At 50.6% G+C, this 140,887-nt stretch overlaps 2 protein-coding genes across 9 annotated transcripts; both read left to right on the forward strand.

Annotated features, from left to right (window-relative positions):
- The first annotated feature begins 5,187 nt into the window (after window positions 1-5,187).
- PRXL2A (peroxiredoxin like 2A) lies at window positions 5,188-25,730 on the forward strand. Of its 4 annotated transcripts, XM_042908678.1 has the most exons (7): window positions 5,188-5,316; window positions 7,882-7,987; window positions 15,355-15,534; window positions 17,302-17,393; window positions 20,467-20,607; window positions 21,255-21,419; window positions 24,969-25,730. In XM_042908678.1, the coding sequence occupies exons 3-7, from the start codon at window positions 15,357-15,359 to the stop codon at window positions 25,080-25,082; spliced, it is 690 nt and encodes a 229-aa protein (XP_042764612.1). In that variant the 5' UTR covers window positions 5,188-5,316; window positions 7,882-7,987; window positions 15,355-15,356; the 3' UTR covers window positions 25,083-25,730. The 4 variants fall into 4 exon arrangements, with proteins under 4 accessions (XP_042764612.1, XP_042764610.1, XP_042764611.1 ...); XM_042908676.1 differs by lacking the exon at window positions 5,188-5,316 and having other exon boundaries at window positions 15,372-15,534; XM_042908677.1 differs by lacking the exons at window positions 5,188-5,316; window positions 7,882-7,987 and adding an exon at window positions 10,546-10,624.
- Window positions 25,731-51,294: 25,564 nt separating this feature from the next.
- On the forward strand, window positions 51,295-107,395 carry TSPAN14 (tetraspanin 14). Of its 5 annotated transcripts, none has more exons than XM_042909161.1 (9): window positions 51,295-51,316; window positions 79,794-79,891; window positions 95,403-95,453; window positions 97,251-97,397; window positions 98,921-99,091; window positions 101,006-101,131; window positions 102,305-102,349; window positions 104,415-104,534; window positions 105,592-107,395. In XM_042909161.1, the coding sequence occupies exons 2-9, from the start codon at window positions 79,811-79,813 to the stop codon at window positions 105,661-105,663; spliced, it is 813 nt and encodes a 270-aa protein (XP_042765095.1). In that variant the 5' UTR covers window positions 51,295-51,316; window positions 79,794-79,810; the 3' UTR covers window positions 105,664-107,395. The 5 variants fall into 5 exon arrangements, with proteins under 5 accessions (XP_042765095.1, XP_042765091.1, XP_042765092.1 ...); XM_042909157.1 differs by lacking the exon at window positions 51,295-51,316 and adding an exon at window positions 52,144-56,270; XM_042909158.1 differs by lacking the exon at window positions 51,295-51,316 and adding an exon at window positions 52,144-55,455.
- The last annotated feature ends 33,492 nt before the right edge of the window (window positions 107,396-140,887 follow it).

The raw sequence follows: 140,887 nt of genomic DNA on the forward strand, positions 1-140,887 counted from the left end.
CCTCATGCTCTGCCTCTCAAAAATGAATAAACATTTAAAAAATGAAAAAAAACAACTTAGTTGATGGGGTGCCTGGGTGACTCAGTCGGTTGAACGTCCGACTCCTGATTTTGGCTCAGGTCATGATCTCACGGGTTTGTGAGTTCGAGCCCCATGTGGGCTCTGTGCTGACATGGTGGAGCCTGCTTGAGATTCTCCCTCTTTCTCTGCCCCTCCCCTGCTCTCACTCTTTCTCGCTCTCTCTCTCTCTCTCTCAACATAAATAAACTTAAAAAACACTTCGTTGAAATGAGCAATGTTTCAGAAAAATATAATTTAATAAACAGAATCAAAAGAAAAGTTCTTGACTGGTTTTACCATGCCAGCATAACCCAGATGCCCCCAAACCTATCAAGGACGGTGAGTTTGAGAGAGCACAATCCACAAGTGACCTTGACTTCTGACACCAACTGCCAAGTTCAGAGCCCCTGAGACCACACTTGGGTTTGGTAATTCACTAGAGGAACTCACAGAACTCATCGGAAGCTTTTACATTCATGGTTATAGTCTTTTTTTTTTTTTTTTTTAATTTTTTTTTTTTAACGTTTATTTATTTTTGAGACAGAGAGAGACAGAGCATGAACGGGGGAGAGGCACAGAGAGAGGGAGACACAGAATCGGAAGCAGGCTCCAGGCTCTGAGCCATCAGCCCAGGGCCCGATGCGGGGCTCGAACTCACGGACCGTGAGATCGTGACCTGAGCTGAAGTCGGACGCCCAACCGACTGAGCCACCCAGGCGCCCCATGGTTATAGTCTTTAACCGGGAAAGGATACACAGTAAAATTAGCCTAAGAAAGAGATTCAGAGGGCAGAGTTTAAGAAAGTATCAGACTCGGACCTTCCAGATGCCCACTGTGGAGTCATGAACAGTGTTACTGGGTGATGGGTGACAATATACGCAGAGTATTGGCAACGGAAGCAGCTCCCCCCGGCGTTGGTGTTCAGACTCTTTGTTGGGACTCAATCATGTGAACCTGATTGGCTGCCCATGCGACAAATCTCGGTCTCCCTACCCTAAATCCCATTGTTACTATCTGGTTCTACCAATTTTTAAATTTCAGCAAAAAAAGGGAGAAGGAAATTCATACCAGGATTGAGAAATTGGCTATAACTATAGATAAAGCAGAGTTTTTAGACAAAACCATATTAATTTGAATTACAGTGACTTTATGGTATATTTTGATATTTGGTAAGGCAAATTTTGCCTCATTGTTCTTTCTATCTTTCATAACTGCTCTCAGACACTTATGTTTCCTTACAAAATTTGAATTCTGTATTAGCAAAGTTGCATTCAGTTACAAATGCACATTGTTTATGCCCCATGAGTTGAATTTAATTGCTGTATAAAAATCTTCTAAAAGATTACATTATGATTTGGCACTGAAATGAAAAAGTTATTGTGAATGCAGAAATTCATATGAACAGCAGTAGAACATAAATTCGATATTAGTAAAGGAAATTTGTCATCAGAGAAACGACTTCATTTCCGATTTTCTTGCAAAGCAACAATGAAGAGGTTTATAAAACTGAGAAAGAAAGCTGTCCCCACCCCCACCCACACACACACAAGTAAAAATCTATTATGTTTTGCTACCAAGATACGCAATCCATTGCAAAAGGATTGTAATGCAATGGAAAATTTGCCAAATCTTTTGAAATAGATAAATTCCAAAGCAATGAGAGGTGGTGTCATCAATTCATGTGTTTTGAAAGACTATCATTAAGATGTCAAACATCTATTAATCAAAACTTCTTGCCGACTTTGAGCAGAAGACAATAGTGGAGCACTCTTTTAGAAACGTCCCATCACCAGTGTTCCTAACAGCCAAATGATAATATTGTGGGACAAACGCAAACATCAGTGATTCTGAGTCCAAAAATGATAGAGAAGAGTAAGACTTTGTATATGATGCTGTCTTAGGAACACCTTAATACCTTTATTTCACTTCTATTTTCCCTGTTAAGTGTGCCCACAATCATTTACGAGATAGAAACTAACCCAGACTTAGACCAATCAGAGTGCAGGAGTACCCTGGCCACAGTGATTGGCCAACCAGATTGAGGCTCTGGGCTTTGTTCACTCCTGGGTCTAACTGCCCTCTCTCCGTACTGGATCTTGTGGGCATCCTATGACCACAAGAGGAACCAGCTTTAACATGAAGCCAACACATGGATAATAAAGCAGAGAAGCAAAAGAACCTGGATCATTGGTGTCATTATGGAACCCAAGATTACCTCAAGTCAGTTTGAGTTGGATTTTCTTTTTTTTTTTTTTTAATGTTTATTTACTTTTGAGTGGGGGGAGACAGAGAGAGAGAGAGAGCCGGGTAGGGGCAGAGAGAGAGGGAGACACAGAACGTGAAGCAAGCTCCAGGCTCCAAGCTGTCAGCACAGAGCCCAACATGGGGCTCGAACTCACGAACCGTGAGATCATGACCTGAGCCGAAATCAGATGCTTAACCGATTGAGCCACCCAGGCACCCCTGAGTTTTCTGTTTCTTGCAAACTAAAGTTGCCTAGCCAGATGAAGTCTCATTAAATGTCAAAGGATAGACCGAATGATGATGTGTGAGGCAGTCTTACTTCCCCAACCTGGGAATGGAATGATCCCACCATTCAGCCTCTAGTCAGTCACCAATTCACCTGTTAAACCATTGGTTGTGTCTCTTGAGGACTTCATGTAGAAGATCTAAAGGCTTTGCTGTGCAGCACACTGGGGAAGTAGGGCATCTTTAGATACTTTTTCGAAATGAGGAAGAGTGGAATTCAGGGATATTGGCAAGTAAAAAGATATTTGTAGCTGATACGTGCACATTTACGTGGTTCATACATTTCCAGATCTTGATCAGACTTTCACGTATTCACAGAATGGGAATTTAGGCTTGAGAAAGTCAATGAAGTCAAGCACCCATTTTTGCTTTATTTTCACTTTAATGCTACCTGCTTCGCAAACCGTTCTCACTGAGCCCAGACACACTGCAGGACCAATCAACTTTAAAAATTGTGTCATACATCAAGCATGGATCACTGCTGAGAGAACAGATGAAGCTAGCTGAATGTAGAAGCAGTTGTGATGCTGTAAGAATCCCAAGTCTTTATCCACATCTGCCTCCTGCTAGCAATGTTTTCTGCCTGGCCTATGAGATCAGGAAGGAGAAAACACTTTCCTAGCCCCTGTCAAGAGGATAACATACATAAGTTACAGAAGTTATCACAAAGCTCCTAGTCAACCTTAATTTCTACCTCCTTCAATTCAAAATCTAGGTTATTTCATGGTCTTTACAAAGCTAGAGTTACTTTTCTCCTTAAAACTTGGCAGATTCATGTTTTTGTTTTTAATCCTTGAGCTTTATAAGTTTTTCTTTCCTGTGCCTACTTGCCCATAGCTTAGTCTTCTGGCCTGATGACTGCTTTTTAATGAGTTCAGCCTGTGCTTTCTTGGACAAATTGGGAGTGTGAGGAGTGTGTTAATTAGCTATCAGATCTAGCCCGACTTTTGAAGTTCAGAGCTTTGGAATGTTACAGAAGTGTAAATACAATCATGGTTTTTTGCATTTGGTAACTATATCTCAGCTGAGACCTCAGGGAGCCTCCCACCTCAGGATTCTGTGACCCCTGACCCCTGAATGGTTCTGTCATTAATGGCCAGTCTCTGGGGACCCATACCCAAAGGAAATGGCTTCCTGTTTTGTTTAAGTGGCCCTTCTTCCTTGCAGCCTTCCTGTTAATCAAACATCCAATTTCAGGATGGAGAAAATGAGCCTCCTTCTCCTCCCCTCCCCATAGGGTAAGGAGGAATGAGGCAGGAGTGAGAAAGTTCCTCTGGGGCGGGGGGGTGGTAAACTGCCTTCTTATGACTCTACCCATATTGTAACAAATTATACCAAGTATTTCTGGGCCTTCAAATCAGATCAAATACCTGCCTACTCCTGCAAGAAGCCTGCATGATCACGCAAACTGATCCTTCTCACCCCCAATCTAGAAACATCCTCTTTTTCAAAATGCTTCCCAGGCATGTCTTGGTGCCAGCCCTGGGCCAGACTCTGGGTCCCATGGTTGAGTAAACGAACTCACAGTCTGGTTAAGGAGAGACCTCTTGAATAGACTCTATAGGTCCATAAGTTTACAAAGAACCTGGAGACTGAGTGCGAGGTCAGGGAGGTAAATCAGGAAAGCCTTTGGACTTTGTACCCCGATAGATGGTTCCCAGGTGACCTGGGGTGGTTACTGCAGGCAGATCGCCACCTCTGACAGGTGGGCGTGGCAGCCCTGCTTTGCGGCTCCATTGCACACTGCCCTGTGACCCATCACCCCTTTGTCCCAGTGATATTTTAAGTGTATTGTGAGTCAGTTCTTCCTGTCTCTGAAAAGGTGTTCTCCCAACCACACTTTCATAAAACAGCGTGGACACAATATATGAGTAAAAGAATGAGTGAATGAATGGATGAGTAAGCGGGGGCCCAACTAGACCATGTGACTCAGACTCCGTGAGCAGCCGGGCAACATCCCAGGAGCCAGTGCGCAGGCCACACTCCACCCCTCGCTATCCTCTGTCCAATGGCTGGGATTGTGAGGTGAAAGAGAATGTGTGCCCCGCGGGGTCAGAGGCTAGCAGTGCTGAATTTGTCCTAAAGCTTGAAGGGACACTCACTGTAAATCGTAGAGATTGCTCAACCCTATACCAAAAGGAAAACAAAAAGTTCATCTAAAAAACTGCTCAAAAACTCGCTGAGCTGAAAGGTGTCCTCGGTCCTCGGCTCCAGGGCAGGTGCTTTCAGATCCAAATAAGGCAGTCCAGAGCCTCCCTTTGCTCCAGGCAGTGCCCCTAACGAGTCGGGCGTCAAGGGTCACCACTCGCGAAGAATTGAACTAGGCTAGAGCGGTGAGAACAAGGGACCGAGAAGGAGCGGCCTGAAAGCCGCACAGGGTCAAAGGTGAGCTTCGCGCAGGAGGGGGGGGGGGGTGGGGGCAGCGCCAGAGCCTTAAGAGATGGGACGACAGCATTGCCGGGGCTCCGCCCACAGGGGGCGGGGCTCCGTAGGAGAGGCGGAGCCCGTGCTCCTCCCAGAGGAGCAGGGCTGGTCACGTGGGAGAGAGAGGTGGCGCAGGCGCCGAGGAGCGCAGGCGCGGGGGCCAACGCTCGGACGCCTGGGCGGGGGAGGGCTTGGCCCGCCGGCCTCCAGGCGTCGGGCCTGGGAGCAGGTGGGCGGGGGAATGTGGTGCGAGCTGCACGCGCGCACGTGACATCCGCGGGGGCAAGCCCCGCCACGGCGCAGGTGAGGAAACTGAGGCAGGGCCGGGGAAGCGAGGCTCGGTCGGCGGCGCGCGGGTGGATCAGACACCGGCTGTATTAGGCCTGCCCCTTGGGCGGCCCCAGAGTCCGCGGGAAGCTCCCGCCGAGCCGCCCGAGCGCGGCCGCACCTGCCGGGCCGAGGCAGCCCCCACCCCCACCCGCTCCCGCGACGGATGCTGTTCCCGCCCGGCCCGGTTTGCAGCGGTCAGCGGAAAAACCGCGTGTTGGAGGTCCGAAGACCCGGGGCCAGGACTGGCGCTGGTCTGACTGGCAGACTCCCCCACCCCCTTCCCAGCCCCTGGCTTGGAGTAAGGCTGATGACACCGACCCGCCTGAATTGTTGGGACAGAGACCTGAAAAAAAGGACTCTGCCCTGGCGCTGTTGCCCCGCGGGGGGCGGACCTGGGGGCTGTCCGGGGGTAGGGGGCGGAACAGCTGCAGGTGAGCGACCCCGGCTCTGCCCTTGCCTTAGGGTGTGTCCTTTCATAGGGTCGTGTGTTTTATGGGGCCACGGTTTTCTTCGGAATCTCAGAGACACCTGCTCTCTCCTTCCCCTAAAGGTTACACACTCCTGACAGAGTTGGGAAGAGTCCAAAGTGTACATTTAAGATCCCTGTGCTGAAGTCTAGGAATGAAAAGACCAACAAGGCACCGATCTGACAGTCTCGAGATTGTTGCAGGGGTGGAGAGGTGAAGGAGATGGAGAAAAGATGGTTAAGGTCCAGCCTGACAAGGGCTCTGGGGAGGGACCACCCCCCGGGAGTCCAGAAGCTGGATTGGGGTTCAGACCCAGCAGACTCTGGGCCTTTTTTCCTTATGAATGATGTTCCTGCAGCTCAATTACCTAGACTTCAGTTTTGTTTATTTTCATCTATTTTCCTTTGAGCTTGGCAGATGATTTAAAAAAAAAAAAAAGAAGGGGCGCCTGGGTGGCTCAGTCGGTTAGGCATCCGGCTTTGGCTCAGGTCATGATCTCACGGTCCATGAGTTCAAGCCCCACGTCGGGCTCTGTGCTGACAGCTCAGAGCCTGGAGCCTGTTTCAGATTCTGTGTCTCCCTCTCTCTCTGCCCCTCCCCTGTTCATGCTCTGTCTCTCTGTCTCAAAAATAAATAAATGTTAAAAAAAAAATTAAAAAAAAAAAAAAAAGAATCGCTTAGGATTTATTTTGAAAAGCATTGTCCAGGAGCCAGCTTGGATGCTAGTTTGCATGCTTCTGCTCCAGCCCAGTCCTGGAGCCCGAGAATGGGGATGTAGAGTGCAAACCCTGACTCCTTGGAACATACCCAGTCATCGGAAGCCCTCCATTTCATTCATGTACAAACAGCATTTTTGGGGCAATGGTTGACTAATCAAGAAATGAGTAAGAGTTATACATCATATGTACGTCACTCTTTGTAAGGTAGCTTACAAAGCGCCATCCGGACATTTAATCTTTGGATTCTTACAACCCTGTAGAAGGTAATTCGGGAATCATTCCTGTTTGATTGTTGCGAAAACAATGCCTTGTTCAGGTTTTCCAACCTGTAGGAATTTGATTTAGATTTCAGTTCCTCTTGGTGTGGCTCTTCCCATATCCCCTGCCTGTTTAAGGGTATGCCCTTTCATTGAGATCTTATGCATTGTTCCCTAGGGGTACAGAAGACATTTCTGACGATTATCTTATCAGCTTGTGTCCCTTAATTGGTTCTCGGAAAATTTGGTTAGGACTAGAATTCTGGGTCTTGAAACTGCAAGCTGAGTTCTTGTCTCATTGTGAAATGTTGAGCTGAGACACTCCAGGTCTCGCTCTGCTGAGGCTTGTGTGGCAATAACTGTCCAGAGGCTGAGGGACCCAGCCTCATCTCTGATTTCAGTGGCCTCTGGCACAGGACAGTAACACATGGACAGTGCCCTTTGCCTTCTCTGGTGCTGTTAGTGCAGACCGGCTGCAGGAGGGGCACAGCACTGTAGAGTGGGCAGTTAGGCCAAAGGGGCCTAAGACACACCAGGTTTCCCTCCAGACCTAGAACTTTGCCCCGGAGGCAGGTCTGTACTGACACAGCTGGGGGAGCACAGCTGGAGAAGTCCTTCAGTGTTTTGTGTTCTTCAAATGATCTGCCCTCAGACCCAAGTGAATCTGAGCCTTGCAAAGAAGAGAAAGATAATACCTTAAATTCTGCAGTACTTTATTGTGTAGATATGTGTGTGTGTGTGTGTGTGTGTGTGTGTGTGTGTGTGTGTGTGTGTATTCTTCCTGATAACTCTTTAAAAGTTCCCTTGTTTTTAGGAAAGAGATGCTGAGGGACAAGGTGACCTCTCAAAGAATGAAAACCCAGGATTTTTGTCCAAAAGCCCAGGGTCTTTTGTGGTATCGTCCTTGCCCTCCCAGCCACCCCCATATGACTTGATAGAGCTGGTGTCCTGAGCCCAGTTAGGAGGCCATGCAAGCAAGGGGCAGAATGGCCACACGTTTGGGGGCACCTCTGTAGCTTCAGTCACTGATTAGAGGATTTGTCTTTGTCTCAAAGTTTCCCAGTAACTGATTTTATCCTCTTCTTCTGCTTTCAGCATCTATTCAGAACTTCCTGACTCTGGCACCTGCAAGGACGCCTGGGCCACAGCTGGGCGGACAGTCACCCCGAGGAGCCCAGCAGGAAGTTGGAGACTGAGGCAGGTAGGCGAGAGCTCACTGTAGGTGGCTAGGTCCGTGGTCCTTGATGACAAGGGTGGGTGGGAGCGCATCCCCTACTGCTCATGGGGCCCTGCGGTACCCATGTCACCAGGCTGCTAAACTGGTATTTTCAAGCCTGTGCCTGTATCATCCAGAATTGACAGGACCTTGTTACTGTGGGGAGGAGAGGTGCACAGTGGCCACTCAGCTGAGAATGAGCCATGTGACCCTTACAGAAACATTTGGCTTTGGATTATAAGCTGCTTGCAAAGCACTGGGCCTGGGAAGGATAGGTATACTCTCTAGCCACAGATTTCCCGGGCCCTGTTCAGTTGCAATTTTGCTTTCAGCCTTCTTCAGGCCAGCAAGCAGATTCAGGAACCTTACCGCTCCCCTGCCTTCCTGAACCCTGACCCCCCCTCCCCACACTCCACTGTTCCAGCTTTGCAGGGGTGTCCAATGGAGGATAAATAATCATGGTTTGGGAGTTGGAAGACCCAGACCCAGCACAGCCACTGACTAGCCCTCCCCCATGTGACCTTGGACTAGCTAGCCTCTTCTCTGGGCCTTAGTTTCCTCATTTGCTCAGTGAAGGAGGGGCTGAACCATTCTGGGGAGGAAGGATTCCCTGGGCGGGGCTGGGCTGGGCAGGTGTACCCTCTCCATATAGAATATGTTGTCTCTACTTGTTTCAGGCATGAATTATCCCACCCAATGCTGATACTTTGTTTTATGAAGACTTTATCAGTTCCTGCCCAGAGGCGGCTCCTTGAACAGGCAGGAATTAGGCCTGGGGAAGCAGAGAGTGAGAATGTGCACACCCAGCAGGAGAGCGGTAGCAGCAGGTGCCTCCATGGCTTTCTGGACATCAGAGCTCTGGAGTTGCAACTGTGCAGTTACTTTAGAGTCTTCGGACATCTGAACTGGGGCAACCTCATAGATTTGCTAGTTCCTTCCTCTGTCTGTACACAGAGTCTTTATAGCTTACGTCAGATCGCCTTGCCGTTGAGCGGCAGAGCTATGACCCAACCTAAGATCACCTAAACCCCAGGCTTGAGTGTTTTATTTAAGGTCAAGCCAGCCCTGTCCAAAATTACTTTCTGGTACGGAGCTGAAATTGGGTGACTCCAAATCAGTTCCAACGTGGAGTTTAATAAATAGCGTTCAGATAATTTCGTTAGACATTGAATACCTACTGATTACCAGGAATTGTGTTAAATGTCGGGGATGTGGGAGTGAATGAGACAACAGCCCTGCCCTCGGATTGCTCCAGCATATTGTGTAAACAGACATGCCAATAGCTAAAATACACTAAGTCCGTTTGCTTGTGCAGTGTGCAAAGGTCTGTATATGTCTCCACGAGCATGCATGCTATATAGTCAGAGGTGAGGGAACAGTTGATTGTTGGGGCATTCAGGAAGACGCTTTGGGACAGAGTGTTATTTGTGCTGGGCCTTTACATAGTTGGCATGGGGCAGGGGAGGGTCATTCTGGGCAAAGGAAACAACACGAGCCACAGTTTGGAGGCCTAACAAGACATGTTTTCGTTCTTGCACAGGGAGTGGTCAGCATGGTGGACCGCAGCTAAGCTGTGAAGGGTCCTGTCAGCTGTGCCGAGGAGTTGTGAGAGCCCAGAAGCAAGGCAGGGATGCGAGCGGGTCAAAGTGTTTTACAGTCACTCTGGTTGCAGCATGGAGAGGAAGCGGTAGGGGACCTAGCTCAAGCCAAGCCTGTTCTGTGCTGTGGTTACTGAGGGAGGCCAGCACAGGGTAACAGGGTCCTGAGCACAGAGAGGCTGAGGAGAGGATGAGCGTCAGACACGTTGCACAGGCCAGATTAGATGCGGGTGACAAGGGAGAATGAGTGTGGCTCTCAGCTTCTGGCTTGAGCAGTCGGCTGGGTGCCCGTCATTCACTGAGCTAGGGAACTCCAGAAGAAAAACGGACTGTAGTGGATGTCAGTTTTGGACGTGGTATAACAGAGATGACCTACGGAACCCCCAAGTGCAAACTTTAAGTCGGGAACAGCAATAGGAACTTTGAAGTCAATAACAAGGGGTGGGGGTGAAGCGCTGGGAGTAGGTGAGGTCGCCCGGGAACAGGTGGGGGTGAGAGGAGTCACCTACGCAGAGGAACAAGAAGGGAAGTCTAGGAGGCCTAGAGGACAGATAGCTAGTGAGGGGCCTCAGTGGTGCCGGCTGACCGCCTGGGTGTAGGGTGAAGAACGGGGCGAGTGGAAAAGGGGACGTCTCCCTTGGATTTCAGTTAGTGTGAGGCATGGGCCGCGTTGAGGGCTTCACCTCCTTAGTCTGCACCGGATAGCAGGGAGGGTCTGCTGGCACGTTGTAAATGTTACGGTCTGCATGACTGCAAGTGACTCAAAGTTTGTTCAGCTATTTGAAGGGCTGGGGGCCTTGGCAGCTCTCCATGATGTTTTCTGGAGATTGAGTATTAACAGCTGAAGGAGCCCCAGGGTTTCTGGGTGGCCTGGTCCTGCCTGTCGTGTGAGTGAGCGAGCTTGGGGCCATAGGCGGGACTCCAGGGCCCCGCCTCCGGCCCTCCCCTACAGCCTGATTCCCGCCTGCTCCTGCTGGGTCAGCCTCTTTGTCGGCAGGAGCCTGGAGTGTGCAAGCTGCAGATGGTGAGTGCCCCGCTCCCAGGTTTGCACTACGGAGGCTGGGGAGAAGGGGCCATGGGCAGGGAGTGGCTTGTGGAGTCCTGGGCTGCAGGGAAGAAACACTCTGGAAGCTGAAATGGGGGAGCAGGGGATAGAGTTCCGATACAGACCCAAGATATGTGCAGACTCCAAAGTGAGCTGTTTTTGATAGACCCACATGATGGCACTGGAGTGCTTTAAGGAGCCTCAGCACCCACCTTGGCAAACCACCCCCCACCTCATTCTGGAATAAGGAAAATGGGGCCGAGGGAGGGATGGCCCCAGTTTGGCCTCGGGAGCCCAGCTGGGTCTTGTCCCCTGACCGCCGTGCTCTTTCCCTCACCAGAGCTGCTGCTCTGGGCTGCCACAGCTGTTGTTTGTCTGTGGGCTTATCACTCTTCACCTTCTTCTTTGGGAGAGGACTGGACGAGATAAGTCCCGCAGTGGGAGCGGAGTACTGAAGCCGGGGCAGGTTGGGGCTGGCTTCTGTAAACAACCTTGCTATTACCTCTTAGGGAAACTGACCTTTCCCTTAATGGATGGGGATAGGACGGGGAGGACAGAGAAGGGACATCTGTCATGTGGTAAATTTCCTTTAATGGTTTGGCTGTATTTGAGGACTGAAACAAAAAAGGCCATCTTTTTTAATGCTCTTTAAGACAAAGGGGATCCTGCCCCTTGACCCTCAGAAACCCACAGATGAATGTGTGGGGAGGCAGCGTACGCAGCTCGAGAGACCCAGCGGTCTGGGTCCAGGTCCCAGTACTGCTGCCTGCTGGCTCTGTGACACTGCAGAGTGTCCTGAGCTTCTCTGAATTCAGTGTTGTCAGCCATAAAACAGGGTAATGTCTGCATCATAAGACTATTGAGTGAGTGGAATTAGGCCATGAGTGTCAAGTGACACTAAATAAAGGCTGGTTTACGGGCTTTCCCATCTCTCGCACTGGCCTTAGAGGCCCATGTGAAAATGCTTTGTTCTGTTTGGAGAGTAAGGTCCCCCGCCCCCTCCCCTCTTTTTGTCGTGGGAATCGCTGTGGTTCAGGATTCCCAGTCAGTCTCGCGCAGCAGAGAGTTGGAGTGCTACCTGCTCCAAGACGTGCCGGGATGGGGATTGCTTTGTAGCTCAGGGGGCTTGGCCGAGGGGCTGGGCCTGCACATTCTCTAGGTGTTTCCAGGAGCCAATTTTCACCCCTTCCTCCAGCACAACCCCCCCTCCCCCCCCTCCCTCGCAGAAGAGCCTGCTGCCAGAGGCCCACTGGGGGCGGATGTTCATGGAGAGGCCCGACTCCCCTCTGGAGTTACTGCTGCTCTCACATCTTAGTGCTGGAAGGCCTGAGAGTGAGGTCCATGCTCCTCAAAGGGACGGTTCTCTGCTCAGACTTCCTGGTTGGGGGCCTGAGGTGGGGGTGGGGTGGTAAACCATACTCCTGGGGGTTTTGAATCCCACATCTTGTATTCCAGCTCTTGAACTGGAGGTAGGGGGGTCGGGGGCCTTTGGTTCATGGAAGTTTGCCTTCTTGGTGTGCCTTGAGCGCTGATATCCACCACTAGCCTGCCTGGTCTCTCCCAGGCTTACTCAGCCCAGATGGGGCCCAGCCCTTCCATCCTGCCCACCCCCCCCTCCCCGAGTCCTACGCCAGCTCCAAAGCCACTTCCTTCTGGGTGCTTCTCTGGCTTCCCAGATCGGATGGAGCTGGCTTTCATTCCCCATCGCTTCATGTTCACACCTTGCCCAAACTGCCTCACCTTGCCGCTTGAATTTCTGTTATCTGTGTGCTAGGCCTGTGTGTCCTCGAGGACTGGGTATCTTTTAGTTGTGTGTCCTCCCAAATTGCCATTTATCAAACAGGTCGGTGTTGAATAAATGTTTGGAAATAGATGTTGAGTCTCATTGAGTCCTGTTCCCTTGCAGTCGCAAGCAAACAGGCTAACTGGCTGTGGGTGGGAAGATGGAGCCTGTTGGCCTCTAAGAGCAGCAGGGGTGTGTTGGGGGGAGGTAGAGCTGAATGTAAGGATCCCTGGACTTCCTGCAGTGCACTGAAGTGTTTCAAGAGTTGAAGCGAGTCCCTTGAAGGGGGGATGTAAGCTGGTGGTTGTGAACTGTTCAGAACTGGTTTCAGATCTGTGATCAGAAACCATGCCATATGCTCCTGAGTCATCCACATATGTCAGAAATCCAGGGATGTTTGGGACGCACGTCAAGGTGCCGAAATTGTTCCAGGCTCTGGGGAGTCTCCTGTTTACAGCAGGCAGGCGAGAGCTGTGGTTGTTCCGTGAATTCCCCCAATTGTTCTGCGGATTATAATCGAGTAATGTGTAACTTTGCTTCATAAAAGAATTGGAAGCCAGCCTGTGGAAGGTTCTTTCCTGCTTGGTCCAAGAACTTGGGGTTTCCATAAGTCGCTGTTGTCATCATTCGGTTCCGTTGAGTTCATCCGAGCGCACAATTATGGAGAGCCCGCTGTGTACCAAGCAGGCACCGTGCTGGGCGTGGCATTTCAGACACAAGCTGAGGGACAGAGTCAAAGGTACATAGGTCCACATCTTGGGTGGAGCACATCGGAAGTGTCACAGAGGCGAGGTGAGGGGGACCGAGCATCTCTTGCGGGTGGCAGCCAGGGTAGGCAGAGCATCCAGGAAGCCTTCTTGAGGAGGCGTCCAAGTCCTGAGGGGCAGAACAGACGAGGGAGGACATTCCAGGCAGAGGCGTGGACTTGTGCTCACCGGTGAGCCCCTCTGTCCCCCACAGTGAGCTGAGAGACCGGAGGGCGCAGCTCTCCCAAGCCGGCCTGCCCTTGTCACCGTTCTTTATTCCGTGGCTTCCTGCCAACCAAGTGCAAAACCATGAATTCTTTGCTCTGAGACAGTGCTCCTCAAACTTTCGTGTGCGTGTGAACACTGCCTGGTCTGACGAAAATGCGCTTGATGACTCCTTAGTTCTGAACTAAGGGGTGAGGTCTGCATTGCAGTGTGACGCCAGTGCTGCAAGCCAGGGGGCCACAGTGAGTGGTGAAGCGGGAAGAAACTCCTCTCTCTGGGCTCCTGTCCCTCGTGAGAGAGGTGCCTCAGCAGCCCTCCTCCCCCAGCACACACACACCAGCCTCCCCTTCTTTTCCCCCTTCCAAATTCCTCTTTCGGAAATGCTGTTTTCATTTGGTCATTCCTCCTCGCCACCCTCCACCCCCACCCCCTGCCTGGAAGTTCCCTTTTGTTTCTTAACTCAAATCTGAACTTTTCACATTGGCCTAACACAAGCCTGGCCTACCCTGTCTTCCCAGTCATCACCACCAAGTGACTCCCAACCCCACCTCATGGCAGTGGACCCCTCAGAGCCTGCCCCTGGGCGGTGGCATGTGGATTTCTGGGACTCCGCTCAGTCCTTTGGAGAAATCTCCTCCCCAGCCAAGCACTGTAGGGGAGACGCAAGTCTTTGGTTAGGTGGGCCGCACGCACACCACCGGTCTATACCCGGTGATCTCGGCACACATCATGGGGGCACTTTGGGAGGAAGGCCCCAGTAGAAGACCCTGGGTTGGCAGGAGGACCATGGGAGCAGGTGTTTTAAGCAGTTGTCAGGAGAAGGGAGGCCAGCTGGGGTACCTGCTACCCAAGGGGTGTGCTGCTTCCAGGGGCTCCCGCACAGAAGCACAGGGCTCCCCAACCGGAGGAAGCCGTAGGGAGGCACCCGGGACTGAGCTGGGAACGAGGCTGGGTTCTACGGGACCCGAGCGGAACTCCCATTTCAGTTGCAGAGCCCCGTGCCCCACGCAGACATCTTTTGGCAGCCCCCCTGAAGCAGACACCCGGCGCCATGCCCTTTCTTACACGGTGCCCGCTCTCTCGGTCCACTCCCCTTCTTTCAGCAGACATCCGTGTAGCTCTGTTCACAGGGTGGAGAACGTCAGGCTGGACACTGGTGGTCAGTAGTGGCCCTCTCCGTTAAACTGTGTCGTTTCATAGCTGGTAGATATTCAGAGGATGTTTACTTTGCTGCCGACTATGGTTTATGTATTCTTTTTTGATTTCTGTTTTATTTTCACCGTGAGCCTGTTTTATCTGTTTAATGGAGGAAACATAAAGCTGTTTGCCGTTGAGAGAAATGTACTGAGATCGCCTGTCTACCAGGAGTGAGGCCCTGCTGGGCACTGTCTGGCGGCTGGAGGAATAGTATGGTCTCTGTTTCTGAGGGAGTCACAAACCAAAGGGGAAGAAGGATAAGATAACAAAACAGTGTGATTGGTGTACTGAGTATCCTTTGATCAAGGAAGAGAAGGCTGCCCCTCCCCAGGGAGATAGGAGCCCAGATTCCCAGACTGTGAGGGAAAAGCAGGCACCGACACAGAGGGGAATGAGGAAGGAGGCTGCCGCCAGGGGACCCAGCACGGACACTCCACACAGTCGGGAGGCTGCAGCCTTGGGCCTGGGAGAAGGAACAGCCAGAGAGGCATCTTAGAGGGCTGTCGTATCTCTGTTCTCGTGCCTGACCCACCAGCCAGCTCCCTGCGGCAGGGACCTCCGTGTGTCCCTTGTATCCCCAAGCTCTTGCGCCAACAGGTGCTCCGCGGCCCTGGTCTGGTCCCGACTCAGACACGGCCGCACCCCTCCCCCTGCTTCAGGCCTCCTGGTTGGCTGCCCGGGGGAGGCTTGTCCGGAAAGCAGGTTCCAGCTCTCTCTCGACGTGAGAGCAGTAACATCTCCTTCCTCTCAATCTCCAGAAATGTCTTTCCTCCAGGATCCGAGCTTCTTCACCATGGGGATGTGGTCCATTGGCGCCGGGGCCCTGGGGGCGGCTGCCTTGGCACTGTTCCTGGCCAACACGGACGTGTTTCTGCCCAAGTCCCGGAGAGCGACGCTGGAGTATCTGGAGGACATAGACCTGAAAACGCTGGAGAAGGGTGAGCCCTGACCCCACTGGCCTCAGTACTTTTCCAAGGTGCTGGGATGCCGTCTTCCTCATTTTTTTCTCATAAAAGGGCCCTGGCTCTCTCTCGCTTTTTTTTTTTGTTTGTTTGTTTTAATTGAAAAGGCACTATAACAACATTAGGAAAAATCTAAAGCATTTTAAAGCATTTTAAAATTTACCGATAATCCCATTGCCCCCACACAGTAATCATTTTTACTTTTGCACATCCCTTCCCCTGTGTACACAGTATGCCGTTGTGATCTCGTTGGACATGATATTTTACATTTTAGCTTTTTCTTATCAAGAGTGTTTTTCGCTTTCTCTTGTAGTCTCTTGGAGCTTCACAAAAAAAGGAGTTCCTGGGTCAAACACATTTGAAAAACACTGTGTATGCAGTTCCTTGTTCTGATGCTCAGCACAGGACTTGCTTATTGAAATGCGGCGTCTGGACTGTCACTGGTACGGGCACGGTCAGCCCTCACCTGCGGTGCAGACGTACATGGAGGGGTGGGAAGCACAAGGTCGCACCTTTAGAAGGGACCCACCCATCCCCCTCTCCTTGGGAAGCCCACGTGGAGTGCCCGGTGGACAGCTGAGAGCCATGGCTCCTCTGCCGCCTCACCGTGTGCTCGTGGCACTGGATGGGGAGCCCAGCGGGATTTCGGTGATGCCGACGGTGTGGGTGCAGTTGGCCTGAGTTTGGTGAAATTTGGGTCTCACGGAGCGGGTGGTCTCCAGGTTGGCCCTTCACAGGGAGGCCATCGTCAACCCGCTCAGCAAGTGGGGAAGCTTGTCGCGGGGAGGCAGGAGCTATGAATGTAAGCTTACCACAAGGATCGCCTCGGAGGAGGGCTGAGAAGCCCTGCAGAGGGACACCCGTTTGCTGCGTTCAATTCGAGGCCTCCCAGTCTCACTTGACTGCAGACCCACCCGCTCCTTTTCCTCACATAGCATCCCAGAGGCACGTGGTTTCCTCTGAGGTTTCTCGGAGCCTCTGCAACAGGGGCTCCTGCTCGCTGAGCCCTCACTAACGCTGTGTCAGCAGACACCACGGTGGGCACTTTTCTACCCACCTTCTGATGCCCCTGCAGCCTCCGTGGAGCTGCTAGGTGTCCACACTTATAAGGAGACGGGGTTTCGGGAGGAGCTGGTGCGTGCCTGAGGCCACACGGCCAGATGCGGGCCCTGTCTGACCACGGACCAGCCAGAGCCGCAGAACCGTACTGCCCTGGGGCGTTTCCTCGTTGGAATCGTTCATCTTCTGCCCTGTCCTGTGAATAATACTGCAGTTAACATATTTAGGTCAAACAGTTTTTTCGTTAAAAAAAAAAAAATTTTTTTTTTGTAGAAATTTCTGTTGACTTAATCCCTTTGAATACTTTTTTTTTTTTTTTTTTTTTTAAGAGTTAGGGTTTTTTTCGATCAAAGTGCAAGATTTCTTTCAGGTTTTGGTCATGTGTCTGTCCTAAAGGATCATGACAGCGTCTACTGATACCAGCAAAGGAATTTGCCAGTTTTCCAGAAATGTTCCGGTCTGGAATGTTCAAGTGTGCAAACAGATTCTTATGAGGGAGGGCCCTTTTGGGGGTATAGTAGGACCCTTACACTGTATTAATTTTCCTCTGAAGGGTGAGCATTTCCTCCATTTCCTGTTTGGTATTTCCAAGTCATCTGCTGGGCTGGTACCATTTATGAGCTGGCCTCCGGTTGGGGCCGGGCTGGGAGGAGATGGTGCTGAAGTGCCTTTTCTTCTCCTCAGAACCAAGGACTTTCAAAGCAAAGGAGCTCTGGGAAAAGAACGGAGCGGTGATTATGGCTGTACGCAGGCCAGGCTGCTTCCTCTGTCGAGAGGTGAGTACACGGAGGCCCTGTGCGGAGAAAAGCACCCTAGCAAGCGGGACCAGCACATTCCCAGACAGGACCAAGGGCCAGTAGGCCCACTCTGACCTTCGATCAGCACTGTTATTTGCTCTAGGTATTTCTTTTGACTTATTCCCTGTTTGTGTTCATTTGAAAATTCACCATATCTTGGGGTTGGCAAACACACTTGAGTGTCTTTTGTCTCCCTCAAGCCTTTATGGACAATCTGTGTCCGGGGCCATCTTCTCATTTAATCAGGGATGGGGACCGGGTCCAGCTGTGTGTTCCCAATGCTCAGCGCAGAACTTGCTTATTGAAATGCGGCGTCTGGACTGTCACTGGTACGGGCACGGTCAGCCCTCACCTGCGGTGCAGACGTACATGGAGGGGTGGGAAGCACAAGGTCGCACCTTTAGAAGGGACCCACCCATCCCCCTCTCCTTGGGAAGCCCACGTGGAGTGCCCGGTGGACAGCTGAGAGCCATGGCTCCTCTGCCGCCTCACCGTGTGCTCGTGGCACTGGATGGGGAGCCCAGCGGGATTTCGGTGATGCCGACGGTGTGGGTGCAGTTGGCCTGAGTTTGGTGAAATTTGGGTCTCACGGAGCGGGTGGTCTCCAGGTTGGCCCTTCACAGGGAGGCCATCGTCAACCCGCTCAGTAAGTGAGGAAGCTTGATGTGGGGAGGTAGGGCCCAGCTTTGTCACTTCACAGGTAGGTAAACCAAGGGCCAGAGTGCTTTGGTGACCTGTCCTGGTCACACAGTGATAGAAGACCCAGGTTCTGAGGCCGGCCCTGCCTGGGGGAGAACTGGGAATGAGACAGCATCGCTTCTCACGTGGTGGCCGTGGCCCTGTCCACATCGCCATCCTCCATCCAGTTGTTCTCCCCGAGCCTGAGGCTTTCCTTTCAGCCTCGCGATCTCTGTCCTGCTTGTGTGGCTGGGCTGACAGAGAATCTCCTCCCATTCGGGGCACTTCAGTGTGTCCTCCAGGGATCCCTGGAAAATACAGCTTGTTTCCCAGAGGAAGAAAGTGAGGGACAGAGGTTGTGACAAAGCCACGCTGCTGCGCGAGGCATGTCCATTTCCTGTTGCTGCTGTAACAAATTATCACGGACTTGGTGGCTTTAAACAACACAAATCTATTAGCTCACCGTTCTAGAGGTCAGAATTCTGAAATTGGTCTCCTTGGGCCAAAATGAAGGTGTCAGCAGGGCTGCATTCCTTCTGGAGGCTCTAGGGGAGAAGTCATTTCCTTTCCTTTTCCAGCTTCTAGTGGCCATCTACATTCCTTGGCTCCCGGCCCCTTCCTCCGTTTTATAGCCAGTGATGACTCAACCAGGCTTTCTCGCATTGCGACACCGTGGCACTGATCTCTGCTTTCCTCTAACACGTTTAAGGACTGGTTGGGGCCACCCAGAAAACACGAGATCGTCTCCTTTAAGATCAGCTGGTTAGCAACCATCTGCTGCCCTAACCCCCCTGGCCATGTCACAAAACAGATTTACAGCTTCCTGAGATTAGGATGTGGACATCCCGAGAGGGTATTATTCCTCCTACCATGGGAAGTGAAACCCAAAGTCAGGGCTTTTGGTTCAAAATCTGTGACGCCTTCAGATACCAACATGGAGACCTGTTGTGACTTGATTTCCCAAGGCAAGTTAAACCCAAAAGATGCCAAGAGCCATTGCCCTCCCTAATTAGCACCTGCTTGCCTGTCCCCCAGTCTCCGCCTGGCAGAGCACTTTGTGGAAAACATGTGGTGGGTGGCAGCCTGGGTTCTTTTGAGTGGCCCAGAGCGGAGGTGTGGAAGGTGTGTGACTGAGTTTCCACATCCTGGCTCCATGCAGTGACACGCCGGAGTAAAGGGCCCAGGAAGAAGGAGTAAACCCTTGCGTCTCACGCACAGGTGGTCTTTGACCACAGCAGACCTGTAGTCCTCTCTACTGTAGGGCAAGGTTTGCAGAAAATACTCACTGAAGCTCTTGATAAATCATGGTGAATTCTGCTTCATTAGCTATCTTTGTGTGTGTGTGTGTGTGTGTGTTCTAGAAAACAAAAGATTAAAGGTAGTTGCCACCATATGGCACCGCATTTGTATTGGAGGCAAGTGGGCTGCTAGTTCTTTAATTCTGACACCAAATGGGAAGGATTTGTTGTTAACAGTGAAGATTTTCCATGATGCACGTGGTTTCCTTTCTTCATCCAGCATGTAATTCGTGAGAATCAGGATGTCTGTACTTACCAGTTCAGCTGTGTTCTCCCACTATCCGCCTTCCCTGTCGGATCTTTCCACCTGGTTCCTAGTACCTTCCGCGTCTTCAGCCATGTGCTGGGCACGGAGGGCTACAAGAAACGGAAGATGTAGTTTCTAACTATGAGACACAGTGAGGAACTTAAATGACAGTGGCCAACTTGGTGGTATATACACAGACTCAGTTCTGAAGAAGTCCACAAGCACGAGAGATTGGGTACCCACAGAGAGCTGGGGCTCTAGTCCAGGCTCCACTAGCCAGGGAGAACTTTCAGTGCAGGGACGGCTTTCTGGGGGTGGTGATTGGAGCAGGAGAGAAAGGAAGGGTGTTGCAGTCGGGGGAGCCCGTTGAGCGACGGTACGGAGACAGCTGTTCCCCCGGACGGAGGGGAGTTTCTGTCAGGCCCCTGCGCTAGTTTGGTCTAGTGCAGGGGAGGGGCTGGGAGATGAGGTGGGGGAGAAACATCGTTGCTGCTACAAGCGGAGGACCGTGTCTGGGTGCAATCTCTTAGCTATCGGCTGCTCCCCAGGCCATGGTTAGGACGCCTGTAACAGGAGGCTTGCCTCTCCTTCCCACCGTGGAGAAAACCAGAAGCCTGGGCTGAGGAGGGGACCTAACACCCTACAACGGAGGCCTCGTGCCCAGCTGGGACAGGCTTACGCTGGGCTACACAGGCCGCAATTGTTTTGGGCATTGTTGCTTTTGTTCTGCATTCAGTGCCAGCCACGCTCTGGGCCTGTAGGGAAGTGGGTGTCGGTTGGCTGCAGAGCCACCCAAATTTGTGCCCCTGACGTTCCCTGTCTTCTGCAGGAGGCTGCGGACCTGTCCTCCCTGAAGCCCAAGTTGGATGAGCTGGGAGTCCCCCTGTACGCAGTGGTGAAGGAGCAGATCAGGACTGAAGTGAAGGACTTCCAGCCTTACTTCAAAGGAGAAATCTTCCTGGACGAAAAGGTCCGTGTGCTGTGGGTCTGTGGACACGGACTGGTGGGCCTTGTGCTCAGGTGTGGGGAGTTCATCGGCCCAGGGTATGTCTGGCCTGGAGTTGGAGGCTGGCCTCCCTTCCGGCCGCCCTGAACTCAGAGAGGCTCGCCCAGCCCTCTGGGCAGAGCATGATGGGACACTTGACCGGTGTCCTCTCGGGTGATACTTGAGCCCTTCCTGAATTGTGACCTGGGCATGGAAGCCTAGGAGATCGCCACAGCCCTGCTGGGCTCTCGCACCATGCAGGTGAGGGCCGGCACGAGCCCCTTAATTCACTGCAGCCGTGTTTCCCCCCCTCTCTGCTCTCACCCATGCAGGATGTCGGACTGTTCCCACCCTATGGACACAAGAGCCCTCCACATGTCTAGCAAGGGGTCAGAGTCAGAGCGGGCTCGAGTTTGTCGAGCGTGGGTCCACCCCACAGCTGGAAGCTGGCCCTGGCAGGGTTGTCTTTCCCTGGGCAGCCGGGCAGGAGCCGCATGTGTGTTAGGGCCGGGGAGGGGACGTGAAACAGCAGACTTTGCGCCTTTGAGAACGTCCTGTCGGGAAGCTTTTCTCCTGGGGGGCGGCAGGCATACGGGCTGCTCACAGGGGCTCTGTCTTTCTCGCTCTTGCAGAAAAAGTTCTACGGTCCCCAAAAGCGGAAGATGGTGTTCATGGGATTTGTCCGTCTGGGTGTCTGGTACAACTTCTTCCGGGCCTGGAACGGAGGCTTCTCTGGAAACCTGGAAGGCGAAGGCTTCATCCTTGGGGGAGTTTTTGTGGTGGGGCCAGGAAAGCAGGTAAATTCCTCGTGTTCACGTGTGGATCTGTGGGTGTCTGTGTCTGTGGGAACCAGACCCTGATGGGGGTGGTGACTTCCTGTACTTGGAATCTTGTGGTTTTCCGTCCAGAAAACCAGGGAGCATGGGAGGGGAAAGGGAGGGGAATTAGCATTTGTCACCCATCTGTTCTTGAGTCACCTCACCCTCGAATCTCCTCACTCATCACAGTGATTTCCTGAGATGGTCCGGAACTTTCGCAGGCAAGTAACTTGGCCTGAGAGGGGCGGGTGAGCACCCGCAGGAGCACAGCTCATCAGCACTGCCAGGGCCTGCACCCGGCTTTTCTGATGTCAAGTTCTATCGTCTGCACTTGAACAGAAGCAGAGTTTTTATTCTGTCAAGAATGTATTCGCTTGCAGTTTTCCCAGGCCATCGGGGATGGACAGTAGAGAAAAGTAAGAGAAGAGAAGGAATAGAAACCGGCCTAATTAGGGGGAGTAGCAAAATGTGGGAGGCGACAGCACTTTTCCCTGTGGGGCGCCGCCCCGGAGACATAACAGGCTTCTCTGCAGACAGGCTGCTCTGGGCCCTGGCTCCGGGGATCCAGAGGCGGCACGGGGACCCTGTGCGCCCAGGAAGCAGGTGGTTGGGTGCTCTGCAGAGACTACGGGCAGCCTCGAGCTCTGGTGACCCCCTGTGCTGGAAGGCAGTGCCAGCAGGTGCCTGCCAGATGCAGAGCAGGGGTGGGGTGAGGTGCGTGCAGCTTCAGGGCCCTGACTGGTGGCCCGACCTCAAGTCCTGTCTCTGCCAACTTTGGGCATGACATTAACACTTGGCCTCGTCTGTAAAAAGATGGCATTGTTTGCATTGGTGAATCTCCCTACTAACATTAATAATTGTGTACCCTTCAGGGCACCCGGGTGGCTCATTTGGTTTAGCCTCCAACTCTTGGTTTCAGCTCAGGTCATGATCTCACAGTTTGAGAGTTTGAGCCCCATGCCAGGGTCTCCCCTGATGGTGTGGAGCCTGCTTGAGAGTCTCTCTCTCCCTCTTTGTCTCTTTGTGTCTCTCAAATACATAAATAAACTTAAAGAAAAATAAGAAATAATTTCTGGGCACCTGGGTGGCTCAGTCAGTCGAACTTCCGACTTTGGCTCAGGTCATGACCTCACAGTTGGTGAGTTCGAGCCCTGCATCAGGCTCTGAGCCTGGAGCCTGCTTCAGATTCTGTGTCTCCTCTCTCTGTCCCTCTCCCAGTTGCACGCGCTCCCCCCCCCCCCGCAAAATAAACATTAAAAAAATGTTTTTTTAATAATTTCTTATTTTTGTCAATATGAGAGGAATAAAAGCTAGTGGGAATAGAAATCCTTCATTTTTAAGCTTTACTTTTAATCTCTTTCTTTTAAACCTTGGTAACTGCTATTGCTTGTCTGTATTAGAATCTAGCATGGGTTGATGTCTGACTTAACATGAACCTATTTGCTTCCTTTCTGGTAAATATATTAAAGTGTCTTAGTGATCATGGCTGCCAGCAAGTGCCTCCTAGTTCTGGGTCCTCGTGTACATGATCTCATATCTTCCTCACAAGCAATCTGGGATGTTAGGTATTTTTATTCCCATCTACACGTAAGGAAGTGAAATATGAATGATCTGAAATAACTCAGCCGAGAGCTACACAGCTGCTTAGTGGTACAATGGAAATGGAACTCGGGAACTCAGATACGTCCTGCTCCAGAGACCCCACTGGTCCCCTGCCCATAGCCTCTCTTCAGAGGTGGCTCCAAAGACCCCTTCCAGATGCCCTTGCACTCAGGCCACTTGCTGAGAGGCTCAGTCGCTCAGCTTCTTCCAGCTCTGGCACTACCTTCCCTCAGCCTCCAAGGCAGGGCTTAGGTCACCTGGAAGCCTTCTCTTGCCTGTCAGTGACTCATCTGGTGCTCACAGGCTCCCCAAGCCTGGCCGGCACATTCCCTGTGTTGCTAGGTGTGTTGTTTGACTTTGTTGGTGCTTCCCAAGGCCCTGCCTTCTTCCTTCCTGGTGGAAGGTGGCCTGGGCGGGCGGAGATTCAGGACTTGCCTCCGTGTTTCTTTCTTCTTCCTTCTTTTTCTTTTTTGTTCAAGTAGGCTTCACGCCCAGCGCGGAGCCCAGTGCGGGGCTTGAACTCACGACCCTGAGATCAAGACCTGAGCTGAGATCAAGAGTCAGACACTTAACTGACTAAGCCACCCGGGCGCCCCTACCTCTGTGTTTCTTGAGGGCAGAGTTTTTGCGGTCCCACTGAGCCAGCAGCCACTCAGTGGGGATTTCCTTTGGAATAATAATCTTTAAAGCATACTTACTTTAAAGAAGTAATGTGTTTTCAACATAGCAAATTTGAAAACCCCACAGAAGGTGAGGAGAGCCATTCTGTCAGCTCAGCCACCATGCACAACCCATTAGAACAGCACAGAGCTGAGCTGAGAAGCCTTTTATTCTGTTTAGTTTAGAAAATGGTGTCTTACTAAACGAGGTACTCTTTTTTTCATTTAATGGTGTATCATGAACATTTTCCACGTCATCACATATTCTTAGTATTTGTAGTGTCTACATATACCACTTTATTAAACATGTAAATAGAGCTTCCCGATCTGTTTCCCTGTGGTCACCACAGTGTGGTGGGACTTTCTGTTTTTTTAAAAAGTCTGTACCAGGGCGCCTGAGTGGCTCAGTCGGTTGAGCGTCCGACTTCAGCCCAGGTCATGATCTCACGGTTTGTGAGTTTGAGCCTCACGTCGGGCTCTGTGCTGACAGCTCGGAGCCCGGAGCCTGCTTCCAACTCTGTGTCTCCCTCTCTCTCTGTCCCTCTCCCCCTCATGCTCTGTCTCTTTCTCTCAAAAATAAATAAACGTTAAAAAAAATACTGTAATAAAATAAAAAAGTCTGTATGAATAATGGTACAGCAAACATATTTGTTTGTTTATTTATTGTTTGTTTGGGTTGAGTTCCCTGATGTCATGGGTCAAAGAACTTGTTAAGAAGGATTCCTCGATACTGATCTCAAACACGCTGTTTTATGTTTTTTACCACTTTAGGGTACCTTGGTATATCCTCTGTCTCAGAGCATTTTGCTTCACAGTATCAGGAGCGGCCTCTGGTTTCTTAGGAAAACTGAAAAGAGGGTCTGTCTCCCTTTTCAGATGCTCATTCAACCCCTGCCAAAGCCTGACCTCAGAGCTCCACCTCCACACCTTGAGGCTTTTTGTTTCTCTGGAAGCTCATCCTGTGGAAACTCTCTTTTCCCGGCATGTTTGTTTACTTCACTTCTATCTGTAGAGCCTTCCCTGGTCACCCCCTCTGTTTAATCGCTGCTGACTCCCTCCTTCACTCCTGACTGTGCTGCTTGTACAGTCCAGCCATTGTGAGGTAGCCTTCCCTGGTCTGTCTTCGCCCCCAAAATGGAACCCTTCAAGAACAGAGCCAGGCCTGATTTGGATCTCTAGTCCCTGCCGCCCAAGCTGCCGCTCATTGTCTGTGTCATGAACGAGTGACTCACAGTGAGGACTGATGTTTCCTCTTGTTTCTTTTCAGGGCCTTCTTCTTGAGCACCGAGAAAAAGAATTTGGAGACAAAGTAAACCTGGTTTCTGTTCTGGAAGCTGCTAGGAAGATCCAACCACAGACTTCGGCCTCAGAGACAAAGTGATTGTATGAAATTGCCCAGCTCAGGGATAACTAGGGGCACTCACCTGTGTCATGGGATGTGTTATGGCTCTACTCATGTCCCTAGAGAGTTAGAAACCCACTCATGCCATGTTCTCAGTAGAGATCATTAATGTATTTTACTATTGTGCTCCATTTAGGCCCAATAAGGCAAAACAGCCCCCAAACAGGATTGATAAAAATCCAAGAAACCAGTGAGAGTTACTTCAGCTGAAACCTGGAAAATATGAGGCTTACTGTTGACTGCTGCCCCTCCTTACAAATGTACCTGGCATGTGAGTGCTGTTATTTACAGTGGTTTTTATTTTCACATCTTCAAAATTCTAAGAAAAGTTGATTGACTGAAAGATTCAGGATATAAAGGCTTCGGGCTTGTGTGTTCTCCATTAATGACCTGTTATACGCCATTAAAGTAATACTCATATAAAGGAATTGAAGTGCTCTGGGTGGCTTGATAAAAGTAAATTATAAAGTGAAATCTATGTTTTTCATTGTCTTCCATTCTAACCTCAGAGGTTTGTTTTTCTAGAAGAAATGATCATCTCTCGCTCTAATAAAATTACCTATCAGAAATTGCCTGTAATACAAGTCTTTCTGATAAACCTAACAATAAAATTATTCACTGTCATGATGGTTGAATTTAAATTATTGGTGCCAAATGGAACACGGAACATGAAAAATCAGCATTCTCCATGCATATGGGGGTAAAGGTGGTCGGCGGGGAGCTCCTCTAGTTCTGGTGCTCTTAAGAGGTTTGCAGACCACCAGAGAAATTCATTCTGTCCTTTGTGTTAGTGATTTTGCTGTCCTTCGGGGAATGACTTTGGTATTTAACATTGGTAGCTGCTTTCCTACTGATAGTCTTTCAGCCTAATTTGGTGAATGAAGAGGAGAAGGGCCAGAGAGGATGAAATCTAATTTATTTTATTTTATTTTTATTTTATTTTATTTTATTTTATTTTTAATGTTTGTATTTATTTTTGAGACGGAGAGAGACAGAGCATGAACAGGGGAGGGGCAGAGAGAGAGGGAGACACAGAATCCGAAACAGGCTCCAGGCTCTGAGCTGTCAGCACAGAGCCCGGTGTGGGGCTCGAACTCATGGAGTGTGAGATCATGACCTGAGCTGAAGTTGGACACTCAACCTACTGAGCCACCCAGGCGCCCCAAAATATAATTTAATTCATTACTTTGTTACGTAAGTATGAGGTCGGCAAAAGCCCGGAGGAGGGCTCTGCCCTGGGTGGCTGCTCAAGGCACCAAGTCTGCCCTGGAGTAGGAAGGTGGGGATGGGAATCCAGAGGAGAAGGGACCAGGGAGCAGACCGGCCAGGAGGAGGGGAGTCAGTGTTTACCCAGGAGAGCAAGAACGGAGACAGGGTCAGAGATACGGCTGGGAAGTAGGAGGGCATCAGCAGTGAGTGCAGAGTAGGTAGTGGGTTCGAGACTGAGGCCGTGCCTGGGTCCGACTTCACGCAGCAGTGGCAGCACGGTGTGCACAAGGCCTGCGAAAGGCTGGGCTCCTGCAGACTTCGAGATAACACCTTCAGTACTTGACCAGGGTCCGCATAGTGACTCAGCCCCCGGAAGCCGTGCTCCCTGGGACCCCAGCCACAGACTGTCACTCAGACGAGAATTCCCCGGTGTCTAGAAAACACAGGATTCTGACACAGTTCTCTTGCAACTAAAGAGTAGAACCCGCAAGGACACGGCGGGGATGGGCACACGAGGACAAACCTTACTCCTTCACCCAACTGTTCGCTGCCGGGTGTTCCTGTACAGTGTGCTCTTCTCTCGAACCGGCGCGGCTTTATGACTGAGTCACGAAGTCGGCTCCCGTTGTGCTTGACCTTGGTGACTGAGCAGAGCTCTGACCTTTGGCCCCCTCACTAGTGCAGTGGGTATCATGTCTCCTGCCTGCCATTCAGGGCTGTTTCTAGAAGTCATTGAGGGGATGATGTGTGCAAAACGATGCTTCTCCAACTCTAATGTACACGGAGATCACCTAAGAGTCTTGTTAAAATGAAGACAAAGAAAAGCCGGATGCTAGTTAAAGGCAGGAAAGACGGGTTTATTCAGTGACCACTGCAGTAGGGGAGAGGCCTCCATGTAGGACTGAGCTCCACTGGGCTCTGTGCAGAGGTGGAGCAGAGACTGGAATTTTATTTTATTATTAAAAAAAATTTTTTTAATGTTTATTTTTGAGAGAGAGCACAAGCAGGGGAGCGGCAAAGAGAGAGGGAGACACCGAATCTGAAGGAGGCTCTGGGCTCTGAGCTGTCAGTGCAGAGCCTGACGTGGGGCTCGAACTCACAATCCACGAGATCGTGACCTGAGCCTCAGTCAGATGCTTAACCAACTGAGCCACCCAGGCACCCCGAGACTGGAATTTTAAAGGGGGATGTAGTGGCGGGGGGGCGAGGCAGGAGACAAACGATGGCTTGAGCAGAGTCAGAGAAGTGGAAAGCTACTGAAGGTGGGTGGTGGGGATTGGTCAATGTGATTAGGCTATCTGTGTCTGCTGACTGGCTAGCTTATCGTCAAGTTAGACTTCTGCTCTCCCACAGAGATTGGGAGACGGAGCCTTATCTGTGTTGATGGTTATGTTTCAAAGAGATGACGCTCGGGTCCTTGAAACAGACACTCCTGGGTTTCAGGAGATGCACAGACATCTCAAAGTGACAGAGAAAGGATTTACAGTTGTAAATTTTTTTAAGTGAAGGTTTTAAGAAAAGGGAGGGCAGAGGGCTATGGTCAGGTGTTTGGCTGAAACAAATGGTATCTTCTTTTGTCAGCCTTCAACATTTCTAGGCAGGGACTCAAGGGAGGGCTGGGTTGTCCCAGGGAAACAGTCTTCTGCTGCTAGTAACTACGCTAGTGTTTGTTCAAGTCTCCTAGTGGGGGAGGCGGGTGGACAAAATCATTTGTGCTCTAAGTTTTACAGTTCTCAAGACTGGGCTGAGGCTGGAGTTCCTGTATTTCTTTCTTTTTCTTTTAAAGTTTATTTTGAGAGAGAGGGACAGAGCGAGCGCATGAGCGCACAAGTGGGGGAGGGTCAGAGAGAAGGAGAGACAGAATCCAGAGCAGGCACAGCAACATCGGTGCAGAGCCTGATGTGGGGCTTGAACTCGCTAACCATGAGATCATGACCTGAGCTGAGATCAAGAATTGGACGCTTAACCGAGTGCGCCACCCAGGTGCCCCTGGAGTTTCTGCATTTCTAACAAGCTCCTGATGGTTTTGGTGTTCTCTGAGTCCATGGCTCACACTCTGAGAAGCAAGAATCTAAAAATCCCTACAAATCAAAGGTTATTAATATCTCAGGGCTTTGGGCTTTGAAACTTCAGCAGCCTTTGGCAAGCGTTAATTAGCAAGTTCCCTTTCCATTATTTGAAAAGGAATTGACAGTCCATAATCAAACTATCAAGAGAATCCAAGAAACAGTCTTTGCTAGAAAGCTGATAGTTCTCAATATGGATACACAGTAAAGCCACTTGGGGAGGTTTAAAAAAAGTCTGCTGCCTGTTCACACCCCCCAGGTCCATTACATCAGAATCTCTGTGCTAGGACCCAGGCAACAATATTTCTTTTTTGTTTTGTTTTTTTTTAATGTTTGTTTATTTTTGAAGGAGGGGGACAGAGCGTGAGCAAGGGAGGGGCAGAGAGAGAATGGGAGACAGAATCCAAAGCAGGCTCCGGGCACCAGGCTCCGGGCTCCAGGCTGTCAGCATAGAGCCCGATGCGGGGCTCGTCCTTACAAGCTGTGAGATCATGACCTGAGCCGAAGTCTGATGCCCAACCGACTGAGCCACCCAGGCGCCCCCAGGCAACAATATTTCTTAAAGGTACAGGATGATTCTGTGGTAGGGTCCCCTCCCTAAGGAAAGGAAAACAAAAACTCACGGCAACCTGGCTATAAGTGACAACATCCCTCACTTTCTTGTAACGTGAGACCACTTAATCAGACTACATGTTTGTGTGTTACCATATATGGGAGACAAAGTCGAAAATATATATAAAAAAAAATTACGCCACGTGGTGTTCGGGGCTCAGTTCTTTGGGGCTCAGTTCTTTGGGTACGAACCCAACTGAGTGGTGCCAGCAGGAATAAAGTTGCTTCCTGGAAAGAAAAGCCTCGGTGTCACGACTCTCTGTGCGAGAATCCGGCTACAATTCCAAACGGTAGTCAAGGTTGAGAACCATCCCCAAAGAGCTCAGTGTCAAGTTTGAAAGACCAGCACTCACACCTTTAGGAGAACTTCCCAGAACTAGGCTGCTCTTGATAATCTCTGATGAGTTCGGAAAGTAGACTTCAGGTGGCAAGGATCAGGGACTCTTTGGCCGTGGATGTGGGAGGTTCTGGCTCCCCCCACACACAAGGTGGAAATTTGGATAAAGACGTCATTTCAGGGAGGATCAAGTCCCTGAACCAAGATGTAACCAGAGGAAAGGTGAACATAGTGGGTGTGGGAGGACAGGGAGGTGTCTGATCTGTTTTGCTCACCTGATTCAATGTCTTCTTGCCCAATACACTGATTTCTCACTGCTCTTTTTACATGGATGCTCTTTTTACATGGATGACTATTTTAAAATTAAACTATTTCACTGGGGGTTGAGGGGCACGTGGAAAGCAGTGCCTGTTTTCCCAGAACCAGGCATAACTGGGGTGATGGACGGCTCAGGGGGGCTGGTAGGGAAGGTGAGCTGCAAGGAAAAGGCTGTAGGGGGTTGTGTGTGTAGTGCGTAGATTGAATCAGAAAGTCCAGACTGAACACTCCTCAGCCCTGGCTACCTTCCCTCCATTTTCATTTCCTTATGTCCCATGGGGCAAGCAGGCAGGTATATATTTGTGAGTTTATATTTGGGAGGGGAGGGGAAGGAAAGTTGTCTTGTTCTGTGTGATTTTTTTTTTTTAATGTTTATTTTTGAGACAGAGAGAGTGGAAGCAGGGGAGAGGTAGAGAGAGAGAAGGAGACACAGAATCCGAAGCAGGCTCCAGGGTCTAAGCCGTTAGCACAGAGCCCAATGCAGGGTTGAAACTTATGAACTGTGAGATCATGACATGAGCTGAAGTTGGATGTTTAACTGACTGAGCCACCCAGGCACGCCTGTCTTGTTCTGGTTTGATCCCTCAAATCCTTTTCTAGGTTTAAATGAGAAGGGTCTCTTTTGAGGTTAGTCTGTATTTAAAGCAATGACCATAAAGGATGATCGTGGGAGGGATCCTTGGATTTGTTGGGGGGGGGGGGGTGGAATCCTTTCAAGGTCATGCTTTGTCCCTGGTATACCTGGGTTATGTAATGATGGTCCAGGGCAACCCAACAAACTCCTTGAAAGTATGACTCAGTTCTTCTCATAATTCAGTATGAGCGCAAGGAGTGGTGGGGTGGGTGCAGTACTGGAGACAGCTGGCCAGAAGGGGCTCTTTCATAAAGTGACATCTGGGCAGACACCTGGGAGAAGTAAGAAAGTAGGCCTTGTTAACCTTTAAAATAAGTTTTTATCAGCAAAAATGGATTTTTTCGGGAATAGTAGAGACTTGCAACTCATGACACACAAGCTGTGGCAAAGCCATAGGCAAGCCCAACAAACAAGAGAAAGGAATGTTATTTTATGGAGAAGAAGGAGGAAGTTAGGAGGGGTTGTTCTGAAGTAAAGTCCCTTGGAGAAAAGCGAGGGCTCAGACTGACCATGTTTCTCATTGGCTGAGTTGCAAGAAGTAGTCAATTTCTTGTAGGAGATGCAGTATACATCTTTTCCTGTTGGGGACTGAAATTGATGATTCTTTCCTCTTGTGGATTCTGTTGCGAGTCTGTAATTGACCATTTTTCCTGTAATTGATGTTGAGCGGTCCGCCCCTCCTTCTAGCCTGCTAACTCTACTTAGTGAGGTTTCCTTTTATTAATTTTCACAGTCTTATGAATATTGGAGGAAGGGCATTCCAGGCAGAGGAAACAGCAACTACATACAAAGGCCCAGCAGTAGGGATGGGATTGTTATGTCCAAGGGACAATAAGAAAGCAGGTGTGGCTAGAGCAACACGAGGAAGTGCGGAGAGGTAGGCGGAGAGATAATAGAAATGCACGCCATGTCGTTCTGGCAGGTCACGATGAGAATTCGTGAATTCTACCAAGAGAGATGGGAATCCATTAGAGGGTTTTGAGAAGTGGAGTAACACGATCTGATTTATATTGTCCTGACTGCTTTGAGACAATAGGTTGCAGAAGACCCAAGGTTCCACCGGGGAGACTGGGATGCTATTCACAAAAATCCAGGCGAGGTAATGGTGGGTAGAGCCAGGTGGTAGCCGTAGAGGGGTGAGAAATTGCCACACATCAGATATATTTGAAGGCAGAGCTAAGAGGATTTCGGGAACAATTGGATGTGGGATGAAAGAGACAGTCAAAGATGACTCCACGATGTGGGGCCTGAACAACTAACTGCATGTGAATTTTGCAGTAGAGGGGACAGAAAATGATGGGGTAGAGGAAAGGCTTTCATGTGCTACAACAGTTACAGTGCATGAACCAGAGGTATAAGTATCAACTCGGGATGCATCAAAACAACACTAGGGTGAAAACCAGGCTTCCGAATGGTACACTCAAAAGGATGCAGTTTTCATAAATTTTTAAGACATGTTCAACAGTATTGTTTAGAGCTCCATACATATGTAGTAAAGTGTGAAAACACACATGGAATGATTAAAGAGTGTGCAGTCAGGGTTGAGCACCATCTGGTTGCTTTACCCTTTAAAAAATCCTATTGCTCGGGACCAATCCTCGGCCAGTTAAACCAGAATCTCTGGGGATGGACCCAGGGCATCTTTTTTTTTTTTTTTTTTTTTTTTTTTTTTTTTAAGCTCCCTGGGGATTCCGCTGTGGTGGTAAGGTGGAAAACCACTGCCTTAAACTGAGCAACAATTGTGAAATCTGAGAAGCACAAGGAATTTCTTTTTTTATGCCTAAGCCTTGGACAGAGTATCTGTTTTATTTATTTTATTTATTTTATTTTATTTTATTTTATTTTATTTTATTTTATTTTATTTATAAAAGGTTAGGAGTGCCTGGGTGGCTCAGTTGGTTGAGCGTCTGATGTCAGCTCAGGTCATGACCTCACAGTTTGTGAGTTCGAGCCCTGCGTTGGGCTGTGTGCTGACAGCTGGGAGCCTGGGGCCTGCTTTGGATTCTGTGTCGTGTCTCCCTCTCTTTCTGCCTCTTCACCACTCACACACACACACACACACACACACACTCTCTCTCTCTCTCCAAAATAAACATTAAGAAAAAAAAAAAAAAAGTAACCAAAGTTTTGATGAGAAACGTTTCTCGTTATGGAAGTACTTGCTCAGGGCTGGTCCAGCCCTAATTAGAATGGGAGTGGGAGAGACCAAGTCCCCGGAAAGGCCTTTCTGGATGTGTCTGTAGGACAGCTGTCTGCAGAGCTTTGCCCCCAGCACACGATGCTTCTACCCACACTCTTCATCCAGCAACGTGTCCTGGTTCTGCTTCCTACTCCAAATGCTCCTTAGCACAGATCAAATCAGTTAAATTCTTGATCCTACCCCTCACTTTATAGGAGGAAACCAGAGTTCTGGGGAGATTGTAACACAAGACTCAACACTGGTCAGGGGCAGCTTTCTTACAGAAAAGAGCTCTAAGTAAGCCTCCAGAGCTGGACCACTACTTTGCCACGAAACCTTGGGCGGGTCTCTTCCTTCTGTGGGCCTGTTTCTCCAACTGTACCATGTAGGGACTATTCTAGACTCGGTAGCCACAGGCCCTATAGCTCCATCATCAGGACCAAACCCACTGCCCAGATCTCTGTATTGTTATTCCATCCTTCATCGGATCAATGAATTGCACATTCCAGGAAAGCAGAGAAATGTTGGTCTCATTCACTCTGGTTTCCTCAGCAGCTAGGACAATGCCTGGCACTCAAAAATAATAGACCTTGGGGCACCTGGGTGGCTCAGTCGGTTGAACATCTGACGTCGGCTCAGGTCACGAACTCATGGTTCATGAGTTCGAGCCCCATGTCAGGCTCTGTGCTGACATCTCAGAGCCTGCTTCAGCTTCTGTGTCTCCCTCTCTCTCTCTGTTCTTCCCCATTTCACACTCTGTCTCTCTCTCTCAAAAATAAATATTTTTTAAAAAATTAAAAAAAAATAATAGACCTTGGGTGGCATGACAACTGTAAGCAACGCTAAAAGACCAACAAACTGGGGCGCCTGGGTGGCTCAGTCAGTTAAGCGTCCGACTTCGGCTCAGGTCATGATCTCGTGGTTTGTGAGTTCAAGCCCCGCGTCGGGCTCTGTGCTGATGGCTCAGACCCTGGAGCCTGTTTCAGATTCTGTGTCTCCCTCTCTCTCTGACCCTCCCCCGTTCATGCTCTGTCTCCCTTTGTCTCGAAAATAAATAAACGTTAAAAAAAAAAAATTAAAAAAAATAAAATAAAAGACCAACAAACTACTGGGGAAAAAACCATTTAGCCAGAGCCTAACCCGATGCAGTTTTATCAGAGCCTAACTGACACAGGAGAAGAGAAATACAGTAGTCCCCCTTATCTGTGGTTTTGCTTTCTGCAGTTTCATTTACCAATGGTCAACCACAATCCAGGAGCGGATGATCCTCCTGAAATGTCATCAGATAGTCAAGAGAAAACCTCACGCTACGTCACTGACCTCACTTCATCCCATCATAGGTATTTTATCATCCTACGTCATCACAAGCAGAAGGGTGACTACAGTGCAGTAAGATATTTTGAAAGAAAGAGACCACATTCATAGCATTTTTATTACAGTATGGTGTTATAATCATCCTATTTTGTCATTAGTCATTATTGTTCATCTCTTACAGTGCCTAATTTATAAATTAGACTTTATCATAAGTATGCATGTGTTGGAAAAAACACAGTATATATAGAGTTCAGTATCATCCATGGTTTCAGGTATCCACCAGGGGCCTTGGAACATATCTCCTGCCAAAAAGGAGGGACTACCTTACCTAACTCCAGCAGGCTCTAAGTTTCCATGTGGGAGAAGGGAAATGCCTCACTGCGACCCACTGTCACCATCCTGTGCCACCTACGGGGGTCGGGGAGGGTTGGGATGTGCTAAGAAGCACTTGTGAAGTCCACAGTCCAGAGGCACAGGCTCAATAAAAGAATCATACTTAATCATAGGACTATAGAACACTGTCCCCTGCCAACACACACACATTACTGAATTTTACTACCACCATATTACTAAAGGACTGTTACAGCAATTCCTTTTACCCAGTACATCATGTCCAGCCATCAGGAAAAAATGACAAGGTCTGCTAAATGGGAAAAGTCCAAGTTTGAAGAGACAAAATGAGCATCAGGATCAGACTCAGATATGGTAGGGATGTTAGGATTATCAGATTGGGAATTTAAAACGACGACGATTAATACGCTAAGGACCCTAATGGATAAAGTAGACTGCAAGCAAGAACAGACAGACAATGGAAGCAGAGAAATAGAAAGTCTAGGAAAGTATAAAAAAGGAAAACTGGAGAGAAAAAAACATTGTAATAGAAATGGAGACTGCTTCTGATGAGCTCACTGGGAGACTGGACACAGCCGGGGAAAGAACCTCTGAGCGTGAAGATTCCTCAGGAGAAACTTTCCAAACTGAAAAGCAAAGAAAAGAGACTGAAAATAATGGAACAGAAGATCCACAAACTGTGTGACCGCAAAAAATGAAGTATAACAGAGGCATAATGCGAATACAAGGAGAAGAAAGAAACAAGCTAAATATTTGAAACTCTAATGACTGAGAATTTCCCCCAGATTAATGTCAGGCACCAAACCACAGAACTAGGAAACCCAGGGAACAACGTGCAGGATAAATGGAAAACAAAAACAAACAAAAACCACACACAACAAAACAACAATAAAAACCCTACACCTAGGTATATCATATTAAAATTGCAGAAAGGGAAAAGTAAAGAAAAAAATCTTGGTACATCACAGGAAAAATACCTTACCTATCAAAGACCAAAGATAAAAATTACACCGGACTTCTCCTCAGAAACCATGCAACAAGAGAGTGGAGTATAGTTTTTCAAGTGTTGGGGGGGAGAAAACCACCACCAGCATAAAATTCTGGATCCTGTGAATTATCCTTCAAAAATGAAGGCGAAATTAAGATTTTCTAAGACAAACATAAATTGAGGGACTTTTCGCAAGTATATCTGCTCTAGAGAGAAGGAAAATGATATAGATCAGAAACCCAGATTTATATGAAGAAAGGAAGAACATCAAAGGAATAAGTGAAGTTAAAATAAAAACATTTTTATTATTCTTAATTGGTCTAATAGATAGGTTTGTTCAAAAAAAATGGTAACATTACATTCAGTTATATATGCTTATGTATAAGTAAAATGAATGACCCCAATGATGTAGTAGATGGGAGGGAAGAATTAGGATTATTTTGTTATTATAAGGAACTCACGCTGCTCATGAAGTAGTAAAGAATTATTTGAAACTGGACTTGTATTAGTTGCAAATGTATACTTCAAACTCTAAGACAATCATTAAAGAAAGTAAAAAAGGAAGGATAACTCATCTACTAAGAAAGAGAAAATGGAATCATAAAATGCTCAGTTAAAACCACAAAAGACAAAAACAAGTGGAAGACAAAAATAGGAACAAAAAAAAGGCAACAAATATAATAGATATTAATCCAACCATATCAATAGCCACTTTAAATACAATGGTCAAAATACGCCAAGAAAAGATATTGTCACAGGGGCGCCTGGGTGGCTCGGTTGGTTGGGCTTCCAACTTTGGCTCAGGTCATGATCTCAGTTTGTGGGTTTGAGCTCCACGTTGGGCTCTGTGCTGACAGCTCAGAGCCTGGAACCTGCTTCTGATTCTGTGTCTCCCTCTCTCTCTGCCCCTCCCCAGCTCGCTCTCTGTCTCTGTCTCTCTCAAAAATAAATAAACATTAAACAATTAAACAGATATTGTCACAGTGGATTAAAAGGCAAGACCCAACCGTATGTTACCTACAAGATACCCACTTTAAATATAAAGACATGTATACATTAAAAGTAAATAGGTGGAGAAAGCTATACCAGGCTAACATGAATGCAAAGAAAACAAAAGTAGCTGTGTTACTTTCAGACAGAGCCAACCTCAGAGCAAGGAAAGTTATCAGAGATCAACGAGCTGGATACAATGGACATCTATAGATTGCTTCATCCAACAGCAGCAAATACACATTCCCCCCCAGCTCACACAGAGCAGCCACCGAGACAAACAGCCAAGGGCATAAAACACAACTTCACAAATTTAAGAGAATAGAAATTATACAATGTCTGCCCTCAGACCATAGTGGAATTAAACTAGAAATCAACAACACAAAGCTGGAAATCCCACAATGCTTGGAGATTAAACAGTGCTTTTCTAATTAACATATGGGTCAACGAAGAAATCTCAAGAGAAATATGAAAATATTTTTAGTTAAGTGAAAGTGAAAACAAAACTGAGCAACATTAGTGGGATGCAGTGAAAGCAGTGATTAGAGGAAATTTCTAGCATTGAATGCATATATTAGAAAAGAAGAAAGATCTAAAATCAATCTAAGCTTCTATTTTAGGAAACTAGAAAAAGAAGAACAAATTAAATCCAAAGTAAGCAGAAGAAAAGAAATGAAAATTAGAGTGTAAATCAGGAAATTGAAAACAGAAAATGAATAGAGAAAATCAACTAAACCAACAAGGTGATTCTTTGAAAAGATCACTAAAGCTGGTAAGCTTCTAGTCAGGCTAACTAAGAAGAAAAGAGAGAGGACACAAATTAGTAACATCAGAAATGAAAGACTGGACTTCAATACTGGCCCCTCAGATGTGAAGAGGATAATAAGGGAATCCTGTGAACAACTCTGTACCTGCAAATGTGATAACCTACACAAAATGAACAATTTCCATAAGAGACACACAAGAAAAAAAATAGACCATTTGAATAGGCCTATGTCTATTACAGAAACTGATTTGATAGTTAATAGTCTTCTAAAACACACAAGGTTCAGATGGGTCCACTGGTGATTTTTACCAAACATTTAAAGAAGAAATATACTAACTCTAAAATCTCTTTCACAAGATAGAAACAGAGTGAATACTTCCTAACTCATTCTATGAGGCCAGCATTATCCTAATACCAAAACCAGATAAATACAGTACAAGAAAAGGATAAATGGGGGCACTTGGGTGGCTCAGTCGGTTAAGCATCCGACTTTGGCTCAGGTCATGGTCTCGCGGTCCGTGAGTTCGACGCCTCTGTGCTGACCGCTCAGAGCCTGGAGCCTGTTTCAGTTTCTGTGTCTCCCTCTCTGTCTGACCCTCCCCCGTTCATGCTCTGTCTCTCTCTGTCTCAAAAATAAGTAAACGTTAAATAAATAAATAAATAAATAAATAAATAAATAAAAAGGATAAATGAATATCTCTCATGAATATAAATGCAAAAATGCTTAAAAATGAGCAAATTCAATCCAACAATGTATACAAAGAAGTATACACCACAGACAAGTGGGATTTATCCGGGTATAAGGTGGTTCAACATTCAAAAATCAGTTCATGTAATCCATCACAACAGGTTAAAGAAAAAAAGTTACATAATCATATCAATAGATAGAGAAAAGGCACTCGACAAAATCCAAAACCCACTCATGATAAAAACCCTCAGTAAATAGTCATAGAAGGGAACTTCCTCAATTTGACAGCAAAAAAATATCTATTAAAAAAACTCCCAAATAGATCAGCATGTCATATGCTCTCCATTCTGTTATACTTGTCTATATGCCTGTTTTTCATGCCAGTACTGTCCTATTTTGATCACTATATCTTTGTAATATAGCTTGAAATCAAGAAGTGTGATGCCTCCAGCTTTGTTCTTTTTCCTGAGGATTGCTTTGGCTATTCAGGGTCTTTTGTGGTTTCATACACGTTTTAGGATAGTTTTATCTATATCTGTGAAAAATATCATTGGAGTTTTGGTAGGGATTTCAATGAACCTGTAGATCGCTTTGGGTAGCACGGACATTTTCACAATATTTATTCTCCCAATATAAGAACATGGGATACCTTTCCATTTATTTGTGTCTTCAATCTTTCATCAGTGTCTTATAGTTTTCAGTGTACAGGTCTTTTGCCTCCTTGGTTAAATTTATTCTTAAATATTTTATTGTTTTTTGATGCCACTATAAATGGGATTGCTTTCTTTTTTCTATTATCATCCCTTTATGTCTGAAAAGTTTATAATAATGGCTCTTATTTTATTCATGATTCTAATAATCTGAGTGTTTTTTTTCCCTTTTCTGCATGATATTGTATCTGCGGTGTTACTAAATTCATTTATTAGTCCTTGTAGTTTTTGGTGGAGTCTTTATGTTTTTTTATATCACGTCATCTGCAAAGATAATTTTACTTCTTCCTTTCTGATTTGGATGTGTTTTATTTCTTTTTCTTATCTAATTGCTATGGCTAGGGCTTCCAGTACTATGCTGAATAGAAATGGTGAGAGTGACATCCTTGTCTTGTTCCTGATCTTAGAGGAAAGGCCTTTAACTTTACACCATTGAGTATGACGTTAGCTGTAAGCTTGTCATATATGGCCTTTATTACGTTGAGGAACAGTCCTTCTAAACCTAATTTGTTGAGAGTTTTTATCATGAAGGAATGTTGAATTTTGTCAAATGCTAAACATACTTCTTTCCAATAAGATATAATCTGGAAGGGGGCACCTGGCTGGCTCATTCAGAGGAACATGCAAATCTCGATCTTGGGGTCATGAGTTCGAGCCCCATGTTGGGTACAGAGATTACTTAAATACATAAAACTTAAAAAATAAAAAGATATAACCTGAGAGAGGTGCACATCACTTTTGCTTACATCCCATTGGCCAGGTCTTAGGGCCACACATAACTACAAGGGTGGCTGGGAAATGTAGCCTTTCTCATGGATGGCTTTATACCCTGTTAAACATTGGTGATTCTATCCCTAAAAAAAGAAAATGTAATGGATTTGAGGGTTCAACTAGCAGTGTCTGCCATAACATATTGACAGGAAAAGACTTGAAAAACTGGTAAGAGTATTTCTCTAGGAACAGGGTACTGGTGGCTGGGGATACAGATGGCAGGAAAATATCCCCTTTAAACGCTGATTTGTTCCATGTAAATACATGTAAACATTTTAAACGAAGTACTGAAAACAGCACTACCCTATGTACTTAGTAAATCTCAACAGCTGGTTCAGTGACCAGAAGTTTTTGCACCCTCACCCTCACCCACTCAGAGAGGGTTCTAGATGTGGTGTGAAACTCGGGCCACATCAAACTGTACAGAATTCGTATGGTTTGAGGAGCAGGGGAAGCCCATTGGTTTGCATGGGCAGAGGCCTGGGGAGGAATGCAAATTCAGATAAACACATGTGAGAGCTGCTCTTTTGGAACCAGTAGACCCAGTTGGTACCAAGTCTTCCTTATGACGGTGCTAGGCTTGCTTGGGGGAGAGAAGGCCAATTCTGCTGCCAAGCTCTTCCCCAGAGCTGCTCTTACACAGAAGGAGGAGGAGACCAGCACCCTTTGAACTGGAGGGGTTGGGGAGCTGGGCCCAGAGACACAGCCAGCTTCTAGGGTAGGCGGGGCCACTTGCCCTTTGAAGCAAGGAGCTTTTGAACCTTCTGCCAGGCACAGGTCTCAGCTGCCTTTATCTGGCTCTCATCTCCCCCTCAGCCTTCATGACTCAAGAGAACATTGGAGCAAACTTCAGGCTTGCATGGGGTGAGGGCTGCAGGGGCGGTCAACCCCTCCACCAAGTGCGTGGGGCCACCCCCCCCCCCACTGGCCCCAGCTGGACCAGGTGGCACAGCACAGGACAGACACCCTCCCATCCCCTGGTGCACAGACAGTGCAGGTCTGGCTCCCTTGACTGGGTCCCAGCACCCCCTGGGGCGTTCTTTAATGCCCAAGGGGCTCTGTGCACAAAGAGAAACATGTCTAACTCTACACCTGTCTAATGTGCAATGTAGGAAAATTGCAACAGCGTTTCTCTAAATGCTCACATGTAGGCTCAGCTGGGAGATGCTGTGGGTTTGGTTCCATACTACTGCAGTAAAGCTAACATCACAACAAAGCAAGTGAAAAGAATTTTTTGGTTTCCCAGATAAAAGTTACGTTTACACTATAGTCTATTACTTAAGTCTATTAAGGGTGTAATAACATTACGTCTAAAAAAAACAATGTATGTACTTTAATCAAAAAATACTTTATGGCATGCCTGGGTGGCTCAGTCAGTTAAGCTTCTGACTCTTCGTTTCAGTTCGGGTCATGATCTCACAGCTTTGTGCGTTCGAGCCCCACGTTGGGCTCTGCACTGGCAGGGTGGAGTCTGCTTGGGATTCTCTCTCTCTCCTCTCTCTCTGTCCCTCTTCGACTTGCACTGTCTCTCTCTCTCTCTCTCCCTCTCTCTCTCTCTCTCAAAATAAACAAATAAACATAAAAACAAAGAATGCATGGAATTGGAAAGATCCTCATTTTATTGAGAATTAAAACAATTATTTAAAAAAATACTTTATTATCATTTGAGATTTCAGCTAGTTGTAATCTTCTTGCTGGTTGAGGGCCGCCTCTGTGTTAATGGCTCAGCTGATTAGGGTGGTGGTTGCTGAAGGCTGGGGCGATGGCAAATTTTTTTTTTTTTTTGCCCCAATCTTTTTTTTTTTTTAATATTTATTTGAGAGAGAGAGAGAGAGAGAGAGAGAGCGTGAGCAGGGGAGGAGCAGAGAGAGCCAGAGACAGGATCCAAAGCAGGCTCCAGACTCTGAACTCTCAGGACAGAGCCCGAGGCAGGGCTCAAACTCACCAACTGTGAGATCATGACCTGAGCCGAAGTCAGTCCCTTAACTGACTGAGCCACCCAGGTGCCCCTGTGGCGATTTCTTAAAATAAGACAACAATGCAATTTGTTGCATCGACAAACCCTTCCTTTCATTTGAACAGGTAGGGGCCACTGTAGGGTTATTAATTGGCCTAATTTCAGTATTGTTGTGTCTCAGGGAACAGGGAGACCTGGGGAGAGGGAGAGAGGCGGGGGGACGTCCAGTCAGTGGAGCAGTTAGAAGCCACACAACATGTATCAACTGATTTCGTGGTCGTGTATGGGCTTGCTTCGTGGCGCCCCACACAATTACATTGGGATGTCGAAGGTCGCTGATCACAGATCCGCATAACAAATAGGATAATAATGGAAAAGTCTGAAATACTGTGAGAATTACCAAATGTAACACAGAGACCCGAGGGCACAAAGGCTGTCGGAAAATGGCAGTGACAGACTTGCTCGGTGCAGGGCTGATGCAAACCTTCAGTCTGTAAAAAGTGCGACATCTACAAAACATCACAGAGCAAAGCCCGAGCCGAGGTATGCCTGTATTCTCCCTACAATTAATACGCTGAATTTTTATCACTTCAACAAGATAGATTTCCCCGAACACTTAAACATTGCATGTAATCAATTATATACCCTTCCTAATTCTAACGATTCAGAGTCTCATAAATGTTTCAACTGCCTTTAAATATCGAGTAAGGATACAGTAGTCACAAAAACCGGATCTGCATGCTCATACTAAGACTGGTTACAAAATGCTAATGCACGGATCTAAATTTGTTTTACTTTATTATCTGTAGTCAGCACTCCCAGCAGCAGACGGAGTAGACATCCTGTGTGCCACCCATCACTGCCCTCTCCTGGGCATCTCAGAGAGCTGGCATGCTACCCTCCCGTGGGAGGCGCCTCGCCACATCTCTGTGCCACAAACCGTCCATCCTGGGCACACTGACTGGACCTGGGGTGGGTCCCAGACTCTAAGTCAGGACCTCACAGGCCGGCCAGGCATATCTACAAGACTGGCACAAAAGTTCTGCCCAAGGAAGGTTGTGGGTGGTGGCATCTGAGCCAAGCGATCAGCAACGCGCCGGGGCACCCGAATGTGGGGGCAAACACCAAAGACTCACAGAGGAGGCAGAGGGCAGAAGCCGGGCAGGAGCCCTGAGCAAGTTGGGGACCAGCTGGCCAGAAGCAGCTGCAGCAGTAGAAACAAGGTGGGACAGCAGTGTCAGAGTGGGAATGATGCTCTGGGAGTCGGTGATGTGGATACACCCGCAGGCCTGTCCTGAAGAACCTGGCTAGGGGACTGGCCCGAGTGGTTTTCTCCTCCCCCCCACCCCCACCCCCGCCCCCCCACATGTTCTTCACACGGGTGAAGGGAATGGGTGGAAGATCTCCTGAGCTGACGGGATGGCATGTGTGGAGGCCAAGCACATAGGACACAGAAGTGGATTCAGAGATTTGTGTGCAGAAAGTGAGGGGAAGCAGGATGGGGTGCCGGGAGTAAACGAACTGTGCGGCCATTCCAAGGGAGGCCTCAACGGACCCCATGGGGAGGCAGGGGCTGGAGTCACTCATCAGTTGTCCGGAAATGAGGCAAGGGGACTTTGGAGAGCCTTGGGTCCTAGATCCCTGCGTGAGGCAGCTTCCTTGTGCCAGGGGCAATTCCTTCCTGAGCTCTCAGATTTCAACACCTGATCCTGAAGGGTGGCCTGTGTGGCCACCATTATACTAGAGGTGGCAGGCTGGTCAATGAGCGTGAGGTTGGCCTGTGGTCTGAGATGTGGTCTGGTCAGTGACCAGAGCTGGCCAGCCTCTGTAGAACATTCAGTGAAAAGAACCTCTCATGGTTTAGGGGAGAGAGCTGACAGGATCAGATTTTCATTCTAGATTGCTGTGGGAGATCAGGAGAGAGAGCAAGACTGATGAGAAACATGAAGTGTGGCCAGTGCACAGAAGATGTCTAAAGACACAGGAGTGGCTAGGACCTCACAGAGCCTGGGGAGGTAAGGGGGGGGGGGGGCGGAGCTTAGCGCAGAGTCTGGGGAGAGCGGCAACACTTACAGGGCGGGGAGATCAGGATACTCCAAGGAGTTGGGTGTGCAATAGTGCAATTCATGGTCTTTCCTGGGTGGGTAAATTGGAGAGCTAAGAGAACGAAAGCTCCAGGGAGGAAGGTGACATCACAAACCGAAAAGCCCTCCTTTCCTCCCCCAACACACGCACACTCAGCCGTGGCTTGGTAAGCTGAGTTCAGCTGGCTGCCCCTAGATGGCAGTGTACGCACATAGCAGGAGCTGCCCAGCAAAACTCCCCAGGGACAGCAAGGGTCTCCCATGGGACCAGCAGAAACTCACCAGGGCTGTGAGACGGACCAGGAGAGGCACCCATGATGCCTGCTGCATCCACCTATGCTCTGCTTTGCTGAAGGTGTGTGTGTGTGGGTGCCTCTCTCTCCCTGTCCTCTGTGGGGAGCGGGGTGGACAGGGCCTGAGCACAGCCCCCCCCCCCCAAATCCCCATGTTTATGACTCTCCAGGGGCACAGTCTTGGGTGGAAGATTGGACATAAAGCCAATGGTTCTGGTTCGACCACTCACGGGCTGAAGTGACTCCCTGAGACTACTTTGCACATTCGTTTTATAAATGCGCACCTTCATGAAGACCAGTTCACGTGAGATTATTCCAGAAGGAACGCTTCTACACCGTCAGGTGACTTTCACTTGTGTCTATCCCTTATTTCCATGCTTTCAGGGACAGAGCTGCGGGTTGAGCCAAGGCAGTCTTACGGGTCCTTGTCGTAACCTCTCGGATCTGTTCCCCCCCCCTCCCCCCACCGATGTCTCATCTGGCCACATCTGGGGACTTCCTCTTTGGCAAAATTATCTTCTCCCATCTGAAGTAATTACAGTATGGGTGGCACACAGGCAGGGCTGGAAGGGCACTGGGAGGTCATCTACTGAACAACCTTCCCCTCTCTCCTACCCTCAGTTTATGGATGGGATGAACGAGGTGAGAAAGCCAATCACCAGCACAGATAACATGGCCTCAGCCTCAATCATTAAAGTGTGTTCCACCACACAAGTCAGACCCTCATGTTCACACGTGAGTTCCTACCACAAATCCCTACAGTCTTGTAGGAGACACAATCGGAGGGCAGGGGGCCCATGGCTGAGGCTGCAGATGCAAATAGAAGCAAGAGGCCCTTGGAAGTTTGCAGATTCTTTAAAATAGATTGTTCTGGAACCAACACAGCAGGCATTGGGTGACAGGCCAACCACTCGAAACTGGGGATCCCTCCTTCCTTCCTGAAACATTCGTTTCCCTTGACTTCCACACACCACCCCTTCTTGTTTTTTTTTTAAATTTTTTAATGTTTATTTATTTTTGAGAGAAACAGACAGACAGAGTGCAAGCAGGGGAGGGGCAGAGAGAGAGGGAGACACAGAACCCGAAGCAGGCTCCAGGCTCAGAGCTGTCGGCACAGAGCTGGATGCGGGGCTCACACTCTGGGACGGTGAGATCATGACCTGAGCTGAAGTCTGGCACTTAACCGACTGAGCCACCCAGGCGCCCCATACACACACCACCCTTCTGACACTGCTCTTACCCCACCGGCCGCTCTTTCAGTCTCCTTGATCCCTGTCCTCTTCCTCTTAATCTCTTCCAAGTTTGTGTTCGTGGGGATTCTGCCTTGGTCCTTTCCCTTCTCATCTCCCAGTCCCAGGATAATTTCCTCTACCGCCATGGTTTTAGCCACCATCCATGTGCTGCTTTGTCACTACACATTCTCCTCTCCTTTCTTTCAAACAGGCTTGGGAACTTAATTTTTAAAAATTACATTTCTCCGCCTCCCTTGGAGCTAAGGCTTGCCACGTGACCAGACTCGGTCAAGGAGCCATCACATCAGCAGGGGTCTGTGGGGATTTCTGGGAAAGTTTTGCTTTTCTAACAAGGTGCTGTAACTTCTGCCTGTCTGGAATGCATGTGGGGAGTAGAGCTGGAACAGCCAATGTGTGACCACAAGCTGCGGATGATGGCTTCCTCAGGAAGGCGAGCTAGAGCAGACCTACAGAGAGGACCTGGGACCTGAAGGCACTGTGGAACTCTGAACGGCCTCGCCCTGCTTACCTTTAGACTTTTCATTACGTTTTTCAACAAGTACAGCACCAAACATCAACAAAACCCACTCAGTTAAAGCAATGTAATTGGGTTGCTGCTACAGGAGCTGAACACAGGCTCTAATTAAAACAGTGCCCAAGGGGTGCCTGGGTGGCTCAGTCAGTTGAGCGTCTTGCTCTTGGTTTTTAGCTCAGGTCGTGATCTCATGACCCATGTCATAAGATCAGCCGTGGTTCGTGATTTCAAGCCCTGCATCGGGCTCTGTACTAACGGCACAAAGCCTGCTTGGGATTCTCTCTCTCTGCCCCTCTCCTGCTTGTGTGCTCTCTCTCATTCAAAATAAATAAATGATTAAAAAAGTGTTAAAAAACACCCCAAAACAGTGCCCACATTTATAGCTTCTGCTTAGATGTCTCTCCTAAACCCTAAACAGCAAATTGGACCTCTTGCCTCTGTCCTGGGACACTTCAAGGGAAGACGTCCAGGTCGTCACCTGTCACCACACACACGCATGGGTCACCCAGATTCCTTCTCAGTGAACAGCATGCCTATCTATGAAGCCAGAAGACGATGTCTGTTTCTCATCTTCCCATTCAGTCACCCCTCAGTTCTACCTCCTGCATGTACTTTCAACCTGGTCACCTCTTCCCATTACCACATCGTCAACTTCCTGAACCACTGTAACAGTGTCCTTCCTGTCTGTTCTTTGCTCCAATCTTGCTCTCTCCAATGCATTCTTCCAACACCTACCTTCGGAGGGACGCTCCTAAAACTCATATAACAATGTTACTATTCTGCGTAAAACCTGGGGGGACTGCTTATGACCTAAGGAATACCAGCCATACAAAACTCCATCAGGCATTGTGTGAGGTACGTCTCACACACACCATCTTTTCTTTGGCCTGTAGATGTTGCTTCACGGACCACAGGGGTGTGCATTTGACCCAGACCTGGTCCAAGTATGGAATCTTCCCTCCTTCACTACACTGATGGGTCCAGGAGTGGGCATATGACCAGAACTGGACTAGTTAAAGTTTCTTGGGATTAGTTCATACCAACCTCTAGGTGTAGAGTCGTGTTGGAGATATGTAAACCGAGCACTAGGAGAAACAGACTGGGTTGGAGGGGCTCCCGGTCTGCACAACCCACAGGATCAGCCTCCAGTTTCCAGAGTCACTCTGGTTTCAAGTTCTGTTTTTGATTCTGTGAGCGACCTGAGTATCCTTCCAGTAATCTCTCCTCTTTAGGCCTAAGCTAGTTCGAGTGGGATTTTCTTCTTTCCATCAAAAACATGCTAACGTGAAGATTCTCAGTAGTCTGGCCTTAATAACACATCATTTTCAGCTAACAGAGTTCCTTACAGCCTACAGATGTTTTATAAACATTATTTCACTTGATTCTTACTATAAGCTCATGAGGTGGGTTTTACCATTCTCTTGACTTTACAAAAAAGACATCTAAGGTTTGGAGATGCATTTTGCTCAACATCAAGAGGCTGAGAATAGGGAGAGCTCAAACACCAAGCCCTTCTTTTTTTAAAGTTTAAAAAAATGTTTAAATGTTTATTTTTGAGAGAGAGAGAGAGTGAGAGCGTGAAAGTGAGCTTACGTAGGGGAGGGGCAGAGAGAGAGAGGAAGACACAGAATCTGAAGCAGGCTCCAGGCTGTCAGCTCAGAGCCTGACATGGGGCTCAAACCAACAAACCGTGGCTCATCACCTGAGCCAAAGCCAGACCTTTAACCAACTGAGCCATCCAGATGCCCCACCAAGTCCCTCTTCTATTCGAGCTCCTTCCTCCCTATTACCCACCCTTTGGCCCGTACACAGAGGTATGGCAGCGTGGAGCCCAGGATGAGCAAACGCAGCACTGGGATCGAAATCGGAACTGGACCAAACAGAAGGGTAAGGAAGACATCAGAGGACAATAGAGACCACGCTCTGCCATTGAAAATTTTACTTACAGCCAACTACAGCTCCAGGAAAAGGGGAAGAAACTCTCAGCTTCTTTTTCTAACCACCCCCTTCGCCCCGTACTGGTTTTTGTTCCCATAATCCATACCCCAGGCTTGCAGTCTGCACTATAATTCAGCTGTATACTTGGTAATTACAGCTGCAGGGATTGGCCTGGAAACGAAGTCACTGGCTACAATACAGCCAGTCCTTTTACGAGTTGGGGCTGTCCATCTCTTTATTTTTTATTTTGTTTTGTTTTTTAAAAGACTTTTTAAAAATGTTTATTTTTGGGCGGCAGAATGCAAGTGGGGGAGGGGCAGAGAGAGAGGGGGCATAGGATCCGAAGCGGGCTCTGTGCTGACAGCAGAAAGTCCGATGAGGGGCTCGAACTCATGAACCGTGAGATCAAGACCTGAGCTGAAGTCAGACGTTCAACCGACTGAACCACCCAAGTGTCCCTTCTTTTTATTTTTTAAAAAAGGACGATAAAATGGGCCTGCTCTGCTTTGAGTATCCCTGATGCGCTGAAGCTACCCATATTGCTAAAAAAATGGGTCAGGTAAAGCTTGGTGGGTCTCACGTGGCAGCTGGGAATGGCATACATAACTGTCAAGCGAGGCCCAGTGGGGGGTGGTGGAGGCCACGGTGGCTCTGTGGACATGTCCTTCACCCTCTTCATACCCTGCTGCAGCGTGGCCAACTGGTCCACAAGAGAGCAGTCTCCCGGAGGCTACTTGGGCTGGCAGGACCCCCACCATTTAGTTCGTGGTACATAATGGTAGCTTTGCCCTTCCCTTCCTCCTCGTTCTAAGCTCACGCCTCCTTCACGTCCAGAACTCGGCAGGTATCATCAGTGTGAATGACTATCTTTCCAATGCCAACTTTACTGGAAACATCTCTGCCTCCAGCCCCCACTCAATAATGGGGGAGGTATCCCTCCATCAGGGGTGTCCTCTCCATCAGTGCCCATATCCCATCTCCCTTTCTTCAGAATCCTTGCGCCTGCCTTCTGTCCTGGATCACTCTTATCCCTCTGTAAATGTGCTCTGGTAACTTCTACATTTCAACAAAACCCTCTGTATTCTAATAAAAGTTAAAACCAGACATGGCTACAAGCATCCGGAAACACAGGATTAAGCAGGACAGAAATTTCTTTCTTTGATAGACAAAGTCAAGAGGCAGGTATTCCAGAGAAAGTAGGGTGGCTCCATAAACATGAGGAACCCAGATTTATTCTATCTTGTTGCACTAACATCCTTGACACGTGCCTTCCACTCCAAAGTCTGGCATGGTTCCTTGAGCTCCAGCGGGATATTTAGATATTCCACTGAGCAGGAAAGAACAAGGGCTGAGGAGGGAGCACGACTTCCTTTTAAAGCCGGTTCTCAGGTGTTGCATAGGGATGCCTCCACTCACTGACCGTGGGCCGGAACTAAGTCATGGGACCATACCTAGCTGCAAAGGAGTCTGAGAAACTTGCTTTTATTCTGGGGAGCCAGGTAGCCAGGGGGAGAATGGCTCTTAGGGTCACCTAGCAATCTCTGCCAAAGCCTCCTGTGATTCCACACCCGTTTCGAGACCCCTCCCAGGTCTCTTGTTCCCTGTTAGACAAGCTGCCCAAACATGACAGTGGTTTGGCTCCCATCCCACCTTTCCATGAACACTCTCCTTATCACATTTACCAATAACCTTTGTGTTGCCAGAGTCAATGGATCCTTCCCTGTCCTCATCTTATCTGAGTTCCAAGTAGCGTCTAACATAGCTGACCAGTCTGTTCTAGAAACTCTTTCCTTTCTTCGTCTCTGGGCTGTAGCAGTCTCCTGGTTCTCCTCTGGCCTCCTCAGCCTCTCTTTGTCTTCTTTCCTGCTCTGGCTCTTTCGACTCTTCTGGGTGCCTCTTGAACCCTCTCTTCTGCAACTACCTGTTCACTCTAGGTGACTTCCTCAGATCCCACAGCCTTTATCGACTTTAAGATGATGCCTCCCAAACCCCACCTCCGGCCCAGGCCTCCCTCCGAATGACTTGACCAGTGAATTGATCTCTGACCAGCATCTCAAACCCAGCACGGCTAAAACAGAATTCTTGATGCTTCTCCCTGAGCCGTAGTCCTTTCCTTCAGGCTACCTCCAATCAATGAGACACTGTCCACTGGCTTACTCCAGCCATAAACTTAAAAGTCATCTTTGGTTTCTCCCTTTCCTCCCCTGCCCCCGGCCCCCATCAGTCCTACCAACGTATCCTGTTGAGTCCACGTCCAAAATAGCTTCTCTCAACTACTCATCTTAGGGTGGCCACAATTCGGTCCAAACCACCATTATCTTTGGCCTGGGCTGCCACAACAGTCTCATTGTCTCCGCACTTTTATTTCTGCCTGCCACCCACCCAATGTATTCTTCATGCAGCTGTAAATCAGACCGTGTTAGTCTTCCGCATAAAACCCTTCAATGGTTTAATAAAAGGCCTCCATCCCTAGACACAGCCTCACATGCCCTGCCCACCTCCCGACTTGGGGGAGAAAGAAAACCATATGGCCAGAATAGCAAATAGGAAATCCTCCTTCCCAGGCTTGCTATTCTGGCCACATGGTTTTCTTTCAGTTCCTTCACATGTCCAGAGCTTACTTTTGTCCACAGTTTACCTTTTTCAGGGCCTCAGTACATACTGCTCTCAACCTGGAATGTGTCAGCCTGGCTTTTCCCCAGGCTGTCCCCTCACTCATTTGACTTCAACAACTCTTCCTCAAGGACACAAAGTTACTCTTATTCTCTATCCCAGCTCCTTGCTTTTGTTTCAGCATTTATCTCAACTTGCAATTGTCTTTCCCACTAAAAGTAAACTTTATGGAGCAGGAGGCCTCAGCTGTCTCTTTACTGCTGTATCCTCAGCATCAAAATAGGGCCTGCACAGGTACTCGATTAGGCACTCACTATCTGCTTAAAGGTGACTGAATGGACAGATTCCCCAAAGATGTCCCTGAGCTTCCTGGGATGTCACAAGCAGGCTTGTCTCCCCTTTGATAAAAAAACCTGGAATGGACTGAACCATCTCCGTTGCAAGATCTCCTCCTTAAATAGGACTCAACCTGTTGATTTGCTTGTACTAAAATGTGGTTTACCTAGTTCCCTGGCCCAGTTTTGAGAGATGTGACTTTCCTGTTGCCCACCTAGCCCTCTTCCATTTGGATGACTTTAAGAATCACTAGCGTGCCTGTGCCTCATTTCAGAGAGGTGGGAGGAGACCATGGAGGGCAGCCTTTCTAGTACCACCCCCCTGTAATTCATCCCTGGAGTCGGCCTCCTTCCTCAAGGCTGCTCTCAGCCATCTCCCCGGGACAGAACTTAGTAACAAATCTCAGCAAGCGGTCCAAAGAAAGCTTGGTATTTTTAGCACCAAGACTAGAAGGAGCAGGTCTTTGCTGCCCAGTGTGCAAAAAAATGCAAAATGTTAACTTACTACCCTTCTCTTCAAGTTCCCCGCCCCCTGCAGTCTCCGAAGCCAGGCAGGAGCGCCTCCTATTTTCTTTTTCTTTTAAGTAAGCTCTATGCATAACGTGGGGCTTGAAGTCACGACCCCAAGATCAAGAGTCGCATGCTCTGCGGACTGAGCCAGCCAGGGGCCCCGCCTATTTTCAATACGGCCATTTTTCTTAATCCTGCGCTCACCCCTACCCGGTCACCCCCCTACCCCCCTTGAGAGATGTTGCTTCCCCTCGGCCCCCACCACGCGGGTTTCTCCCGAGCTCAGGGCCAGCCCAGTAGGAGGTAAGGCAGGGGGCGCCGACGCAGCACACCTTGGTGGGGCGCTCGCGGTGGCCCCAAAATGGGACAATGGGGAAGTCGGGTGACCAGGCCCCACCGCCGCTCGGGCAGCGCGGGCGGAAAGGCCGGGCGGCCTGGGGGAAGGGCAAGCGGGGGCCGGGTGGGGAGGGGCAGGGGGCGGGGCCCTCCGGGGGCCGGGGCGGAGCCGGGGCGGGCCCGAGGAGCGCGGGCGGCACTGCACCGCGCAGGGAAGCGGCGCTTTTTTCTCTGCTGCCGCCCGGCGCCGCGCCCCCGGCCCCGCCCCTCCGCGCCCCGCCCCCATCGCTCGGACGGCCCGAGTCGCGCCCTCCCACCCCGCGCCTCCGAACTTGCTCTAACTTCCTCGGCCGAGCCCGGCCGAGCCGCTGCCCCTGCCGCCGCCGCCGCCGCCGCCGCCGCTGCCGCCACCGCCGCCGCCGCCGCCGCCGCCGCTGCCGCGCCCGGGTGAGTGGAGCGCGGAGCCCCCCCCCCCCGCTAGAGCGTCGGGCCCTGCCCCGCTCATTGTCTGAGGCCGACCCCCCCCCCCTCCCGCCCCCCGAGGGCCCTCTGGGGACTAGGACTGATCCCCAGGTTCGGGGTCGGCCCCTCCGGCTTCCTCGCCCTTGTCCCGGAGGCGGCCCCACGGGCGGCGCTGGCTTTGTCTGCCCAGATCGCCCGCGAGGGGCTGGAGGCCTTGGCCCGGACCCCGCTAAACCGAACTCCCGCGCCGGGCGGAGTGAGAGCCTCAGCGGGCGACCAGCCTGGCGCTGGGGCTTCAATAGCCCTCGCCCTGTCCGCGTTCCCGGACGGGTGCGCGCCGGAGTCGCGCGGGGGTGGCAGAGCTCGGGGAGAGGGGGGCTGGACCGCCGCCTTTAGGGGCTCTGCCTCCGGTCCCCTGTAACGAACCCAGGGAGGGGCACTCCCTTCGGCTCGGGCCGAGGGTAGAGGATGGGTGCAGACCCAGGAGGGCCGTCCCCTCCCCTGCCCCGCGGTGGGTGTGTACCGAGTCGCTCACCCGGGCGGTGCGCCTCACTCTGCCCTGCACGGGTTTGGGGCGGCCCGAGTTTGAGTAGGTGGTGACCCAGCTTCTCCGCGTTCGTCGTTGGAGGTTGTGCTTGGGAGCAGAGCCGAACTCCTGACCTAACTGGAGCTTCGGTGGAGTTGGCTGGTCTCGCGCCGCTCCTCCTGCTGGGGAGGGGTGGTGGTGCGGGTGGGTGGAAAGTGTGTATGTGTGTGTAGGGGTGATTATGCGGCTGGGTAGGAAGTGTGTGTGTGTGTGTGTGTGTGTGTGTGTGTGTGTGTGTTGGGAGGGGAACCTCCGGCACACGTGTGAAGTTGGTCTGCTAGAAGCGCTCCCTGCTGTGGGGAGTCAGGGGGAAGGCGATGGCCCCAGTACTGGCAGTGGCCTCTGGCTGCCAGCGGCGATGAGTGCGGCTGTGTGTGTGTACAAGCTGAGCGGCTGTCCCGGGGTGCTGGTGTCTGGGGGGCATCAAGTCATGCTGAGACACAAGTGCAGGGCGTTACAGTGGAGCCTCTGCTGGTGTGCTCACTCCAGTGATCTGCTCCGTAGAGGTCTTCCTTCCCGGATGGGGGTGGCTGGGACTGATAGGAGTGGGTGTAGCTGCCTGCCAAAGCCTCAAAAGTAGCCTTCCAACTACCCTTTGACCTCAAAGAAGGGGAAGTTAGTGTCTGCTGAGTGCTTGGGCCACCCTTCCCTATTTGTGAAGGGAAACCTGGGGTCTAGGCCACCAGAGCCCACCCAGCACCCCTTTATCCTTTCTACATTCAACTAGCCCAGTGGTTGGCAGAGGCACCCTTCCTTCCTTCCAGAGATCCTCCTGGGACCCTCAGAATGCGGCACATACTCTTCCATCTTGGCCCCATATACCCTTCCAGCTCCTCTCTCAGCTGTCTCCAAACTTTGTCCCAGTCCGATGATCCCTAGGGTCTGGGAGACAGGCCACCACAGAGGGATTTTCCCCTCCTCTCCTGCTGCATCGCGCTTTGTTCCCACCTTCAGCTGGAGAATTTCTTGCTCTCTCCATCCCCACATCTTTGAACTGCTCTGCTTGGACCATCAAATGTGACTTTCAGGTCATTTAACAAAGCATGATGGAGAGTCTGTGGGGTGCCAGATGTGCCAGGTGCTGTTTGCAGGCACTGTCCCAGGCTCACAACTCCCTGAGAGACCGTAGGCCCTGTGTGGTCTTACAGCCCAGCCTGGACATAGGTGGTCGGTGCTCAGTGGTGTTTTATTGATTTGCACTTGGTCTCCCCTTAGGCAGCATTATTATTCAGGCAAGCGGGAGTGCAAGCCCACTGGTGCTTCTGGAGGTGGCTCCTTCAGGAAGAAAAGGCATGGAGGGGAGGGGGCTGCAGAGGGTGGGCTGCCCAGGGAAGTTCCCTCCTTTACCAACTGGGTAGCTGTGCTCATCTCTGAGGACAGGTGAGGGTGCCTCCCTCCCCATCTTTGAGGATGGGAAGGACAAAGCTCATGCCCTGTGTTGGAGGGGAGGGGACTCTGCCCTGCAAATCATGGTGATAGTGGAAGCCAGGGAGTTCTGGGCTTCCAGAAACATTATCTAAGGCCTCACTTGGGTCACCATGTGCTCAGAGATTGGACTTATTTTCTATTTGGCCTTGCCTACAGAGTGCCATTGTGCCAGTCCTGGGCATCCTGTGCTGGATGTAAAACCTAGTGAAAGTTCCGGACAAGTTTGCAAGCAATTCCGTGCACGGTTTAAGAGTGTAGTAACAGTGCGTTTACTGAGACTTACTCTTGGTGGACACAGACGCCAAGCTCTTTCCTGAACACTTCACTTGCTTGAACTCATTTAACCCTTGACACGACACAGTAGGATAGATAATGTTATACGCCCCATATGACAGATGAGGAAACTGTTCTGGAGAGGTCACAGACTACTCGCCTAAAGTCTCAGTGTGAGCAGGTTTTCTCATTTCTAATGTAGACCGTGCCTTCGTAAGAAAGTTGGTTAGTACACTGCACAAGCCTGGCCCGTAGTGGAGCTACTAGGTCCTTCAATGCAGCGGCCCTTTTATCCCCTGCTTCTGAAAGCATCTCATCGGTCCGGGCACGTAATAGGCACCCCGGAACCCCTGTTGAGTGATGGGTGAAGTAGCTTCAGCCTCCCTTGGGCCAGCGAATGGGACGACCAGCACTGCCATGCAGAGAAGATTGGGGCGTGAGTCACGGCCTCTATCTGTCTAGATAGATCAGGGTTTGCTGTGGTAACAAGTCCCCAAATCTCAGAGGCTTAAAGCAGCAGAGGTTTATTTATTGCTCGCACCGCATCCGTCCCAAATCTGCTTTCTGTTGTTCTCACTGTGGAACCCATGCTGATTAATTGGAACATTCCTGGTCCCTTGGACAGGGGGACAGAGCTCATGACCAGTCTCACCCTGGCTCTTTAAAGCTTCCACCCGGAAGCGGCGTTTCACTGGCCGAAGCAGCCACGTGGGCCTACTTACACCTACAAGGTGGGGTGGCGAAGGGGATTGGGAACATTTGGTGAGTGGCACTAAATGCTTACCATCTGCCTACCGTGGTGCCCTCTGTGATTTCTTCCCAAGGCCTGGGTCTGAGTGTCACCAGAAACAGTGATCGTGAATTAAAGGAGCACTGTTTAGGCTAAAGATGAATCGAAGTGCCACATTTGAAGGGCAGAGGTAGGGTGAACAAGAAAGCATGTTAGGGTGGGAACAGGTAGTCTGCAGAGGCAGCCTGCTGGTCTGATCCCGCGCGAGTGACTTGGGTTCCTTGGGTTTTCATTTATTCATTCATGGGCCCAAGGACTAGTGAGTTCCAGGCCATGGATGATTTCTACTAAGCATATATTCAGCTCCTAGCCCAGTACTAGGGACTGTGACCTGGGTTAATGAGCCTTGTTTTCTGCTGCTCAGTCCTAGTGGCCTTTGAAGAGGGATGTTAATGTCTATGCGACGGAAAGTTGGCTCCTGCTCCAGCCCTTGGAGTTCAGCCCATGGAGTTCTTGGCCTTCCCCATGCTTTACCTGTATGTGGCTAGTAGGGTCAACCACCTTTTCTAGAAACAGGAGCAGGTAGAGGCACCCCTCTAGGTCTTCACCTTCCTCTTCCATTTCTGAGACTCTGGGGCTGAGCTTGTAGGCCTGCGGGTGTGGGGAAAGGAAAGGTAGTGAGTTACTAAGGGACAGAATCCCATGGAGAAAAGCTTGATTGGGTGTGGGGCTGGGGTGATTCTCTGGCCTGTTGAAGGGGGCCGAACCCCTCTGTTCCCTGCAGTTTTCCACTCAAGTCGCCCTTGCAGGATGTTAAAGAGCCCACCACACTGTGGAACTTGCTTTTGTGCTTTGTCACCTGCTTGTTCTTTGGTGACTTCCAGCAGGGCCAGGAAACACCGGTGGAGGCCTGAGACCTCAGGTTCTTCTGCATTGGGTTAACTTACTATCCTTCGTCCTGTTTCCTCCTTTTCCAGAGCCTCTGCTTTCCCACCTCTGGAAAGAGGGAGAGGTCATGGTGGGTTACCACAGCGGGCTTGCTCCTGGCTGGCCGTCATAGTTCCCAGGGTACTGCGTAGACCCGCGCTCTGTGAATCTTCGGTCCAGGTGAATGGCAACTGGTTTGTCTTCTCTTCCATTATAGCGGTGTCCTCCATGAATCTGTGTGGGATACTCATACTTGTCTCTGTGTCCATTTTCTCCCTCACGGCATGTTTTCTGGCTCAGACAAGGGCAGGTGCCTGTGTGGGAACAGCACAGGCCCTGGTTGGTGGGAAGTGTTCAGAGCCTCTGCCAGTTAAGCATTAAGACGAATAACCTTGTCCGGCCTGTAGGGTGGACAGTGGGGAGGCCAGCTTTCGGGTTGTATCTGCTTTGTAGCCGAGTGACCCTGTAGACACGTCTTTGATTTTGTTTTCTTTGTTCCTCCTCCTGGACTTGATGTTCTCATCCGTAATGAGGGAGGAATCTGCCCTTCCTGTCTCTCATGGGGTTACTATAAAACTCAAGTGCACACTTCAGGTCCGGGAAGCACAATGTTAGGCCTGACACTCTGGTTTGGGGCTCAGCAGGGTGTTCACCAGCAGCTGGTTCTGGGAACCCCACTTCCTCTGCTCTTGGGCTTGGTGGGGTTGGGTGGGGCTGGGCCAGGCTCTGCTGTGCTGTGGTTTTTCTCTTGGAGGCCTGGTAAGCTGAGCTTCAGTGGGCCTGGGCAGGCTGGGATTAAACTCTTCACTTCTTGAGGTCTGTCTGTTCTGCTTCCCTTGCTGAGCAGCCAGAGGGAAGGCTTAGAATCCTGGCGTCCATCGGCTAGGTAACTGGAGGGACTGGCTCCTCTCTCCCTGGGGGTCTGTCAGCCTGTGCTGTGTGGCAAGAGTCATGGCAGTTGGTTCTACAGTGGCCCCCGGGATCCTGGGTAAGAGGTGAGCTCCTGTTGCTGCCTGAGACTGTGTTTCCTGGAATTTGGCAGAGCTGAGGCTGGGCTTTCCCGCGGGGCTGTGGGTTGGGGGAGAGGTGGACCAGGACAGGGACCGGGCAGGGCTCGAGCCTGAGGAGAGAGGTTTGGTGACCTCTTTGGGTTTTCCCTGATTGTGGGTCCCCGCTGCTGGTGTCTGTGCCAAGCTACTCTGCAGGGCCCAGAGAGCTTTGAAAAAAAAAAAAGAGGCTTTGAGGAATTCCTAGTGGTGACACCCAGGAGAGAGTCCTTAGCAGCAGCTGGAATCAACTGAGTGTCCTCTGAATCTCTTTCCTCTGCATCCCGAGGTCTGAGTGGCAAGTGGTAAGCCTGAGAGGCCCGAGGGCCACAGCATGCGCCAGGATGCATGGTCCCAAGGCAGGGTGTTGTGCTTCAAGCTTCAGAAGCCCGTCGGGGCGACTGAGGAAACCTGGGCTTCTCTGAAAGTTGGCCATAAGGAAAAGAGCCGGCTCAGCTTCAGATTGGGGCCTGCCGGCCGCTGCCAACTGCTCCGAGGAGAGGCTCTGGTTGCCCACTGAGTGACCGTTGCTGTGAAGAGACCTCCCTAACGTCTAACCAGCCTGCAGATTGGCTGTCTTATTTTAGGCCTTTACCCCTAGGCCAGGCAGACGGGTCTGTCCCTGGAGCTTGGTGGGGGAGGCCCGCCCCAGCCCCAGACCGAGTGGTTTCCCCGTTTGGGGACCAGGAAGATTTGGAGCTCCATGATATTAAAGAAATGATTATTCTGACACTTTAAGACAGTAAAGCAGACTTGATGTAGGACTTGCAGCAGACAGAAGGACTTCTGCCTTAGGGGTGTGCTAACAGACCTCAGGATTCTGCTGAAGGCCGGCTAGGGGGTCAGCTGTTACCTGAGGGTTATTGGAAGAGGAGGAACTGGTCAGACACGGAGGGCAGGGGATTCTGGCCAGACGGACCCAGCGGGATTCTTGCTAAAACTGGACGGAGATGGAAGCCCCAGGCCGGGCCTGGCTGAGCGGAGGGCTCGGAAGAGCCTAAGTCTGGTCAAGGAGAGACTGCGTCCGTGTTTGAGGCTTGCAGCAGCCCGCGTGCGGTCCCTGGTCCTGCTCCCGGTTCCCGCCTGGCCTGAGCTTCCCGCTCTTCCCACTTACTTCTCAGGAGCGGTTGGCTCTCCTTGTTTCCAGAAACCGAGTCTTTTCAGCAACTGCTGGCTCCTCCCTCTCAGCCTGTTGGACTGCCCCTGAGCACCCAGGAAATAGTGTAGACCCGGGGGCTGGGCTCCCTGTGGGCCCCAGCCCCCCCTACTGGCTCCTGTTGCCGGACCTGTTGGGTGCCAGACCACAGCCCCTTGGCTCCCCGACAACCCTCCCTGTTTGACTCTTGTTTCTTGGCCTCTGTACCTTGTATTTCTTGCTCTCTCCATCCTGGGCAAACCAGTCTGACAGCTTTGTGCATCACCCTCCTCTCGGCCTAGGGACTGGGCTTCCTCATTTGTCTGAGCTGGGCCCAGGGAGCTGCTTGGGGTGGGGGGGGAAGGGGGGGCGGCTCTCCTCTCCCTGTCTGGGCTGTGTACTGGGGGCTTCTGGGTGGGAGCCCCCCAGCCTTCTTCCCCTGTTTAAGGCCTTCCCGTCCCTGCAACCAGCCAACTGTGTGTGTGACGTTCCTTGCTTTCTCTCTGCCTCTCCTCTCTACTTGGTCAGTCCTCACACTGATGACCTTGTTTGGTGCGTCTTCTACTCCTGGGGGACCTTCTATCTCAACAGCCAACTTTTTAGGAAGGAGGCCACCTGCTGTTGTGAGTAAGAAGGGTGTGTGAATAGAACCTCTTGGCTGTGGGTTCGGGGCCTTCGTCCATCCTGACGGCTCCAGGCCAGAAGCTGGCTCTGTTTCCTCTCTCTGCCTGCCACAGTCGATGTCTCTCCTCTTCCCCTGAAATAGAAGTAATGGTATAAATATGGATACATTTTGAGGGGGCATGTTGACAACAGAGTCTGCGGTGGTAGCAGTGGGGATTTCATTCCCCAGGGAGCCAGGAGGAGGGCGTGGTGTGTACCCAGGTGCAGAGGTGGCCCAGGGCCCCTCTGGGTGCGGGTAGCCCTGAACCGAACCTCTTTCTTGTGGGAAGACAGGTGAGGTGGTGGGGCAGGTGCCAGTGCAGATGCTGCAGGATTTGGTTGTTGAGCATCAGTGCTTGCTTCGGGGTGGGGAACTTGCCCACTCATGCAGGAAGATGGTTGCAGAGGTCTGGCAGAGGCTGGTCTTGGTCTGATGGGGGATTCTAGCATTTCGGGGAAAGAGCTGCCGAGGAGTTGCTCCGGGCTCATCGACAGGGGCGGGGACTTGTTTCCTAGCAGCTGAGGTTCGAGGGCTCCAAGTGCCAGCCTGATTCTGCTCGTTGTGAAATCTCATTTGTAATCTCTGGTTGGGGGGCTACAGATGAACACTGAGCAGCCATTGGAGAGCGTCTTATGGGATAGGGGAGCCAAACATACATACTTCCCCTCTGTCCAGCCTTCTTTCTCTGTGGCCTGGGTAGTCTGTGAACTTGAGGCCAACAGGAGATCTTTGCTGTGGCGGCCGGGGGTGTGGTGGCACTAAGTGGGGGCCTAGTTCTGCTAGGTAGAAAGAGTTCCATTCACGAACCACTCCCTGCCTTCCAGATGGTCTCACCCAAATGGTCTGGCCAGTAGGCATTGTGTCATACCCTTCAGAAGCAGGAGAGACTGGGATGGTTATTATATTGTTCCTCAGGGGAAAATCACTTGGAGGAAATACATCAGCGCTTCTGAGTGCAGAGTATTTATTGACATGCAGTGAAAGGAGGCTTTTAAACAACATATATGTATCCCTCTAGTAAGGAATAAATGTACAAACCTATCTCACGACTCCATTTTGCAGTTCCTATTTCCTGAAAGGTATATATATATATATATATATATATATATATATATATATATATTATGGTTTAGTAGCTAAGGGATTGGGGTTTTGAGCTGGGATTTTGGAGAAACTGTTTTTAGCCTGTACTTGGAGTTGGGCCAGGCCTAGAAATCTGTTGAAATAGCTTTCTTTAACTGCTAAAATTGGGATGGGTTCGTACCACTAGGATCTTGAGCCTCACTGATGGCTGGGGAGGGCCCTGCAGAAGGGTCCGTGCTGGAGGCCTGGGATGCCTGTGGTTCAGCCTCCTCCGGGCACAGGCCTGAAGCTTGGGGGCTTACGGTCTCACCGCAGAGTGCACCTGCCTACAGGTGGCCCTCCTTGTGGAATAACCTCTGGTTTCCTTCCTGCCTTTGTCAGAATCTGCTCTTGGTCTTCCTGGGAAAGCTTGTATGTATGTGGGGACCTGGGGCGGAGTAGTGAGCAGGGAGTTCTCTGAGGTGGTGCTACTCTTTCTGGATCACAGACGCTGGCACCCCTTCCCCTACTTTGCTCCTCAGCCCCTTGTTCTAGGGAGATGCCAGAAGCTGCATGCAGGGAGAGGTACAGGTGCCATGTGTGAGTGTGTGTGTGTGTGTGTGTGTGTGTGGCTACAGCCACAAACTTCAGGGATTGTATGTAAGTATGTATGTATGTATTTATTTATTTATTTAAATGTTTATTTTATTTTTGAGACAGACAGAGACAGAGCATGAGCGAGGGAGGGGCAGAGAGAGAGAGAGAAGCAGAATCTGAAGCAGGCTCCAGGCTCTGAGCTGTCAGCACGGAGCCTGATGTGGGGCTCGAACTCATCAACCATGAGATCATGACCTGAGCCAAAGTCAGACTCTCAACCGACATGAGCCACCCAGGCGCCCCTAGGGATTTTAAATGTCAATTTAAGTTTAACTTTTAGTTAAAATGTATACATGATAAAAAAAGCACATAAAGATATACAGTGAAAATGAGCATTTCCATGCCTGACCTCTTTAGTTCTGCTCCTCTGAGGCCTCTGTCACATGTTGGGTGCCTAGGCGAGCGTGCCTGTCCTCCTCCCTCCGTTATCCCCTTGCTGGTATGTTAATTCCTCTGTTCTGTACTTTGTGAATTTTACTCTAAAGTGTAGCTTTAGCCATTCTTTTTAACAGCGACCTGTTCTTCCGCTGCATGGTAAACCGTGATTCGCTTTGTCAGCCTCCTATGGATGGACATTGAAGTTGCTTTCAGTACCAATTTGGCTTCTAGAAGCCGAGCTGCAGGAATGCCTTGCACATGCTCATAGGTTTGTAATAGGCCACTGGAGGAGGAGTCTAGGCACTGGGTGCTTAACAAGAAAGGAAGCATGTTGTTTTGATTCGGGAGAGGGGGGAAGGAAGGTTTCCGAGTTTTTCTTTCTCAGAGGGATCTTGTATTTACTTCTGCAGACAGAGTCCGGGGCTGGAGGGGAGACTGGGGTGCTGGTGTCCTGGTTTCCACTGCAGTCTGTTTTGGTTCAGCTCAGGTTATCCAGCCTCCACGGAGCACCTGTTGTTTGCGTCCGTTGGCTGTGCCCTGTGCGCGCCCAAAAGTGTGATACAAGAGTTTGAGGAGGCAGCCAGTGCCAGATGAGGTCTGGGGAGGGAGGAGAGACTTCGAATATGTGGGTATGACCAGGCCCAGGAGTGTGCGGGACTTGGGTGGGGGGCTGGGGGCGTGAGCCTGGAGTCTTGGCTGAGAAGCCAGCGGGGGCTGGGCATTTGTTTTCTCCCTCAGTTTTGGGGGTCGCTGTGAGGGTCAGGCATCCTGTCGTGGCCTCCTTGGACTTTCTGTGGCTCTGGGATCCCCGTCTCCTACCTGCTTTGCAGCCCCAGCTTCGTCCACCCTGTGATTTTAAAGGCCTATGTGTAAGGCACCTGGTGTAAATAATAGATGGGCTTTCTCTTTGGAGCAGGTGCCATCCTTTCAGAGCAGAAGCGGGGGGGGGGGGGGGGGGGGGGCGGGGCACGGTGAGGGCAGCTGAGTGTTTCCTCCTGGCTTGGGTTGGGGAGAGGGAGGGCGGAATATGAGAGACGGTGCACGTGAGAGCCATCCCCTGGCATCCTCCTGGGAGTTCTGGGAGCTCTCTGGCTGTTTCCCCATCCCCGTGGCCACTGTGTGCCTCCGAAGTGACCACAATTTTTCCCTTTGTCGCTCTGGCTGGGCAGGGCTAGAAGTGGGGAAGTTTTAGGGCTGGCTGGCAGATAGCCCTCCCTAAATAGAAAGGTGGCTGTTGTGACCCTGATCTGGTGGGTTGGATGCCTGTGCCCCTGCCCCGTCTCTCTCACCATTGCTATTACTTGCTGCCCCTATGAGAAGTCCAGAGCTTTCCATGCCCACAGCTCTGTTGTATGGGGCTCTGGGGCCTGGGCAGCACAGAAGTTCCTATTGTGGCCGGGTGGCAGCTAGGGCTGACCTGTAGGGCTAAGGAGGTGGGGCCTGGGGCCTGACAGTGGAGCTATTCACAGGCTCTGCCCTGGTTTCCTGCTGCCTCCCATTGTGAATTTTTTGAGCAGGGGAGGGGAGGAGGAGAGGGGGTGGCCAGGGCTGCTATTGTTGCTGGCAGCAGGAGCCCATTATGCCACAGAAGTCTTTGGTAGACTGATCTTAGCCACTCCGGGACCCCTTTTGTGTTTTGTGATGCTGGCTGAGCTGCCCAGCCTGGACTCTGCCCTCTCCCAGCGCTCCCTCCAACCCCCCCCCCCCCCCCCCCCCCCCCCCCCCGCCCCGCCATCCCTGGAGGTCTGGATGGGCCCTGCTCTTTCTGGGTACCTCCATCAGGATCTCCATTCCCCTCTCTCAAGTCTCCATGCTGTGCTCGGAGCCACCCCCCTCCCTGGGAAGAGTTCTGAGCAGCTGGGCAAGGAGTGGGGGTGCCTGGTCGCTGTCCCATCAGCCACCTGCCTGCCTGCCGCCTCTGGGAGTGGGTCCTGCCTGAGCTCTCCTGGCCCAGCTGTGCCCTTGGATGGGGGTCAGGTGCATGCCTGGGATGCTGTCAGTCTCGAAGGCTCCCCTCTCCTTTGTACCTCAGTGCTCGGCCCAGTGTCCTCTGTTCCTCCCTGGAGCACTCAGATGCAGAAAAGCTTGCTTGCTAGCCGGCTGGCCTGGAGCCTTCCCGCTGCCTGAGCCACGGCCATTTTCCTTTGTTCAGCCGTCTCCGGACTCTTGAATCTCAGGCAGGCGGCAGGCTGGGCAGGCAGCCGGCGGCAGGCGGTGGGTGTGCAGCACCAGCGGAAGCCCTTACGACATGAGTCTTTCCACTGAGCCAAAGGCATTCAATCCCCTGGCTGCACTCAGTTCCTCCAGCTGCACCCCTGTCTCCCCAGGGGTGTTGAGATCTCTGTTTGGTTAGAGAAGGTCACCGCCTCTTACTGGATCAAGTATCATGGCGACTTGTACAGTGGGGACTGAGAGAGGTCCCACCTGTTTGTGGCCACTGCGGGTGTGAGAGAGGGGGGGAGAGAACACACAGCGCCTTGGGAATGCTAGCCTCCTGGTCTTTGGCAGAAAAAGCTACTCCCAGATACCAGGTGTGGTCCTCCTTTACCTCCTGGCACCCTCTGATGAAGTCTGTGGAGGAAGAGCTCTTGGCATTTAGTGGCAGGGGTGGTTGAGAGTTTTTTTATTTTGCTCTCTGTATGTTTGTGGGGATTTTTCTCCCAATTGAGGGGACTCATCCCTTGTCCCTGTGGCTCACTCTCCCCAGTTTTTGGTTGGCACGATAAGCTTCCTCCTGCGGGGCTGGTCTCACCCACGTGTCGAGTTAACAGGCAGAGCTGAGGGCTACTCCCTGGCACCTGTTCCTGGAGTTGTGCCCACCCCAAACCAGAAATCTCCTGCTTTCTAAACTCAACCACAGCCAGAATCTGTAATAGTCACCTGTCTTTGAAGTAGAGTTGCTTTGCATGAGCACTAGTAACTTTCTCTGTTTTTCTTTTGTTTAGTATTTTATTTTACCCTTTGAAAACCCATCCATCCTTGAGATCAGCCTGGCTGATTATAGGGGAGGAAAAATAATTTTCCCCCTGCCCTTCATGGTTCTTGGCTGAGACCTCCTATAATAAAAGACAGATTAACAGGAGAAAAACAAACAAGTTTAGTAACACGTCCACCTCCTGCATGCATGAGAGATCCAGGAAAACTTGAGGAACTTTCCGAAATGGCCCATGCCATCACCTTTTTCAGCTTAAGACACAAGAAAGATGGTTGGGGCTGGGGTGTGTGTGTGTGTGTGTTGGGGGGGGGGGTTGGGTGGGGAAGACCTGGAAACAGGGTAAGGTTGTTATGCAGATTTAAGTTTGTGTCTCCTTTGATAAGAATATCTTGTGATTTAGTGTCACCTTTATCTTCCTGGTGCTGAGAGCAAACACCCTTCCAAATGGAGATTTCCCTTGTAAATGTAAATTTCCCTTCGGTAACTTCTACTCCGGTTTTCAGCCCTTCTCCTGTGCCTGCTGTTTTAAAAAAAATAACAAGATCAAGATAATCCTTATGCCAAAGAGGCAAGTTTCGGGGTGGCAGATTCTGCTCTGTCCCTCATTAGCCAAGTCTCACAACTTAGGAGGTGAGTTCCAGCCCTGGACAGGGTTGCACTTTGGAGTATCATTTTAGCAAATGTTGTACAAGACTCAGCAAAAAAGAGCGAAGTTAACTTTCAAATGCGTTGAAACACAGGCGCTGCTTTTCCCGTAGCTGGCCCCGGGCAGGGTTGGGAAAGCTCACGATTGGGGCACAGTGCTCTGGAAAAAGCACATGGAGGTAGAAGGCTGGGGTTGAGTCCCACCTGTGCCACTGGCTCTTTCTGAGGTGACCTTGGCAATTCATTTCCATGGGTGCCTGTCTCTGGAAAATGGAAGGGTTGCACAGATGAACTGGAAACTTTTTAGCTGTGACTCTTTGAATTCTTTGAATCTAAATCCAAAATGGCTGCTCACTACCTTGAGAGCCCCTCTTGCCAACTCGGGATCTTTTGGGGAAGAAATGTTACCAGATGGGATTAAGGAGGCCATTTCTTCCTTAGGTTCTTGAGGGAGTCACCCCACAGATGTCCATCGTTTTTCACAGGGAAACCCACTCACCCTGAGGCCTGCCCTACACTGTCTGTTCTCAGGGGCTGGGTGTGGCAGGGCGGGAGTAACTCTTCTCTTGGAAGGGCCACATCCCTTCAGTGAAAGGGGAGTTGCCGGGGGAGGAGGAAAGTTATGCTCTTCATTTGACCTTCCCTTCAATGGGGCCAGCCTGTTAAAAGTAAAAACAGGGCGCCTGGGTGGCTCAGTTGGTTGAGCTTCCGACTTCGGCTCAGGTCATGATCTCACAGTTCGAGCTGTGTGCTGACAGCTCAGAGCCTGGAGCTGGCTTCAGATTCTGTGTCTCCTGCTCTCTCTGCCCCTCCCCTGCTCGTGCTCGCTCTCAAAAATAAACAAACATTACAAAAATTAAAAATAAAAGTGAAAACAAAACGCTTGAGATAGAGACACCTTCTGTACGTAAATATCCCCTTTCCTCATCTGGGGGGGGGCGGCTAGGTTTAAATTTTGCCTTTATTTTGTTGTAGATTCCAGAAGGCGACACCATCCTTTCACTGGTGCCCCTTTAGGGTTGGTTCCTGGCCCTTTATCTGCCTTTCCCCACCCAGCCAACATCCCCTGGGCCTCTTGTGCCTGCCGGCCCAGTGGCTTTCCTCCCATTGTCTGCCACGCCTGGATCAGCCTCTGTGTCACTGCCCTAGGCTCTGTGTTTATGCCCTGCGTCACAGGAGGCCTTCGGTCTTGGTAGACGCCCAAGAGGCAGGGAGTCCGGCTTCACCAAGTCCTTTGGTTAGCGTAGCTTCCACAGCTGTGAAATGGGAATAAAAATAACCTGTGCGGATCCAGGGGGATGCACTAAAATACCGCACAAATCGCAGAATTAACGCACTGCTCCAGGAACGCGGACGTGTCCCCGAAACATACTCCCAATAAAGGTGGCCGGGCTCTCCTCCCCGGACTTGCCCTAATGGTTGTTTCCCTTCTTGAGTGCTGTGGTTTTTCTGATGGGCACCTCACACCCTCTCTGTTCAAAGCACGGCCCCCAGGCCTGTCTCTGGGCCGCAGTGGCAGCACCTGGGAGCTTGTTGAGAGGCAGCCTTGACATTTTAACCAAATTCCCAGGTGATTTGCATACACTTTCAAGTTTGAGAAGCCCTGGCTCAGACACCTTTGTTGCACCTGCCTGTTGCTCTAGCACCTTCCTTAGTCTGTTTTGTGGTTTTTGCAGACCTCACCCTCTTGCCCTCCTGAAAGTTGTCCACTTGAAACGAGTCTGGCAACTCCCGACTCCCCAGCTCCTGCCATCTGGGGTGTGCAGTTTCCGGAGGTATCCCTGGGTGCCGGGTGGGGAGGCCGGGGTGGGGAGGCCAGTGGAAGCGGGGGGCGGGGAGGGGGTGTCTCGGAGGGAGGGCTGGGGCCCCGAGAAAGCCCCCCTCCCCTCGGCTGGCAGCTGTGGGCACCTCCCCCAAGCTTGCTGGCGAGGTCATCTTTGGGGCACAGAGCCCAGGGGGTAATTGGAGCCCTCCTTTGTGAAAGGGTGGCAGGGAGCCTCTCTCAGCCATCTGGTACCACTTGCCCCGCCCCGCCTGTCCCAGCTGGACGACAGGATCAGAATCAGGTTGTTTTCTTGTAGAAACACAAAACATCCCACAGAAAGATGTTTTGGTGTATGTCGAAGTTAAAAGCAGTACTCCAGAAAGGGGACTATAAATTTTTTTTTTTGTAGCAGAGAAAAGTTGAATCTGGCCTTCCTGATGTCGCTAGGATCGCCTGCCCACCTCCTGTGTTCTGGTGGGGTGTGTGGGGTGAGTGCTGCTGGGTTGGGGGAGAATGGGCTCCCTGCACAGCTGCTGGGGCCCCCCCTGGCCTTCAGGAACTCCGTGTAGGGACTGAGTGCTGATCTCAGACCCCTCTCAGCCTTTTCAGCAGTGTCCCACCATTGATTTGCATTTTTTTTAAAAAAGAAATCTCTCCTCCCACCCCCCCTCCATTCCTTTCCTCTATGTTTTCAATGCATGACGTTTTATTTATTTTTTTTCTAGCAGGTTTCACTTTTCTTAGCTTGTTTGGGAAGTTTGTTTTGTTTTCTTTGCTCTGTGAACCTTTCTCCCCGGCTGTTTGCATTGCTGGGAGGAGGCCAGAAGCCAGGCTCTGCCCTGGCCTTGGAGCGTTCCCTGCCGGGAGCAGGATTACGGGGTGCTCCCAGTGCTGTCCTTGGAGAGAAGTGGGTTGGTCGTCTTAAAACACTGCATACTGTAGCGTGGGCTGTGCAATTTTGCGTAGAGGGGTTTTTAAACATCTTAGAAACACAATCTTTCTGTGTTTCAGGCATGGAAAATGGGAGGAAAAGGAGGCAGTGTGTGTCATTCTGAGTTCTCTTACATAGTTTTTTGTTGGGGGAGCGCAGGTGGGGGTGGGGCAAACTCCACAGAGAACATTTCAGGTCTGCATTGGACGCGCAGGTCAAATCTTTGCAGCGCGCTGGAGCAGCTCCCCTAAGGGCGCTGGAGACTCCGTTATGGGAGCAGAAGTGACTTCTCCCTGCGAGGGGACCCACTCATCACGCGGAACATCTGTGGCGTGCAGGGCCCCAACTGTTTCCCCTCTGCAGGGGCAGCTGCTCTGGCGTGTCTTGATCCCATCTGCAGGGCCTGGCCCAGAGCTGGGGACACACCTGGGGCTGTGTTGACAATTGCCTCGGACAGTCTTGGGGGTGAGAGACAGTTGGTCGCTCTGTGTTGCGTGGCGGTGTGGTGTCCCCATCTCAGGGCAAGTTGGTGACTGTCTAGATGTGGAGCCCTCCTGTCGTTCACGATGAAACCACCAGCTCTGTGGTGCCTTTCCTGACCAGCTTCCCACCTCGTCCTTCCTTCCTGTGCACGATCCTGCCCTCCAGCACCTACCTGACTCACTCCGTCCCTGGTAGAAGGAAGTGTGGCCCAAGTCCCCTGAGTCAGGCACCCGCCCCACTGTGAGCTCTTCACCCCCACGGCCTCATTCGGGGTGCCCCGCACGCAGCAGGTGTCCAGACACGTAGAATCAAGTGTTGTGTCTTCCACAACAAAAGCCACAACAAGAGCCTTTTCACCGGGAGGGACTGGCCTAGCGAGTTTGTGCACCTATGGATTGCTTGCCACCTCATCCTCAGTCTGGGGAGCCCTTGCCTCAGGCCCTTAGTTGAGAATTTCACAGTGGACAGAGGGCCCAGCGTGTTGGCCTCCTGGGTTCTTGTCCACGTTGAAGATGTCTCTGTGAACTGGGCCCAGATTCTCCACATCTTGTGTGCAACCGGCTTCTGGGTGTAGGCGTTTCAAATGCAGTTAGGGTTTCAGAAATAGGCCTGCCGTGATGAACGCGGGGCACAGGGCCCCCCCCCCCCCCAATCCTGTGAGCCGGCAGCTTCACCTTCCCTGGCAGAGGGCAGAGCAACTGAGAAGGCAGGAAAGTGCCAGGCCTCTTGCACCCAGCTTTTTGAGAAGGTGCGGGGGCAGCAGCTGTGGGTGACTAAGTCCCGCCTCACCTGGGTGGGCCTGCACCACCTCGCGGGTGCTCCTGTAGTTGGATGAATGCCTGATGAATCATGTTCAAGATCTCGGGGCCCCAGACTTGCTTTCTGTGCTAGTGCTTTATTTCTTTTTTGTTGTTGTTGTGTTTTTTGTTTTTGTTTCGTTTTTTAAGGAAAATGGCCACAAGCTCTATGCTTTGACTTGAGGCCCGTTATTTTGTGGAATCTCCCTTAATTTGAATTTCTTGGATTCTTCCTTATGATTGGACCCATGTTATGCATTTTCATCAGGAATACCACAAGAATGAGGTGTCCTTCTCAGTGTTTCCCCTCAGGCGGGATGGATGTTGGCTTGACTCATGACTGGTGAGGAAAAAAGTGATGACTTAGTTAACAAGGTACTATCTGCTGGGTTTCTCCACTGCTGAGTTACTATTATGTTCTCTGTAATTTGTAAGTGTCCGATGGGGAGATGCTTTGAGATAATGTAAACATGCTGTTTCTCATCAAACTTTTATCAACTGATTTTAGAGCCTGTCACCGTCTTGAATGTTTGTATCCCCCAAATTCACATATTGAAATCTAATGTCCGATTTGGCTGGCCTTTGGGAGGTGCTTAGGTCATGAGGAGTCCATCCTCAAGAGGATTACCACCCTTAAAAGAGATACCACAGAGCTCCCTTGCTCCTTCCACCGTGTAGGGGACACAGTGAAAAGGTATCAGCTTTGAACTAGGAAGGAAGAGGGCCCTTGCTCGACCATACTGGTACCTTGATCTTGGACCTCCAGAACCATGAGAAATAAATTTCCATTCTTTGTAAGCTACCCAGCCTGTGCTGTTTTGTTGCAGCATCTGGAACGGATCAAAAAAGAACCCACTGATGATCCTTGGTGGAAGATTCTTGACAGATCTTTATGTCATGGTTGCCAAATGGTGATATTTTAATTCCGTTAATTCCTTCTGCATTTGTCATTTGGCATTCTGCTAAAGAGGAGCTTTCTTGGGGCACCTGGCCGGCTCATTCAGTTAAGCATGTGACTCTTGAACTCTTCGGGTTGTGAGTTGGAGCCCCACATTGAATGGAGAGGTTATGTAAAAATAAAACCTTTTTTAGGGGCGCCTGGGTGGCTCAGTTGGTTGAGCATCTGACTTCGGCTCGGGTCATGATCTCGCAGCTCGTGGGTTTGAGCCCCGCATCGGGCTCTGTGCTGACAGCTCAGAGCCTGGAGCCTGCTTCGGATTCTGTGTCTCCCTCTCTCTCTCTGCCCCTAACCCACTCACATTCTGTCTCTGTCTCTCTCAAAAATAAACATTAAAAAAAAAAAAAATTAAAAAAAAACAAACCATTTTTTTTTTATTTTAAAAAAAGAGCTTTCTCTCCTCCACTTGTTTATTTATCCATTTATATATATCAGAGTGGACTTAAGGATTCTTATTTTACTCAACGAATTAAAAATCCATTACTATTATCGTTTATTCTGATGCTCAGATTCTTCCAGATTTTGCCAATGAGAGTTCCTCCAAACTGCTTTGAAGGACAGCTCTTAAAAATGTGAATTTCTAGGTCTGCCACACTTCTATTGAGCTAGTCTTCCTGTGCAGTTTGGAAAAAGCTCCTTGAGTGATTCTGATGTTCTTTGGAATCTGGGATCAGCTGGACGAGACCCATGATTTTCAAGTGTGCTCCTCACGGAACCTCCTCTATTCTTCCCAGACACCTGAGACAAGCAACCTGCTCTGCCTGTCTTCATGCTGGGTTTCTGGGTCAGAATTTCTTTGAACAGAAGCTCCTGTAGCTTAAAAAGTAATAAAAATAGTAAGTTTGAAAATCATTGGATTAGGTGACCTCCATTCCAGGCCCAGCACTTTTCCCGCTGAGCCCTTGCCTCCCTGCTTCCCTCCTTTGACCCACTTCTGTCCCTCCCTCTGCTTCTTTCCCAGCAACAGCACTGGTGTAGACAAAGGTCTCCTCTCACCAGATCAACGAGGAGGCCCCTTGGCGCTCCTTAGACTCAGCAGGATTTGGGTTGTGGGTTTTGGTGGTGGAAACTCATAATGCTGTTTGCTAAGTTCAAGGTTTCATACAGGAAACCAGGCGCTTAGAACCCTAGGCCCATGGGGGAGCCTGCTGGGGCTCAGAGCTGGTAGCCTAGGCTTTCCTGGACCTCCACGTGGAGGCCATCCCTTGGGCCTCTGGTCTCCAAACTCTGGGAATCTCCCTTTCCCACACCTGTGTGCCAGGGGCTCAGTGCTTGTGATGCCATGATAAGGGAGGGTGGCCCACCCTTACCCCTGTGTGACTTTGTAGTGTCTTCCCCTGAGGAAGAGTCAGACTTCTGGATACCTCTGAATGGCTGCTGCCACTGTGTCCAGTTTGCACTGTTTCTGGCAGACCCTGGCCATGAGGAGTTGGGTCCTAAGTAGAGTAGGACAGAGACACTTCTGACCCTGAGGGTGACTCCGAGACGTTGAGCTCCGTGGATCTGAGCCTTCCTCCCCTTAGTGGGTGGCTGTGCCTTGGGGCTGAGGTCACAGGTTCATTCCCGTGGACAATGAGGCAGCCTACTCTGGCCTACCTTTGTGATCCTCTGTCTCACTGGAACCTGTTCCCCTTCCATAGTCACCATTCCTATCCTTGACTTGTCACCTTAGGCCTACCTGTTTCTTTGGCCCGAGAATGTTCCCCAGCACCCAATGGGCTCTGAGGACTCTCTTCTCGGGTGGTAGGAATGTCTGAGGCTTAAAGTGTGCTACTTGGAGATACAGCCAAGCCCCCAGCTCCCTTGGGAATATGGCTGCCCTTCACTGGCATGGGCCTGTGACTTGAAAGCCTGGTGGAAAAGTTGAGTCTTGGTGAATGGCTGACTAGAGAATGAGTGACAGAGGAGACAGCAAGGGTAATGGGGGTGGGGTGGAGAGGGCAGGTTTCCTTCCAGCTCAGGTTATGGATGGACAGTGCTATCCAGGTACAGCATAGTTCAGCTGAGATCTCTGCTTAGGGTTTCACATGGCCCACATCTAGGTGTTGGCAGGGTTGCGTTCCTTTCTGGAAGCTCCGGGGAATAATGTACTTCCAGGTTCATTCCAGTTATTGGCAGAATTCAGTTCCTGACTGTTGTAGGACTGAGGTCCTGCTTCCTTGCTGTCAGCCAGGGCTACCCTTATCTCCTGCTCTGTGCACATGGCTCCTGGATTTCAGATCCAGCATTATGTACTGTGTCCTTCTCATGCTTGGAACCTTCCAGATTACTTCTGCCCTCAGCTGGTAGAAAGCTCTGTTGTTTTTTTTTTTTTAATTTTTTTTTTTAATGTTTATTTTTGAGACAGAGACAGAGCATGAATGGGGGAGGGGCAGAGAGAGAGGGAGACACAGAATCTGAAGCAGGTTCTAGGCTCTGAGCCATCAGCCCAGAGCCTGACGCGGGGCTCGAACTCACGAACCGTGAGATCGTGACCTGAGCTGAAGTCGGATGCTCAACCGACTGAGCCACACAGGCGCCCCAGAAAGCTCTGTTTTTAAGGGCTCACATAATTCCATTGGACCCACTCTGATAATTTCACTATTTTAAGGTCAGTTGATCAGTCAGTCTTAGTTACCTCTGCAAAGTTTCTTTTGCCCTTTCTTTTATACGGTGATAAGTTATGCTTCCTGGTTTTTCACTTTGCTCAGTAAAAAGATGGCAACTAAAAATATTTTGACGTCTTCCTAGACATCTGGGTAAAATTGGTGGGTCGAGTGGACACGCTTAATTTTACTTTATCGTAGAATCTCACAAAAGTTAAGATAAAGGGGATTTTTAAAAAAATCTGTATGAGGATAGGGGGGATGGGAAAGGAAACAACAAGAAACAATTTGCAAGCCAGTAATGGATGAGTGACCCAGTTTAAAATAGAGAAGTTGGGGGGCACCTGGGTGGCTCAGTTGGTTAAGTGCATGAGTTTTGATTTTGGCTCTGGTAATGGTCTCATGGTTCGTGAATTTGAGGCCCGAGCTGGGCATTTGTGTTGATAGTGTTGGGCTTGCTTGGGATTCATTCTCTCTCTCTCTCTCTCTCTCTCTCTCTCTCTCTCTCTCAATCTCTCCCCCTCTCTCTCCTCCCTCCCCCTCCCCCTCCCTCCCCCCCTCCCCCTCCCTCTCCCCCTCCCCCTCCCCCTCCCTCCCCCCCTCCCCCTCCCTCTCCCCCTCCCCCTCCCTCCCTCCCTCTCTCTGTACCCCTCCCCAGCTGGCACTAGCACGTGCCCTCTCTCTCACAAAAATAAGCAAACATTAAAAAAATTAAAAAATAATGAGAGAAGTTGGTGTCATCACCCACATTGTTATTTTCGGGCATGGTGCAGAGGAGCATCTGAGGTGGCTAAATGTAAGAATTCTTTGAAAGTGGCTGATGTGGTTGGATACCTGGATTGCTTTCCTTCCTCTGTGATGCTTGGTGATGCCCTCTTCCCTTTAGCTGGACATTGGGGATTTATTCTGCAGAAGAAAAAACCAGGGACCTGTGAAACCCCAGGTATTCCTGGAGGTGCATATGGAGACCACATTCATTCCCCAGCCTTCTACTTCCATTTGGCTTCTCAAACACTGATGACAGCCAGCCCCCTTCCTTCCAGGTAGGAGCTTAAAAGAGACCTCACTGGGGAACCTGACTGGCCGCAGAGGAAAGAATTAACGATGCCAACAACAAGGTTTCCCCAGCAAATGGCCCAGCCCGATCATCTTCACGAAAACTCACCTGCCCCAGGACTCAGTGCTTCCAGTTAGTTTTTAGGCATTTACTCTTCCTCATGAGGATTACTAAGGATTATTAACATCTGAAGAAGGTGCCTAACGTGAAAGGAAGCAAAACAAATAGGAAAAAAAAAAAGGCCACTTGGAAGAAACATGCTATTTACAGGGAAGAACATTTTGAAAAAAATTAGACATTTTCTCAGAGATCAGAGAAATTTTGTATCCATGAAGTAAGAACAGGCTGCTACAAAAAATATTTTGAGAACAAAATTATTAAAAGTTTAAAAAATGAGGGCAGGACAAAAATATCAGAACAATTAGAGAATAAAGTTGAAGGAGTTCTTGCAGAAAACAAAAAAGATGAAGAGATGGATAACAGAGTGAAGGATCACGCAGGGTTTCCGTGTCCACTAATAGGAGTTAGAGAGAGAGAACAGAGAAAAAAAAAAGTACGAATGGGAAAATCATCAAGAAAAAAAATTTCCTAGGCGGATATTGGTTTCCATCTTGGAAGGACTCCTTGGATGTTGAACCAAGTGGGTGAAGGTGAACCCAGACCAGTACCCTGAAATTTCAGTATGCTGGGGAGAAAGGGATGATCCTACAATTTCATACAGAGAAAGAATGCATCAGACACACAGATGGGGAACCTGAGTGGCTTCACAGCTTCTCAGTATGCTGGAATGTAGAAGATGTAGAGTGATGCCTTGTCATTCTCTGAAATTGATCCCCAATTCCATTCACATGCTTTTGTTCAAGAGTGAAGGTAGGATAAACCTGTTTTCAGATATATAGGATCCGAAAAACTTGCCTTTTACACTGAAAGTTTTCTCCACCAAGGTGAGCAAAGACTGGATCTCTCGTGGGCTGTGTCCCAAATTGAGGTAAAGGGAATTCTGGGTACCAGTCCAGATCGAAGCAGCTCCGTAAGCTCCAGGAGAGTTTTCTTCTGGAAGAAGAAATACAAACAGAACATCTGCTGTTAGCAAACTTACTGAGAGGAGACTTGGACAACTGGCATTGAATTTGGGGTTGACTATGGATAAATTTATAGGAAATTAAGCAAACAGAAAAATAAGAGAATCGTTAACTCCAGAGAACAAAAAGTTGTGCAGGAAAAGTAATTATGATTTATATGGCTCTCCCTGATGTTAGAAGTGGTCATGATAATGTAAACTCTGAAAGTCACTCTAGCCATTGCTAGAGTTTAACTGTAATTGGAGTGGAGATACAGGAAAGGAGAAGGATGAGGGAGCTTGGTGGGGGGCAAGTGGTTTCTATAGGAGTAAATAGAGTGGGGTGCCTGGGTGGCTTCATCGGTTAAGCATCTGACTTCAGCTCATGTCATGATGTCACGATTCGTGAGTTTGAGCCAGTGTAGACTCCCTGCTGACAGCGTGGAGCCTGTGTCTGATCCTCTGTCCCCCTCTCTCTGTCCCTCTGCCAGGGGCAGAGGGTGTGTGTGTGTGTGTGTGTGTGTGTGTGTGTGTGTGTGTGTGCATACAGTGCATATGTGCTCGCTCTCTCACACAAAGATAAACATGAAAAAAAAAAAGTTACATCGTCACCTTCCAGGGTAGGAAGTAGGTAGCTAATATCTAAAACTGAAAAGCCAAGGACTAGTAACACAAGCGTGTTACATATGGACATTTCTAAGAGCTATTTGGGGTATAGCTATCAAGATCAGCTGGAAAGTTGAAAGGGTCCCTTGGAAGGGGGAAGGGCCTACAAGCTGCTTTTTCTCAACACAACGTGTATGGTAGTTGCTGCTTCGATTCTGTGCAGGCATGATTTTGAAAAAAACAAACCAACTTGAAACCCCAAATCTAGAATGCATGGGGCACAAAAGGGGAGGTATTTTTTCATGAAGCTCGGTTGTGCACATGAATATGTGTGCACTGGCTTGATTTTGTTCATGTGTTTCTTACTGTGGGTCATGGTGAAAATGTGAAAGCCATCGTCTGCTGGTTTCTCATTGCCCGTTTACTCCTCATACGTCTGAGCTGCTCACGTATTTTACAGTGGAGCACGTGCTACTTTTTTAAATTAACAATAAGACGGGGAGAGGGAGAAGGAAGGAATCTTACAGGCTGAAGAATCCCAAAGTAGACAAGCCCTGTCTACAAGGACCGTAGAGGTCATCACGTTGGGGGGCCAACATCCTTGGAGGTTGGCACATCCTCCCCCCAGCAATGGCCAATTTACATTTATAATGCAGAGGTGGTAATGGTTAAGTGCAACAGTGGAAACGTTTCTAGAAAATCACTTAGCAGTCTACCCCCCCCATGCAACCATTTCCACACTTTTATATTCCATTTTGGCCTTCAACCACATGCTTACAAATTGTTCTGTAATTGCAAACCATGATGTTCAGATTTCATATTTAATGCATATTCTTTTTCTTTTGTTGGTTTATTTTCTGGAGGCAGATTCTTAGTCATGACTTTATTGGATTAAGGGTATGACTTTCTTTTCTTTTTTTTCTTTTTTTGGTTTTGAGTGTCTGTAACCATATTGCTTACCAAAGAGTGGTAACAATTTACTCTGCTGCCAGCAAGGTGTGAACTTGGCATCCTCATCACGGACTTGGCATCCTCATCACGGGCTTGCCAGCAGTAGCTACGTGGTTATTTTGTCAAAAAAAAAGTGTGACAGGAGATAGCATCTCTGGATCGTCGTTCGGTTTCATTTCCAGTGATGTTGAACATTTTCTCATCTGTTAATTATATTGTCCTTCCCTTTCATTTAATGTCCGTCTCTTTTGTCCTTGTGTCTAAAACTGGAGTCTTTTGAGTATGGATTTTTAGACATTGTAGATTTTTTACCCTTTGTCATAATTGCTGCGGCTGCCAAAAACATTATTTATGTTTCACTTAAAAAATTTTTTTTTAATGTTTATTTATTTTTGAGAGAGAGAGACAGAGTGCACACGGGGGAGGAGCAAAGAGAGGGAGACACAATTTCAGGCAGGCTCCAGGCTCCAAGCCATCAGCACAGAGCCCGACGTGGCACTCGAACTCACCAACTATGTGGTCATGACCTGAGCCGAAGTCTGACACTTAACCGACTGAGCCACTCAGGCGCCCCTGAAGACTTTATTTTTAAGTAATGTCTACCCCTGACATAGGGCTCGAACCTACAATCCCAAGATCAAGAGTTGCATGTTCTACAGGCTTTGCCAGCAGGCGTCCCTCAATGGTATTGGTTTTAATTAAGTTCCTTAGTTGGTAGAGAGCGGAGTTCTGCCTTCCTCTGATATGACTTGGTTTAGCAAATAAGATGAGCTGTCAGGGACCACAGTTACTTCGGGGTCATTTGGCTGCATGTTGGGTCAGCTCTGGGCTTTAGTTTCGGCACCAGTGCCTTTGTCACCTTCTCGGGGTGCTGTGTCAGCGTGGGTAACACTCAGGTGGGGTGGCCAGGGCGTTGAGGCTGTGAAGCGGCTGAACCAGACCCACTGGAGCTCAGCATTGGCTTCGTTCCCCAAACTGAGGGCCCCAGGGGCTTGTGTCGGAGGCGTGGCTTGGACTGGGGTCCACACAGATCTTCCCTTTACCTCCTTTGGTTTACATTCAGAGATCTTTGGTGACAGTGACGTTAGGGACCTGCTTCTACAGCCGGAGGCCAGCAGGGCAGATTGCAGTGCGCGCGCGCGCGCGAGAGAGAGAGCGAGAGAGAGAGAGAGAGAGAGAGGGGCAGGGGCAGGCAGCCTTTCTTTCTGCTCCTTAGGCTCCCTGGGGGTGGGGAAGTGGGGTCACTCTCCCCGCCTGTGGTTACTTGAGTGCCTTTTCTTCCCACGGGGAGGAATAAACAAGTGGGTGACAAAAGACTGAAATGTTTCCCCTCAACAGTTTCCTCTTTTGTGAGTTGGATGGGGAAATGGTGTCATTGGGACATCCCCACGCCTAGACCTCACAGGGTTATCTTGGTCCAACGAAAGTGGTGCAATGGGTCGTGGATGACAGGCGTTTAGGGGACGTGTCTGAGCGTGGTGCACGGTGTCATGGATGATCAGGGGCTTCCTCGTCCTTCCCCGGTGTGGACCTGGCTAGTGCAGTTCCAAGTCTCTGAGTCTCCAGGAAGGTACGGGCTTGGAGTTGACGTCATGGTTGCTGAGACTCTCTGGGTGTGGGATTGGACCCTGACGTCTGTGAAAGCAGAGCTTTTTCCGGTTGCCTGTGTGTCTTTGTGGAGTGAGGCCTTCGGGGGCCACAGTGAAAGAGGGTAAAACCTGTGGTGAGGGAGGCCAGGTGCCCTGCAGAGAACTCTCCCCTCTGGGGCCTGCGTGGTTATGAATTCCTGTGGCCTTTCTTTCTTTCTTTCTTTTTTTTTTTTTTTAAATGTTTATTTATTTTTGAGACAGAGACAGAGCATGAACGGGGGAGGGTCAGAGAGAGAGAGAGGGAGACACAGAATCCGAAGCAGGCTCCAGGCTCTAGGCTCTGAGCTGTCAGCACAGAGCCCGACGCAGGGCTCGAACTCACGGACCGCGAGATCATGACCTGAGCTGAAGTTGGACGCTTAACTGACGGAACCACCCAGGCGCCCCTCCTGTGACCTTTCTATGTTCGTCATGCTTAACCGGCCGGAGCTGAAGAACAGGGAGCTCCAGGTTGAGAGTTCTGTTTCACCTCAGAGTAATCATTTCCCAAAGGCCCCAAGCAGAGGGCAGGGATGAGGCTGCCACTACCTTGGAAAACATGCAGACTTGTGCTAATTAGCTGGTTTCTTTGTGGAGGAAGAAGGGGGACTGGCTTTGTTTACTGCTCCAAAGCTTTTGAGCAAGAGCTTTACCATGGTTGGGTTAAAGCTGACAGCTGACAGCTCAGAGCCTGGAGCCTGCTTCGGATTCTGTGTCTCCCTCTCTCTCACCACCCTCCTTGGTGTCCAAGGAATACTCTCGAGGACTCCTGAACTTTTGGGTACCATGCCCGAGTAGCCCTCCCCAGTCTCTGGGGTTCCGTTCTATGGAGCATATGGCCATCCACCTTCCAGGCGTCTCTAGGAACCACGAAGAAGAGGGGACTGTATTTGACAGTTCTAAGGAGCAGGCTTGTCTTGTCCATAAAAAGAAATAGGGTTTCTACCGTTTCGAACATTTTCCTGCCTTCTGGGGCATTTTCAGCCAAGTTGACTGTTTCACTGTGAGGAACTTACCTGAGATTTAGGTTAAAAAAGTTTTTGTTTTTGTTTTTTTTTCTATATGCATGAAGCCAGTCATCTGAAGTTGGACAAAAACTTAGTGCTTTGAGGTTTTTGTAATCTGTGAAACACAAATGGGTGAATGTTGGTTCCCTTTTAGTTAGTTGCCTACCAAGAGCCGTCGCTACCATAGCCCTAGTCTGTCCTGTGTCCCTACAGCTAGCAGGGTCCTTCTGCCTTTGTAGGATCCCCAGAGGGACCGCAGTCCATGGTGCCCGGGCTGATAGTACGTTAGGCGAGTCAGAAGTTGTCAAACATGCAGATTCTGGGCCCCAGCCTAGCCCCACTTATCAGAACGTGCAGAGGGTAAGGCCTTGAGATCTGTGTTTAGGATAAGTCATTTGATGCTGTCAGCTGGGTCTCTCAACACCAGTGACATCAGGGATCAGTTTCAGTTGAGGATGCTGAGGCCTTGAGAGGGCAGGAACTTGCCCAGGGTCGGGTCGCATTGCTGAAGGAAGGAGTCTCGGCCTGAGAGCCCCCGGTGGTCTCCTTGTAGCCGCCCTGCGTGGCCCAGGCTGCGTTCAGGCCTCCTGTGTGCCCTGTCCCCAGCGGTGTCCTTCGGTACCTGGGATCACATTCATCCTCATCCTCGGAGGGGAGTTTTGTGCAAGCGCGGCTCTGACGGTGGGGACAGGGGGCTGCCGGGTTGCTGTCCCCTTCCTGGCTGGTGTTTGAGGCCCGACAGGCCAGACTTGCCCATCCCTCCCGGAGGGAGGAGGTGAGCAGACCGTGGTGTCCAGGCTTCGGTGCCTGTTGATTCTGCTCTGTGGCCAGGAGGGTTGAGCCGGCACAGCACTCATCTCCAGAGGGCTGTGGTTTTCATGTCCCTGCTTGGCACCACTTTCTCAGAACATTACGAGCCCCGTGGCCAGGCCACTGAGGCTGCCTCACAGGAAGGGATTTTGCAGCAGCCACTCCTCGGCAAGGCGGCAGTAGCTGGATTCTTCCCGGCAGTTGTGAGTGGGTTGTCTCCTCACTGCTGGAGTAGCCTTGTTTGGTTTTGCCTTGGGCCCTGTTATGATGTGCCCCTCCCCTCACCCCAGGAAGTGGGAGGTGAACTGGGGCCTGGGGGTGAACCCTGGATCCTGCCTCCTGAGGGTCAGCTTGAGACTCCCCCACTCCCCCCCCCCCCCCACCTTTCCCATCAGGTAAAGGCGGGCCAGGTCCTGAGATTTCCCTTTTGAGGGCACCTTCCTTTTTGTAGGATTCTCTGAGGGGCTTTGGGGGATGAACACGGATGAAAAAGAAAAAGAGTGCCCCCCACTTCACCCTCTGTGCAGTTCACAGAGCATTCTGGAGTCTGAGCTTTTACCCACAGCCTCTGGAGGCCAAAACGGTGGTGGGCGAGTTGCAGGGCAGGTTAAGCAGGCGAGGGAGGGGAGACAGGCATGGGTGAATGCTGGCTGCTGTATGCTCCTGGGGTCTGTCCACCTTTCTCACCTCTGTGAGGTCAGAGCTTGGGAGGTCATCTCAGAAAATGTTGGATGAACGAATACGGAGCCTTAATTCTGGCTTCTTTACTGGCCTCGGTTAGATCATGCCTGCCTTTCATCTCTCCTTCCCAGACGTGCCTCTCAGTGCCCCCGTTTCTTTGGTGACTCCCTCTATTCCTGGCCCCTCTGCCGCGGGTAGTGGTGGGTGGAGAGGACGTGGACTGGGGACCCCGCTGTCCTGGGTTCAGATCCTGGGCCCTGTCGGGTTTTTTTGTCTTATCCTTGGGCAAGTCCCACAACCTTCCTTCCTAACTCCTGTTTCCTCTGCCAAGCAGTGGAACCAGCAACACCCAATGGAGAGATGAGATAGATGTTTGGGAAGGCCTGGCATTCAGGGGACACTTTGAACACCGACATTCTGCGTTCTTTCAGAAATCTCTTCTTATTTTCGGGGCTGTTTTTGGAAAGTTGAAGGAATGTGGTTGTTGCCCAGTCTATATAGCTGGCATTGAGAGTAAACTGAAGCCTGAACCCGTGCACGAACACGGGGAGACAGTTTGGGTAGATTTCTGGAGTCTGTGTATGAGCCTCACCTTTGCTCTTTCTTGGGGAGCAGGTTTGGGGGAGATGTTATTGTAAGTGACCCTGTCATCTCACCGCTCCCATGTCTGTCCACAGATCCTGCCTCTCGGAAGATGCACTATTATAGATACTCTAACGCCGAGGTCAGCTGCTGGTATAAGTACCTCCTTTTCAGCTACAACATCGTCTTCTGGGTGAGTTATCGAGAGCGGCCGCTTAGTCTTTTATTCAGTAGATCGTGATTCTTCATGAACTGTTGATTTGCCAGGCCCCCTGTGAGGCTGTGCAGGAGAAGGTGGGCAGGGTTAATGAGCCCTGCCCCCCCTCCCCGGCCGCCGGCAGAACCAGCGCCAAGTCGATTATAAAATAGACTGTTAAGTACAGTGACAGGGAAGGCCAAGGTGATTGAAAACCAGGTTAATGGGCCCCTACCTGAGCCTTGGAGGTTTAGGAACGTTTGAAACTCTGGCCCACACGCATGTCTGTCTTCCCGCTTCCCTGCCTGGGAATGAGCCCCATGAAACGTCGGTAGCAGGGCACTTAGTGCCCTTTTGACTGTGGGCCAGGCCCTGTTCTAGGCTCTGGGAGGTAAGAGTGGACACAGGCTATAAAGCCCTGTTCCTTGTGGTGCTTGTGTGTAACCCGTAATGGCAGTAGCCTACTGAGCAACAGAGTAGGGAGCTCCTTGGCTAGGGTGGTCAGGGAAGGGCATTCTGAGGAGATGACTTAAGGACTGAGAACAGAGTACGAGTGAAGAGGCAGCCGGTGGGGGTCTGGGAAGAAAGCTATAGGCAAGAAGAGCAGCATTTGCAAAGGCCCTGAGGCAGGACTGCGCTTGGCAGGGGCAAGGGACTTGGGCCTTGTGGCTGGAGCTCAGCGAGTACAAGGGAGAAGGGGACACGAGGGAGGACAGAGTCATGAAGGAGCCAGGGCATGTAGGACCTTACAGTTCTCAGTAGGTAGTTGGAATTATTTTCTACTTTCAGTAACTCTGAGGTTATAAGTTGGATCTGATTTTGGAATGATTCTGCAGAGTGAAGGGATGGATGGGGGTCTCATGTTCTGAGATAGATTTTTGGGACAGAAGTGGGAGGATGGTCTCTTAGCCACATGGAGATGTTCGTTTCCTGTCTGCGACCACCCTAGAGATGAAAGACTTCGCTACCATCGGGGCGGTGGCGGGGGCGCTAGATGAGGTCTTTGAGGGAGAGAGTGCTGACTGAGAAGAGGAGGGAGGGGTGTGAAGGTCAAGTCCTGGGGTGCTAGAGGGGACCCTGAAGAGGAAAGTCGGCTCCAGAGTTGGCTGTGAGTGGGTGGACAGGAGACTTTGTATCATAGAAGCCTCTCAAGGACAGAGGAACAGTCAGCTGTGCCACAGGGGCATGACGTAGGATGAGGACAGAAAATTGGCATTGGCCTTGACACAGTGGACGTTGTGGGTGACCTGGACCAGACCTGCTGTGTGCTCTGGGGGATGGAAACCCACCTGGAGCTGGCCAAGGAGCCAGTGGGATGTGGGGCAGTGGAGACTATGACTCATGACAGATCTTTCAAGGGCTCTGCCCTAAAGAAGAGCAGAAAAATCGAGCACTAGCTGGAGATGGTCAAGGCATTACGGGAGGTATCCTAGCATGTGTGTGTCGCCAGGGGGGTAGGTCCAGGAGAAGCAGACACTGAGTCTATGCAGGTGGGTGCGGGGACGCGATCTTACACCTTAAGCAAGCATTGCTTATCAGTATCTGGGTGGGGGCATGTGCAGAGGGAGGGACAGAATGAGTGGCCGTGATGCCACATTTTGCCTCTCCTGTGGATTTCTGGCATGCCCTGTTTGGACTCGAACTCTTGAGAACAAGGCAGACTTGTGTTAAGACTTCCCAGCTTTCACCCTTGATATTATAGCATCATCTCCTGATGGTTTATCTCAAAGTTTTGGGGTTTTTTGTATGTGTCTGTCCTGGAGAAACAGGGTGGGATTCAGTGGCGTGGCTGTTTACCCCACGTCTTTGTGCTCAGCCTGTCTGTCTCCGGCAACTTTGTCATTTTCCTCGAAATAAGGCAATACAGGACATTCGATGGGTTTCCTTTGGGCTTCTCCTGATGGGAGGACGGAGGCTGCCTCATCCTCGCAGTGTGTGGCTCCCTGGATCTGCACGGCTCCCGGCCTGGCCCCACCCGGAGGCCCCACCCACAGGCCAGGTGTATGGTGGAGGGCCAGGTGGCAGACAGGCAGTCTGACACTTTGGACACTTGTACGCCCAGTTGTCCGTGTTGTTCTCTCCCACCCCCCAGGCTGTGCTTGCTTGGTCTGGCGCCTTGACCTTCGAAGGTCATCCTGAATTTTTCAGCTAGAGCGAAACTTCCCGCTGCTGTAACTGAGGGCCCGCTAATGCCCTGTTTCTTCACATTCTTTTCAGAACCAACTCTTGGCTCTTGGGAAGCTTTACCAACTTGCCCAGTAACACCTCAGCAGCCCCAGATTCGAATAGGAGAGTTCATGAATTCCGAGTTGTACTCTGCCTGATTGAAAAGGGCTGCAGTGTTATCGGCGTTCTGCAGGATTGCCGATGTGTGGCCGAGAGTCTGTTTCTCAGTTGGTGTGCACTGGGGCAGAACAGGAGGGGACAAAAAGGAACAGCCAGGAAAACGAGGCACGAGAGAGCTTGGCTGGGAAAGTGCGAGGGTGGCCAGACGCCTCCCTGATGGGTCCCTAGCAGTTATCTCCTGTCTTCTGCACAGGAGCTTAAGTGGGGGGGTGAGGCCTGAGAAGTGGGGCGCAGAGCCTTCAGGGAAGGGCATGGTGGGTGCAGCGGGGGGCACCCCGGTGCCAGTCTGGACTCTGACCCGCTCTGAGTGATACTGAGTAGTCTTCGCGTTTTCATTGTGAAATATCGATGGCACAGGCCTGCTGGCTGCCTCCCGAGGTTGCTGAAAATGTGTAAAACCCTATGCCAAGCTTTACCTCCTCAGAGACTCCGAGAAAGTATTCTTTTTTTACATAGAGCAAATACCAAGATTGAACAGTCTGACAAACCTCCATGTTCCCATCACGTGGCTTCAACAGTTACCAACTCATTAGCCAGTCTTTGAAAATTTATATCCTCCCCTGTCACCCTCGATTATTTTGAAGCAAAGCATAGGTTGTTTTGCACAGAGTGTTTTTGTATTTGTTTTGTTTCGATGAATTCGCAGTGCACAGCGGGATGGGACTACGGCTTTGCTGGCAGACCTGGGCCCAGCAGGCAGGTTCAAATATGCAGAAGCAACCTGTCATTTCTGTGCCCGATTCTAGGTGCTGGAACAAACACAAGGTTTTATTGGGCACTTGGCCCCGTTCAGAATTACTTGTGTACCAGCACACACCTGTAACAGTTGAACAGGGTTTATTTATTTATTTATTTTTAAAGCTTCCTACCTACAGTTCGGGACTGAGATTTTTTCCCCAAGGGACCATTAATATTCACTTGGGGTGAGAAATGTGGACAGAGCTGATGTGTGTGTACAGAGTGAGCATGGGGTTAGGCCTCATGCGGTTCTTCTCACGGGGCTGTCCGGGAAACAGTGCAGCATTCAAGGACACTAGCACTTTCTACTTAAAAAACAAAAAAAATTGTATGTATGTATGTATTAATTATTTTTAAGTAGGCCCCATGCCCAATATGGGGCTCTACTCATGACCCTGAGATCAAGAGTTGCATGCTCTACCGACTGACCCAGCCAGGTGCCCCTCTACCTTTTTCTTTTTCTTTTTTTTTTTTAATCATAGTCATTCTTTGCTTGTATTAATGAGACCTGTTTCAAGTGCAGAATATCACTCTGACTTAAGAAAATGCAAATCAAAACCGCAAGGAGATACCAAATTACACCCATTAGGATGGCTGTTATACACACACACACACACACACACACACACACACACCCCAAAGTGGCAGATGTCGCCGAGGATGTGGAGAAATTGGAAGTCTCGTGCACTGTTGGTGGGAATGCAAACTGGTGCAGCCACTCTGGGAAACAGTAGGGAGGTTCCTCATAGTGTGAACAATAGAAGTACCGTATGATCCAGCAATTTCTCACTTGGAATAGACCCGAAAGAATTGAAAGCAGAGTCTCAGAGAGCTATTTGCACACGTGTGTTCATAGCAGCGTTCTTCACAACGGCCAAAAGATAGAAGCAACCCGAGCGTCTACCGACAGATGAATGAATCGACAAAATGTGCTCCGTATGTGCAATGGAATATTTTTCAGCCTTTAAAAAGGAAGGAAATTCTGACGCACGCCACCACATGGGTGAGTTCGAGGACATACGCCAAGTGAAATAAGCCCGTCACAAAAGGACAGATACTGTATGATCCCACCTGTGTGCAGAACCTTGTAGTCAGAGGCTTCAGGATGGAAAGTAGAATGGTGGTGGCCAGGGGCCCGGGAGGGGAGAGTGGGGCGTTAGGGTTGAGTAGGTACCGAGCGCTGGTTTTGTAAGGTGGAGGCAATGCACAGTGCACAACACTGTGTACTGGGCGCCACTGAGCCGTACTTTTACGAATGGTTGCGGAGTTTACATTTTATATTGCGTATACTTGCCCACAATTCAGATGAAAAAGCAGTCTCCTTTGACTTGCAGGGGAGGGGCAGCTGCGTCAGGTATACCCTGGAGGCGGCACCAGATAGAGCCCTTTTCTTTGTTCTCACCCCACCTGGTTCCAAAAAGAATTTGAGCTCTCTTGGTTTTGCTGAGTGAATCCTCTGGAGGGAATCATTCAGATGATGTCTGCAACCCCAGGATTGCTTCCCACCACAGCATTGAGTTCAATCTGCACAGGTTCAGATAAAGCCCCTGCCTGGATCTATTTCAGAGATGGATTAAAAGTGGAGAACTGAGGCCCCTTGTGGCACAGACAATAAGCCTGTGTTACACGGGCCAGAGAGTCCCCCTGCCACTGGCCGCTGTAGCGACTCGGGCAGGTCTGGGCCGCAGCTTCCCTGCTTGCGAAGTGCGGGAATTGGCCTCCGAGCCCAATGGGCAGCCTGTTTCTAGGTGAGAGGAGAGTCGTGGGCATCTGTGCTGTGACCAGAGTGGCTTCAGGTGCCTTCCTTCAAAGTGACAAAGGCCTCCCCTGACACGGGTGAATATGTGATTTATGGCTGGAGTCGGGAAACTTTTTAAGAGTGAAAGAGAGCTTATTAAGAGTTCTCAGACAGATCTCGGATGTATCTCAGGACTGTCCCAGGCAAACCGGGATGTGCGGTCACCCTACTCGAGAGAGGCAAAGCAGAGAGGCAAAGCGAGTCTGCTGGGGAAGGACTGAACTGGCAGCTCCCTCCCCCTCCCCCAGCATCTGTGTGGGTGGAGGGTTGTCTTCTCTGTGTCTGGACTTGACTGCGCTCCTCCTTTGATAGCAGACTCCCCACATCCTGCAGAGCTAATGTCTCTGGATCCCTCTGACTGACGGAGACTTGCCCTTATTTGAGCTGAACTCTGTCCATGTAACACCAGACCCCAAGGCTTGACCCCTGGTGTCCATGTGGTTTCTCTGCTTCTGTCTCTGGGTGATTAGGTCAATCAAAAAGGGAAGTCCAGGGGCGCCTGGGTGGCTCAGTCGGGTAAGCGTCCAACTTTGACTCGGGTCATGATCTCACAGTTTGTGGGTTCTAGCCCCACGTCGGGCTCTGTGCCAACGGTGTAGAACCTGCTTGGGATTCTCGCTCTCCCTCTCTCTGCCCCTCCTCCCCTTGCGCTTTCTCTCTCTCTTAAAAATAAATACATTAATTAAAAAAAAAGGAAAGTCTAGTGTTTTAATAATATGTGTAGTGTATTTTCACTTCCACTCCTGGGAAGTGGTACCTTTTTTCTCTTCAAGTTTTATTTAACAAACTTTTGTAATTGCATGGAAATTCTAGAAGCTTACCCAAGGCACCCCGCTTTACCGCGTTCCCTCCTCAGGCTCTGTTCTGTCTTCAGTTGCACGTGGTCTCCCATCTTTGTGAGAGAATCCTTGTAGTCGTGAGGTCAGCGTTTTCACGTCAGCATCAGCTAGCCTAGAACATTCTAGGTCGCCACAGAGTCTTCTTGATTGTATTTTTGGAAATTCCCATATTGGACATTTCGGTTGTTTCCAATATTTTTTTTTTTTTACTATCCTAGATAAGGATGCAGTGACTGGTTAATGTAATACAGATTCCTCCCTTCGGGCAAGGCAGGGAGATTATTTGCTGGGATAGATTCCCAGGAGTGAGATTAAATGGGTCAGAAGGTGTGTATGCTGTTTTGACCTGACTGACATATTTATACTGTCAAAATTACTTCTCTCGAAGGGCTGCCCCAATTCATAGGAAATAGACTGCCTTATCTCTTGGCACATGGGGTGTGTGAGTGTGTATTTTTCTACATTTGCACTTGCCAAGTCAGAGGGCAAGATTGCTTAATCAGAGATTCCACTAGAACACCCTGATGCTTACTCCCTGTAGGGCTTCAGCTCCTGATCTCCCTTGAGCACGTGGGAGGCTTGAGGAAGGGCCGCTCATGGGGCTCTGCGATGGTCATTGCCCAGCACATATGATTACTGAGTGCTCACAGGTTAGTGTCAAATCTGGGTAGCTGGTGGTGTGTATAACTATGCATCCTTCCCCAGTAAATGGAAGGGCATCCTTCCCCAGTTGGCATGCCCCAGTCTACTGCCGTGTCTTGTGTGTGGGAGTGCCCTATTCCTATCTTGGTTGTACCTTCTTTTTTTCCCCAGAAACACTTTTTAAAAAAAAAATTTTTTTTTAAATCTTCATTTATTTTTGAGAGAAAGAGAGACAGAGTTGAGAGCAGGGGAGGAGCAGAGACAGAGGGAGACACAGAATCCGAAGCAGGCTCCAGGATCCGAGCTGTCAGCACACAGTCTGACGCGGGGCTCAAACCTGCGAACCATGAGATCATGACCTGAGCCGAAGTCGGACGCTTAACCGACTGAGCCACCCAGGCGCCCCCCAGAAATACTTTTTAAATATCTCCCTTATTGAGGTGTAAATTCAATAGAATGGCATTTACTCACTTCAAGTACAGTTCCATGAGTTGACAGCTGTATACTCCATGAAACCACCATCATCCCAGCGAAGATAGAAAACCTTTCTAGCACTTCAGAAACTTTTCTGTGCTCCTCTGCTGTCATTCCCTTGTACCCCTTCCTCAGGCCACTGTCCATCTGCTTCCTGTCCCTCTTACAACTGACCCTCTCTCTTATCGGATTTCTTTTAGTTTAGGTCATGTTTCTCCCTTGTTCTTCTGTTTTTCGTTTCATTAATGTCTTTAAAGATGTTAAAATTATTGTATTACAATTTTTTTTTAAATGTTTATTTTTGAGAGACAGAGCTCAGGTGGGGGAGGGGTAGAGAGAGAGGGAGACACAGAATCTGGAGCAGGCTCCGGGCTCTAAAATTACTTAAAATTTTATCTTTCAAATTGTAGTAAGACACATATAATGATGTATCACTGGAATCATTTTTCCATGCATAGTGGTATTAAGTACATTCACCTTGCCGTGCAGCTATCCCCACCATCTGTTTCCAGTCTATTTCATTGATTTCTGTTCCTGTTTATATTATTTCCTTACTTTCCCCTACTTTAAGATTACTTGGTTGTTTTTTTTTCCTAGCTGCTTAAGGCAGAAAATTAGATCATTGATTTTAGATCTTCTTTCCTAGTATAGGTATTTGATGCTCTCTGTTTTCTGCATCCCACACATTTCGATATGTTTTCATTTCGTTTGGTTAAAATACCTTGTATATGCATATTCTGTATGGAATGTATCCTGTCTTCCCCCTTCTGGCTCACTTCAACAGTTTTCTCTTTATTCCTGGATTTTGGTTTTATTATGATATGGGCTGGTGTGGTTTTCTTTATTCTGTTTGAGGTTCATTGGGCTTTTGGGATTTGTGGGTTTATAGTTGTCATCAGATTTCGGACTCCTTTGACCATTATTTCTTCAAATACACACCTCTCCCCTTTTTCTTCTCAGGCCCCTTATAGTCTCATGGGACACTGAGGCTCTGTTCATTGCCACCCGCCCCCCCCCCCCCCCCCGCCCCAACCCCTGCCCCTGAGTTCAAATAATTTCTATTGCTTTGTCTTTAAATTGACTCATCCTTTTTTCTATAGTGTCCAATTGCTATTAAACCCATCTAGTGAATTCTTAACGTCCAGTGTTGTATTTTCTATTTCTAATAGTTCCATTTGGATCTTCTGTTTTCTATTTCTTTTCCTCATTATGTTTATGTTTCCCTTTAAGTCCTCAAGAATATGTACAATATCTGTGTTATTTAAAAAAAATTTTTTATTAAAGATTTTTAAAAAGTTTTTATTTTGAGAGAGAGCAAGAGAGAATGAGTTGGGGAGAGAGAGGGAGAGAGAGAATCCCAAGCAGGCTCTGCACCGCCAGCCTAGAGCTGGACACGAGGCTTGAACTCAGGAACCATGAGATTGTGACCTGAGCTGAAATCATAAGTCGGATACTTAACTGACTGAGCTACCCAGGTGCCCCTAAAATATCTGTTTTTAAAGTCTTAGCTAATTCCATCTCCCCTGTAATGTTTGTGTCTTTTTCTAGTTACTGAATATTTTTCCTTGTTATAGATCACATTTATTTTCCCTTCTTGCCCGTGTAAGTACTGTTTTTGTTGTTGTTGTTTTTTAAGTAGGCTCCATGTCCAATGTGGGGCTTGAAATCACAACCCTGAGATCGAGAGTAGCACGTTCTACTGCCTGGGGCAGCCAGGCACTCCTGTCTAGTAGCTTTTGATCAGATGCTAGATGTAGTTTTTCCTCTGAAGCATTCCTCTTGTTTTGGTCCGCTCAGGCTGCCATTACAAAATACCATAAACTTGCTGACTTAAATGACAGAAGTTTATTAATCTCTCACATTTCTGGAGGCTGCAAGTCTGAGATTGGGGTGCAGTATGCTTGGGTTCTGGGGAACGCTCTCTCGCTGGCTTCCCGACGGCTGCCTTCTTGCTGTGTCTACAGGGCAGAGGGTGCTCTTGTCTCTCTTCCTCTTATAAGGATACTAATCATGGAGGCCCCATCCTCATGACCTCATTTAACCTAAATTACCTCCCAAAGGCCCACCTCCAACTCCCATCACATTGGGAATTAGGGCATCAACATTGGATTTTGGGGGACACAAACATTCAGTCCGTGACACCACCTTTAACAGTGTAGTATCTTCTGAATCTGACATTTTTTTGTTAAATATTGCGTGTAAGATTCATTCACACTGTCGTATGTAGTTGTAGATTGTTGATTCTCGTTGTATAATAGTCCATTGTGGGGCTGTATCATTTGGGATTTTTTATAGTTTTAGGCTACTATGACCTGTTCAGGTAATATAAAAACTATCCCAAGTTGGAGACAAGAATTATAGGGATGCTCTGGGGTTTGTGTGGCCGAGCTAAAGGAAATCCTGTCTTTCGTCTTGAGGTCCAGATGGTTTTAGTGTGATAGTTTAGTGCAGGATTTGGCAGACTACGGCTTGCAGGCCTGGCTCCCTGCCTGTTTTTGCACATACAACTTTATTGGAGCACAGCCCTGCCCATTCGTTTACATATTATCTATGGCTCCTTTCCTGCTATAAAAGCAGAGTTGAGTAGTTGAAACAGAGATCACCCAGCACAAGGCTGAAAATATTTACTATCTGGCCCTTTACAGAAATGTCAGCTGCTGGCCTTAGTATTTTGGTTTTCTACCCACTGTTAATCACTGAACTGTGCCAGCAAGGGCAGAACCTTGGGAGAAGGTGAGGCTGAGGCTGGGTTGGGCTGGGGTTCCTTCTCTCTGTTACCTGGAGAGCTGCCTATAACCTCCCTTGGATGACTCTGCCCTTCCTCCTTCCTTCCTTTCAAAGACCTTGATACAGTCTGATTCCTGGGTGGGGCTCGGGGTGGGCTGTCTGTTATCGGGAAACTCAGAGACATCTGTGGAAACCGCCCCCGGAGTCCTCTGGGTAGTCCTTACTTCTCACTGGGGCCCCTGGTATGTGTTTGCTGGCTGTGCTGGGAAGGGCACACATGCTTCTTTTTTTCAGAACCGCCCTTCCGGCAAGAGGAAAAGCTGGTGTGTGATAGCTGTGTGACCCTGCGCAAGGCACCATCCTGCCCTGGGCTCTGTTTCCCTCTGTAATGAGGAAGCTGGGCTCCAGCATCCCTTCCGGCTCCCAGATCTTCCAGACTCCCACTGGGAAGTGGCTTAGTTCAGACTCTCTGAATGTGGGACTACTTGAAGGAGGCATCCCCTGCATTGGTGACGGTTCAGAGTGGCTACAGTCTAGAGGGGTGAGGCTTCCTAACCCCACAGATGATCCTGAGACTCCCCTTCAGCCACCTGGGCTCTCAGGGTGAGGTTGGGTCCAGCGTGTGTGCCCTCTGGCATTCTTTCTGGCCAATAACTTGTATCGTTAGCATTTCAAGTGACTGGAACATCTCTGGTGTTCTCGGAACTCCGGCTCTAGGGTCAGAATCTCCTGTTCTGGAGAGTGCCAGGACCACGGGTCTCTGCCTGGCATGATTTGTGATGGCAAAGCTTAGGCAGCGGGAGGTGTACAGGTCTTTGGAGACTATTGGCCTCCCAACTGCTCGGTTTTGCAGATTGGCAAACTGAGGTCCAAGAGAGGGATGGCTTGCTCAAAGCCACAGGGTGAATTAGAAACAGAGCTGAGATTCTCTTATGGCTTCTTCCACTCTCTGTCCTGTTTTCTTTCCATCATTCTTTCTTATCTTGCTTCAAAAGCCTCCAGAGACCCTGTTTCCCTAAACTCTAATTCACTGTTGTCTCCTGAGACCCAATAAAAGAGATGCCTCTGGAAAGGAGGACTTTGTCTTAGGACAAAGTCTCGAGCTGGGAGCTATTGGGGGTTGGGCACAGAGACTCTTCAGTCCAAAGGCTGGTGGCGTCTGGAAGGCCCCTCCATGCCTCTGCTCTGCTCCCCTCCCCTGCAGGAGGGCCAGGCTCACTTAGACTGGCTCCATGCCCTGGGGTGAGCATGTCACGTGTGATCCTTAGAACCCTGCTATGACCCAGGAGGGGTCGTCCCCATTTTCTAGAGGAAGTCATAGGCACAGAGAGCTCCTGGACTTGGCATGAAGTCCTGTCTCCAGGAAGTTGCAGAGTGGAGACTAGAACCAGGACCAGCTGGCTTGTTGTGCTGTTTGTTCAGCACTGGTCTGGTCTGCTTTGAGTTTGGCTTCCTCTCGAGTGTCCTTCTGGGTTTTTCTCTAGGACTCCCGTAGGCATCCCTGTGAATGTCAGCCTCTGACAGCCGGGGGATTTGCAAGAACCACAGGCCAGTGGGCAGAGCCTGAAAAGGTTGCGTTGCTGCTGGTGGTTTGCCTTGAACTCACTGCACAGAGGCCTCTGGGACCTGCAAGAATTGCCTAAAAGTATGTTGACACACACCGAAATGCAGTCTTGCAAGAGGCTAAGGCCGCTAAATTGTGGGTGATCAGGGGCTGCTTTTGAGCTGCTTGGTGTTGGCACCCTCCTCCCGTCCAGCCGGGCCTGGCCAGGTGTCTACACTTCCACTGTCACTTGAACGTGCTTGGGTGAGGTGCCACAGGCTTGCTCACATGGTGAGCAGATTCTGTGTGGCTCCCAGCCCAGGAGTGCCCCAAGAGGTGCCCTCACCTAATTCCGTGGGGGGAGGGGGGTGGGGGGGGGGGCTTTGCCTAGGGTGGAGAGGTCCGTAGCATTTACAGTGACACCCAAAGAGGCCCTGCTCCCCGGCCACCCACTCTAGTTGGGACACAGAATGAGCCTCACCACCCGAGGATACGGGTGGTTGGCTTCAGAGTTGCACAGCCCAAAGCCCCTTCTGTGGAACCCCCGTGCCATCGGGCCCCCGTGCCTGCTCCTGTGGTGGAGAGCTCTGGCTGCCGCTTGCTCTTTCTGGCCTGGGGGTCAGTGGGATAACGTGCTGGCAGGAGGGTCAGAGACGCCTGGGTCTGGTTCTAACCCTGCCACCAGCCAGCTGTGTGACTTCGGGCAAAGAACCGAATTGTTCTGCCTCTGAGCTTTCCTGCTTGAAAGATGGGGTAGTAGCGCCCGTATTACGGGGTGTGGAAGGGGCCCTTTCAGTGTATTAAGTGTTTAACACAGAAAAGAGCGGTCCTGCTTGCCATGGTGACCACAGTGGTGTGCATACCTCATGGTCCAAGGCTGGCCTCCCTTTGGGCTTAGCGGGAATTAGGCCCCATCCTTTGGGAGGGAATTTGATCAGGTCATAAAAGAGAGACAAAGGAGGTTACTCGGAATCTGGAAAGCACCCAGCTGAACTGTCACTCCCAGATGGTTGGCAGCCAGGGACGACAGCCCTGCCCTGTGGACCATCTGCCCCAGAGAGATCCAGAGAAGAGGCCCCGTTGGGAGCTGGGTTAAGCTGGCCAGTGCCCTGTCCTGGCTCTTCCACGGGGCTGTCGGGTGAGCTCCCAGACAGGCCACTTCCCCTGTCTGGTCCTCCCTCCGTCAGTCTCCTTATCTCTAGAATGACTATCGGCCCCCAAAGTTCCTGCCTGGGGCCAGTGTTCACAGAACCCATGATCTAACATGTGATCCCACCACGCTGCCGGTTCCTCCTGTCTTTCTGATGCAAGTTAACTTTAGTTTTTTCTTTAAAACAGAATGGAACAAACCATGAGCCCTTTTCTTAGTGCCCAGTTGTTGTGAGAGAAGGAAATCTGTGCTTCAGTGGAGGGAGCTGGCCATGACTCAGCCAGGGGTCTTCGGGGGTTGGCGGGGGGGTGGGGGATGGCAGGATTCTCTCACTGCCCTCCATTGTGCCAGGTGGTAGGCAGGCTTTCGTGGAAAGTGGTTAGGCAGGGGCGTAGGGAAGGACAAGCCTCCAGGCCCTGTCCTGATCCTAATGCCTCTGTAGGACTTGATGATGGACTTGGGCCACACTGGGCTTTTGCTTGACCCTCGTTTGCTCTGAATGCATTTGGAGGGAATTAGACCCGGGAGCATGTCTGGGAGGAGAGCCGGAGACCGCGGGCAAGGACCACCCTGGTCTTGGAGCCCCGGTGACTCACTCACTTGTGCCTAGTCTGTACCTAACATAGCCAAGTCCTTCTCCAAGTTCTTGGGATGCAACCTTGAGCAAAACAGAAAACATCTCTGGGCTTAAGTGGGAGAGACACAGTAGACAGACATACAGCTCATGTGGTCCAACGGGAAGTGCCGTGAAGAAAATCAAGCAGAAAAGGAGGTCAGGACTGAAAGATGGAGAGCTGTCCACCTCGGGTGGTCTCTGAGGAGATGAAATGAGGAGACCTGAGTGAAGTGAGGGAGGAAGCCCGAAAGGGACATGGAGGAACATTCTGGGCTGAGGGAAGGGACGAGTTTGGCGAGTTCCAGAAACAGTAACAATGCCAGGCTGGCCCGGAGAGTAGAGTTGTATGAGCCAAAGCCTGGCTGCCTAGGCCCTGGTGGGCCATGGCAAGGAGTTTTATTCTAAGTGTAAAAGGAAGTGAGTTGGAGAGTTTTGAGGAGGGGAGTTACCCGATGTATGTTTTTAAAGGACTGCTCTAGTTGCTTAGGGACCTGTGAGGAGGCCCCTGCAGGATCCAGACCTGCAGGGGTGGAGCATGGACAGGTAGGAGCAGAGAATCAGGGAGAGAGCGTCGGATGGGCTAAGTATTTTGAAGGTGCAACCAACAGAGGGCAGGGTGAATGGGAGTCGGGTAGAAAGAGGCATCAGGCATGAGAGGTGTAGGTTTTCTGATCTAAACAACGGAGTAGGTGGCCGTGGTACCATTTAATGAGAAGGGGAAGAGTTGGCAGGGGCTGGGGCTAGGAGAGCAAGGGTTGTCACCCATCATATGTGGACAAGTCAGGTGGACATAGGGTATTTGACCCGGGAGCCGCTATGGCTGGAGATTGGGATTTATGGGTCAGCTGTGTAGACATGCTATGTCAGGCCATGTGACTTATGGCCTCACCTAGAGGACGCCGGGGAGGACAGGAGGCCCAGGCTGAGGCCAGCGTGTGGATGTGCCTGGAGGAGGACGAGCCAGCAGGGGAGGCTGAGGAGTGACAGCATTACGTGCCCCCAAAGCTGAGCGCCTTAGCGTAGGAGGGAAGGACCAGCTGTGTCTGGTCAGGTCAAATAAAGTGAAAAAAAAAAAAAAAAAAAAAAAAAAGACTTGACCTCCAGCTCTGGCAAGAGGGTCAGTCACTGGGGACCTGGCGGAATGGCGGGGAGGGAAGTCTGCAGGATTCAATGGGCAGTGATGGGTCACCTTTGGGCTTGTCTGCCCCTGCAGCATAGATACTGGGGAGGGAAAGGAACTAGTTAATTCCAGCAACTAGTTAATTCAGTGGGAGGACTGAAAAGTAGGAAAGCCGGTGTGTGGTATACACAGGACTGTGTGTCGCTCCCTGGAGTGCGAGCCCCAGCCGGGCAGGGGGGCTCTGCCTGCAGGCCCCAGAGCTTGAGACGGTGCCCGGCACTGAAGATATACTCACGCGATACTAGTTGAATGACATGGGGTCTAGGCCCTTCTGCACTGCGTGGTGTTTTGATCTTGGCCCTCTTGGGGCCTGTGTTCTGCTTTGTAAAACAGACAGATCAGGTCCAGGCAGGGCATCTTCACAGGGGGCCCACAGACTGCTGTGGGACCCAGCCTCGAGGAGCCTGTGAACTCTCTGAAATTCCATCCAGAATATTGGATGCGTAAGCATTTTCTGAAGGTGGTCTGTGATTCCAAAGAGGTTGAGACCTCCCGGGGCTTTCTTTAAAGGGCCTCTCCTTCCCACTCCAGCCTCCTGGGGCCAGCAGTGAACATAGGAGGCAGGAGTGTCTTAAAGTGTGAGAATATGCCTCGGAAAGGTGGGTTCTAGACAGACATAGCCCTGTGGTGTATCGTGAGGTAATAATGACTGGCAGCCGGATGCCAGCATAAAGTACTTAAGCAGAAAAGTAGGCAGCTTAATTTTCAGAGACCAGGTGTTTTGTTTTATATGGAAAAATCTTCTCTGGTTCAGGAACCTGTGTGGTGCCTGGAGGGTGGGGGGGCTCTTTCTTCGTACACGTGAGGCAGCCTAGCCCCCGTGGGATTGGGGGGTGCTCCCTTTCTGGGGTGAATGCACTGTTTAGCACAGGCCTATTTTAATTCAGTAACGAATACCCAGTAACTAATAACACGGAGCACAGTTGTGCCCCCGGGCTCTGCGTCCCCCACAGCGGTGCCCGGTCCTCTGGAGAGAGGCTCACCTGCTCCGGGGACCTGTGAACGTACCTGGGGAGCTGTCACAGAGGGCGACGTCGTCTTCTACACCAGATTGTGCATTGAAATGAGTTGGTGGGCTTTCAGAATGTGGAAGAAACAGGGCAGGGCCCCATGTCTCTGACTGCATAGTTTTTCCAGGACAGACTCTGCTCTGAGATCTTCACCTCTGGTCTCTGGAGCACAGGGGCCACTGGGGTTGAAGTTTGTCCAAATGTTCAGGGAAGGTAGGTGCAGGTTAGCCAGAATGCCTTGCCATCCGTTGGCCCCTGGGTGCAGTTCCTGTCATCTGCAGGGACGGAGGGCTTGCCTTACCCTCGTGCTGCCTGCATGGATATGAGCCGGGAGCATCCCTTGATTAGCAGTGTGGACGCTCCTCTAAGAAGCACGTTCATGGTGCTGCTTTCGGACCTAACTGACTCCCTCTCCCTCTCTCCCTCCTTTCCCCCCTCCCTGCAGTTGGCTGGAGTTGTCTTCCTTGGAGTCGGACTGTGGGCATGGAGCGAAAAGGTAGGTATCCCCGTTACTGGGACCCTGGACATCAGGTAGCCCAGACCAGGTTTGTTCAGCTTAAATTGTTCCTTATTCCAGACTCCTCCCCGACAAACATTTCTTGCACGCAGTAATGGTTTGTAGCCATTAATCATCACACAGCCAGCTCTTAGAGATAGTTGTGACGAAAACTCCTGGGGTCCTGTGACTGGCTCTGCTTCCCCATGGTAGGGTCGTTGCTCAAGGCCAGGTCTGGGCTGGTTGGGTATTTGAGCTCCATGAGTGTGGGGAGCCCTCTCTCCTGTTCCCAGAAGCCTCAGATGGCCCTGGGGGCTTGTCTGCAGCTGTGTCCAGGGCCGGCCTGGGGCCACCTTCTGCTCTTGTCTGTGCCTCTGGTAGCCAGCAGGCCCCTGAACACAGTTGTGTTTATTCCTGAAGTTCTTGTCCTGAGATCAAGGAGCAGGGCTGTGTTAACACGCCCCCTGGGTGCCCTGTGGGGCAGAGGCAGGTCTTTACATACCTGTGAACCTCCTCGCCCTGCCTGTGCAAGAGAGGTGAGGCAGGGAGAGTGGGCTCTTACTGTCGGGAAGGACAGGGACAGTTGAAACTTTGAAGGGGGGGGGGACGAGACCCCGTGAGCTGCGGTACCACTTTCTGCTCCGTGGGTGGGTGTGTGCTTGGGGGGGTTTAAGAGAGCTGGAGAGGATCCTAACTACAGGGAGGGCAGAATAGGGGAGGGAGTAGGAGCAAGATGGACTGGGTCAGGCTCCTGCCTGGGAACTAAGGCATCCTCTTGAGGCTCAGGCCCAGAACCCTCTGTTGCTTCAGTGGAACCTCCCTTTGCTTTCTGGAAAGGAGGCAGGGCGCTTAGATCTCTGGCTTTCTTGCCATGGCCTTAGGAACTGAATATGCCCTGCCTTTGGGTTTGGGCATCTTCAAGGTGGCCTGTGAACCCCTAAAGGGCGGGGGCTGAGGTGCAATGTCACTTTGCCCTACTGACAAACCCTGCAAGCCGGTGCAAACCATGACTCCTAGCGCCACCGTGTGGCCCCCGCCTGCACAGCAGCAGCTCCCCTGGCCGAGCCCTGAGCAGAGAGGCCTGGCTACCCCTGCTCTTTTCTTCTTCCTCCTCTGAATCCTGGAGAACTGCTCTGTCCGTTTTGGTTCACACTAGCCACATGTGACTGTATGTATTTAAATTAGTTAAAATGAAACACGAATGAAAATTCGGTTCCTCAGTTCCACTCAGGTGTTCAATAGCACGGGTGACCAGTGGCTACCATTTTGGACAGTGCAGATGTAGGACCCCTCCCATCATCACCAAAGGTTTTGTGGACAGCGCTGCCTTCGTCTGCCTTTGGCAGGTGTTTTCCACAAGAATGTTCATACTGAAGCTGTTTTCATGTCAGGAGAGTGGGCTTCTCCCTGAACTGAGTGCAGAGTAAGCTGCCAATGGCCAGAGGCCAGGGTGAGGGTCTGGCCCTAAGGTGCCTTGACCGTAGGCCATAGGGTTCCCCGGCACCCCTTCCCCACTCCAGGTCTGGCATAGGCACCCTGCAGGCTACAAAAAAAGCGTGGGGTCTGCCTGGTAGGAACTCGTAGCCAAGGTGGAGCCCAGGAACGCTCCATGTGAGGGTCCTGGGAGCTGAGGTGGGCAGGGGTCATGCTGCGTGCTCTGGTCTGGCTTTTAATAGGAGGATTGAGCCTTCTAAGACAGGTCCCTGCCCTCATTTTCTCTCTGGACACCACCCAGCCCCCCAGGGCACCCCTGACTCCCCGAGGCTGATGTTGCCCTGCCTTCTCTGCCTCTTTCAGGGGGTGCTGTCCGACCTCACCAAAGTGACCCGGCTGCACGGAATCGACCCTGTCGTGCTGGTCCTGATGGTCGGCGTGGTGATGTTCACGCTGGGGTTCGCTGGCTGCGTGGGGGCCCTGCGGGAGAACATCTGCCTGCTCAAGTTTGTGAGTGGCCCCAGATACAGGGGTGGGAGAGGGCTGGGAGGTAGGGGTGCAGGCTCTGCTGGGCAAGCTTATACCTTATCTGGTCGGAGGGGGCCCAGCAGTGCGGGCAGGAGGCCACCTTTGGTGTCACCTAATGGTAAGATTTCAGGGAGCCCTCAGATGACCTAGCTCCTCATATCTGGAGAAGTTGGGCCGCTCTGGTTTTCAGCTCCTAGAGGGAAGAGATGGCCAAGTGGGGGGCTCCTTCCCCCCCCCCCCTTGCTTTTTACTTCCCTCAGAAGTTCTAAAGGCATTGTTCGCCGCTCACCTTCACCCTTCTTGGCTAAGATCAGACGATGTTGCCAGTAAAGTTAGGAAATCATTTCCCTCCTCCAGGGTGTGTGAATCTGTTGGGATGTGCGATGCAGAATCCTTCATTTCCTGGCAGCACTGCGAGTTACTAAGAATTTGGTTTTATATTTAGATACAAATTCATGTTGAAGTGCATTCAGTTAAAATTAAATAGCACCTGGTGGGGAAAACACCTAATCGTGTTTTGCAATATATTATTTGTCGAAGTGATTAGATCAAGCATCTCTTTCTTGGGCTTAATTTAAGAAGCAGAACACTGTTGGTTTGTTTTTTTCCCCCAATTTTGTTTTCTATTAAAAATATTGCATTTAGTATTTTCCCTCTGTGTGCATGGAGGTTGGGTTTCGGAGGGCCTTCTGCGTGTGCGAGGGTGCATGCGTGCGTGTGCGGTTGTTTCCCTTCTGTCTTAACCCTGAGACCTTCACCCACTGTGGCATGAGCTCAGTGTGACCAGTGATGATCATGGCCGGGGGAGTGTGCGCACGCCGCAGGCCAGAGGTCTGCCTGATGGGAGGGGTGTGGGGCTGTGGTGGACCCTTGCAGGATGCCCCACGGCTGTTGCAGACAGGCGCTCTGCGCTTCTGGAGAAGTCTTGACGCGTGCCGAGTAGGTAGTGGTAACGTCGGCGACTCCGGAGTTGTAAAGACACCTGCCAGGGAACTCAGGTGTCCTGCGTGAACAGTGTGCTCTCAAGCAAGCCACACGCCCGAGTGAGCCTCAGTTTCCGTGTCCCTACAGTGCGGGTGACGGGTTAGATTTCTAGTAACGTGGTTGGTTGCGTGTGGGAAGAGAGTGGTCAGGTACTGTGTCTGGGGCACAGGCTGTGCCCTAAAGGAGCTGCTTGCCTGATGGAGGAGGTTAGCCACTCATTTCCGGGATGGGGTTTCCTGCGGGGGAGAGGGAGACTCCTTCCCGGGAAGTGGGTGACACCGTGGCTTGGAGCTGTCTCTTCCTTTCCCTCACCTGACTCTTAACCCTGCTGCGGGGATGTGGGTAGGGATGCGTTATCTCTGTGTACAGGCAGGGCGGGGTTGCCAGCCCGTAACATGGGATTCCCTGGGGCTCCAGCGCCGGTCTCCTGGCGGCAGGCGGTGGCCTTGGGTCTGACGAGGGTTCGCGCCTGGCCTGGAGGCTGCAAATGTGATGACTCTCCCACGCTCGTCCCCATGCAGTTCTGTGGCACCATCGTGCTCATCTTCTTCCTGGAGCTGGCCGTGGCCGTGCTGGCCTTCCTCTTCCAGGACTGGGTGCGGGACCGGTTCCGGGAGTTCTTCGAGAGCAACATCAGATCCTACCGGGACGACATTGACCTGCAGAACCTCATTGACTCCCTGCAGAAAGCTGTAAGCACCACCCATGCTGGCCTCCCCAGTAGAGCACGGGCTCCCCACCTATGCCTGCGGTCCAGGCTGGGCTGGGCGGGGGGGAGTGCAGGGAGGCCCTGGGAGGTGCCGCTCCTGCCTCTGGTCGGTTTAGCTTTGCCTGTTCATGGGTGCCTGGCGGCTCAGCCGTGTTCGCAGGGTGCTCGCCCCCATTTGCATCGGATGGGCAGTCCAGCAGCTCCAGTGGCCACCCTCCCCCAGGGGCCCAGATCTCTCCAGCCCTGGCCACACAGGCGGCCGCAGGTCCCTAGGCGCTATGGGTACCGAGGGGTGGAGCGTCTCCCCCCACCGGCCCATGACTCACTGTCTGAGGCTATTCCTGTCCCCTTCCTCCCGGGGACCTTTTCCCCTTCCTGTTTAAGAGGGCAGAGCTGCCTGGAGGAAACTTCCCCAGATGGAGAGGAATGTAACCTCCCTGGAATATGTCTCCAGGGGGGTGTTTAAGCTGTCCCAGGCCTTGGCCTTTACTCCATCTGGCATTCAGTCCCCTTGTGTGCAGCCACACCTGGAGGCTTGGACCACAGCCATCCCCACCCTGGGAAGAACCTATTCCCCACGGCCAGGCCTATGCAGGGCTGTTGTTTGATCTGTTTGTGCTCTGCCAGAAAACCTCGCTTCCTCAGGGACTTCATATGGAACACTCTGGTTCTGAGAAGAGAATAATCAAGAAAGCATTAAAAATAACCATAGTCTACTCTCACGTTAACTAAGACTTGTTTACCCCCATGTCATGTGTCCTGGGATCCGGCAAAACCCATTGATGTGACCAGAGGCCCTTCCTGTGTTGTAATAGTGGCCTGCGTTTGTCTGCAAGGTCACATCCCAGCCATTTCCTACTGTCTGTCCCTCACTGTGCGGTGTTGACGTTGTCACATCGCCGCGGGCGTGCCGGTGTCTGTCCCGTGTGCGGGGCACTCTCGCCCTGCACTGGCCTGAAAGACATCGTAGTGTTCGCCCCTGCCGTCCTTGCAAATTCTTGAAAATCAATTATCCGGAGGGATTCGGTACATCACAGAGCTTCCTCACCGTGAAATACACGGTGATCGTTAAAGCAGCTGGAACCACAGCAGAGTGAGGGTGGGGGACATAGGATTTCATCTTAGACATAAAGACAACCAGAATTCCTGGTTGTGTGTGCGTGGCGATCACCGCCACACCCACGTCAGCAATAAGGACACGTGTAAAAACAGAATCTGCTCTCGGTTTGGGATGCCATCGACCTCACCGAGCTGTTTTCCATATGTTTGGTTTTACGTTTTTTTTAGACGAGTGGGGATGGTCTTTGCGAGAACACCAGATAATGGGGGCTGGTGGGGGAGGCGAGGGCAGAGACCCCAGGTCAGGGGCCGACCCCAGTCACAGTTCTGTCCTTGGGAGTAGACGTCCAGCAGCTGTTTTTTGTAAAGAGGCACACAAAGGAACGAGGGCCAGCTTGGAAATTTCCTTGGGAGAAAGACACACTCACTGCCCACAAGGAGGGGTTCCCTCTCTGGTTACCCCCCCCCCCCCCCCCCCGCCCCCGGGAGAACTACGGCAGAGGGACTATGGCCTCAGGAGAGTGAGGACTCTGCTCTGGGCTGAGGGGAGGTAAGGGGAAAGGTCCAGGGGAGGAGGGTCTGGACCTGAGTGCCGTGCCGAGGTGAGGGGAGCCAGTCATGCATGTTGGGATCATGGCCAAGGTTTCCTGGTTTCCTTCTTAAAGGGCTACTTGGGTCACCACGCTGGGCATCTCGGTGCATGCGGGAGGTCAGTGGGGCGGGCCTTGATTTCTCCGTGTTACATGGAGGTGCACTTAACCTCTCACGTCTGCTACCCCGTGGGCGGCCACAACCCCAGCTCAGAGCCCGTGATGGCTCTCTGCTTTTGTGATCACAGAACCAGTGCTGCGGTGCCTATGGCCCTGAAGACTGGGACCTCAACGTCTATTTCAATTGCAGCGGCGCCAGCTACAGCCGCGAGAAGTGTGGGGTGCCCTTCTCCTGCTGCGTGCCGGACCCTGCGGTGAGTCGGCCTGCCCCGGGGCGCGTGGAGTGGTTTCTGACTCAGTCTGAAGAGAGTGCCCTGCGTTGTGTCCATGCACCACTGCTCTGAAATCCTCTGTGTAAAAGTCCCAGGAGCGTTTTTGCATGGCCCACCTGGCTCTAGTCTTCTGAGTGAGGCAGGAGAAAACCAGTAGTGTCCCTCCCTCGAGGGGCTGTCACTCACGGTGCCTGGACAAAATGCTACGAGCGTGGTGAGCCCTGGGCCGCGCTCCTCACTGTTCTCCGGAGAAAACTTTGCCCAGTGCACGGAAGCCCACGGGGGCGGTGGGCAGTACTCACCATCTGGGGGTGGTGGAGAATTCTCTCCGTTTCTTTCTTCTTCACCTGTTTCCTTTCCTGGTCTGTGGCCCTGTCCCTGGGTTCCAGAAATGGGGGCTCCTGGGGTGACCTGTGAAGGAGCACCGAATGTTTGCCTGAACTGAGCCTGAGAAGAACTGAGTCTTTCACAGCTCTTGGTGCACTGGTACTGGGTGCGTGTGCCTGGTACTGGGCCCCGGGGCTCCCAAGCAGGCAGGGCATCCTCGCGACCACATGGCTGACGCCCCCAGCCCAGGAGAGGCTCCGGTGTGCTGAGGTTGCACGGCCAGTGCCTGAGGTCTCCACTGTGACGGTGAAATATCGAGCAAGTGGAACTCTTACCCCTTAGCGCAGGCATTGGCAAACTATGACCCGTGGTCTGGCCTGCTCTGTGTTTTTGGGTGATCTGTGAGCCAGGAATGGTTTCAGCCATTTTCAAATGGTTGAAAATCAATAAGAGCAGGATAATATTTTGTGGCAGGCGAAAGTTGTAGGAAATTGAAGTTTCAGTGTCCATAATAAATGAAGTTTTATTGAAAGACGGCCATACGCATTCCTTTATATATCGTCAACATCTTCTTTCCTGCTACGAGAGCAGAGTTGTTGAGTAGTTGCTACGTAGGCAGGTCGGAAATAATGATCTAGCCCTTCACATGTAGTTTGGCAACCTTTGTCCTAGCATGAAAGGTTACTTGGCATCGGGATTGCAGGCCATGAGCTATGGTGGAATTTGTACAGGTGTTTGCTGATATTTGGTTGTGACTTTTCTAGAGCCTTCTACCACTGGCTTCTCAAGAGAACAAAAATGACCAGTGTTTTTCTGCTTTTCTTACAGCAAAAAGTTGTGAACACGCAGTGCGGATATGATGTCAGGACCCAGGTGAGCGCCTATGCATACAACTTTGAGTTTGTCAGGTTTATCCCCTATGGTCCAACTTCCTGATTTAGCACAAGTGCAAATTGGAGTGAGGAATCTAGGGAAGGTGCCATCTAAGCTGGGAACGAGCTGAAGAGCCTCCTTCGCTGATGGCAGGACTCACGGGAACGGTGATGGGCATGATGCCAAGCCCCAGCAACCACGGTCACAAAATCTAGCAGCTGCTGCATGAGGGGAAAGAGATCAGATGAAAGTTTTGGGAACAAATGCTAACATTTGTTAATGGCTCCTTGGAGTCCCAGAAGGTGTCTGTCATATAGGAGTTCGAGCACATGGCTTGGCTTCACCGCCGTGTAGAGGCGGTGGTGATAATAAGGAGGGAGACGGGTCTCGGGGCGGGAGAAAGGCTCAGTCCTCCAGAGCTTTCTTCAGGCCACAGCGGGTGTGCACTTGGATGTGAAGAGAAGGGAGTCTCCCCTTTACCTCCCCCCAGACCTTGCTCAGTGGCCTTTGGTGATATGGATGACTGTAGTTCTGGAGGGTGGACCTTGGGGAGTCCACAGGCACCCCTCCTGTTGGCCATGGACACTAGGGATGTGTCCCTCCAGGTTGGGAGGTCTGAAGCCCCTTCCACAGTGACCTCTATTGCATAGGGATGGGCCTGTTCCCCACATTGTCAGTTTCAATGCCGCTTGCAGGGGGGTCCAGGGCTGTGATAATCAGGTACCACAGACGGTGCCTTGAACAATGGAGATTTGTCTTCTTGGAACTCTGGAGGTTAGAAGTCCAAGATCAAGGTGTGGAAAGGGTTGGTCAGAAGCCTCTCTCCTTAGCTTGTAGGTGGCTGTCTCCTGTGTGTGTCCCCACATGGTCTTCCCTCTGTGTCTTTTGGTGTCCTGATCTCTTTTTATAAGGACACCAGTCATATTGGATTATGGCCCACCCTGATAACTTCATTTCAATGTATTCCACCCCCCCTGCTTTTTTTCATATGGTATTTGTCTTTCTCTGACATATTTTGCTTACCATAATACTCTAGCTCCATCCACATTGTTACGAATGGCAAGATTTCATTCTTTTTTATGGCTGAGTAGTATTCCAATTATATGGGTGTATAGATATACGTATCTGTCTTTTATACATAATTATTTACCTATGTCTTCCCTCAGATCTAGGATTAGGGTTGGGTTTCAGGCCAAAATAATGGTTAGGGTTGGGGTTAGGGACATTGTGAGGGTATGTGCAGTTCAGAGACCTCACCAGATGGTTAGTTTAGGGTTAGTGTTAAGGTAAGGGTTACGAGTTATATTACCTCTTTAAACACCCTGCCTCCAAATGCAGTCACATTCTGAGGGCTTGAGGGTTAAGACTTCAATATCTGCATTTTAGGGGGCCACAGGTCAGCCCCTACCACCGCTGAAATGAATGACTTTTCCATCAGTGTTGCTATGGGTGAGGCTGTATGTGGGTGGGTGGGGGTGAGGGCGTGCTGTGTGTGCTGTGGAGACATCCTGTGTGCCTACTGAGCCTCCACTAGGGGTCAGTATTGGAAGGCGCCCCTTTGCTTATGACTGTTCCTGCTGGCTCTGGCTCGCGGAGCCAAGCTTCCCTGGGTGGGGGCCACACCCTGGGAAGCCACGGTCCCCTCCTTCTCCGGCCAACTCCTCTGACTCAGAAGATGCCGAACATCCTTCCCGTTTTCTCTTTAATGGCGCGTCTTCCTTCTCGGAGCCTTCAGACCCCTCCCCGCCCTTCCAGTGTGGGCTCTGGAAGGGTGCCAAACCAGTCTGTCTTTCAGTCTGGGGAGGCCCTGACAGGAGTGGGTGCAGGCCACCGCCGGGGAGTCTTCGGTTGGGCAGGGTGAAAAATGCAAACTGCCCGAGGAGGGGGCAGAGACCGAGGCAGGCAGGTGCGTTTCTCCCGGAGAGTTCTGTTTGTCCTTGGCACCCGCCTTGCAGCACCTTGGCTCCCACCGAACTTCGCCCTGCCCGTGACAGGAGCCCTCTGGGGAGCCGGGGTGGGGACGTCCGGTGTGTGTTGGGCTCAGGTCAGTGGTGTTTCCCTGCAGCTGAAGAGCAAGTGGGACGAGTCCATCTTCACAAAAGGGTGCATCCAGGCACTGGAGGGCTGGCTTCCACGCAATATTTACATCGTGGCCGGTGTCTTTATCGCCATCTCCCTGCTACAGGTGCGTTCTCCCTGCCCTTTGTGGCTTCCTTTGTCCTTGTGGGCTGTGCCTGTTCGTTTGAGCCAGATTTTAGGCCTGGAAAGACTTTGGTGGCCAGGCAGTGAGCAGGCTGGCTCGTGGCTGCCGGGAGAACGGGTGGGGGAAAGCCAAGAACTCAGCGCATCAGAGAAACCAGGGGTTCCCCGGGGTGCGCAGGGCTTGGGAAGAGACGCTGGCAGCTCCCAGGTGGCCTCTGGGGCGGCTGCTGCTCCTGTGTGGAAAGTGCATTGTTTAGAAAATGTTTGGCTCTGACATTGCCATGAAGAGGGTGACTGAAGTGGCCCCGGGGCCGCCAGCTGTCCACACACTCCTTCCTCCTTCATTCCGCGAGTGTGTGTTGAATGATCTCAAAGGGAAGCTTAGACACAGAAGCACAGAAGAGGAAAAAACAAATGTACTTGCAAAACAAGCAAAGAAGTCAGACTTCAGAAAGGCTGGCTCATGAAATCCAAACCATAATGAGAATTTAAAGGGGAAATAAAAAGCAACATTCTGAAGGTCTCTGAGTTCACATTCGTCTGTTCCTGGTAGAAAAACAGTCTTCCCGCCTGATTACGCCAGTCACCAAGGTCAGATATCAGCACAGCTAAAATCAGGGAGAACCTTGTTTTTATTATGAAATCCAGCTTTACAGGAAATGTCAAGATTTATTGTTTTGAATCAAATCCAGTCAGGTGGCTCTGTTTAACTTTGGGTACAAAGTGTGTCCCAGCTTATGGGATGTGACGTGCATGGTCATGTTGGAGGCAGGGTGAACTGTCCGTCTTGCTTCTGTGGTGCCTGCCATTGACCCCTTCTAGGCCCTTGGGATATAGCAAAGTAGACCTCAGGGCTCCGTTTTTACTGGTGGGCTGGTCTTGTTTTGCCACAGGCCCAATTGTTTGTCTCTCTGCCGCATCCTGAGCTTCTGCAGAGTGGACGTGGGACTGATGTGCACGGCAGGGCCCGCCTTGCCCTCTGCACCTGCCCGCCCCCATCGGGCCCCACCACTGACAGCCTCTGCCGGCTTTGCTTTCAGATATTTGGCATCTTCCTGGCGAAGACCTTGATCTCGGACATTGAGGCAGTGAAGGCAGGCCATCACTTCTGAGGGACAGAGGTGAGCAAGCAGAGCTGAGCCACGCCGTGGAGGCCAGAGCCCTTCCCCGTTGTCAACTCCATGTCCAGAGGGAGGAAGTGGATGCACCCAGCCAGAGCCGGCGCCCTGTCTTCAGCATCAGCGTGACACGACCTCTCTGCTTCTGTTTGCTGGTGCTGAAGACTGAGGGCCCCCCCCCCTCTAACCCACACAAACTTGTGACCGAGACGCTCTCCCCCCGCCACCACTTGGGGTCTACCCAGAGACGGAGAACGTGTCTTTAAGCGGGGCTGGCGACTGAGGGACAGAAGGCTCCTGTGGCTGTGAAGGGGGCCTGACTCAGTTCTCCTGGAGACTGACTGTGTCTGCAGGGCATCCTGACCGCCCCACTCATGTTATCGGTGCCGGCCCGGAGGGCAGCCATCTGCTGTGAGTGGGACATGAGTGGGGGGGGGGGGTGGACCAGAAGACACGGACAAGGCTTCTCCCAGCAGCAGAAGGGTGCTGCCTGTAATTGGGGAGGGGAAGGGACACAAGTGGACCGTGCCAGCGGAGCCTGTGGTGTCTGCATGACTCGGGGATGTTTGCAGGATCCTCAGCCACGTTCAAGTAAGCCTGAGCCATGTGTGGACCGGTGCCACGGAGGACCTCCTCTGCCGCCCCTTCCAGGGCAGGAACCGCCCCTCGTCTCAATAGCATTATGCCCAGATGGCACGGGGGCATGGGCAGGGTTCTCCTCTGAGAGTCGGCTCTTCTTTTCTTAAAGTGTGTAAATAGTTTATTTATAGGGATAAGAATGTTCTCACACCATTTCTTCATTTCCTCTGGCATTCCCTCTAAGCAGCCTTACGCGGTGTCTGGGACTGAAGCCATCCCTTTCAGTTCCTTTGAGTGTCTCAAGACCCAACCCCATCAGCTTCTCCTTTTCATCCCTAATGACCCAGGTGCACACGCGCGCTCCCCCTTCCTCCGTGCACCCCCCAGCACACGCACCCGCGCCCCTCCCCTGCTTGGCCTCACTGTCTTCTGGTCTTGGTGCTACTGAAACTGTCATCCGGAACTTGAATCCTGACCTCCCCCCCTCCCCGCTGCGAGGCCAAGGAGCCCCAGCCAGAGAGAGCCGGCCCGGAACCTTTGACCAGGGCAGCTTTCGAGGCCACGTGGTCAGGGCCGCTGGCCGGCCTGGCATTTGCCTCCCCCTGGAGTGAATCTAGCCCGGCTCCTGCGTGGAGCCGCAGACCCCAGCCTGCAGCTGTGTAGAAGCTCGGGATGGTTCCCCCCCACCCCCAACTTTTGTGATGACCTCCCCCCACTGTCCCCAAACAGGATATCTGTGGTGACCGTGTCTACCCTTCCTGGCAGGGCTATCCTGGGGCTTGCTCTTGGAAATGAAGTCTGTCTGATGTACTGAATGGTTCCCCCCCCCAGGGACGGCTGGGGCATTTGTGCGTCTCTGGGCTACTTTCTAACGCTTCTCTGGATCTCGTGCCCGTTCTGTCCTCATTGTTCAGGGATCGAGTGCTACCTTCACTTACTCGCAGAAGTGTACATGCTAGTGTGGTGTATCCTGGTGGGTGTTTGTTGATGATGTTATGATACAGTTTTTTTGTTGTTTTTGTTTTTTTTTTTTTTTTTTTTACAGTTTTCTCTGTAGACTAGAGGAAGAAGGATGCTTGTGTTTTCAGGAAGTGTAATGCTTTTCTTTGACCGCCAAACTCTTTTATGGAATATATCTTTGTATTAATGCTGTTGTCTTGGCTGTTTGTGTTTTGAGTGACATCATGATGGCATTAAGTACCTCTGTGGTAAGCTCGGCTGCTGCGGGAACCAGGGGGATTGGGTGTGGCTGGGCATGACAGGATGGTGGACGGTAAAGCCAGTTTATGGTTGGCACCGTCTGAAATAACTTCCATCAAGTGATTTTTTAGATTTTTTCCTAAGGTTTATTTACCTTGAGAGTGTAAGCGAGCACAAGTGGGGGAGGGGCAGGGAGAGAGAGAGAGAATCCCGAGTGGGTTCCACGCTCTGCGCTGAGCCCACGTGGGGCTCGATCTTACAAACCGATCACGACCTGAGCCAAAATCGGGAGTCACACACTGAACTGACTGAGCCACCCAGGCACCCTGTGATTTTTTTAGATTCTGTGTGCCGCTTTCAGTCATCCTTTATATGGAGGTTATAACCGGAACGAGCTGGCTTGTGGCTTGCTTACAGTGAGAGGCAGAGCTTTGACTCTGTAGAGCCAGGAGAAAAAGCATTAGGCTCTCTCTGTGCAGCCCCCCCCCCGGCAGCACGATCCAGGCAAACGCACTTGGGGACGCTGGGTCGGAATCTGGGCACTGCTGTCTTGGACCCGCTGGCCCGTCTGTGAAGGTTGAGCAGCATTGCCCACCTGGCCACGTACCTCTGACCCATCCTGCCCTGGGGGGAGACGGTGACGCCAGACCCTCGATGCCGGCGCGCGGACACCCAGGAGCGATGGCGCCTGCCCCCCCCCCCCCCCCCAAATCTATCCAGGTCGACCTGGCGGCTGGACCCCTTGTGAGTCTCTACAGGTCACAGCCCAGTTCAGGGGGAAGTCTAGCCATGACTTTTCAAAGTTCAGTTTGGTTTTCAACTAGCTTACAAAACTCTTTGGCCATTTCAGCCATCTCCTCGGCCTCGGGGTAGCTGGATAAGAGGAGAGAAAGGAAACCAGGGGAAGTGGTGCATGCGTGACGGTCTCCAGTGAACTGGAAACAACTTGTACGAAGCCACAGCGCAGCCTCCTGGTCATTCCCCGCACGGCCTACTCACTCCCTGCCCTGCCGCGCTGCGTAGAGGCCAGTGTGACCTCTGCACCCCCCCTCTTAACCCCCCGTATACTCCCACTTTAAGGTTTCCGGGTCTTTCCTTGTCCTTCCTGTGCCCCCCTCCTGCTCACACCGTTGCAGGACTTCGCTGCGTTATTTTTTTTCCCACCTCATATCCCTCGCACACCGTTTCTTACATGTTTCCCCGTCTCAGAAAGCTTGCCTTGGCCCCCTCGCCTTCCTTCCTTTCCTTCCCCTCCCCACCGCTCCCTTCCTTGACTGAAGGCTGCTCGCCCAGGCACCAGACTCCACGGGCCTCTGCGGCTCCCGGCACTCTGGACCAGCCCCTTCTCAACATCGTCCGCTTCTGTGGCCCAGGCTCGCCAGGTCTCTGACCCCCTCCTGCCCATTCTCGTCACACCTCCAGCCAGCCTCGCCTGCCACTGCCCAGCTCACCAGTCTCCGGGCGTTCCCACTACCCAAAGGGCAGGGCTGGGAGCTGAGCAGGAAAACCATCTGTGCTGGTGCGTGGGAAGCCTGTGCTCCGTTTCCCTGCATGAATGACGAAACGTTAATGGGTCCTGGGACACAGGAAGTGCTCCGGGTACTTAACAGTTAAAAAACTCATTCAGTCACCAGAACAGCTCTGAGGAAGCCATTTTTGTGCCCGACATGTGAGATTCCGAGAAAGGGGAGTTCCCTTTGAGGTCTGGAAGGTCTGGATTCAGACTCTGGAAACCTGCCCCCCTGAACCTGTACCTATTAAAATAGGCTTGGCGTCTACCAGCCCCGACTTCTGAATGTCTGGCTGAATGTCCGACTCCTGCTGAGCAAAATCACACCAAGGGCAAGCCCAGAAAGGAGCAGTTTCCTGAAGATTGCCCAAACTAGCGGGGCTCTGTCGTAGGTCAACAGGCGTTTGGACGAGGCAGGGGAGTGCTCGCTCATGCTTCCACACCTGGATTTGGGAGAATGTGGTGCTCAGCCTTATGCAAGTACAGGTCTTCCAGGTGCTCGGCCCCACCTTGCCCCTGAGGCCCTGGCCATGGGCAGCAGGCTCCCTTCTCTGTAAGGCCAGAGCTGCTCCACCCAACAGGCCCACAGAGGGCTTTCTGTGCCGGGCAGTGAGGCATCGGACATGGCCTTCTCTCCAAGGGATACTATGTGGGAGCTGCTGCTGGGGTGGTAATGGGCATGCGTGGGTGTAGGCCTCTGCGATCTTAGGGAGCCCGGGGGGAGAGCTTCCCAGAAGAGGAGGCTGGGTCAGAGCCAGCAGAGAAGGGAAGGCCTCAGTCTCAGTAGCCGGGGCCACCTGCTTGCCCCTGGTCAGCAGCACCGGAGCATGGACTGCAGAGGCAGGGAGAAAGGGGAGGTGCTTTGCAATGGTCCCAGCACCCAAGGCACCCTCCTGTCCTAGGAAGGTCCTGCCCAGGCACCAATTGCTTGGCCCTGTCACCTGGAGGTGCGGTGCCTTCAGCTTTACCAGCTGAGTGGAATGGCTGTGTGACCTTCCCGGGTGGGCGTTTCCAGCTCTAGGGTCCCGCTTGGTGTCGGGCCACAGGGTTGTCTGCCCCTAAACTGTGGTGACTTGTCCCAAATGATGGATCTTGGTAAAGATGCTTCCACAGGCTTGTGTCTGTTCCTCAAGAGGTTGCTGCCTGGCCTTCCAGGGCTGACTGGGCCTCCTGCAGTTCTCATTCGTCCGGGCGCTCTCTAATCCAGAGAACCATATACATTTGGCGCCATTTTGGCTCTTTGGGAACTCAGCGAGACCTGGCGTTTCCTCCTCTGAGGCTGCAGTGGAAAGGTATGTTCATCCTCAGAGTGCTTTTGGGGTCTCCGGGGTGACCCAGGGAAACCCGCAATGGGCGGTGTAGAATAAGGACTGTGGAATAACTTAGAAAAAGTCAAGGCTACCTGTAAGTGGATACTGGCCTGGTGAAGTTACCAATTTTAGAGAGCCCAGCTTTGGAGGAGGAGGAAAATAAAGCAGAACTCACAGAGGTCTGAGACCATTATTTCTTCATTCCGCTTTCTTCCTGTGCTCTGCATCTCGTATTTCCGCAGGGGCTTCAAAGGCATGGTTTAATAAGTAGCAAAATAAATGATCACCTTGGACTATACTTTTATCACCTCCCACGACTTTAAAACTAGTCATTATGTGTGTGTGTGTGTGTGTGTGTGTGTGTGTGCGCGCCACTCTTAAGTACCCTTCCAGAAAATGTTTATGCATGGTCAAGTATCTTTTCTCATACAAATGAGAATCAATTTTATGTAGAATTCACAACTGATTTACCTAATATATCTCAGAAATCTTTGTCCACAAGTGTATGCCCAGCCACGGTGCATTTTCACGGTCGCACTGCCCATCAGGGGACCGCCAGCGTGTGAATGAACCTTGCTCCATCCAGGGGAGTAGGTTTACAGTCACAGGTAACGGAAAACCCGGTTCAAACTGGTTTAAACAATGAGGGGAGGTTTTTGGCTCCTGAAGCTGGAAAGTCCAGAGGTGGGGTGAGTTTCGGGGTTGTTTTGATCCAAGTGGCTCGGTGACGCTGACAGGATCTGGTTTCTTTTATTCTCTCCTGTGCCTTCCATGGTGCCCCCATCAGCCAAGGTAGAGGGAGGGAAGACCCGTCAGAGACACCCTCGGGCCTACTGTCATGGGGACACGGTGGTGAAGCCATGAGGGAAGGCCCCCCCATCCCCACCCCGGGACCCCCTGGACTTGTCCTTCCCACTTAAACCATCTGGCCGGGCGACAGACTCCTGTGGAAAGGGGGTGAGCATGGAGGAGGCCGCCAACAGTCATGACGCTACTGTGGGTAGATGTTTTAGTTGGTGTGGTATTTTGTTACTACAAGGGCTTATAAAAACTCTACGGTATTTTGTTGTTAGAATAACTTCCTAGAAGGGTTTGCAAGAAAAACATGTTTTTAAAGGAGTTCTCCAGGGAGGTGGACTAACATTGTAATGATCGGGTCCTGGGGGCTGGGGCATGCCAGCATGGTCCTGGCTCTGGGTCAGGGGGTAGATGGAAGGGGGGGGTGATTGATGTCTCTCCAAGGACGACTCCGAGTAAGTAGCCTGTGGCCTTATAACAGCACAAGCCCTACGGAGAGGCTGAGCAAGAGGGGCAAGGGAGCCCTAGGCATCCGTCTTTGCCTCGGGAGATGGCTGGTCGTGTGGGAAGTGTTCGTTTTTGGGTGGCATCCTTGTTAAGTGAGGACAAGCACTCAGATTCAGTGCTGTCCCTGAGGTTGTACAGGGAGGGAGCTGCAGAGTCTGGGCAGACACGAGCCTGGCACCTGGCCAGCCTGGCTGAAGCTCTAGGACGTGACCTGACGCTTGCAGAGTCGAGGGGCAGCCACATCTCACTGAATGCCCCGGTTCCTCGGGACAGGGCTTCGGGGTCCAGACAGCTCGCTGCCTGATTGCTGCCCCCTGGCGGCTCAGTGGCTTGTGCTCCTGGAGAAGGGCAGTACCCACGCTGGGTGCCGCCTGCTGCTTGGCCACTTCCCTAGAGGCAGGTACGAGCTGGGGGCAAAGCCAAGATCCATGGGGAAGGAAGAGGGGAGGTCTTGGCTCTGTGGACGTGCATCCACAGTGGAGACAGGGATGGGTTCCTCCATCTCCCCTGTCTGCCAGGTAATAAAACCAAAGCCATTACGTGACAGGAGGGGAAATCCTGGACCCGGATTCCTTTGGGTTAGGACCTGTGCTGTGGCAGGAAGAGGGCTGAGCCTGAGTTTGAGTGTGGGCTCAAAAAAACCCCACTAAAACTTAATGCCTTGGTTTCTTCATTTGAGAAGTAGAGATGACTGCCTTCATGTCACAGGGTGTCCCAGAATATTCAGTTAATTACTGAAGAGCTGTGACTCCCCAGCCACCTACTGTTCACTAGCCATGTGGCTTTGGGCAAGTCACTTAACCTCCTTGGGCCCTTTTTTTCGTAAATGAGGATAATAATACCCCCACACGGGGCTGCCTTGGGGATTAGATGAGGCGGGTGAGGGTTTTAACATAGGTCCGGATTACTCAGTGTGTGGCTCCAAAATTACTGCTGATAAGCTATAGTTACTGTAGCTGCCAGTGCACCCCTGCCCCCACCCCCCAGGCTGAGCTGCCTGTCCTGTCTCCGTCCTGCCGACCCTCTGTCCTGTCAGGAACTAGGCTTGGAGGGCCGTAGGGAGACTCAGCAGGCATTTGGAGGGTAAGGTCTGTTTGCTTCCTGTGCATACAGGTGTGCATACAGGGTGGGGAAGGAGAGGGTGTTGCTTCTTGCCTGGAGTGTGCGTTCTTCTGGAAACCACAACTCCAGAAGTTCCTGGAGCCCCCAGAGGAAGCAGAGCGGCCCTCCCCCTCACAGGGACTGGGGCCCCACGGGAGAGTCAGCCTAGCGGCGCAGCCTGCCCTCAGGGGGCCCAGGAGGGATGACATGGGCAGAAAGGGGTTCGAGGAGCTTGGGATGGGAAACAGGACAGGGCCCGGAAGCAGTCCTTGCAGGAGATAAAGCCGCACACACGGCAGGACGTCACGTTTGGATGGGCTGGACCCCATCTGGTCCCACTCTGGTAAGAACAGACACCCAGGGAAACTCTGGGGCCCGCCGAGGCCTCAGAGCGAGTGCCCGAGGCCAGGAGGCTGTCTGTGTCCCTTCCACCTCTGACACGTGAGGGTGTTCTTCCACGTGGTGGGGCAGCCTCAGCAGGATGGAAACCAGGAGCCAGGGAGAAGGGATGTGGCTGTGCATGTAAGTCAAGTGCATGGGCCCCTGCTCTGCTTGCTCCCAGGAGATCTTTGCATCAAAAAACATTCGGCAGCCCTCACCCTCCCTGCCCAGCTGATTCAGCCTCTCTGTGCCTCTGCAAGGCCAGGACTGCCGGCCCTGTTTGTAGATGGTTGTTGGGACGCAGCCCTTCATCTGTCTGTGGGGACTGGGCCCAGGTCTTGTGTTTTCTTGTAGTTTTAGATCCTTTTTTTTTTTTTTTTCCCCCCTGCTTTCTAAAATCACAGCTGTTGTCCTATATGGAAAGAGATGGAGTGGCCTCTAGGAAGGACTTTGCACCCTGTCCCTGGAGGTATGCGAGCCCAGGCTGGATACCTACCTCCTGGTAGGGGTGATACAGGTGGGACTGAGAATGGGTTTTGTGCTGCATGGACCACCATCAGTCTTCCCATCTCTGAGAGAGGCGGTGGTCTTTAGTGTGCCTTTTGCTAGAGATAATCCCCCCCAAAAGCATTACTTATATAATATTACATATGCACGTATCAAAAATTTTATTTAAATGAGGAAGCTGGTAAGATTAACAGTTCGAAAGAGAAATCACGTAGACCTATATAGAGTAAAGGAATTTTGGGATTGGCTTTTCTTGGGCCTCATTCTCATACGTACAGTTAGGCACGTCCGTAGACAAGAAGTATTTTGTGTTAACTCATAACTTAGTTGTAAAGCAGCTCAAAGGTAATGAAAGCCTAGAATCAAATAACTGGACGACTGTGCTCTAAACAAGGCAGGGTTTTCTGCCAGAGACGCCCAGAATCTTTTTTTCCCTCATTCCAAAAAAGATTTCCTTGTGCCTCTTGTCTTTCTGGCACAGCTCGCTTTTGAAAATAGGACCCGGGCAGGGAATCCAAAGGAGCCAATCTCTCGCTGTAAGAAATGGATTCTGGGGGTTAGAGCATCTCCTACACGCCCTAAGTGAAGGTCGGCCACTGTGGGAGGCATCCTGGGGGCACGGGTTGCCCTCTCAGCGATGGCTGGCTGGCTGGCTGGCTCAGGTCCTCAGGCCGTGTCTGCTGCCCTGAGAGCCTACGCGTCAGCAAAGCTGCTTTAGCCCGTCTCCCCGGCCACTCCTGCAGACACATCGGGAGCCACGTCCAAAACTGAATTAGTCTTCTTCCCCCAGGACCAAGTCCCGCCCACACCCCAAACTGTTCTCCACTTTCCCCCATCTCAGCTGAGGGCCCCGCCACCCACCCAGCAGCCAAATCCAAGAGGGTGGGCATCACTTGGGTTCTGAGCATGCCATCAGCTCCCCTGCAGTCAACAGAACGCCAGCTGGCCAGCCAAGGTCAGCCGTCGTAAAAGAAACCCCTCCTCTGACCAGGAGGCCATCTTCAATGCTTCACTCCCTGGAACAACCACCGTGGCAGATTTCAGTGTCTTTCTCCCTTTTTTTTTCTTCTGCACAATTCCTGGGACTCCTCTTGTTTGTAAGGTGTACATTTGAGTCTCTTTTCAAGCATAACTGCATTTTGAAGTGAGTTTACCTCCCTTCCCTGTGCATCTCAAAGTGATTCTAGGAAGCTGCAGGGGGTGGGCGGGCCCTGGTGGTGTTCTCGATTTGCTCCGTAATGGATCAGCAGGGCAGCACAGCGCTAATGGAGGGGCCGGGAACCGGTCCCGTGTCCTCGGTGAACTGGAGATCTTACTTCCACCGCAGCTTAGGCAATGGTGCTGGGGTTCTCAAGGTGTGGTCCTCGACCAACAGCTGCCGTATCACTTGGGAGCCTGTCAAAAGTGCACATTCTGTGGTCCCACTCCAGGCCTGTGGAGTCAGAAACTCGGGAATGGCACTCAGTAATCTTTAAAAAAAAATTTTTTTTTTTTGATGTTGGTTTATTTTTGAAAGAGAGAGTGTGCACGCACGAGCAGGGGAGGGGCAGAGAGAGAGGGAGACACAGAACGGGAAGCAGGCTCCAGGCTCTGAGCTGTCGGCACAGAGCCTGACACGGGGCTTGAACCCACAAGCTGCGAGATCATGACCCTAGCCAAAGTCGGACGCTCAACCGACTGAGCCACCCAGGTGCCCCTCCAGTAATCTTTTTAACCAGTTCTTGGGTGATGCTAATGCATGCTTAGGTTTGAGGACCATTGCACGAGGGTAGAGTCAGAAGAGACTAGACACGAGAGCAAGCATCTGAACTTTGGTGACTTTGAAAGATAAGTATCCTTTGGAGTATCTCTGGTCAGCTGGTGGGGGGTGGAGGGGGGAAGAGGGTGAGGAGGGAGGGAGGGAGGGGGAATCCTAGGACTGAAGCCCGAGTGGCCTGCCCACCACCTGTGTTCACATGCCATTGGCCAGAACTCAGGTGCCACATTGAATTACGAAGGACTGGTAAAGGGGCGCCTGGGTGGCTCAGTCTGTTGAGCATCTGACTCTTGATTTCTCCTCAGGTCATGATCCTAGAGTTGTGGGATTGAGTCCCCACGTCGGTCTCCATGCTGAGCATGGAGCCTGCTTGGGATTTTTCTCTCTGCCTTCCTCTGCCCCTCTCCCCCACTCACACTTACACACACACTCTCTCTAAAATAAAAAATTAAAAGATTAAAGCGAAACAAACAAGGGGCTGGCAAAACTCTAGCCTCATGCCCAGGAAGAAGAGGAAGGACACCGGAGGTCTGTGTCCCAAGTCCCACCGCCTGGGGCAATGAAGACCAGAACTGGATTTCCTGACTTCCACAATCTCCCTTTGCAAGGAACCCAGGGCCTTGCCCAGCTCACCGCCTCTGCTGAGCCACCTCACTGCTCATTGGCCTGGAGGCCGTGGGCACCTCACCATGCTGGGCAGGTGTGTGGGCTCCACAGGGCCCGAGATGTGGCCTGGGAGCAGATCAGGGGGGTCACGTGGCACACTGAACTCTTGGTGCCCTCCGGGTTGACCCCTGGGGAGGTGTGGGCACAGCTGCATGGCCCTCGAAAGACTGTCCAGCTCAGGACAAGAGCCCGGTGTGTGGGCCGGGAGGGGAGGAACACGTTATGGGCTCAGCATGATGGGTTTAAGTCTTGGATCCGCTGGCAGCTGTTTGGCCTAGACAAGAAAGCTGACCTTGGGGTAAGACGATTTCCTGCTTCATCATCTTGCTCGGAGAGGTAAAGGAGATAGGGTAGGAAAGCGCGTGGCACAGTCCAGTGGGCGTGTAGGAAATCTTAGCAGCCCTTCCCTTCTCTGAGGAGGGCATGGGGCCTGAGGGTGGGTGGGGTGGGGGCTCAGGGTTCCCTGGGGAGAGCCTCACCTGGAGTTCTAAGCTGCTTGCGAGGCAAGCACACACTGCTTCTCTTCACGGGTCAGGGCGGTCTCGGGGCCTGGTGTGGCTGGGCCTGTGATTTGGATGTGGCTGTGTCTGCAGCTGAGAGGCGCCCCAGGCAGTGCTGACAGACTGTGTGGTCTTTAGCAGGCACCAGGGGACCTTGGGAGGGCTTCATGGGCAGCTGCCTGAAGTGTAAGTCTGTTTGCCATCTGGGGCTCCAGAGTTGTCTCTTGCCCTTTGAGTTAATAAGAGCCAGTCCTGGGCCGTGACTTAGCCGATCTGTTATTTTTGTGCCGAGTGGCCTCGTTCCAGGGGAATTTGGATGGAGCGGAGTATTTTCTAATTAGCAGGACTGGGGCTTTAGGAGAGATTTAGGGGGCAGGGGTGCAGGCGAGTGTAGGTCATCTGTCTGTCAGACGGCAGGTGCAGAGGTAGCAGCTGGCTTGATACCTTCTCCACCCCGAGGACCCAGAGTGTCCTGCTCCACTAGCTGTGTGCGGGCACGAGGGACTCGGCCTCCTCTGGAAACTGCCACTTTCTCTGCTGCGTCACCAGATTCCTGGAGGGAGACAGAGGAAGTTGGACTGGGGCTGCATTCAGAGAGGGAGCTGGGGTCTGGGAGGACTTCCTGTGAGAAGTCGACCTTGAGGCTCTGCCCCGGGTGCCTCCCCTTCCTGACGTCCTGTCCTGTCCACCTCTGAAGCATCCTTGGCAAGACAAAAGCAGAGACAGCCAAGCCTCTGGGGTGGTCAGGACACATGGCTTGCAGGGACCTCACCTCAAGCAAGGTTAAGCAAAAGGAGGGGTTTATTGGTGCCCAGGGCAGGGAGGGACAGTGGGACGTTCTCAGAGAGAGAGGAAGTGAGGCCTTGGGGGCCTGGACGGGACTTCACATGGCCAGGGTGTTCCCTCCGTCAGCATCTCTGCTTCTCCCCGCATGCTGACCCCGTGCTCTCCTACTGCACGCAGACCTTCTCCCCTGTGGGGAAGCAGGAAGACCAGCGGCCCAGAATCAGAACTGTGCTAGAAAGTCAGCCCATTTCTCCCAGTGTGGGTATATCAGTCCCAGGCCCGAGTCACACATGGGTCTGGGACTCAGGACTTTTCCTTGACACCACAAGGGGTCTGGGGGCAGCTCGCTGGGCAGACAGCATTAGCTGCCACGGCTCTCCACAGCCACCTAAGATTTTGATTCCCCAATTTAGTGAAGAATCAGGTCCCAGATTAAGGAATGGGGAGACAGAGCTCACATGGTCACCTCCTGTGTGCCTGGCCGACTCTGACATGACTCCCCTTACGTGTTTAGTGCTGACAGAAGCCCCGTGTAGTGCCCTGATCACTTCCACATACACAGAAGAGGAAAATGAGTTGTGGAAATGAGAGGCAGTGCCCCAGAGGTCAGGCCTGGCCGGCTGCGAGCCTGGGCTCGCCTGCCGTAATTATCAATGTGTGATTGTGTCTATACTGTTGTCTTTTTGTTTCCCAATGTCAGCGTGGGTGTCCTTGCCCTTCAGAGGTACTCAGATCCTCCCAATTCCATGGTGAAGAAAGCCTTAAGCCCCTCCCCGTGATTTCAGTTAATGCCAGGGACCCACGCTCCCATGTGCCTCCAACTCCTGTGCCCCTTAGCGGTCTCTGTTTTGTCCCTCCTCTGTCCTGACAGAATTGGATAAAGGTTAGGGGTTCTTTGGTCTATTATTTTGTTTTTCCCATAAAAATCCCCTCACGGCAAGCCTTTTGAGGATTCAGTCGTTTTGGTGATGATTTGAGACACGGTGGTCCACAGCCTGGGGTTGTGTGGCCGTCTGCCTCCTTCCTTCCCCTGTCATCTCTGCTCCTGCGGAACCTGAAGTCTGGCCTGTGTTACGTGCAGCCGCTCGGCTCGCCCCAGCGCGGCCTCCCAAATGGGCGAACGAGACCTGGCAAGGTTTCCACCTTGGGTCTTTCCTTTCAACTGGACCTGCTTAGTCTCCTCTTAGAAGGCAGTAAGGGTTGAAATATTCTTTTCCTCCTTCATAAAACTGAGACCATACCACCCTGCTTTCTGCCTTAGCAACACATAACGAGCACCCTTGTGCGTCAACAAATATTCTCAGTGGCAGTTCTGTCCTATAGATCTGCCATGATTTGCTAATCCAAACCTTATATATTGAACCCATCAATTACGTTGAACTGTTTGCTCTTGTGACTAATGCTGCAGTAATTACTCTTACGTATGCCACAGAACCCCCAGAGTTCATGACCACTGAGGGATGTCCTGATAGGATCCCAGGTAACAGACAAGGATCTAGCTGATTAATTATTCCTGGTCTAATTAATTATTCCCTCCCCCCATTATTAGCTGCCATTTTGGTTGTGTACCAAATAATTACATATATATTTGGATATGTGTCTGGGCTTTCCCACTTCAATCTGCCTGTTCCTACGTCAGAACAGAGATATTTGCTTGATAAGTTTGAATTGGGCAGTGCAGAGTTCAGTATGCCTCTGTGTCTTCTAGGCTGTTTTCATCTATTCACTCTTTTGTCTAACTTGGGAATTATTGTATCAAGCTTCTCCCCCACTTCGCAATTGATTTTCAGAGCTGGCCTGAAATTGTAGGACATGTATAAATTGATATTGCATTCATTACACATTGCTGCATAACAAAATACCCCAAAGTTGGGTAGCTCAAAACAACACGTATGTATCTCATACCCTTTCTGAGGGTCAGGAATCTAGCAACAACTTAGTTGGGTGATTCTGGTGAGGTCGCAGTGAAAGTGCAGGACCCGGCTGCAGCCTCCCCTACCCAGATCTCCCTGCCAACCTCGCTCACGTGACTGCTGGTGGGAGATTGCAGTTCCTTACCATGTGGGGCTCACAAGCCTGCCCCAAAGTGGTGAGAGAAAGAGAACCCGAAGGGGAAGCAGAATGTCCTTTATACCCTAATGTCAAAAGTGACAAATCACCATTCTGGTGGTTTCTAGTGATGGCACAGACCAATGCTGACATATGTGGGGTCATATGTCAAATGCTACGGGGTCATATGCTATCCAAGGTCACGAATACCAGGAAGCAGGGAGTCACTGGGAGCCACACTGGAGGCCAACTGACACGGATGAATTAGACATTTTCTGGCAGTATAGCCCCAGAAATCTTAGGCATATCCTCAGGGAGGAGTTTTACTTTTCCTCATATGGGTCCCCACCCATATGTCAAATCCGTTTGTAAAATCCATTGCCAGCGTCTCATCTCTGGTTCTTACTGTGAATGGGATCTTTTTCACATTGTATTTTCTAAGTAGTTGTTGCACTTCTCAGGGACACTTTTACTAGAGGAGTTAAAAGTCGGTTTTCATGGCCACAATTTTTCAGTGGTGCTTAGCTGGTGATAAGGCAGAAACTACTGTAGACTTTCACTGAGCCCTTGGATTGCAAAACTGAGACCAAGTTGAGATCCTAAGTGTGCTCTTGGAAGCAGCTTCCCCAAGTGTCTGTGCCAGGGGAGGTGAGTAGAATAGGAGAACCCTCCTGTAGCCAGTCCTTACGTGATGGCTGTGCCCAGGCTTTCCCGAGGCTAAGATGATGGGATTCTCTGGCCATCGCTTGACTCTGCCTTCAAGGGACCATGTGATTAGGGCATGGGGGGACAGCCAGGGCAGGTGGCCTATAGCAATCAGTCTACCTAATATCCCATAGATTTAGCCAATCTGCTCATGTCTCCTACGTCCAAGTCTCCAGCAACCTCCCTTCAGAGTGCTGTTCTGGACACCTCCCCAGGATTTGCACAGGCTGTAATCAGTTCTACCTTGTAAGTTCCTTCCTTCATTCTCTTTTCCTTATTTTATTAAATTAAACGTTTTGTTTTTGAGAGACAGAGACAGAGCGTGAACAGGGGAGGGGCAGAGAGAGGAAGACACAGAATCAGAAGCAGGCTCTGGGGCCCTGAGCTGTCGGCACAGAGCCCGACGCGGGGCTCGAACCCACAAACTGAGCAACCTGAGCCGAAGTTGATGCTTAACTGACTGAGCTACCCAGGCGTCCCCATTCTCTTTTCCAATAGATATTTATCTAGCACCTGCTGCATGCTAAGCAGTAATAGAGGCACTGAGGGCTATCTAATAGGTAGAGATAAAAACACAAGTAAAATGGTATTTTACAAAGTAAGTAATAAGGGAAAAAAAAACTGAGTTGAATAAAAGACGAGCAAGAGTATAGAGGAGTTTAAAAGTTTGAGCAGAGGTGAAGGAGGTGAATGAGCCATTGTGGCTTCCGGACAGAAGGAAGGTAAGACCCTGAGGAAGAGGCATGTCTGGTGTGTTTGTGGAAGGTGGGGGAGGCCAGCGGAGGGAGAGGGGTGGGAGGGCTAATCTGGGGGTGGGGTGTGGAGAGGCAGATCCTGGAGGGCCCGGTGGGCCCCTATAAGGACTTGGGCTTGGACTCTGAGTAAAATGGAAGCCAGCGCAAGGCTCTGAGCAGAGAATGTCACAATCTGATTTAAATTTGAAAAGGACTTTAAGCAGATGCGGAGATAACCTGATAGGCTCTGGGACAAGAAATGTCTCCCAAGTCTTCCCTCCTTAGTCCCCACTGGCAGCTCCAGTACAGTCCTTATCACTTCTCTCCTAGACTTTGGCCAAAGTCCGCTGACTATCCTCCCTGCCACCTGCTCTCCAGACTCCTCTCCGCACCAGCACCAGAGCTGAGAAAATGCCTCCAAGTGGTTTAGGGGCTTGGGAACCTCTGGTGACTTGATCAGTTTACCAATCCCCAAGCTGTAGCCTTCCTGGCCAGGGAGCTCTGGCTTTGCCTCCGCTCCACCCTGCGGGTGGGGGCGGGTATGGAGGCAAATGTTTTGGAACCACATTTTAGGACTTTTGAAATACATTTAGTTTCAGTCATCTATCTTACTTAAAACAATACAGAATGGTCTATAGCGGCCTCCCTTCCCCTTCCAAGAAGCAAGAAACCACGTGTGTGTTCCATATTTTTCCTTTGTTTACACAAAAGTAATCACATACAGAATTGAAACAATGGCTTACGCTGTGCACAGCGTTCTGCGGGTCACCTTTTCGTTTTATCTGCCGTGGACATCTTCTCTCGCCAAAGCGGACATCCTCGACCCATCCTTTGTGACAGGTGTAGTGTTCTGTACTGGGGAGACCCCACCCCATAGAGGGACATTCGGGTGGTTTCCAGTCCCTTGCACAGCGTTGCTTGCGTGTACTCCCGCCCCAGAAGGAATTGCGTTAGGATGCAATATTAAACACATCACATCGGCCAATGACCAAGGAAAACTAAGGGCAGTTGAAAAGCGTCAGACAACTGTAGACCCGGGGGCCCCTCGCCTCGTTTTTAGTCGCCAGTACTCCTTTCGTTTGCGCGGCCCCTGCCCCTGGGGTAGCGGCCATTGACAGCTACCGTGTCCCCGCTGCACGGCGTCGGGGGTGGGGGAGGGATGCCCCTCCACCCAGAATCCGGCGTCACCTCGCGCCGGGTACCCTGGGCTCCCAGCCAGGCTGGCTCCCCGGCTGCTCGCGGCGCCCACACCGGCCGCCAGGGGGCGCTCCAGGCAGGGCCGAGCGGCGTCCTCCGCCGGGGAGGGGGCTCTTGAGAGGTGGCGCGGAGCGGGCCGAGCGGCTCCCACCAGCTCCTGGCGAGCGCGTCTTTCCAGAAAGCCGATCCCGTGGCGCCGGGGCTGCGCTCGGAGGCTCAGCCTGCCGCCCCACCGACCCGGGATTGCCTCGGAGCACCGTGCCCCCTGCGGCAGGAGACGGGGTTCTAGCGGGGGTCATTCCTTCCGGCCGCCACCCACCCTCTCCCGGCAGGGTGGCCGCCTCGAGGACGCCATCAGATCCACCCCGCCGGAGGTGCACTCGCAGCCAGCCCTTTCCTGCTCTGCGTACTTCCCCGCCCCCCCCCCGCCCCCCCCGCCCCTCCCCGCCCCCCGCTCGTTGTAGGCGCCTTCCCTACCCCCTACCCGAAGAAAGAAGGAGGCTGCCAGCAGGAGGCTAGACTCTCTTCGCGGCCCCGTCCCCCTTGTCCCTGCTCTGGACTCCGCGCTCCCACCCAGCGCCGGCTAGGGCGGTGAGAGCTGTGCCCCAGGCAAGGGAAGGCTGTCGGTGTAAGACACCGAGGGAACCAAGACACAGGTCGGGGAGTGGCCGGAATGTCTGAGCCGGGAGCACAGAGAAGAGGGCGGGGTGGGAGCCCAGGGCTCTGCGTGGCCAGAGCCTCTGTGTGGAGGCCGCCAGGTCGGGGTCACACTGCAGCAAGCCGGCTAGACCTGAAGGCGGGGCAGCCTGGCCCTTCGCACTTGCTTTTGACCCTGTGGCTTGAAGCTCATCCCAACAGCTTAATTATTCTGTTGTGTGTTAACCTAGCAGAGGGAGAAGAGGACCCGCTCACACCTGCGTTCCGTCACCCTTGGGTGTCTGATCCACCTTTGGTCCTCTGGGGGAGGAAAGGGGACATGAAGGCCACCAGTCCTACCAGCCCCCGGTGCCAGACCCTGTTCTGTTGTTTTCTCCTGGTGGGGTAACATTTTTAAGCCATCGAAAGAGTCACAGTTGCCGGTGGATGTTAAATTTGAAAATTGGGTAGAGTCCCAAGGTGGCAACTCGTGGATTGGGTAGCCACAGGCAGGTTACTTACCTTCTGAATCCCAGCTACCTTGTGGGAATACAGGGTCTGGGGCCCCAGTCCTACCCCGTGGTAGGACACCCACTCTGTCCAGGGTGCTTCGGATTCAGGGCTCCGAGAAAACACGGTACCATTCTGTTCGGTGATCTCCAGACACCTGCGACAAACAAAAAGATCAATGACAGCAACCCAAACTGACCCCTGGAGGCACACGCGTGGCTTTAGGACCTCATCCTAGGGAAGCAGAGAGGAAGTTGGCCTCCTTTGTGTCCTTGAATTCCATGGGAAAGCCCCTTCCTTGTCCCTGTCGATTTTTTTTTTTTTTTTTTTTTTTTTTGGTCTTGCTGGGCTCTAACACAGTTAGAAGGCAGAGTTTTAAACGCATTACCTCAGGATGCCACATGTCCTGGAAAAGAAGGTTGGCAAGGTGGAGCAGGCAGAGGGAGAGGCTGAGGAGCCTAGAAACTCCTGGCTGGCCCCTCTGGCCTGTTTGAAGTTGGCTCAAAAGACATGGAATTAGTAGGCAGAGCTGCCCCCTCCTCCTCTTACCCGCGGAGGAGAGATCAGTTCCTGGCTGGCCCGGGGCAGTGTCATCGATACAGCTGGTGTCATCGTTACCTTCCACTAACAGATCACTCGACACCTGTCGGCCCAGGCAGGGCCGGTCGGGGCGATGCCCTGCAGAGCCGAGGCTTTGACCCTCCCCATTGTCCCTGAACCCCAGGGGAGCCCGAGACACAAGCGCTGCTGGGATGCGGCAGTTGGTGACCCATCAGAAGGACTAGGTTGCTCCGGGTGCCTGTCCCACCCCCCTTCAGGTTCCCTGCTGCCTCTTGGCTTCCTGCTGCCTGGCCCCTGTTGCTGTCCTGGGCAGAGGCGATGAGTTTGGCATTGGCTAGGAGCTGAGGCAGAGTGACGATGCTGCACAGAGAAGGGGGCCCCCCGAGTGGCCCCAGAGTGAGGAGCCAGGGGTGAGGAGTAGCCTGGGGTACCCCGCCTGGCAGGGCTTCCCTGGCTGGCCGCCCTTCTGGTGTGTGCACCCCAGGTGACACCATGCTGCAGCAGATCCTACATGACATGTACATCGACCCTGAACTCCTCGCCGAGCTCAGCGATGTGCAGAAGCACATCCTTTTCTACAAAATGCGAGAGGAGCAGCTGAGGCGCTGGAGGGAGCGCGAGGCTTGGGAGGCCCTGGCGGAGGCAGAGGACCTCAGGCCCCCGAAAGTCAAGCGAGGTATGTGGCTGGGAGTCACCGAGGGGTCACCCCCTGGCCTCCCAGGAGGTGGAAAAGCTCCTGATGCCAGGCTGCATTCTTTAAAACGAGCGCTAGTGTGCTGAGGGCTGGGGACTTGAAATCCTTGTCCTGTGAGTGTCTGGCCCCATTCACCCGGCCTCTGTGTTTTGACGAGGTCTGCGAGGCTCCAAGGCTGCAGAGGGGATCTCCGGAGCCCCTGATGGGGTTGGGGAGTGGGGACTTGCTCTGTCTTGTTGTGGGAGGCCTAAGTTCTGGGAAGACACCGTTGGGATCTCGGTTTGGGCTCAGACGTCGCTCCGTAATTGCCTGGTGAGGGAGAGGGCATATTCTTGACCTTCCCAGTGGTTCTAGGATGGAGGGCCACACAGTTCCTCCCTCCCTTGTGCGTGCACACGGTGGCTCTCAGCTGGGGCCGGCACAGCACACCCTGTCTGTCCTCCCTATTTTCGCGTGAGAGGATGCTCGGGGTTGTGCCTCGAGCCTTGCTGGGCATCTGGAGAGAGGGTGTCAGGGAATGTCCCGCACACAGAATGACCAGCCCCAAATGGCAGTAGCAGCGGCAGAGAAGAAATAGGAGCCCAACCTGCCTTTCGCGTGGCTTCTATGTGGTCATGCGCCCGTGGACCGGTGCCCCCGTGATGAAGATACATGTGAGGTTGTCGGGTTGCTGAGCCTCGGGACAGGGCTCGGGGGTCCTGCTGGGGACAGTACTCTCTGTGGACGCCGCACTTTGTGGTTTGCCAAGCCCCTTCATCTCCTCTCTCATTCGCTCCCCACCCCCAAACCCTCCCCTTGACCTCCATACTGTTCAGCAGAGTGAAACGTAGACTTGATCTGTTTAAAGTTTTCAATCCAGGACCAAGTCCAGCATCTGGACTGGGCATGCAGGCCCCTTGGTGGCCTGGCTCCTTCTCTCCACTCCGGGCTCCCTGCTGGACAGTCCTTGCCACGTGCCACAGGCCACGCTCATACCCATGGGGACACGCTTGCTCTTCCGAGCCTCTGTCTTAGCACAAGGAGTTCTTCCTGTTAGAAATGCCCCCCTACCTTCAGCCTCCGGACAAACTCCTCCAGGACGAGTCCCCACCCACTGGAGTCTTTAGGGGATGCTCCTTGTGCAGGGAAGAACTTGTTCCTCTGCAGGAGTGTAGCGCCCGCCCCTGCTCGAGAACTCGACACACTGTCTATCCTTTATCATCTGCTTGCCTGGCTCTCCCAGGGGTCCCAAAGCCACTGGAGCATAAGAGCAGGCTGCATTCTGTCTTCCATCCTTGGGTCTAACAGAGAGCTGGCACGCAGTTAAATCCCTGTTTTGGACCCCAAGGAGGAGAGCTCTGAGTTGGCTGTGCCTGGCTGGTACCCAGGCCCGGGCCTTCCGGACCGGGCTGCGCTGGCAGCTGCCATCACGAGCTGGTGACGAGGACAGGCTGCCTTTCCAGCCCCACCCGGCCTGAGCCCTGGGGCCTCACACCGTCTGCAGGCTGGCTCTTCTGGGAGGAAGACAGATGCCTAAAAATTTAACTGCAAAAACATTTTTATGGCAATTTGTCACACACTGACATCTACATTTTCGTGTGTAAATTATACATTAAACTCATTTGGGTTTCTGGTGCAGAAGACTCTTTTCCGGGTAATTAATTTTCTGATTTATAAAGAATGGAGAAGAGGAGGAAACACACTGAGGACTGTGTGTATTCCAGGTCAGGATCTCGTTCAAATCTCAGCTCTTTGCTTCAGTCCTGCCTGCAGAAGGGCCTGGGTGGACCGTGTCGAGGCTCTGGGGGGCTGACTTTGCCTTGGAAGGTCACAGAGCTTTCTGCAGGGACTGGGACACACAGTGTCTGCTTCCTGTTCTGGGATCATGATGAAGGGTTCAACAAACCCCCATCTGATCTGTGAGTATCATACATTTATCAGATGCCTGCCCTCACTGAATGCTCCCCTAGCCCTGTGACCCCGTTTCAGATGGGAAAGCCACGGCTCACAGAAGTGACTCAATCCGTCCATAGTCACCGAAATGCTAAGAAGTGGGGTTGAGAAGAACATCCCTTGACTTTGGCCTTGGGTCTGGGGACTGATGTCCATTCATTCACTTCCTTTTTGTTTTTTTAATTTTAATTTTTAAAAAATGTTTATTTATTGAGAGAGAGAGTGAGTGAGCATGGGGGAGGGACGGGGGCGGGGGGGGGGGGCAGGACACAGAATCTGAAGCAGGCTCCAAGCTCTGAGCTGTCAGCACAGACCCGGACGTGGGGCTCGAACTCACGAATTGTGAGATCATGACCTGGGTCGAAGTCGGATGCTCAACGGACTGAGCCACCCAGGTGCCCCCTCCATTCATTTGCTTCTGAACTCAGACTTTAATTCAACAAATGATCTGTGCATGCATTCATTTGTTCATTCATGTAAGTGAATAAGTGAATACTTATTCATTCACTTGTGCAACGCGACTAAGTGCTGACTTTGGCGAACCACATAGAGCTTTGGCCCTTGAGACTGGGGGTGGACAGATCACAGGGAACACAGCAGACTGGTGTGCCAGGAGTGAGGCCTGGGGCACAGCAGCCTCATGGTGGCTCAGGGCAGGAGTAAGTGGGGACATGTTCCACTGGCTGGATCTTTTCCTTACCTCCACTCCCCACCCCCACATGTCCTGAGGGAAGGATCTGCTATGCTGCATCGAGGTGCGTGCCCCTTGGGGATCCCTGAGCACAACTTACCCGGTACCTGATGAGTCTAGATGATGCCTTGCCTGCTCCTGCCCATTGCCCCAGTCCTGTCTTGTCCCCTAAGGCCTCCCTCCCACCATCTCTTTTCTGGGGATACTTCCCAGCTCCTAGCAGACCTGACCTTGTTGTTTGTAGGGCTCAGGCCCTGTAGGGCGGGGCTGGGCGTGGTGCTCCCTGTCCCTGAGAACTTTGCCACTATCCGGTTGTGGCTGGAGAGGGGGTAGTAAACACTGGTGATACGGATCATTCTAGTTTACAGAACCTTGGGGGGTTTTATCCTTGAACACACCCTTGGGGGGTGTGATCCTTGAACACACCTTTGGGGACCACACGGAAATGAGCTGGGGTAACAGTGACGGTCATGGCTGTGCACACATCACTCCCCTGACCACGCAGGCACGTTTTTTTGTTTGTTGGTTTTCACTTCATACTTTGGTGAGAATCTTCCGATGTTCTGCCCCGTTGTGGAAGATACAGACCCTCAGCTTCGATCCTTTATACCATCACGTTTGCTGTTTTGTCCCATTTCTGAGAAAATCCGAAGTCTGACAGGACTCTGGCAAGGCATGCTGTAACACTAGGTGCCTGTTAGATTTAAACCAAGCCCATCCGATGTTACCATGACCTTCACCCTCTCTTCCCCTGTTGAGGGCCCTTTCTCCACAAAAGCCCATGCCACACGTCAGGGGTTGTAGAGCCTCACAACCTCCGGCCCCTTCTGTGCTTGCTTGGTCACCCCGTTTCTTAGGCTTGAAGCTGGGTGTTGCCTGGGACGAGGACTCAGGAGACACGTGGTCGCACCGCCGCCATGACCCAGGAAGCTTCCCCACCTGGACCTGTCCGTTCTGCCGTGACCGACAGTTTGTGTCGGGTTCAAGTGCTTCCTCCATAGCCATCTGGATGTCCTTTGTCTGGGAGCCAGATGTCTTCCCCACCCCCCCCCCCCCCCTTCCTGCCTGCTTCTTGAATGTGGCCGACCCTGGCCACCCTGGGAACTGAGCCTGCGTGCTCATGGAAGGGGCAGTTCTCACCACGTGGCCAGCTCCGTGCCAGAGAGCCCCACATCTTCCTGTGTCGGCTCACTGGTCTGCTCCAGCCCCCTCTGCCTCATCCCCCGCCACTGGGATGGTCCTAGGCCCACCTCTCTCTGTTGGCTTAGCCTGGGCAGCAACCAGGAGCAGCTCTAGAACACCCTCCTCAGCATCCTCCCTGTGTCTCAGAATTAAGCCACTCCTGCTGCACATCTGCCCCGGCCTCGGTGGCCCACGTGGGTCTGGTCCAGGCCCCGATGACAGCTGTGTGACACGCTCCTTTTCATGGGACATCTGCCTTCTCCCTGTTTCCTGGGAACCATCTGGTAACCATGGCAACCTCGCCTGCTAGGCCTGGGCCCTCCTAGCCTCAGTGAGTTCCCTCCCCCCTGACCCCCATGGAAATGTCGACCTTGAAAACCAGCCCTGCCTGGAACCCTGTACTTTCCTGCAGACGTTCCCCGCATGGCCATGTTCCGGGTGGTCCCCTTGCTTCACGCTCACTCCCGGCAACCCTTTCTCCGCACAGCAGCCAAAGAAATTTTGCAATACCTGATTAGCTCATTCATCTTCCCGCCGCAGTGGCTTCCAATACAAAGAAAATAGAACGCTTCTTGCTGGCCTCTGCCCCCTCTCCAACCTCATCTCCACGCATCTGTGTCCCTCTTCGGGGAATGCTCTCTCCCCAGATCCTCACGAGGCTGGGTGCTTCCCCGATCACCCACTCTCCATGAGTCCCATCCCTCTCTCTCTCTCTCTTACGACACCCTGCCTAATTTTCTCTACAGAACCTGCCGCATCTACAGATATCGTTTGTTGTTGTTGTTTTTTTTAATTGTGGTGAATTACACACAACATAAAATGTACCATTTTAACGTGTCCGTTTCAGTGACAGTACATTCAAAATGTTGTGCAACCACCGCCTTCATCGAGCTCCAGAACGTTTTCATCCCAGAACGGAAACCCTTTATCGATGGATGAAGCCCTCACCCCCCCATCCCCTCCTCCCCTCAGCCCTTGGCACCCCCTGGTCGGCTTTCTCTCTCTATGGATTTGCTGCCTTCTTTTTTTTCCTTCCGTTTCTGTTTGCTTGTTCATGGTCTGTCTCCTCCGTTAGCCTGAAAGCGCCGTGAGGCCACGGACGTTGCTGGCTTTGGTGCCGGCATCTGGACGCGGCTGGGGACGTGGGCGCATAGCTTGCACATGTGCTGTGTCAACAAGAGCTGGACCAGACGGACAGGTGCTAAAGGGTCTCTTTTTTGAATGGAAACCTGTGCGCTCTGCGGTGTGACCTCTCCTCTAGAAGTCAAGAATCTTCAGTGCAAGTATGAAAGTCACAATATATTTGTGTGACTGAAATATGATCTATAATAACATAGGAGCTGAAATATGATCTATAATAACATAGAAGTAATGGCAATTCTGTCACCTTTTCTCAGACTTAGAACTCACTTTAGTTTCGTTCCTTGTTTTAGGTTTTTGACTTAGATTTTAGTTTGACCAATATGACCTTTTCTGTCTTTGCATCTTCTTAGTGTGTATTTGCCTCCATCTGTTGTTTTTTTTCCCCTCCAGCCTTTTGGTACCATTTTGTTTTAAGAGAGCCTATTGGAAAATGTATATGAAATAGCATATGCCATCTCAAAACTTATTTTTGGAGAGTGCTTGGCTGGCTCAGTTGGTGGAGCGTGTGACTCTTGATCTCAAGGTTTGGCATAGAGATTACTAAAATAAATAAATAAATAAATATTTATTTTTTAAAACAAATAAATATTATTTAAATAAATAAATATTAAATATTAAATATTATTTATTTAAATAAATAAATAAAATTTTATTTATTTTAAATCAATACATATAAAAAAAACTTATTTTAAAAAATGTACTTGAACCCATTTTATCTATCTTTATCAGGGCTAAAGCATTTTGTCCTGAAGATGAGAAATATAAGGACTTTAAAATACTTTTCTTCATGATTTTCTTGGTATAATCAAGAATTTTATTTATTTATTTATTTATTTATTTATTTATTTATTTATTAGTTTTAGAAAAAGTTTTTAGAGAGAGGTCGGGGAAGAGTGGTAATGAGGAAGAGAGAGAGAATCCCAAGCAGGCTCCGCACTCAGTGCAGAGCCCAACGTGGGGCTTGATCCTACGATCCTGGGATCATGACCCATGACCTGAGCTGAAACCAAGAGTTGGATGCTTAATGGACTGAGCCACCCAGGCTCCTCTAATCAAGAATTTGAGATGGATTTTATTTGCCTTATTTATTATTTCACGATTTACATTTTAGGCTTGCAATAGGAGTTTCTTAATCGAATCATAATAACTAATTATTTGGACATTACGTCCTCTTGGTAGCTGTGTCATTACTCCCTACATGTTTTTTCCCTCTGAGGGGAAAGCGATCAATGTTTTATTCCCCCTTCGCCCCATGGCACAAGTGATTTGACCAAGCCAGCAGTACACCCCAACCATGGGGATTCTCAGCACGTCACACAGAAGTCACTAAACATCCATCAACTGACGAATGGATAAAGAAATTGTGGTTTATATACACAACGGAATACTACGTGGCAATGAGAAAAAATGAAACATGGCCTTTTGTAGCAACGTGGGTGGAACTGGAGAGTGTGATGCTAAGTGAAATAAGCCATACAGAGAAAGACAGATACCATATGGTTTCACTCTTATTTGGATCCTGAGAAACTTCACAGAAACCCATGGGGGAGGGGAAGAAAAAAAAAAAAAGGTTAGAGAGGGAGAGAGCCAAAGCATAAGAGACTCTTAAAAACTGAGAATAAACTGCGGGTTGATAGGGGGTGGGAGGGAGGGGAAAGTGGGTGATGGGCATTGAGGAGGACACCTGTTGGGATGAGCACTGGGTGTTGTATGGAAACCAATTTGACAATAAATTTCATATTAAAAAAAAAAAAGTCACTCAACATCAAGGGAAACGCACACTTGACACTGACTTCTGCTGCATCCTGTTCTTGCTCACATAATGTGGTGGGACCCCATTGATCTTGGCATGCTGACTTCCTTCAACTTCCTTCTTGAATTTTTCTGTTAGGTCCAACAGTTTTTCAGTTGACGTGGGAGGCGATGACCACATAGGATCACTGGAGAGAGGGTGCCCCGGGTTTCTGAACTGTAGTCGGAGCTGTTGCTCATGGCCTCTTTCCTGGGTACCAGGGACAGAGCATCTAGGGCAGTGCTGTGGGAAGAGGGCGTTGGGGAGACCATTGACAGGCTCTCCCCTTTGGATCTCACAGCACCAGATTACCTGCCATTTGTGCCCATTCCTTTTGTTAAGAAAATGTTTCCCGTCGATATGTAAATTTTCAAGGAACAATTCTGGGGAGGGGAATGTTTGATGGTTTTTTTTGGTTGAATATATGTGATGAGGAGAGAAGAGGTGTCTGGGGGTGGGGCAGGGTGTCCAGCCTGCGGGGGACACTAGTTAGTGCCATGTAAACAAGAGGCAGAAAGTCCCTTGTGCCAAGATAATTGGTAAATTGGGGCCGAGTGTGAGTCTGAGGGGTCAGTTCGGGTAGCAGATGAGCAGTGGGGGTGCTACAAGCCTCTTAGGGAGCCCTGAAGTCAGGCAAGAGGAACGTCATGAGAAGCGTGTGTATGGTGACCCAGAGCTGTCCACCTGAGCCCGGAAAGGCGTCTTAGCACCCATGACCTGTAAGGTTGGCACCTGCAGCCCTCGGGGTATATTTGGGGGCAGGCGGACCATGTTCATTCTTCTAGATTTTCACCCTTGAAGGGACACTCCATTAGTTCGTTTTCTGCGGTGCCCGGGGTGGGGGGTGGGGCGGGAACAACAGTCACCAGTCAGTTCTTCCCACTTTGGTTGGGTTGACGTTATTTTCAAAATGCCTCTAGCATGGTAGAATGGAACCAGGTCAACTGGGTTTTCATCTTGGTTCTCTTTTGACCTTTGAAAGTCACCTGCGCCAGGGGAATAACAACCCTTTCTCAACAGTCGTTGGGAGGATTCACAAAGCTTCTTCGACAAGTGAGAAAAGCTTCTGCCGCCATGTCGGGCACCTAATTATACTCCTCGCCTTCCTTTCCTCCCCTTCCCCGCCCCCCGGCTCCGATGGCAGCTCCTCTTGGAACTGGCTCAGCCTTTTCCTGGTGCTCCACCACTAGACTTAGGCTAGGGACCAGCTGCCTCACGGCCCGGCCAACCTCAGTTTTTCTGGAGTCTCAGCCATAGGGAGGTACTGCCTTGGCTGTGCCTGTCAAATCATCACCCCTTGTGTGGTTTTATTTTGCGGGATAAATGAGAGGAAATGCAGTTATTTTATTCTTGGTTCTTGGGATGCTGATAAACACCTTTCCTACGGATCAGGCAAAGACCTCAGACGTCGTATTATAGTGCATGCGGGACTAGTCTGTGGGGAATCGCTGTTGTCTGCTGATAGCTGGAGGCACAGCATTGTGTGGCCTGGGACCATCCCGGCTGTGACTGTGTGGCTGGGCATGGGGCCTTGTCCTGGGCAAGGCAGTGGGAAAAAAAGCTAGGGGTCTCTGAGAGCCGTGTGTGCATGTGTGTGGGTGTGGGAATGGTATTCATGTTGCTGGTACTTTGGGGTGGGGGAGCGCTGGGGCCAGGCTTTTCTGTTCCACCTGCCTGAACGGTGACACCCAGCACGGGCCTTCCACCGGTAGGTGCTCTATCCAGGCTTGTGGACTTGACTAACGGGGCCCCACTTTCTGGCTTGCTAGTCCCAGGTCCTGCCGGCACGCGGCAGACAGAAAGGTGGGACAGCTGTGCTGGTGAGTGAGCTCCTAGTGGAGATGCCACACTGCCTCCCTGCAGCTCAGTTCCTCATCTGCAATGGGGGAGGGGGTTTCCGAGTGGCCGCGAGGATGCCGGAGCCACCGTGCAAAGTTACGAGCCAACTCTGCTTGCACAGCACTGGCTGGGGGCCTCCGGTTCCTTTGCAGCCCCCCGCCTTGGCCCCTGCCTTTCCCCAAGCCTGGAGATACGGTGCTGACTGAGGCAGCTCCATCTGGCAAATGGCGCCGGGGTCCATGGCCCTCCCGTCTCTAGTGGTAGCACTTTTAGAAAGGGAAAAGCCCGACATCACGAGTAAATCATGCCAGTGCAAATTGTAACACTGAGATGGGCGAATGTCAAAGAGGTTTGACAGTGGTAATGTTGATGAGGATCCAGGAAAAGAGATATTCTCTCTTACATGGCTGAAGGGACGTATAAAGAGGGACAGAGTGCCTGTCCTTTTCCATTATTTCTGTTGGTTCCCGAGGAGCTTGGGCCCACTGGGATGGAGCAGATAACGAAGACCAATGCCTGGAGCCATGCAGCCGGCCAGCGGTCAGTGGCCCAGCAGAGAACTTGGCTTTCTGGGTAGCTCCCTGCCCTTTCCTGGCTGCTGCCAAAACTCAGGGGCTTTGAGCAGACGGAGTTTGGCTCCGCTCTGGATGGAGGGAAGCCCCTGTCCTGCCTGTTGAAAGGGGGATGCCTGGCGAGCTGCTCAGGTTTAATTTCTCTCCCCTTGCATCAGGGGCGACCATGCTTGCCACCTCCCTGCTTCCCCTTCCGGGTTGGAGGTCAGCAGGGACAGTTTCTGAGAAAGGCCACCAGCTGCTTACCTCCCGACTCCCTGTAACCCGACCCCAGGTCTCAGCTCCAGCTCAGAGTAACAGGTTGCAGACGGCTGCCTGTCCCTCAGCTAATCTCTCCGGGCGGCTAGCATTACTGCTTTCCAGGTTTTTCTCACGTAAAAATTAACAAAGCTTCTTAGGGTTTTCCCACTTGGAACCAGATTTTGCATTCGACTTTGGGGTCTAAATTCCTTGAGGGCATTTTCATACCTATTTCTCCCATGTTCTTGTAAAATTACCTGACCTTAGTTATTTTTATCCTATCATTTCACAGATGTGTTTATTTTCTGGCCACCAGGGTTGGGTTCTTGCAGCTGGGCTGTGTGAGATGCTAAACATTTTGGACGTCGGGTCCGTGCCCCCGGTACTTGTGCACCCCCTTCCTTTTACAAATTAAGTTATTTTGTGCCTCAGATGTTGTTCTAGATAAAAATTCGTGGCTGACAAGGAACAGAAGTAAGACTGGGGTCCAGAGACCTCCCTAGCACATTGGCTGGGCTGTGTCAGTACTGAGGGGAGGTGGGGTTGAAGGTGGGGCATTACGGATTTCCCAGTGACGATGACACCAAGTCCTAACATACATGGGGCATTATGGTCTTGGTGGAAGTTCTTGGATTTGCCCCTTATTCTTCTCACAGCAGGGGGCAAGGCTTCTGAAAGAATGTGGCCTGGAGCCTGGGGCGGGGGGGGGGGGGGGGGGGTGGCGACTTCAGGAGCCATTTTACACTCACAAGCTTAAAGCGAGTTTGTGTGTGTGGGTTTAGTGTGACCTGACTCCAAGTGTGTCGCTGACCCAGTTCTGAATACGGCATAAAGCAGCCTGATTATTGACAACGTACCTTATGCCCACACCATGCCGACCTTCTTTCACCTCACTTGTGCCGGAAGTGGTACGGCGGCCACAGGGCCTGAGTTCAGCGGCTCTGACCAATGTCTAACGGCAGGTGTCTTCCACTTATTAATTTCACCTTAGCAAGTTATTCAAGCCTTCCTGAGCCTCAGTTTCTTTTTACGTACGTTGGGGGTGATGGCAATAGGACCTGTATCAGAGATCTGTGGGCAAGATGAAACGAGCTGCTCCCAGTACCTGATAAACATTAGCAAAAGCACATTTCTCACCTCGTGGAGCTCTTTTCTGTTTGTTTGTATGTTTTTCCCAGAAGATTAAAGTTCACAGCTTAGGATAAAAAGCACCTGTATAAAGAGAACGCACCAGCTATTGGGGCAGCCACCTCCGTGTAGGATTCATTGAAAGGCACCATTTCATCAGAAGTGGCCCTACCCTTCGGAGATATCTGTATATCTATCAGTCTGTCTATCTATCTATTTAGGTTTATTTTAAGGAATTGGCTACTGACTGTGGGGACTGGCAGGCCTGTAGGGCACACGGACAGGCTGGAAACTCAGGCAGGATTTCTATGTTCCAGTCTTGAGGCAGAATTCCTTCTTCTTGGGGAAACCTGTTTTTTGCTCTTAAGGCTTTAAACTGACGGGGTGAGGTCTACCCACATTATAAACGGAGAGTAATCTGCTTTACTTAAGTCAACCAATTGTAAATGGTAATCACATCTACAAAAAAAACTTCACAGAAACACCTAGACTAGTACTTGACCAAACAGTTGGGCACATGGCCTATCCATGTCGTCATATACAATTAACCATCACAGCTTATAATTGATTCTACCCACATGTAGTAAACACCTACTGTGTGCATCTACTGTGAGAGATGCTAGAAGTCCTCCATGTGGCTGCGGTGGCCAGACACTTTGGTAAGGACGTGCTGGGTAAAGGGGGATCCTTGCAAGCTACCCCTCAGGATCCAAGAATGGCAAGTACGATCTGGAATCAGAAGGCTGTCTGTAGCCAGAGTTGTTTTTCTCCTGGGTTCTTGGTGTTTTTTCTGCACACTTGCTCCTACAGGTCACCTCCCAGTGCTATTCATCTGCGGACGCAACCCTTCTAATGCTATCCCAGGTCTGAATTCTAGGTGGCCTTCCACTTCCAAGATCTGTTATCATCAAATGACCCCACCCTTTTTGTCTTAGTTTAGATTCCTTTCAGTGGGCATCTGATTGGCCCAGCTCTGGTTCACATCTGTGAGCTAAGAAGCTGGGGTCATGGAGAAGGTAAGGCTGCTGCTTTTCAGAGTGGTGAGCTATGGAAGGCAGAGCTAGAAGGGAAGTTGGATATTATGGGTAAACTGGTAATGTCTCTGCTTAGGGTAAACCTTCTTGTCTTGGTTGGCCCAGCCTTTATTGGTTTTAAAAGTGAAACTTCTGCATCTTGGGAATCTCCTTTGTTCCAGGCAAACTGGGACTGTTGGCCATCCTATCTCTGGTACATCTTTTCTATTTGGAGGGGCAGGGGGATATGATATTACCTTTCCCACTCCTTGACAGGTAGAACATGGGCATATATAGAGGGTAAAGTAAGGTTCCACGTTCTATTTTCTGAGAAGAAAATTCTTTCTCCATTGAGTTACTTTGGCCCTCTTGTTGAAAAGTATTTGACCATGTATGTGTGGGTCTATTTCTGGACTCTGTTCTATTTCACTGATGCACACACCTACCCGTACACAAATATCACACTATCTATAGTTTCATAGTAAATCTTGAAACTATAATTTTGTAGTAAATCTTGAGACTGAATTGTTTTGAGTCACACTTTGTTCTTTCTCAACATTGTTTTGGTTATGCCAGGACTTTTGCTTCTCCACATAAATTTTAGAATCAGCTTGTCAATTTCTATAAAAAGCTTAGTAGGAACTTTAAATTGCATTGGAGATGTAGACCAATTTGGGGTGAGCTGACCTATTGATATAGTTGTCTTCCAATTCATGAAAAAGGTATGGTGCTCCATTTATTTAGGTCTTCTATTTCTCTCAGCAATGTTTTGTAGATTGGAGAACACATTTTGTTAAATTTATCTCTATTTCATGTTTTTTGATGCTATGGTACATGGTATTTTAAAATTTAATTTTTACTTGTTTGTTGATAAGATATAGAAATATAATTCATTTTGGTGTGTTGATTACATTTAAATTTTCTTTTTCTTGCCTTATTACATTGGTTAGGCTCTTAGTACAATGTTGAATAAACGTAGTGAGTGCAGACAACCTTGCCTTGTTCCCAGTCTTAGGGGAGGAATTTCAATCTTTGATCCTTACATATAATGTTAACCAAAGATTTTTCCTAGATATACTTTATTAGGGTCAAGAACTTTTCCATTATTACTATTTTGCTCAGAATTTTTATTAAGAATGGACATTGGTTATATCAAAAGTTTTTTGTGAATCTGTTGAGATAATTATAGCTGTTTCTTTTTCCGTCTGCTCATATGACAAATTACTTTGACTTTTGAATGTTGAATCGACCTTGAATTCCGGGATAAACCCTGTATGGTCATGATACATTATCCTTTTTATATATTTCTGGATGCAACTGGCTAATACTTTGTTAAAAATCTAAAAACTGTTTCTGTAAGGGATATTGGTCCATAGTTTTCTTTTTCTTTAAATTTTTTTTAATGTTTATTTTTGAGAGAGAGAGAGAGACAGACAGACAGAGAATGAGTGGGGGAGGGGCAGAGAGAGAGAGGGAGACACAGAATCCAAAACAGGGTCCAGGTTCTGAGCTGTCAGCACAGAGCCTGATGCAGAGCTTGAACTCATGAACTGCGAGATCATGACCTGAGCTGAAGTTGGATGCTTAACCGACTGAACCACCCAAGTGCCCCTGCTCTATAGTTTTCTTGAAGTATCTTTAGTTTATTATTAGGATAATGTTGACCCCATAAAAATGAGTTGAAAAATATTCTCTCTTCCATTTTCTGGAAGAGTTTGTGTAGAATTGGTATTATTTCTTCCTTAAATATTTGGTAGAATTCTCTAGTAATTTCTTCTGGGCCCACGTTTTTGTTGTGGGCAGATTTTAAAGTACAAATTCAAATGTTTTAATAGACACAATATTTCTTGAGTGAACTTTGGTATTTTATGTCTCTCAAAGAATTTGTTTATTTAATCTAAGTTACCAGACTGTCGGCATTAAGTTCTTTATAAATTCTTTTGTCTGCAGGATCTGCAGTGATGACCCCTCCTTCATGCCTGATATTGGCAAATTGTGTATTTTCTTGCTATTTTGATCAGTCTAGTGAAACATTTATTAATTTTACTAATGGTTTCAAAGAACCAATTTCTAGTTCATTCATTGTTTTCTGTTTTATTGATTTCTATTATCTTTATTATTTCTTTCTTTTATTTTTGGATTTAGCGTGTTCTTTATTTTCTACTTTATTAATGTGGAAGCTTAGACCATTGTTTTAAGATGCTTCTTTTTTTAAAAATATAAACATTCAGTGCTATAGATTTCTCTCAATGTACTGCTTTAGCTATGTCCCATGGGTTTTACATGTATTTTCATTTTTCTTCAATTAAAATATTTTCTAATTCACCTCATGATTTCCTCTTTTATCCATGAGTTGTTTAGAGTTATATTGTTTCATTATTATTAAAAAAAATTATTTTAGAGACAGGGAGAGCATGCAAGCAGGGGAGAGGGTCAGAGGGAGGGAGAGAGAATCTTAAGCGCATGGAGCTTAGATCCGCATGGAGCCTGACACAGGGCTAGATCCCATGACCCTGGGATCATGACCTGAGCTGAAACCAGGAGTCAGATGCTCAACTGACTGAGCTACCTGGGCACCCCTAGAACTATATTGTTTTATTTCTGAATATTTGAAGGGATTTTTTTCCAGACATCTTTCTGTCATCAATTTCTAGATTGATTCCACTGTGGTCAGAGTATATACCATACATGATTTCAAACATTTTAAATTTGTTGAGTTTTTTTTTTTTAATGGGTGAGAATATGATCTGTCTTTAGTGAGTGTTCTATGGGCACTTGAAAAAGAAAGAGCTCTGCTGTAGTGTGGAGTATTCTATAAATGTCAATTAGGTTAAAAGTTGGTTGATAGTGTTGTTTGGACCTTCTTTACCCTGATTTTTCCCCCCTACTTATCTTATAAATTACCAGGAGAGAATTTTTCTTAAAAAACTTTATTGAGATATAATTCATGCACCATGCAACTCAGTTATGTAAAGTGTATGATTAAATCACTTAAAAAAATTTTTTTAACGTTTATTCATTTTTGAGACAGAGAGAGACAGAGCATGAATGGGGGAAGGTCAGAGAGAGAGGGAGACACAGAATCTGAAACAGGCTCCAGGCTCCGAGCTGTCAGCACAGAGCCTGACGTGAGGCTCGAACTCACGAACCGCGAGATCATGCCCTGAGCCGAAGTCGGATGCCCAACCGACTGAGCCACCCAGGCGCCCCCAATTAAATCACTTTTAGTAAATTCACCAATATGTGCAACCATCACCACTGTCAATTTTAGAATATTTTCATTACCTTAAGAAAGCCCCGTACACTTTAACTATTACTCCCCTAGGTCCTTTTCTTCCTTCCCCAGTCCTTGGCAATCACTAATCTACTTTATGCCTCTATAATTTCTCTGTTCTGGATTTTGATATGAGTGGAATCATGTAATATGTGGACTTTTGTGGCTGGCTTCTTGCACTTAGCATGATGTTTTCAAGGTCCATCAATACTGTAGCATTCCTTTTTGTGGCTGAATAATATTCCATTGCTCAAATGTGCATTTAAAAAAACAATCTGTCCATCTCTTAATGGACATTTGGGCTGTTTTCACCTTTTTGCTATTATGAATCATACTTCTATAAACATTCATGCACAAGTTTTTGTGCGCACATATGTTTTCATTTCTCTTAGGTGTGCACCTAGGATTGGAATTGCTGGTTAAACCTTATGTTTAACCATCTGAAGAACTACCAGCCTGTTTTCCAAAAGAGTTGCACCATTTTACATTCCCACCAGCCGTATGAGAATTCCAATTTCGCCACATCCTCAACGACCCTTGCTATTATCTATGTCTTTTTATTAAAGCTGTCCTGGTGGGTATGAAATGATAGGTCATTGTGATTTTGAGTTTGATTTCTTTTATGAGTAACAATATTGAGCATTTTTTCTTGTGCTTATTGACCACAATATCTTCTTTGAAGGAATGTCTGTTTAGATACTTTGCCCATTTTTTGACTGGGTTGGATTTTACTATTGAGTTGCAAGAAATTTTATACAAGTTCCTTATCAGATTTAAAAATATTTCCTCCCACTCCTGGGTTGCCTTTTTACTTTCTTGGTGGTGTCCTTTGCAACATGAATGCTTTAAATTTCAATGAAGTCTAATTTTATTTATATATATCTAGTTCTTGTTATTGCTGTTTGTGTTTTTGGTACCATATCTAAGAAACCATTGTCTAATTTAAGGTCATGAAGGGGCGCCTGGGTGGCTCAGTTGGTTGAGCATCCGACTCTTGATCTTGGCTCAGGTCCTGACCTCACGATTGTGAGATTGAGCCCCATGTCAGGCTCTCAGTGTTCTCTCTCTCTCTCTCTGCCCCTCCGCTGCTCATGCCCTCTCTCTCAAAAAGAAAAAAGAAAAAGAAAAAAGTTTGCAGCAGGATCCATTCTCTTCATTGACACAGGCCTCCCATTGCCCTTTCTCTCCCATCCTGCATCTTGGCTCCATGCTGAGTATTCTAGATATACTCTACCTTCTCAGGGCTCTCCTCCTGTCTCTCCCTTCTTCTCCCTCTGATCTGCTATTTCTAGGTTCCTCTTCATAAAGCATGGAGCCTGCTTACGATTCTCCCACTCCTGCTCCCTTTGCCCTTCCGCTACTTGTGCACATGCTCTCTCTCTCTCAAAAAAAAAGTAAGGTCATGAACATTTATGCCTATATCTGCATCTGTGTTTTCAAATTTATTAACATGGAATAGCACATGAAATTCTCTTGTAATCACTCCTTGTTTTACATTGTCTTTTTAATTCCTAATGTTTTCTTTTTTTTTACCTTATTTCTTTTTTACTTAATTAGTCATGCCAGGTGATTTCTTATTTTACTACATTTTTCAAAGAACAAATGTTTAGACTCATATACACTTTGCATTTCATTAATCCTGGCTTTTTTCTTCATTAGTTCTTTTCTCTTACTTTATCTTATTTTATTTTTTAAATGTTTTAGATTAAAACGTAGTTAATTCAT

This window comes from Panthera leo, chromosome D2 (assembly GCF_018350215.1).
Source record: "Panthera leo isolate Ple1 chromosome D2, P.leo_Ple1_pat1.1, whole genome shotgun sequence".
NCBI lineage: Eukaryota > Metazoa > Chordata > Mammalia > Carnivora > Felidae > Panthera > Panthera leo.

Coding starts and splice junctions, on each gene's coding strand:
- PRXL2A (XM_042908678.1), top strand. CDS start 15,357: ATGTCTTTCCTCCAGGATCCGAGCTTCTTCACCATGGGGATGTGGTCC. Junction 20,608..21,254: donor AAATCTTCCTGGACGAAAAG/GTCCGTGTGCTG, acceptor TCGCTCTTGCAG/AAAAAGTTCTACGGTCCCCA. Junction 21,420..24,968: donor TGGTGGGGCCAGGAAAGCAG/GTAAATTCCTCG, acceptor GTTTCTTTTCAG/GGCCTTCTTCTTGAGCACCG.
- TSPAN14 (XM_042909161.1), top strand. CDS start 79,811: ATGCACTATTATAGATACTCTAACGCCGAGGTCAGCTGCTGGTATAAG. Junction 99,092..101,005: donor TTGACTCCCTGCAGAAAGCT/GTAAGCACCACC, acceptor TTGTGATCACAG/AACCAGTGCTGCGGTGCCTA. Junction 104,535..105,591: donor TCGCCATCTCCCTGCTACAG/GTGCGTTCTCCC, acceptor CTTTGCTTTCAG/ATATTTGGCATCTTCCTGGC.